The 144179-nt window shown below is 41.4% G+C and overlaps 2 protein-coding genes across 8 annotated transcripts; one reads left to right on the top strand and one right to left on the bottom strand.

Annotated features, from left to right (window-relative positions):
- The first annotated feature begins 44284 nt into the window (after positions 1-44284).
- Positions 44285-93733, top strand: LTK (leukocyte receptor tyrosine kinase). Its single transcript, XM_058848953.1, has 29 exons — positions 44285-44300; positions 44411-44524; positions 48378-48533; positions 49155-49377; positions 56336-56475; positions 58270-58407; positions 59304-59456; positions 60521-60621; positions 62188-62354; positions 66872-66966; positions 71712-71813; positions 73394-73571; positions 74090-74240; positions 76376-76507; positions 77038-77194; positions 78047-78229; positions 78759-78857; positions 79356-79508; positions 80250-80360; positions 80986-81172; positions 81883-81973; positions 83189-83253; positions 85210-85339; positions 86509-86606; positions 88392-88484; positions 89087-89188; positions 91148-91282; positions 91619-91709; positions 92323-93733. The coding sequence occupies exons 1-29, from the start codon at positions 44285-44287 to the stop codon at positions 93094-93096; spliced, it is 4335 nt and encodes a 1444-aa protein (XP_058704936.1). The 3' UTR covers positions 93097-93733.
- A 16-nt stretch (positions 93734-93749) lies between these two features.
- On the bottom strand, positions 93750-137975 carry ITPKA (inositol-trisphosphate 3-kinase A). 7 transcript variants are annotated; one of them, XR_009277193.1, is made up of 9 exons: positions 137077-137965; positions 136667-136717; positions 113483-113579; positions 111125-111338; positions 109365-109569; positions 104289-104390; positions 103146-103217; positions 101757-102249; positions 93750-93859 (listed from the first exon to the last, which is right to left on the bottom strand). XR_009277193.1 is itself a non-coding variant. In XM_058835060.1 (8 exons), exons 1-8 carry the CDS (start codon positions 137587-137589, stop codon positions 102046-102048), a joined length of 1458 nt encoding a protein of 485 aa, XP_058691043.1. In that variant the 5' UTR covers positions 137590-137965; the 3' UTR covers positions 94919-102045. The 7 variants fall into 7 exon arrangements, 5 of the variants coding, with proteins under 5 accessions (XP_058691043.1, XP_058691057.1, XP_058691072.1 ...); XR_009277190.1 differs by lacking the exon at positions 93750-93859 and adding an exon at positions 93893-94899; XM_058835060.1 differs by lacking the exon at positions 93750-93859 and having other exon boundaries at positions 94919-102249.
- Positions 137976-144179: the final 6204 nt, after the last annotated feature.

Below are 144179 nucleotides of genomic sequence, written 5' to 3'. Positions count from 1 at the left end.
TCCGTTCTGTTGTTTTGCCTGTTTTGCTTTCACAGGTGTGAATTTTCTGTCTTGGGCACATGGCGTGGGCTCCAGGTACTGTAAGTCATTTTAAGGATTGCTGTTTTTTCTTGTCTGTCTCCTTAGATAGCTACAAATCCCCAAGGGATCTTGACATCCATTCCTATTAGCACAGGCACACTTGTTTGCAGTTTTCCATTGAATGAAATGTCAGCAAATGACAAGCCATGTTTTGCCAGTGCCATGCTCTGATTTAACAGGGCTGAATATGGCCTCTATCAGCTTTCATTAGTCAGTGCTTTATTATTTTGACACTTCTTTCTGCTGACTTGTTGTGCTGGAAATGATGGGGACTTACCGGCGACACGCCTCGTATGTACTCTGCTGCAAACTGCTAACTCTCATGTTCATTAAAGGTGTCTTGTTGTCAGACATTACTAGCACAGCAGCAAGGATAGTACTGTCATGGACAAATGACTTCATAGATTTTCTTCTACACAGGAATTAATTTGGTAGTCTAGGACACAAGTAAGTTTGTTTTCTCCCTGCAGCAGTGAAAAATTTATGCTGCCTTTGCTCTAGGGCATCAAGATTTTTGTCCCTCCTTCCACCACTTACATCTTTACCTCTCTTTCTGTCCTGTGCAACAAGCATAACAACAATTTCCTCAAACTTGCTGTTTATCTGAGGTTGGTGTAAAATATCATTTGTCCTACTTTTAGATTTTAAATCTGCAAATGGTTCTGTGTGCATCCTTTTTAACACTTTTTTAAAACACTTTTTATTTTGCATTGAAACAAAGTCACACTTAACAATTGTATTTAACCCTTTTTAACCTACTATAATTTTAAGGGGTAAAGCCTGACTTTTAGCTATTATGCATCACTTGGAGCAATTGGTGTTATCTGTGGCACTGTCCCAAATCTCTTTTTGTGGGTGTGTGACCTCAGTGATGTCTGTAGTAATCAAAGTTCACATTTGTTTTCTTTAAGATCAGGTATTTTTTTTTTCTTTAAGAACTTGTGCATGCAACAGATATAAAATCCGGTTCTGGATATATTTTCTTCATATATCCTTTGTAAAATACTCCAGAGATCATGTGTCTAACCATCATCAGATCTTGCTTAGTTTTTATGGAACATTGAAATATTTGAAACCAAAAGACTTTTGTAGCTTTTTTGCTTGTGGGAAAGGTTAGTCTGAGAATTTCCAGGTCCCTTAGGCCGTAAAGAGTTTTATGATCAGTTTTAGCTCGCAACGTTCTTCCATGCATGAAGATGTGAAGCTTTAATGGCTATGGAGTAAAGCCAAATCTTCTTTCTTTACTTATGTACACTAACACCAAGTTTGTTTTATGGTTAAGTGACTGGTCTCAAACTCTGACTATAGAACTTTTAAAAAATGGTCAATATTCTCAGTAGAAGAATCCAAGGACTAGTTACTTTTGTGCTTAGATGCCATCTCTGTCCCTGAGACATCTTTCGTTGATGTCTTCAGGTTTCCAGATGTTTTTGTAGTAGTCAAAATCTATGTCTCTTAAAGAGTTTTGTAGACCAGTATTCAGGATGCTAAGACAGACTGACCAAGCACAAATTTCTTTACATTGTGTTTGTTTCAAACAATTCTGTACTCCTTCATCTTAGTGTGCCCAGTCTGTACCATCTCACCCCATTCACCTTGCTCTGCTGGATATTATTTCCGTCATAAGGAATGTTTTTTAGCTTTTTCCCCATAGCTTGTTTCTCATGCAAGGTTTATGAAATCTCTGACTGCATTTTTCTCATATTTTTCTTAAATCAAAATGTCATACATTGCAGACTTTTGTACTGGATATGCTATCAAAAATCTGCTGCATATTTCTATGGACCGTGCAGCCCAAGATGGAGCAGTGTCTCTCAAAGGTGGTGTTGGAGCTACATGAACACTTGCCTTGCTTGGTGTCCCATGTAGAAATGCATTAATTTTGAATCAGTCACCAGTCAATGTTTTCTTCCTTTATGTGGGAAATATTTCCCACTGTTTATAATTTTTATCCCCTAAGTGTACGTGTAAGTGAAAACTCCTTTTTTTATGGCACAGACTAGACCTTCATGCTGAAGCTCTGCTTGCTTAGCAGCTGGGTGCCTCATCCCCCTGCAGTTCTGAGGCATTTTCTTGGTGCAACCCTGTTCCAAATGTCTCTGAGTTGGGTTAGATTTCTGTGTTGTGTTTGCAATAGTGGATGCCCACAGATGAAGGTAAGAATAGCATAAGCACGCCTGCTTCCCTCTCCTGGGCTTCAGTCGGTTGTTCCTGTGTTGCTGAGCCAAAGATGGTATCATTATTTAAGAGCAGAGGGTTTTTTCAGTTGCTAGTGTCCAGATTCTGGCAGTGATCTAGTGCATAAGTGCCCAATTTAAAAGCTTGCAATTGTCCCAGCTGCTTCCAGACTGGCAGTTCAGCTCCCTGATGATGCAGCACTGTCCATTGCTCCTAATTGCTTCTACAGAGGTTTCCTCTGCATTAGTTGTGTTGCTGCCATTCTCTAGTTGTTGTTGTTCTTGGGCTTTTTCCCTTCTTATTCATGCTCTTGTATTGCTTGCATACTGTTGGTGTCACTTGCTTGTAATTCCTATCCCACTTCCAAATGCTGGGCATTGTTCTGACTTCTATTGTTTTCATACTCTGTATATCTTCTTGTGTTTTTCATTGTGAAGTAAGTATTTTTCTGTGTTCTGTCCTTCATCTTTCCCTAAAATAATCTTTTTTGTCTGGTCTGGGTGAATCCTTTGCTTGAGAGATGTAGGTTATTTTGTTGAGGATTAATTATGGAGCTTCCAGTAGACCAAGGTCTACTCTGCTTAGCCAGGACTCAACCTCTCAAAAGTGTCTAATGAGACAGTTGGTCAGAGATTTGTCACCTTATCTTCTGCTTTTGCCCTCTGCTCCAAAGCATCACATGCATCTGTCTCTTTTTTATAGAATGCCTCACATTTCTCTAATGAGCCTCGGAATTCATCTGTCTTCACCAAACTAAATGAAAGCCAGTTCTATAACCATGGAAAATACAAATTTCCTTAAATATGAGTATTAACAGAAACAGTGTCTGCTGCTGCTACCACCAGTTCCTTGAAGATACAGATTGTTTACATTTCTATTCATGGGAGGGTTTAGATAAGTATGGGAATTCCCTGAGGTGACTCTACTTTTTACCAGTTGGGAGTAAAAAATGACCTGCTTTGCAATCCCAGAGCCTCAGCCAAGATATTTATTTATGAAGAGATGGAAAGCTGGCAGCTCTTTTATTTTTATTTTTTTTTTTTAAATTTCTGGCCTTTGTCTATTACTTTACTTGGGAGACTGTTTATATAAATTTCACTAGTAATCAAATAATAATGTCTGTCTTTCTTGCTACCATACTTTTGTAATTGACATGGCCATAGAGGAAAGCCTCAGAATGATGTTTGCTTACAAGTTGTGGAACATTGTGTTAAAAAATATGCTTCTGTGAAGCTGCTGAAAGTAGCAATGTGCTGCTGAACAAAATGCAGGTTTTTAGATCTAAATAAATTATAAAAATACAAAAATAAAGTCTACCCTTGAATGCTGCATAGACAGCGGTGGAAAACTCAGAGAAGGTTAAGTAAATTAATTAAAGTTTTAGTCTATTCTATGAACCACAATTAAGCATGGAATGCAAGCTTCTGCCTTGAAAGTGCCAGGCCAACCAGACATATAAAGGCTTTAATTCATGTCAGCTCCAAATCTCTCCAGTTCCTACATTTTGAATGGTATTTTACTCAAGACTCAGGTACTACCTGTGAATTCACAACAGCCACAATAAATAATGCTAATTTGGACTAAAGCACCCCTAATTCAGAGTAAGAGTACCCACCTGGAGAATTAGTCATAAAGAATGCATTCTGATTATAAAAAGAACATCAATTTTAGAAGAAACTCCCCAAGAAATGATGCAAAGAAATTGAAGGTGAACTAGTGCAATCGAAATGCTGATAGTCCAGAAGAAAATGGAGTTTAGGCAGAGAACCTACACTTTGCTGTGCTGCAGATCCTCACTGTGCATCTCCAACAGAGGTTGTCTTGCTCTGGAGTTAAGTGGTCATAAGTAATGCTAAGGGAAGAATTCAATTTCTCTTTCAGGGCAGACAGTGAACACACTTCCAGGCCGTGGAGATCCTCTCTATCATCTTAAATATGAGTTGTGTTTAGTCCAGGGGGTGCATGAGTCTCGTGTGTGTCATTGGTCCCGCTGCAAGGGAGGACTGAGAGTGGGGATCAACCCAGTAAGATTATGAATTCATCTTGTCCTAGTGAATGCTAATGCTTGAAAATTTATAGATGGATGTGTTCATGTCTGAAGCAACTGCCTTGTGAATTTGCTGATCGTGCAGGAGCGGTATGCAAAACGGGAGGAGGAGGAAGCAAGGAAGGGAGGGTGGCTCTAGGACCCATACGAGCCTTCCCGAGCAGGAGGTGGGAATTTTCCTCCAAGGCAGCAGGAGCCCGAGCCCGGTCTCAGAGCTCCAGCGGAGCCCGCAGGAAGAGCCTGGCGCGTCCCCTCCACCGCCGCGCAGCCGGGTGGGACCAGCCCGCACCCCGCAGAGCCATGAACCGGCTACCACAGCTGCTGCTGTGGGTCACCACAGTGGGTAAGGAACTTGGTTTTCTTCCCTCTCATCTCCTTATTTTGCAAAGTCCCTCTTCTACCCAGAGACTCAGACTTATTTCATTGCCCCTTCTCTTTTACCTCTTAAACCAGAAAAGAATTATTTTCAGAAGAGGGGGGAAAAAGGGGTGGGGGGGATGGGGATTGAAAGTACTGGCATGAAACATATGTAAAGTGGGTGAGATGTGGTAAAGTAAATCTTGATTGTAAGTAAATTTTGTTCACTGAAATGAATAGGCGATCTGCAGTTTTAGAAAAACTGCTGCTGTCGAGGCTCTGAGGCTGGATGCAGGCAGGCGTTGTACAAGGGTTTGGCATGAAACTAACAGCTGTACCCCAAGACCATTTTGCTTCTCTGGCTGCTGGATTGCTTTCTTTGGGGCTGGTCTGGAGAGGGGGTAAAAGTCATGTTCCAGGAGTAGTGAAGGCTGCTTACAGGCAAAGCTAGTTTGGAGAGGATGCTTTGTCTAAGCAGAGAGATGAGGGACACAGATAAAGTGAGGAGTGTTGGGGCTATGAGACTTATGAGCTCCCACCTAGAAAGTGGTTCTCAGGCTAAGTTTTGAAAGAAATCTTTGTACTGCTTTGTCACTGTCAGAGAAATCTTTGTACTGCTTTGGGTGTGAAGTGCAGCAAAGACAAGAAGCGACACTAAGAGAGGTGTTAGGAGGGAAGCTGCAGAAATAGGAGAGAAGTTGGGAGGTGCCAGCAAGCTTGCAACCAATGATGGGAGAAAAAGGTAGGAGTGGGACACATTTACTGTATGTGCACAGCGGCAAGCAAATTTGTTATGAATATTAGGAAAGCAAAGCCTCTATCAGGACACGCTGAACTTCTCAGAGAGCTGCAGTTGCAATAGTACCGCCAGTGCAGATACAGTGACTACAGCTGCAGAATCAGGAGACACTTTGTACTTCTCAGTGTAACAGATCATGTAACTTCCAGGCAGGAAAGGAGCAAAGGCAAACAGGTTGTTGGATGCTGCAGCAAGCTCTTGCTAGTGCAGCGCACTTCCTCTCTCTGGTTAAACGATGAACTTGTTTATATTTATTTTTATATGAAGACATACTGGGGCATCAGTTTCTAAGCAGGTTTTATAATTTAGTTCTAGGCACAGCACAGAGTTTTTGATTTCTATTTCTATTGGGAGGAAGGAAGCTGTTTTACTGTGGAAGGGTCCCAGGACAAGTGTACCTTGTGCAAGCAGAGCTGTATGTCCCTAAAGCGTCAGCTTTCATGGCATGTGGTCTCATCAAGAATTGTCAAGTATCTTTCCAGTGCTTTTGGTGGAGTGGCTTTCAACATGCAAGTAAGGTTAATGTAAGGAATAATAATAATTATAATAATAATATTTGCTGTATATCCAAGTCTGTGATATGAGGTATGTTTGTATTAGGAAAGAGATTCAGAAAAGGGTGTGTTACAGAGAGAGTAAGTAAAGAGCTCAGTGAAAATAAATCTACATTTTACAATCTCTGTCCAATCTTCTGCCAAAAATAATCTCAATCACCCAGGGGAGACTTCAATGCATGAGGATTTAACTATGTAGCTGCTGTCACAATCTTCACATGGGGCTTGCTTACCTTACTATGAGAGCTGTTGTGGTCAGCTCTCAGACTCTATAGGCAATTAGTTTAAAAATCACTCGTATTTCCACTGTACAATTTTTACTGAAGCATATTCTTGGAGTGGCTTTACATTTCCTTCTTTATTTGGAAAGTCCAGGGTCTAAGTGATGAAGGAATTTGCAGGTCTCCTCTCTCTTTTATTTTCCTGGCTGGCATACATGTTTCTAATGAACTCTGTCATAAAAGGCTGATTTCAGAGTTCCCATCCACTAACAACTTTTGGCACATCAAAACACCAGAGGATGTTGCAACTCCTCTTGGTGCAAAAATAGAGACACAATGAGAAAATTCAGAAAGTTGTTGAGAGCGACAGCAGGAAAAAACCCTCAGAAAAAGAACCACCAAACCAAAGGTAACAAAACCAGAAAAGGACTCAGTCTACAGGTATGCATTTTTCAGTGTCAAAGCAACTTCACAGTGTTTTGGAGGTTGAGGTTGCACACTAGCCTCAGGTCTCAGGAGGTGGTTAGGAAGAAGGTGAAAAAATCCACCAGATGAATGTCTGTGAGAATTTTCTTTTTATTTTAAACACCAATATTACTTTGAGCCTTCATATTGGATTGTTTTCTTTTGGTTACTTGAGCTTGTTAAGGGGTGGGTAGGTTGGTCCTTTTCTGTGAGAAACCAGGCTGTGCTTGGCCAGATGTCATGCTCTTGCCTTTGGATGTGGAGAGCCAACTATCTGCAAAATTACAGCACAGTATACATCCTGAGCAAACCTCAAACACTTTTCCAAATGTGTGGTCATGTTTGTGTCATTGCTCAGAGCTTAGCTATTGAGTACAACCACAGTCCATGGGATAATATTAGTAGAGGCACTTTGTCAGGATTTCTTTGCAGGCCCTTCCAATGCTTGCAGTGCAGCCGTCACAGAAAAGGGTAACTTACATTTAATTTCAGCCTGGTGAAGTGTTATGGTTTTGGGTTTTGTTGAATCCTTTCTAAGGCAGAGAAGCAAAGGAAGGTTGATGGCAAGTTTAGGAGTAAGACAGCCAGCTTTTTACTTGTTTGTGGAATGGGATATCAGCATGACAATGATGAACTCCCCATTCCTGGATGCTTACATTTGTCTAACAAACAGTTTTCAGAAGCCCCAAACATTTTGTTTCTCTCCCTGGATTTATCTGCCTCTCAGGACTGAGTTGGTTTGTTTTGTAGAAGGAGTATAAACTGGCTTAAGTTTAGTCAACCTGCATGTGCGGGAAGATCTAGGAGTACTTTACTTTGTTGTAAGCCAGTTTAAAATAAACCAGTGCATCTGTTTCACTTAGACAAACCTTTAGTGCTTGATGTATCCCTTTGTTGGAGGAGAGCAAGTCAAGTGTGGAAGGGATGGGACCCTCTTTTGTCTCTTCATTGAAGAACTTTTCTCTTATTTTCTTCTTCTTCTGCCCATCTCTGCTCCCGTAAAGTAGCACACAGGCGCAGTAGCGATTTCACTTAAATGGTTCCAACCATCAATTCAAGAACATCGAGTGATCCTTAAGATTTGTCTTAGGAGTTGTATCCACAGTCCTTTATTGTGCAGATGGCAGCATGTCTCCATATACTGTGCCTAGTCCGAATGTCAAATTCAAGGCACTGTTGCTGTCACTGAAAGTCAAATATTGGGTGGATGCCTTGAAATGAAAACAGGACAGTTCTTTTTTAGTCATAGACAGTACAAAGTTGAGGACTCTTTGAAATACAATGGAAAAGGCTATGATAAATTTATGGGAATCCCACAGTAAGGGAGCACATGCAGGCAAACACCAGGGACTTCTAAACTGCATCAGGAGGGAGGACTAAGTTGGAGGAGGTAGAAATCAGGTAGTGAGCCATGTGTATGGTTCCTTTAGAGCTGAGGTCAATGTCTTATGAGCAGCTATAGAAGAAATCTTCCTATCCATGCTACATAGCTGCATGTTTTCTAATTAGACCCTAAGATCAAAGTTGGAGAAAAGGATGCCTCACTCCAGTGAAGCTTCAAAAGCATTCCTCTCCTACTCCCTGGAGTCCCAAACAGATCCACAGGAGGGTCCCTGTCTTCGGCCTGCCTGTATGTGTGACCGTACTGTGCTGGCTGTACTGGTGTGTAGCAGTGCATCTGTGATGTCTGTGGCAGGAGTGGAAAGAAATTTTCATCTTGAATTAATTTTAGTGAAAACTGCTGGTGTGTGACACTAAGGTGCTTCATACAGTGGTTTAGGCTTTGAGCTGTTACATGTGGTCATTTGTTTTGTGTGTGCACCAGTTAGTTCATACTGAGACATTCAAATAAATCTACATTTTATTTTTTTTTATTCAAACTTTTGTTCAGAGAAGTCTTGCATTCAGAAATCTGAAAAAATTATTTGTTAAGCATAAAATATGGTTTAATAGCAAATGTTTAGTTTTGACATGGACTGTTCTAGTCCACCACTCCCTGAAATGTGTTGGTCTTTGCAATTGTATAAAGCTTTTGATCTAGAAGATTTTTAGGTTGGCCTGTGACAGGTTTTTTGTTTGCTTTGATTTTTTAAAATTGCTTTGGGCTTGCCGTTAACATGGAAAATTCTGTATTAAATGGCCTGGTTATTTTATAATATCACATTCCAGTTTGCACTTAGGTTTGTGCATGCAGGTGATTGTCCTTAGGCTGATGCTCATTACTCTACATGCAGACAGTGACTGGTACTGTTTGTAGCTTGGTATTGGATCAAATTCCTCAGAAATAAAAGAAACAAAAAAGACTTTTTGCAAACCTTTAGTAAAAGCAGAGTCACAAAGCAGCTGCTGAGAGGAGAGGCAGGTGAGCTCCTTCCAGGAATAAATGGAAAAGAAGGAACCCACAGGGTTCATAGTTAACATAAAATGATAGATGTCTGTGAGAATACAGTTACAGCCATGCAACATCTTGCCTTTGTATCTGGAGACTTTTATCTGAGTCTCCTACGAGTAAGCATGATTCCTGTATTGAATCCTTAAATCAGAGGAGGAAAATAATGACATTAATTATGTTAATTAATTGGATCAGGCTTACAGTCTTTTCCTGCCTCTCAGCATCAGTCCTTCCTCTTACAATTCCTCTTCCTCCCATTCCATTATAATTGCTCCTCTGCTTCTCTCCTCTACTGGCATGTAACAAACCCAGTGCTTTGATGTAGGCTGCTAACAGCATGCACAAAGATGAAACCCATGGCAGGTAGGAGAGCAGGCCAGCTTGGAAAAGGGGTGAATTGTAGCATTTGTGAGAGGTGACTTGTAGCTGACAGATGTGCTCTGAGTGCGTAGGGATAGCAGCTCCCTTACGAGAGGAGAGTGGTGACAGGTCATGTTGGTGTGCTGTGTGCTGCAGGAGGAACATGTAGAGCCTTTGTTTCAGATTGTGACTCATTCTGCACCACTGGGTTATGGAGGGCCTGTGCCTGGGGAACATCAGGTTCCTGCCTTTTTGTGCTGCATGCTCCAGAGGGAAGTCAAGGTGCAGAACCTTTACAATTCAGGACCTCTCCAGACCTTTGCAGTGCTCAAAGGAATACAGCTTCCAGACAAGTGGCAGGGTATCACTGAAGCATTCTGCTTCCCTCAGGTGAGCTGTTCCTAAGAGCTTTCCCCAGGGTGGTGCACCTCCATGTTGTGGCTTCTCCCAGCTGTGTCATACCAACACAGCTGGACCCATGAGGAGAAATGGAAACGGAGGGAAATGACACAAAAAGGAAACAGAGGCAACATTCCAGTCTTCCTCACCTAGAAAAAGCAACTCTGCCATATGTACTGAGTAAATAAAGAGCTCAGAAATTGTGAGATGTTCAGTCACAGGCCAAATGTTATCCTTTTAGGAGGATTTCAGGTTGGTTTTTTATATGTTCTCCTTAACACAAAGCTGGCTGTAAAAACATGAAACTTCACACAATTCTTCACTTGTTGGTGAAAAACTTCTTTAGTTTTCCAGCTGCCTTTATCTATTTCAGGCATTGTGACTGTATGATTGTTGTATATCTCTTCCAAGTGAACTGTTCTATTCTCTGTAAAGGTATAAATGTCCCTGACATTGGCACTGATTGAGTTTAAAAACCTATTATACAGCAACCTCATAAGAGTTAGTCAAGAATGAGTGTAATACAGAATTATAATATAGAATCATAGAATTAAATACTGAAGTCTTTTCAAAAAGCACAGATTTATCCTTGCAATTCAGATGAACTTTTGCCCTGTCTAATGGGAGAACCGTGTCTCTTAATAAGACATCACAGATTTTCAGCTAATTGGTATCTGAAATCCCATAAGCTTTGGCTTATCAGCCAAGAATGATGCATTTATTCATGTATTTCAGTTGCTCAGTTAGGTTTTTTTTCCCAGTTTGTAGCACAGCATGTGTTTGAGGGCATGAACCGACAAACTTTCTGGAGTTAGAGCATCCACACCTCTCCTCTGTGTCTATGTTTGTGCTGATACATATTTATATATTAAAAATATAGGAGTGATAAAGTAGCTGAGAGTGACAGTTAGTGACATGGAAGGATGTGATGGTGTCTGTTGTACAGAATTAAGTACAGGAGGTGAGAAGTATCTATTCCTACATTGTTCTCATGAAGAGGTTTTGTGCTATTCAAGAGAAACCCAAACCACAAGTTTTTTCCTGCCTGGATGCAGAGCCAACCGTCATGTTGGAACCTCAATGAGAATGGAACCAGACAAGTTACTCTTTCAGAGTCACAGCTTGCTGGAGTCACAGTTTTCACATCAGAGGTGCTGTTGGAAGCACCTGCTTCCCTGCAGAGATGCAGGGCTGTTTTGGGTGCCTCTGCAGCTGTGACCAAGACCTTTGTCTTTATGCTGAAGGTGAACTCAGTGCTTGTGCACTTTCCCTTGTAGCTCTGCCTTACAATATCTGCTCTGCTTTCCTGGCCTTAGGGAGGCTGGAGGAAGCTGTGGGGGTGCACAGAGGATAGGAGGTGGCCGAGGCTGGGTGGTGAAGCAGGATGGAGGAATTCTGTTCCAATGGAGACAAGGAGCCCAGCCAGTGTGGTTTTGGATTACCAAAAGAAGGGTTAGCAGCTGTCAGCCTGAACTCAAGCAACCTCAGGCACAGATGAATTCACTCTGGAACAAAACTGAAAAACGGCTTTCCTTCACTGGATAATTAATTTGGTCATTTTGCAGACCCATGTGCCTTGACCGATATTTTAGACAATGTAAGGAGCATGGATGATTATGCTTACTTATAATACCTTGGATGTCTTGATTCTTCTTTTTTAATTTTCTGTTTCTGTTGTTATATTTAACTGCAGTTTAAATTTTCCAAGTATTTGCTGCATATATTTTTTTTCCTACTGGGCTCTGAGTGATTAAAGACCTATTTATTACTTTGACATCAGCAAATAGAATCACAGAAAAGCATGACTGCTTATAATTTCCATGGTTTTTAACATGTTTTTAGAGTTTTCTCTGTGGCATTTTGATGTGTACTGTGCTGGAGTTCAGATCTCTTTACATGAGTAACACTTTTAAAGTATGTAGTTCACAACAGGAGCATTTTCTGTGTTTATAGTCACTGCAGGAACCCAAATAGTATTTAAAACCTCTGAAGGAAGCTTTCTTTAACCCCATGAAGGCAAACAGTTCGGCCTAGAGCTTAGTGAGACACTGGACTTTATGAATCTTTTAAGCCCTGGTAGCATAGTCATCGCTATCACTAATTTTTTTCAACTTTCCTGAAGTCCCACATGCCTCCTGGCTCTTCAAGATCTATAAGGTTCTTAGAAGAGTTTAAATTTTCGCAGAGTTTGACATTGTGTTTGTCAGTCTGTTGCAGTCCTAGAGACAAAAGCCAGTAAAATTTGCAAAAAATAAACTTGTGAGTTAATTACAAGAAAAACAAGGTGAGTAAACCAAGCTGGGTTTTATTCAGCTGTGTTAAAAGGGTTTCTGTTCCAGCTATTCAGAGGGATAGAAAACTGGGAGATGTATGCAGATGTAGCTCTTTTCACCTCATTTAGGGCTGGGCTGAATTGGTCTGAGGAGACACAAGCACTTAGCTTCCCTTCCAAGGGAATTTTCATTTTTATTTGCTAAATTTTGGACAGGGCATAGGTTTTTTATTTCTTACCTTTTTATTTTGATTCCCACACAATTTCTTTCCTCTCTTGTGTGCCTTCCTGCATATATATATATACATATATATATATATATATATATATATCTCTGTGTGTGAAAGTTAAAGGAAAAATACGTGGAAAACTCCTTTACTTTAAACATGTTGTCTTCCCTCAGTGGATGCAGTTATCCAAAACTGTACACTGCTTGGGGGTTGCTTGTGATTCTGTGTGATAATATTTTAATTACCTTTTTTATATAGAGATTACCATTTTTCAGGGATTTGTGCTGCATGTGAGTGCACAGCTTATCAGCTTTGGTAAATCTAGCCAGTAGTTATTTTTTAATTAAGTTTCAGAAGAAATTACAATCACTTTTGTACTAAGGTATATGTAGAGTAAGCTGGAGAAGTTATTTTATTACTGGTAGGAATTGCTTTGTGGCTGCAAAAAGAAAGATTGATGAGAAGCAACATCCTAATTAATACTGTTATTGATATTCTTCCACTGAGAAAGGTGAGGGGTAATTTATATCAAGTTGTTGTCATTTAATCCTACCTAGCAAAAAAGCCCCATGCAGCCATTCACTCACTCCCCCACCAGCCGGAGTGGGGGGAGAATCAAAAGGGTGAAAATCAGAAAATTCATGGGTTGAGAAAAAGACAGCATGACAGGGAAAGCCAAAGCCATGCACACAAACAAAACAAAACAAGGAATTTGTGCACTGCTTCCCGTAGGGAGACAGGTGTGCACCCATCTCCGGGAGAGCAGGGCCCCATCACATGTAAGGCTTACTTGGAAAGACAAACATTGCTCCAAACACTGCCCACTTACTTTTTCTTCTTCCCCACATTTTATATGCTGAGCATGATGCCATATGATCTAGAATATCCCTTTGGTCAACTGGGGTCACCTGTCTTGGCTGTCTACTCTCAACCTCCCATGCACCCCCAGTCCCCTCACCACCATGGCAGCGTGGAAAACAGAAAAGACCTTGGTTTTTCTGTGTAAGCCCTGCTCAGCAAAAACCAAAATCATCTCTATATTATCAACCCTGTGTTTAGCACCAATCCAAAACACAGCTCCATACCAGCTGCTGTGAAGGAAATTAACTCTGCCCCAGCCAAAACCAGCACACAAGTAAACGCAGAATTTCAGAGACAGAAGTGCTGATTCTTCTGCTGGTTTCTTAGGGCTCTTGAGACTGAGTGAACATGGAGGTCAACATCTGGGTGATGTTCAGCTTGTGTCTCCAGCTTGCATACCCATCTCAAGCTTTCTAGACAACCCCCAAGTGGTAGCATGGTCTCATCTTGGCTGTGTCAGTCGTACTGCACGGATGCTTTGAAATGGTCTAGGATAAAAGTTAGCTTTCTTGGTTTGTAGATCGTTCTAATGTTTCAGTCATGATGTGCCCCTTTACAGCTTGTGTTACAGCTGTTAACTGAGGATATGGTGATTGCTGCACATGGACAAGAAGGGGATCAGTCTCATAGTGGGGTCAAAAGGAAGGCCAACTGGGGCAGAAGGAATTGTTCTGGGAAGCTCTTAGTCTGCTGGGTTTTTTTTCTAAATCTCTCCCAAAAGCCACTGAAACAAGTATCTTGTGAAACCAGCCTGCAGGATTAGACACTTGAGTTCAGACTATGTGAACACACCCTGATCTAGCTTAAAGGGATGCCTGCTTTCCAATCTGCAAGGGAGCAAGTGCTTGATGCCAGCCTTGTCTGTTTGGTGTCAGTGAGCTGGCAACTGCCTTATGAATTTGTACTGCTGTGAAAACACCTACAATCCCATTTTACTAACTAGAAAAATATTTGGTTTAGCTGTCATTTAGTTCTGGTTTTGACAGTTTCTTATTTTTGGAACATGTTAGTTTTTTTGCATACAGTTAACAGAACTTGTAACAGTTTTAGAGGACAAATTTGGGCTGATAGTCTGAATCCTATCACTGATGCTATGGTGCTGAAGAATAAGAGATACACCATGATGTTGTGTGGTGTTCAAGCCTCCCCTTTAGCCCTTCAGACAAAATAGTCTGTTTTCAATTTTGACCCATACAGAGTGCTGTTAAGAGGAGGTGCTCTTAAGTATTTACCAATAGGGCTGAATCTGTTCTGAAGGTGGAGAGTGGGGGTTTACATTTATCATCTTAAAGGAAGACAGTAAAATAAGTTTTGAACCCCAGCTTAAATTTGATGCACAAAATGTTTCATACTCTCTAGCACACACAGAAGTGCTCCCATGAGCTTTTAAAGAAACATCAGCTACATACAAGAATATTCCTCAGCATGTGTTTTCATTCTTTGTTACACAAATACATGAAGAAATAAAGCTAGCCAAAGTACCTTTGCATAGTATTTCTGAGATTTGAAAAGGGAAAAAGTATAGCAAGCACCGTTTTCCTGGTTTTTAAATTCTCCAAGCTCAGGTTTTACAGATAGGGTTAAAAATCATCAAATTAAACATATTTATGAGCCATCTGGTTTCTGAGTCTTTCCAGTTTGTGTTTGCTATCCTGGGTAACTATTAAGTCATTTTTGTTGCTGTAATTTTCATGTCATTACATGGCTCCAGAAACTGCATGTTTAAGAAAAACACTGTAGAGAACCAAATTCAGAGTAGAATTACAAGCACTGGCAGCACTGGAGGCATTTGTCATTCTTTCAATCAACCTAACATATTACTAAAAGTAAATGTACAAAATAAATCAATTTTCTCTTTTAACGTGTATTTAAGTTAGGCAATGCAGTCTTTCAGCTCTCTTTGCTTACCTTTCTTACAATATGGTAAGGAAAGTCAGATTTCCTAGGGCTAATTTTCAGCTACAAGTTTTCTCTGTGATTTGAGGAAGACTCCTTAGCCTTGGTGCCATAATCCTTGTCCTAATTTACCTATTTTATCTCTCTTATTCAGATGTGGTGAGATATAAAACAGTATATGTTCTAGTCCCTTCAAATAGATCCAGTGCACAGAATGACAGACCTTTTTTTTCCTTTTTATAGTAAAATATAATTAAGGAGAATCTATAACTCCATTTCAGCAGATATTTGCTTTAAAAAAAATACTCTTCCACATTGAATGTTGGGTTACTGATTAAGTTTTCTAACAGCATTGGCTTTTCCATTGGTAAAGGGCACAAAAGTGTTTTCCCTAAAGGTGTGCATTTGTATTACTCTTCCATAAAGTATTCTTACCTGCTCCTGAGAAGGCAGCGCACTGATGCATAGATGTAAAATTCCCTCTTTTTCCTCTGGTGACCTGATTGACATTCTTCATGCCAGCTCAACCATTTGTGACACTGAGTCAATTTGCAGAGTATAGTTTCATTTTAGGAAGAAAGAGAAGAGAGAAGATGCCTGCAGTTGCTGGTGTTTGTTTTCTAGGTGCAACCAAATGCTTGCGCTATTTGAAGTGCATTTTGCATTGATGCTGCTGAAATACACTGAAAATGCTATTGAAATAGACTGCTACTGAAATACATTAACCAGTGTCTCTTTCTCACTCTGCCTTATCATTTTGACAGAGCTGTGTTCTGTTCAGTTTTCTGAAGTCAAATTCAGTTTTATGGGGTTTGGAACCTTTCTGGCTGTTCCGTGTGCTGTGCAAAGCCATTCCCACTTCTCTGCACTTTATCATCCCTGCTGCCTGTCCTGCTCTTTTGCGTGTGTCTTGGTAACTCTTGCACACAGTGGATAGGAGTACCCGGCATGCTGAGCTCAGTGAAGGATGCACTGGCGTCTTTAGGTCTTGTAAGAAATACACAGCTTATTTATCTCCTTTTCCCACTTGCACCTGGCATGAGCTTTAAAAGAATGCAAAACAATCACCTCATGACTGTGCTTTTACTTTCAAAGCCCAGATTCCCAGATGCATAAAGAGGAAGGAGTAAGTGTATGCAAAAAATAAAGCACACATTACTCTGGCTCTGTGTGCTTTGGAGCCAGGAGTTACTTACAGATGATGCTAGCTATGATGCGGGGAAGACATTTGAAATCTTGGCAAACAAACTGTTTAATGCACTGCTTAAACTTGTGCCCAGTTTCACATTCCACCTTCTTAGCCTCCTCCCGGTGTTTGTTTGACTGCTTTCCTCTTCTGGAGTCCAGCTGGCACTGAGAGGCTCAGCTGTTTGGAAGCACATTTGGGAGTCTCAGCTGGCACTGGCAGACTCCACATGCTGCTGGAGTACTTGCTGGCAAAGCTGTAGTCCCTACCTTGGGAGCTGGTAACAATTTCTAGCTGAGGCTGTGAGGAAGCTGTCTGAAAGGTGTTTGACTCTAGAGCTGCAAGGCTGAGCTGGGGAGATAATAGGGGCAGGTGTTTGTCCCCCTTCACTGGCGCAGTAACTGCACTTTCTTCAGACACACAAGCCTGGGCACTGCACTCTGTGCCCTCAACATGCTGATGTGCAGATACAGAAGTGTCCATGACTGTTTTCAAAGCCAGGTGCAGGCCTCCCTGTGCCCTGCATGCTGCAGCCTGCTCCTTCACAAGGCTGTGCCCATGAGGCCTGCCTCAATGGTGTCCTGGGAAGGGAGCTGCCTTCCCATCATCCCCGAGAGTGACTTCCAAAGCTAGTCTTCTCTGAGAAGGCTCTGAGCCTAGAAGACAGTGAAATAGATATTCAGTGTCCCAACAAAAACTACTTCTATCCAGGCATCCAAAAATATTGAGATATAGGAGGATACAGTGACAGATTCCAGATTGGATTTTTCAGATATGGTTATGACCCTATGGCAGGATATGTGGCAGTTTTTTAACACAAGATGAAATTACTTCCTGTGTGGAGGAGCACATGTGGATATAGATGTATACATTTCTTTGCCTGTGTGCATGTGCATGACTTGATTATATATGAATGTTGTTAATGTAAATCCATAATTAAGTCACTATTATAATTGTTGCAAATCCTATTGAATTGATTACTTTATAACTGTTAAATCAGTCAATGATTAAGTGCTGCTAAACCCTTCTGCACCCTTAACTTTTGTGTTTATATCCTTTGATTCTGATTTGATATTCCTTCTTTTGTTTTGTTCATTTGGAAGTAATAGAGTGAAACCTACTGCTGAACTCTGTTAAAGTTACAAATTCATATGAAAACTTGTTTTTTGCCAAAACATTCAACTGTGATTCTTTAAAAAGCACAAACCACTTATTTGCAACAAAAGGCAATGCAAATAGAATCATAGAATTATTTAGGATGGAAAATACCTTTGAGTCCAGATGTTAATCCAGCACTGCTAAGTCCACCACTAAACTGTGTCCCCAATTGCCAAATCTACACATCTTTTGAACACTTTCAGGGATGATAATTCCAACGCTTCCCTGGGCAGCCTGTTCCAGTGCCTGACCACCCTTTCAATGAAGAAACTTTTCCTGATGTCCAATCCAAAGTTCCTTTGGCACAACTTGAGGACATTTTTTGTTGTCCTGTCACTTGTTATCTGTCAGAAGAGGCCAAACCCCACCTGACTAGGATCTCCTTTCAGGTAGCTGTAGACAGAGATAAGGTCTCCCCTCAGCCTTTTCCAGGTTAAAATCTCAGCTCCCTCAGCCCCTCCTTGTAAGATTTGTGCTCCAGAGCCTTCACCAGCTCTGTTGTCCTTCTCTGGACATGCTTCAGCACCTCAATGTCTTTATTGCAGTGACATGCTTGAACACGTGCTCCCAAGAGAACATACTATCTACTACTGACTGTGCAGATCCCTCAGAGTGCATGTGTTGTGCTCTCTCACACCTTCTTATTACTGTAAATAAAGTGAGGTTCATACTCTGCTTGCAAAGGTAGCTGTCTGTTGTGGCAACAGTGATTCTTGGCAGTTCTTGGGACACTTCTGGTGTTTACAGTGTCATTTGCAACTTCCTGACCCAGAGATGTTGAGGCTTATTCAGGGGAAGCTGGTACAGAAAGGATGTTTTGAAATGTGTGATTCTGTGAGAGATCTGGAAGAAGTTCTGTTGAACTCTCTCTCCTCTGTTGGGATGATATCTAGTCAAGTACCAAGTGGGCAGGGAGAACACTTGACAAACATACTACTCAAATATGTATTTTTCTGTGGATGATAATCTGCCAATTACAGCTACAATTTCAGGCTGCTTAGAACTGAAAAGGTAAAATGATCTGCTGCATGAGTAGTCCAATGATTTAAATGTACCGAAACTGACAGGTGTGCTGCATTTGGTGGGCATGGTAAGTCAACAAACCCCTCCTTGGTCTGGTAGTGCCCTTCTGGATATCAGAAGAGTGTACACTGGAAATGTAGGAATTGTGTGGAACTAAAGAGCCTTTTGGGCAGTGTCTGTGTTAACTGTTATGAGCTGCATGCCGCTGTGAGTAAAGGACTTAAGTCTTTTATTAAGGGCTTCATGTTGGTATACTGCACTGGGGGCAGATTAACTCTAGGACTTGTGCTTCAGGCTTTTAATAAGGATGAACAGAGAAGAAAACTGCAAACTCTTGACCTCATGTTGTTTGTTTTCTTCGTTGTGCTGGCTGGTGTCCTGGGAGCAAAGAAAGAAGGTTGTCTACTGTTTGTAAGTTATTAATTTGAGGACTGAAGGAAGAATAGACATCTCATTTTTCTCGCTTGTGTGGACAGGTCTGGACTGACCCTTTGCCAGTGAAGAAACTGTAATCCCAGACAAACAGTAGTCAGACATTGATCTTTAGGGACACTCTACTGGAATATGTAATATATTTCATAATTCTCTGACAAAGAATCTGATAAAGCTAAAGCTGAAAGGAGCTGATGCTCTCCTACCATTTCCTCTCCAATCACCTCCAGAGACTGAGTGCTCTTCTCATGATTCCAAAAGAACTTAGTTCATCACAAGGTAAGTGGTGGTGAAAGAGGTCTGGCCTCCAGCTGCTACAGTGTTCCATGGATTCACTTTAATAGAAGATATTTATTTTCTCTTGCACAAAGCTAGGAGCTTGATATGAGATATTCAGAGAATTCAATATTTATGTGTTCTGTTGTATCCAGTGGTTTTTATGTGCTTCTTTCTCATGCAAATAAGCACTTTCCAGATATATCCAGAAATGCATCCAATTACGTTTCCTTACTGCCCGTAAATTAAATAGCTCAGGACTGTCCCCAGTCATTTTCTTTCAGGCACTACTTTTTTCATTAGTGTTTAATCAAATTACCTGTGGTCTGAAAGGAAGTCAGAAATTTTTCCAAGAATGTTTCTTTGCAGACACCCATTCTGGTTTCTCTTGTTTTGATATTCTTGCACTGATTTATCACCAGGGTGGTGGGGTTTTTTTGTGACATTCTCATGTCCATCATGAAGCCTGAGATAGACAGAAACATCTTTGAAAGGAATGAATGACAGAGACCCCCTTGTCTTAGATCAGATTGGTGCTGGTGTGGTCTATGACATATCAGCCACTTGGATTTTCTACTACTCATTCCCTTCCATGAAGCCATCTGAATGTAAGAACTGGAGGATGTTTTCAAAGCAGTTCTTGGGTGTTAAAAGTATCAGAATAGCCACAATATTGTTGGCTGTGCCATTCTATTGAGTAATTCATAAAGTTGTCAAACCCTTAAGCTCACCCTTGCAGTAATGAGAGACAGTAATCTGAGGCTGCCTGCCTTGGCAGGATAGATATTCCCAACTTCACCGTTTCTGTTTTGGGACTGTTTCTGAAGGGATCCTTTAAAGGAAAGGAGGAGCTCATTACATTCAAGGACTTTGTGTTAGAAGTAAAATAAAAGCCTTTATAGGAAATAACCCCGCTTAGCTGCTTTCCGGTCGGAAGTGTGATATTGTAGCCCAAAGATTTCATCTCTAAACCACATTTCACTCTCTAAACTACATCTTACTCTCTTGGAAGCCAAAAATAAAAAAAAATGAAATGTAAAGATAAGCAGGAATCTTTTCAGTCCTAGTCATTCTTTACAGCACCACTGTCTGTCTTCTATTTTATGTGTTCTGAGAGCAGTGGAAGCATCTGACTAATCATCCCCACTACCTTCTACATTTCTTTACTAGGGGAAAACAAATGATAGAACTGAAATGCAGGTGGTTGCTTTTCTGTTTGCAAAGTCAGTTTCCTACCAAAACCAAAGTGGTACAATTCGCGCATCTTGGTTATGTTGTTTTAGGCCATCAGCAAAACTGTCTTATTTTTTCAACACAATGGTGATATTTTTGGATCAAAAAATAAAGTTCAGGTCTTGGCACAAATGACAGAAGTGTCTTTAAAAATAAGGAAACAGTTTGCCAAAAAACAATAAGGTAGTCTAAGTCATCCCTGACTTTTAGTCCTTTCTGGAAGTTCCGAATTCCAAGGCTGGCACACCCACTTGAATTCTGTTACGCAAAGTTCATTGCTCACAACAAAAATTACAATAGGAGTTTGAAAAAAATATTCTGCACCTCTTTCATTGTGTGGCTGTGAGTGATGATATTCATACTGGAGAGTCAGCTTTCAAATGGTAAATGTTTTGCATGGTGTGAATGAGTTTAGTCCTAATGTTTTCCATAAGGGAATTGTACAGATCTTAGGAGACTGCCCAGACTCGCCTTCCTCAGAAGGCTTGGCTCTCACACTACTCTGAAGCAGTGGACAATGAAACCATCATTCTTTTTAATGTTCAGCATACCACCAGGACTCCACGCTTATTAATCTCTCTCACTCTTATGAAGACTGTTTATATTGGTGCTGAGATTCACATTAGCATCCCAGCCCTGCCTACACAGATGGATTTCCTGATGACTACTCCAAGTCTTTCCTTTTTTCCTCCAGGTCCCTGCTAGTTCACAGTTTTTCTTTCCAACAGAGATTTCACCAACCTCACATACACTACACCCTAAAAAGTGGCTTTCTAGCCATGCCATTGTGGCCTGTCAGGCCTCTCATTGACAAAGGAGATCTAACATACTTTTATACTTCTTGTCCTGTTGCAGTTGAGGAGGGCCTTCTTGGTCTCCGAGGTCCTTCCTTGACATATTCTCCCTTCTGTCTAAGACCTTTTCTTTACCTTCTTAATTTTTGACCTCCTTGGACTGGAACTGCCCCAGCACTGTCATTGCCTTCAGCTTTGCCTGCACTGCTGAGTCTGAGGTTACCTGTAACTTGGTGTTCCTGCACCTGCCACCTTTTGCCACCGATTTCAGTAGCTGTGCACAGACCTGCTCCTCTGCACTGAGTGCACTCGTGTCCAAGGCCACAACAGTGTGACCTCAGGCAGTTTGTGTGCCCCAGCACTTCCCTTTTTTACACTCTGCTCAGCTCATCTTGTTTCCCTCTGGGCTGTAGCACACTGTGACTACGTGGAGCTCACTAAATACTTTGGGTGCATTGATTTCTGCTCTCTACTTCAGAAAGTGTATATTGTGATGATGCAAAACTGCCAACTAGTAGTTCATCCTTATCCTCATATCTCTTTTTGCCTTATGCTCGTTGCTTTCTGATGTTTTTTAGTAATTTGTGGCCTTTCAAGTATCTTTTTATTGCTCTCCCTTGCAGTTAAATCTGCGGCACTTAAGACTAATGTGACATAGTCTGTAATTTATCCATGGTGCTTTTTTCATTAGTTGTTCTAGACTGTGCAAAATATTCCTCCAATTTCTTAATTATAATTCATGTAAATATTGTCCACTTCTGGAGAGTGGCTGAAGTAGCAGACCATGGTGCTAAGATAATTTCTGTCATTAAAAATAAAAAATATCTATTCTTACTTTGCCAAGTGTTGGGTTGGGATTTTAAAAATTGTGAACTCTCCTCTTGTTTGACAGGTGTGTTATTTGCATGTCTTGCATCGATTCATTAGCACCTCTAACGAAATACATGCTTTAATGTACAAATAAAATTGGAAAATCAGTAATTCTTATTAAACTTCAAATAGCTCCTCTTGATCTTCTTTCATTATATCTTTACATCCTTCTTCTCAATTCACATATTTTGGTTTAGTCATAGCCTACCTTGCAGTGTTCCTTCAGAAATCAATAGATGTCTGATGCCTGGAATCTTTCTTCTGGCTCTATTCTGATTTTCAGCTTACGCACATGTGCTTAACATTTGCTTCTTTATGTCTCTTTGTTAATTGTCATGTCTGGGTTTCATGATACTGGTTGTTCTCCTCCTTGACATGATTTCTGTGCATTTATCTCCATTCAATAAGCAGGAATGTCCTGGGTATTGGGTGGTTAGGGGTCAGTGCAGATTAAGTGGAAACACTTTTCACTGCAGTTAGCCTAGTCACAGTTGAGTGGACTTTATGTGAGCTCTTTTTCTTCCACATTTGCTAATTCCTTTGCTTGGAATTGTGCCAGGGCTGATAAAACTCTGCATTTCCCTGGGCTGCGTGTAGAAATCTTTTTTTAACTTCAAATTACTCCCTAGAGATCCATTTCCTTGTAAACCATTCTTTTTATGCCATGTGACTGCTGGACAGGGTCTGGTCCTTCATCTGTATCTTTTATCCTCAGGATTATTCTTCAAAGTTACATGTTGGTGCCAAAGTTCTTCACAGCATAATATAAACATCCTCTCCCTTTTTGACGTCCTGACTCTTTTTTGTGGGAGAGGAGAATGCAAGGAGTAAAAGAATAGGATGTGGACCTGGAAAACTTACAGGAGCCATCAAAGGATGAACAGGATTGAAAGTTCTTCTGCCCTCTTCTTACAGATGGTAGTCTGGGCACTAACAGAAAAAAACCCCAGGTAACAATGAGTGCTGGGGAATTCAATCTGGGGGATGTAATCTGGGGTCTTGATCATGAAGAATGCAAGGGATATTGGCAGAAGATTCAGCTTTTAGTCTTGTACTTCCCTGCAGCCTAGTTTAGCCACCTAGTTTAGATGTTTCAGACATCAGTCTTCTACTGTCATGTCAGAGGTTCTGAACACACGTTAAGAGGTACGCAGTGAATGTGTGACAGATCGAGTCACTGCATGGCGCTGACAACAGAGGTCCTTTGGGCCAACCTCAGCCATTCAGAAGTGAGTAGTTTAAGCTAGTCTTCTCTGTGAACTAGCTTAGAGTTAACACCCAAGAACTAGGTGCCTGAAGTTATAAATCCCACTCATATATTTGCTGGACAATTTAAGGTAAGACATAGTTCAATCTCTTACCAGTATTCTTGTGCATCCTACCTTTTAACAACTTATGCCCATGAAAACTTAATTTTGGCATGGAGTAATTGGAACCTCTCCTTCTGGAAAGGAATTTGGCAGACACTGAGAGGAGGCTTGTGGCAGCGCTTCCACATTTTCCTGGCGGTATTGCAGAGAAATTATAGAGGATGGAATCTTCCGTGCTGCTCCACATAGCTGCTGCCAGGGTACTGATGGTAGGCATGCTGCTAGATGAAGTTCAGCAAAAAAAATCCTGTATTCACAGTCTCATATAAAAATATAATTTGAGAAATACAGTGCTTTCTGACAATGGAAAACCACAAGACTACAAGCTCTTACACAGCTGCATAAATCTGATATGTTAACTGGAAAGTTAAGCTTAAAGTTGAAATACTTGTGTTGTAAGGGAAAAGTAGGATGGAGCAAGTTACTGGGGAAAATATATTGGGCACTAGTAGGAAATTTGTTGTTTGTAAGGTTATTTGAGAAGCATTTCCCTGGTACTAGAATCAATTGTACATCTATCTGTAACCTGTGTCTGACACAGAGTGGAAACAAGTACATAAATGTCAGTGGTCAGATCCAATTGTTTCTAATATGATGACAAAGAAATCTCTTAAAAAAGTAGGAAACAGAAAATGCAGAGTTTGTATGCTTCTGAAAGCCACTGTCCATGAACAGAGCTGGAAGGTCCCTATTAAAGGACATCAGCTCATTATTTGTTTCTATTACATGAAAAGCTTCTGAGTATCTCTGTGGGAGGCAGGAGCTTGCTACCTTAACACTTCCTGGTCTATTCCCTGGAGGTCTATCATGTTCTTTAATATCCTAATATCTTTAATATCCAGACATGGATTAATATCCAGACAGTGGATCATAAAGAATGCAATACCAACAAGTGAATTAATAAATGCTGTTAAAAGGAAAAATCACGAAGTGATAAAGAATGTGTTTTCATATAGGTTTAGCCCAAAAGATCTCAGAAGCAATTTCTTTGCCATGTTTTGGAAAGCTGGTGGAGTATGTCCCTAAAATCACCAATTGCAGGTGTGGTTTTAAATTGATGTGTTTGTTGCAACTTTAGGGATGGGAAGATTGCAAAGAGCTTAGGATCTGTTCATGTGGACAGCAACATTATAGTCTTCAAAGATTAGGGTGGGTTTAAAACAATTTTTTATTCCATGAAACATTGCATTTCTAGCTGTATTTCTATTGTTAATTAGTCAAACATAATACAATATTCCCATTATTTTCTTCAAAATTGTGATCAGGATCTGGCATATCATTTGGCTCCCCTTTTACCCTTTTTAAATGTCAAGCAAATGTTCCCTTTCTTTGCATACTGAGATACTTACAGCATTTTGAGACTTTCTAAAATGAGTGTTATGGCAGAAGCACCACCAGGCAGTTTGTTAAGAACTTTAAGAGTTCAAGCTCTGGATATTTAAGCTGTTTATGCCCGAGGAGGTAGTGCTCTTACATTCTTATATGGCATTTATGTACTGTGGGTTTTTATCCCTTCATAAATACAAAGTCTTCTGTTAATGGAACAATTTGCCTTTTCAGCATGATTATTGAGAATTTTATGATTTCTGTTCAGTAAATATTCATGTCTTTACTTCCTCTTGTGCCCTGTGCTACCTAATGCTAAGCCAGGTGCATTCAGACCTCCCAGACCGGAGGCACCAGTGATGTTACATAGCGTGTCACTGATACATCTCTAACAGAACCTTTCCTTCCTGAGCAGGTTTACAACCTCACAGCAGCTTCCCTAATATCTCCAGGGTTCTGGAAAGGTGTGTGCCCAGGAGCTAATTACAGAGACAGATACACCAGTTGCTGGTTCACTGGATATCTGCTAATAATTTGATACTTCTAACCTTGTTGAATGACCTCAGATTCTCTTTCTCCTCTGTATTAGAGAACATGTATTCGCTTCTTTTATTTCTGTACTGTGGTTATTTTATTGCTGATCCATATCCTTGTGGTTATCTGATATGTATCACTGTCACATGAGAATAAAAGCATCAACCATGACTTCTTAAAATCAGTCAAGGAAGTTTTGTGCATGCATCAGCAAAGAAAAGGGTGAAAGGTTCAGAAAAAATGTTGGTAGATTTGTCAGATAGCACTAACAGCTGTTGTATATGTGATCACATAGATACTGGAGTTGTGTCAGTCACTGAGGTGCATCAAAACACCAGGTGCCTGATCGCTACAAACTGTGCAACACAGAAATGAATGTTAATTCTTGACTGGGAAGGATATTGGGAAGAGGATGAATGTTGAATTCTGTGCTGCAACATGCCACCAAAAAAGCTTGAAAGTGACCAGGAATGGTTAGACAGCATCTGCTATACTTTGTGGTAGAAATATTGCAAAAATACACAGTTTACATGGAAGTAGAAGAATCAGCAATAAGACTGTAAATGGAAAGACAATAATACAGAACATGTTAACACCTAAGCATATTAATTTTTAGGTTGCCATAATCAAAATTATGTAAAAAGAAGTTCTGGTAGCACAACAGGGCTTTGATGTGCCAGATGAAAGAATAAATTAAAAAAGGTTTTTTATTATTTTTCACAAAACCTGTGGAATTGGGGTAATTTTGAAATTAATAGAAAGCACTGAATGGAACATAGAGTATTAGCTGCTGCCTTCATGAGGATAGATTCACTAACATTGACAATAACAGAATTGTGACCAGACTGAGGAAAGAAAACTTCAGAGACTGAGTTTGTTTATAGGTAGAAGTCACTAAACACTCAAAGCCTGTGTTGGAGATACTGTAACAGCATTTACATTTCAGAAATCAAGCATAATGTTGCAAAAAGCTTTCTGAGAATAGGGATCTTAGAAGCATGCTTGAAAAGCTATTACAGAATGGAATGGAATATACATAATAAAACATGAATTTGAAATTTGGGTTTGATTAGGCTGATGTCTAGTTCCAGGAGCATCATGTAATGAGGAGTGCCCTATCCTGTCCTTCTGAACCCTTAGGCCTGCCTCTCCCTCCCAAAATATATCTGGCTCTGAATGATGGGAACAAGTTTAAATAGAAGACTTGGAAAGAAGGCTACTTCCAGCAGTACCCATTTCTTGCGAAAATGGCCGCATTAAGGAACAAAAATGATCTAATATATGTATTTAAGAGAGTATTTTTTTGTAACTGGCCATAATTCCAAGCATAAAAATGTACTGTGTATAACAGTATAAAGTTGCTGAATGTTTAATGAGAGTATACAAATGATTATGTGAAAATATAGCATGCAATCAGAAATCTCATATCTTAGTTTCAGCATGCAACTTACTTCTGAGAAAAGGACAGAAACTTCAAAATTTCATCAGTGTCAGTTCTGTTGTTATTGCAAGTAAATATCAAGAAATATGTAGCCAATTCAGGAAGCTACATTAAATCCCTACCAGTGTTATTCCATGGTTGGTGTTAGTCTACTTGAAAGAAACAGGAAAGGTTTCTTTTTATTAGCTGTTACTCCAGTTTATTTGCAACTGAGCTGGAATAATTCCTAGCCAAATACATCTGGATAAACTTTAATTTACATAAATTAAATGACACACTGAAAAAAATTGAGAGCAAAATTTATTCTCTCTTAATTCAGATGTGGCTTTCTCTACTTCTCTCATTTTCTCAGGTACGGTGATAGGGTGGTGGTGAAGAGGTGTGTGAACATGCATATGAGGCTTTGGGAAGGTTGTTTTATTTCTTTTCAGAGCTGCTAGTAGGCTGTATGAATTTGGGTGAGGAAAGGAAAGCAATGGTTCAGCTGTGAGTTATAGCTGTGAACATTCTGGGATCCTTTTAAATCAAGTTCATACTGTCTGTACTGTCCAACTGTTACTGCAGAGAAAGAAGAAAAGGAGGATCCTCACCGTTGTGTTCCGTTCACCCCAGCTGAATATTGCTTTTGTCACATTTATGGCACTGAGGGCTCTTTTGACAGCATCATTGGGGTTCTCTGTGGAGAGACAGGCTGAGCTTTGACAGGCAAGTGCCAAGGTATTGTGGGTTTTTTTGTTGAAGATGTGTTTAAAAACTTTGACTAAGGTAGCCATAAGCAGGCATCTTACAAGAGAATTAGACCACACCAGCTATTTCTAGGATGCAGAAGTCACTTAGCTGTCCCTGGATTTGATATAACAAGGTTCCTAAATCCCTTGGCAAGTGGAAGTCCATCTCAGTGCAGATAATTTTTATTAATTTTTAATTTTCAAAGAAAAATTATGTTTATTAGGGAGAGGGGCTCTTTCTTATGATCCACCACTTGCATCAGCAGAAAAATATCTCCAGTTCACATCTGTTGTCTGGGAAGACACTTGTCCTTGGCTATATCAGTGAAACCATTTGGTCCTGAAATGCTGAGATTCATCCCACCTAGCCTGTCCAGAAAGGATCCAATTCTGTCACTAATCCACAGCTGTCAGACATGCAATGAACTGCTTTTCAGAGGTACTGTTCTCTGCCCAATGTGTGTGCAGGGAGCCTCTAGATAGACCAGGTGCTTTGGACACTTCTCCATCTAGAGAAAAGTAATCTCATTTTACTTCTAGTTTTTGTTTTCATCACAAGCTGCTGCACTGTTTGGTAACTGCAACCATCTGCATCAAAGATTTCAAGATGGCAAAGAAAAACTCTCCAAACCTAAGTCTCATTCTCTCTTTCTTTAACCTTGAAGGATAGGCACTTCCTTGTTCATTACCCTACAGAAATATGTGGAGTGTCAGTATGGTTAAATGGTGGGAAACAATGCTGTTAATTGTTCCCTGCATGTAAATGAGAACTGGATAGGACTTTTGGAAACTAATGAGGAGGTGTAGAATTGTTATTCAGAGCTAGTAGTGTGAGCTAATGTCCTGTTTCAAGAATGACTTTGATTAAATGTTCAGGGTTTTGTACACAACATCAGAACTAATACTAGTGGCGTAAGAGTCTGTGTAACAACAGTGTGAAACAAGAATCTTGCTGCTCTCTCTTAGAACTTGTGTACAGGTTTAAATTCACCCTGGAATGTCGTGTTCCACTGCAGCTGCACCGTGATCGCTGTGCTAGAGCAGAACCACGGTGCAGCTTCAGATCAAAGGAAAACACCCATCGCTTTCAATCTCCTGGTAGAGGATTGATGAAAAGCAATTCTGTGTGTGTTAACTTTGTGATTTGATTTGATTAGCTGATGCATTCATTCGATGATTTCAGAATTCGGTTATCTAAGACACCACCATTAACCTATTTGATTTATTGATTCATATTCTTTGTGACCTGGCTATAGTTAGATTTTAATTTAGAGAATTTAAACTAGTTTTGGCCTAGTAATATCTTGGTTTGTTCTTAATATTTTCTTACAAATTTTTAGAGAGAAAATCTCTGCAGAGTGCATAGATCTATGTTTTGTCTAATATTTGTTCTTTAAAACCCAGAAGCCTTCAGGGAAAAAATGTAATTTAGTTCTGGTGTTTGAGAGATATGGCTCTCTTTAAATTAAATCCTTTGTTCCCAGATATTACACAATATTTCAAGCAGCAGGGAAGTAATATCCCATAAGTTGCAGTTTGCTCATTATAAAATCCAAAATTAACTAATAGCAGGTAATTATCCACAAACTGTCAGTCACTCTCTTAAATACATCAGTTATTTACTTAGTCAGTAAATGTCTTAAATACATCAATTCTTATGCAGAAACCCCAGTCCTTACTGTGCTGTGAACTGAGTTAGCAGAAATATAATTAGCTAAAGAAAATAGCATCTAAAATCCCAGCATTTAGTTCCACTGAAATATCATAATGATGCTCAAAATGAATCATCAAATTCACTTATTTGGAGTCCTGGTTGGAGGTCAAAAGCTTTTATATTTAACAGGCTTCTTCAGTGAGAGTCAATTAACACAGATTTTGTTGTGAGTGCAGTGTGCAAAGGAGCCAGAACAGAGAGAAAGCTACAAAAATGTCATCCCATGTGGGTGGGAATTGAGACAGGATTTCAGTAGAGAGCTTAAAGGCTCCTAGAGATGAGGGTTGATTCTGCAGGAAGTGGGAATATGTTACATGTCTAGGAGGGCACTTTGACTGTCTACTGCTTGAGAATATGTAAAACATTGCAAAGTGTAGCTGTGTCACCAATGCTGAAGCAACCTTACTGCTTGATTTCCTCATGGCTCTGTCTGGTTTGGGGCTCATGCCAAACTACATGGACTTATGCAATGGTGGTGTAGCCTGCCAAGGCAGGGAGTCCTCAAGTGTGTGACTTACTGACAGCAGAGGTACTTGAGCAGCCAAGCCTGCTGCAAAAAACCCCAGAGGACTACAAGACTTATTGAGTCCCTTGGGTTACTGAGTACAAAGTGCCAAAGACCCAGGCAGCCCTGTCATGAGAATTTAGATGAGAAAGGATCACAAAACATTCAACCTGTGTCAGGAGGGCTGGAAATGCGAAAAAAGGGCAAGAGCTGGCTGAGATGCTAAACTCTCAAATCTGAGGCAATGGAGCAGAGCTGCCTGGTGGGTTTTCTGACCCAGGCCAAGAGTCAGAGACAAAGATTCAATCTGATTTCATGTTCAGTGTGCCAACTGCAGCATTCCACATGAAAAAAAGATAGTTGCTTCATTAAATGGTGATTTGGTTTGAATTCTGTCACAAAGACTGCTCTAGCATTGCAGGAGCGTCAAAATGGGTAACAGAACATGTTCTCTGATTGTGGGGGTAACAAAAAGTAATAATATGAGTTCTCTTCACTAGCTTGATTTTTCTAGACATCTGAAATCCATTTTGGGCAGCTTAAATAAGAGTATCCCACAAGCTAATATTCTTCCTGTTTAATGGAATGTCTTAAAGGAGGTTATTTTGCTTAATTTCTAAAAAGCTGGTTTAAAACTTTCCAAGCAAATTGTTCTATATACCACTCCTACCAGAAAGGAAACAAAGTACTAACAAACAAAGCACTGTACAGCATGCCAGCTGCCCTGACTTTTTAGATAATAAAGAAATTAGGGTCATCCTTCTTTGCTCCTCTCTAACTCAGTTATTAGACTGATTTCTAAAGAAAGAGCAGGCTTAGGATCTAATACTAATAACAACATTTTCCATGAATGTCTCTGCTAATGGCCTAATACAGTGAAAAAAATGTGCTTTTTCTTGCTGATCCCCATCCTGTGATCTGCAAGATCGATTGGATGTTCACTGATCTGCCTCTTTCTCTCCCAGTGTCAAATAGCCATATTACAGGAAATGACAGAAGCAGCATGGGCAGAGGAACCTTTATTCAGTCTTGGTTTATGTGTTGAATGCAAAAACCATCAAGACAGGTTAGAGAAAATTGATCACATGAGTAAAAAGTCTGCCTGACTACATGTTTTCATTACTTTCTCTTTTGCAAAAAGCAAAAGTGGTAGGATCTCAGTCACTAGAATATGCAGATACACACATGTGTATTTATGTGTATGCTCAGTGATAGCTCTAGGCAAAGGCTATAGTAATGTGTGAACTGCAAGTAACAATACATACTCAGATACCGCCTTCTTGTGTGGAAGCCCACCATAATTACAGCATGGTGTATTTTTCCCTCATCAGTGGTTTTAATAAAGAGTGGTGGGTGGGGCTTCTGAGCAAAATGATTCTGAGGAAGTCGGTATTGTATAGCAAAATGTAAATGCTGCTGTTCTAAAAAGGCTTGTACTCTTTTGTGTGGTTCCCCAAGGTCTAGCAGCTACATCCTTGACTGCCTGAAAATGAGAACCTGATGAGTGGCTGCTTGTGAATGAGAACATAGCTTTGCTACCATGTAACAGTCAGTTTTATTAAGTACACTTTGCCATTAACACTCCTGTAATGTTCTGTAATTCCCAGCAGGTTCCATGCCTTCTGCTTGGTAAAACAGGAATTGATGGCACAGCTTGTGACAGCTGTAGACTATCCACTTTGGGACTCCTGTGACGTATTCTTAAAGCAATGGGCATTACCTGAGGCTCATTTCTCCAGGTTCTTAAAATTAAAATGAAACAATCCCAGACAAACACAAAAACAACCAAAAAAGCAACCAAACAACAACAAACCCCAAACCAACAAAGCAAACAAACAAAAAAATCAAAACAAACCCCCCAAAACCAAAAGACAAACAAAAGGTTTTTATATTTTAATGCAATTCAGTTGTGCATGCCTCTTTTCTCACATGAGTTTATTCTTCTACTCTCCATGCAGCTTTATTTGCAGTGCTATCTCTTCATTGTTACTTACCTGAGAATGTGAGGTGTGAGCTGGGAATTTGGCTTCCTCTGCATTGGATACACCATGATTCTAATCATCTGTGTTATCTCTGTGGAATGTATTATTGATCAGAGCTTCTGCCTATGCCTAGACTATTAATAATCCATGGAAGAGCTGAGAATGGGACACAGTTCTTCAGGTCTTAAGGGTTTCTCTTCCCATCCTGAGTTTCATAACAGATGTTTCATACAGCTCTAAGAAACCACAGTCTCATATAGCTTAAAAAGAGGTGGCCAGCAGCCAACCTTCAAATAAACAACCTCAGCTCTTTCATTAAAAGAAAACATTATCATAATATTAAATTACATGTCAAATGGTGAAGGTATCTTTCCTTGTGTACAAGATACTATCCTTTGAAGTCACAGAGCCCAGAGTGATTTTCACACGAGGGTGACCAAATAGGAAAGAGGGAAAAAGTAAATAAAACAGTAACACTGGTTGCTTTTCACATTCCTCCCCTGGTTATAGAAACACATGTGTTTGGATAACAAGTTTCTTGTTACCCACATCTTCTTCTTCCCTTGAACTTTAACGCCCTATATTCTTTATTTGTTATTTAGGCTATTTTACCTTTCTGGTATGCTTCTCCCTATTGGCAAAAAAGGTTAACATTGCAGCTGTACCTTGGTGAAATATTTTGAAGTCAGGTACTCTGTCCAAACTCTCACTGATGCTGTTGTGGTAAAGAATGGAAAGCTTGCTAATGACTCTAGCTGAGATAAAGGAGAAATTTCAAGAAAGAGTTGATGAAAGGTTGATTTTTATCCTGGTGCTAGGTAGCAAGCTTTTAGATGAAAGAGATGACTAACAACTAATCCTACTGACTATTGCTATTTTTCTTTCTTTTCAAATGATGAAAATAAAATGTCTCGCTCATAACACACCAGTATTTTGTAGAATACAGGAAAGTCAGGAAAGCGACCTGGCAAAGCAGTGTGTGAGTCTGCCTCATTCTTCATTTGCACCAATAACTTATTTGGACTTTGGTTTCACACAGTTCCTTGTCCCTTGACCCCTTCCAGCTCAGTTGGGGGTTATTTCTGGGGCTGACGAGTGTTTTTATTGGCAGCTACTGCTTGACAGTCTGGATCACCAAGTACCACAATGTATTTAGCATTCTAGATGCTACAAGAAAAATAAATCTGTTTGTCCTTGAGTTTATTTTGGCTTTTTTGGTGCTGAACGATCTCTTAAAAATTCTGGACATCTGCTTTTAATCCAAATTGTACAGTTGCTACCCTTTAAAGTTTGCTATTGACTGTGTCTTGAGAATTCTGATATTCATTTCTGCTAACTGGGGAACTGATTGCTATACACTGTCAAATTTTTAGTGAAGGCTTGCTGTTCTGGTTTCTCAGGATGTTAATATTTTAACTACCTCCCAGTTCATTTTTCTTCAGGGGTAAAGACATCAAGTATAGACAGTAACAATTGTATTCTCCTTTTTTTTTGTGAATCTGAATTGGTAAGTAATGAATGATACATTGCAATAACATCATGTAAAAATACTTGTTATTTGTTCAAATTACCTTGGGACATTTGAAATTGTTGTTCAAATTAATTAACCAAGAGTCCTTAGACATAACCATAGTAATCAAAATGCAGTTCACAGTGTTTTGCTCACTTAATAATGTGAAGCTTTGCTACAGAAAAAAAACAAACCAACTTATAGGACTAACTCAGTAATAATTGGTACAATTTCTAAATAGATCTCTATTAGAATCAGACCAATAATGTCATGGTTCTAGCACATCTCTCATTCTACACTCCATGGTCTGTAACTACTGCTGACTTCTCCTATGGATGATGTTTTTCATCAAAAGTATTTGTGTTATGTTACAATGAGAGTTTTGAACCTCTTTCTTACACTTTCCTACTCAGATCAGTACTTTAAATCACACACTGTGCTTCTGATACCAGACTATATTTCAGTGCTGTCAAGAGAATTATAGCTAGGCACATTTCCTGTTGCAAGAATTTCTTTCTTCTTTACAGACGTTCTTCATGTACCAGCACAACATTAGGTATCACCATGCAAGTGTCCTTATATAATTGATAATTTTACACCATTTTCCACAGTCTCCTAGGAAAAAAATCAAATATCTGGTAACTCTGCATCTCCTCCCCATTTATTAACCACTCTGCTCAAATTCTATGTGGGTAGGTTTTTAGCTTATTTTTTGTTTTAAATTTGCTTTTGGGGAGGGAGAGGGTTTCTTGGGTTTGATTAATTAATTTATTTAATGATGAATTTCAATACCTATGAGTTATACTTTTGCTAGGTTTATTTAGATCTTTCCTAATCCCTTGCTCCTCCTTGGATTGAGATGAACATTATCTCTGGGGCAGCCTCTGGAGTGATTAAATAAAGATGAGTAGAAGTAACTAATTAGCAGGCTCTTTCAATCTTTGGTCTTTCTATAGGAGTGGTATAACTCTTCTTCCCTCTTTGTTTCTCATTAAAAGAAGGTGAGAGGAGAGATACTTTAAAAATAATAAGTAAAGGCAATGATAACCTGGTCTTTTTAATAAAGCAGTCAATCATTAGTAAGGGTGCTGGAAGGAAAGGAGATAGAGTAAGTTAAGTGTTGTATGATTACTACTGATTCCATAAGGAAGATTTTGTAATTCAGAAGAGAAAATGCAGTATGCCAAATAGCAGGAAAGTACCAAACAGTATTCTTAAAGGTTGGTATGGTCAAAAGAAATATGTACTTAGTATTTACAAATGGCATCATGTGTATTAGTCTGACTCATTGTTTTGATTAAACATGACTTTTTTCAGCTTAAAACATCTCATTTGATATTTTCACAAAAGGACTACATTTGTCACACTTTGGAAAAGACTGTATATGTTGAGCTTGTTGGTTTATATAGCCCATATTTAATTTAATATCTCAGTCTATTCTCATTATTAAAAAGAGTTGTGGTGGGTTTTTTTGTTTTTTTGTTTTCACTGCTGGGCAGACTTGTCCAGGTGAATTTGTGCATATGAATATTACATTTGTGTGTGAAGAGAGAGTGCACAACTGTGCATGATTTCTTCAAGGTAAAACAGTAGAGAAGCACTTGGCATGAAGTTTCTGCATGGGGCTATGAGTATGAACTTGGGAACCAGACCCAGACAGGATCACGCAGGTTTTTAGGCGTTTCTCTTCTGTTACCAGTACCCTCTCAGTGTTGCAGGATTCACTGGTAGCCATGTGCTTTTCAGCAGTGACTGAATTTTAGTAAGTTTTAATGAAACTAGGAGCTGACTTTGGTTCTGATGCAAAGTGGATGGAATTATCTGCTATGTACAAATTAGTTTCTGATCCTTCAATAATCTCTAAACAGATTCATCAGAAGTTGAATGTTGGAGAAAAGCTTGTAGGTTTTACTGACCAAATGACCTGGAGAAGGAAATTAGTGTTGGCTGTGCTAGTTCTTCCTTGTCTAGGTGAACCAAGAGAGCTGATAAGACAGCAGTAACCAAGCCTTTGCATCACACTTTTCCTTTGTTTTGCTAAAAGCACCTTTCCCAAGAGGTTGATCCCATCATCTGTATTATTGCACACAGTGGCTCAGAGCATTGGCAGCAGGATGGGAATGGGAACCCTTCTCTTGAGTCGTGTCTGCTCAACATTGCTATACCTTGAGAGAGCCTCTGTTCCTGTTTGGGAAGTTACCAGACAAAGGAGTGTATAAAAAAAAATCTGCTTTTTATGATATAAGGGCATCCTTGTAGCTGTCCTGCACTGCTGTGCAAGGGTTAAGTACTCAAGGGGGAATCCTTGGATGATGAGGAGCTGTTGACAGTCATCCTTCTGTCAAAAGTAGATCAAGGAAAAAGGAGTGCAGGAAATGTGCCTTTGTGCTTGGATAGCCTCTGTGAGCAAAGCAGCCCCTGAGGGATTTCTAAAGCAGTGCATACATTTTGAGCATTCCTAAGGCTCTTACTAGTAAAACAAGGATGGAAGGGGACATTAAGTAACCTCGAAGATCAATGGAGCTCAAAGACAGATTAAAGTCACTTTTGTCCTCTCCACTTATGTTGTATGAAATCAAGTAATTGAAAATAATTTTATTTTTACTAAATTTAATTCTAGAGGATCAATTTCATATTCATTGTAATAATTTAATCAAGAGCTGGATCTGAAAATTGTATTTCTTTCACTTTCTTGCTGGCACACAAGTCCTCTTTTTCTGTGAAATGTTGTAGTGCTGTTACATGGAAGTTGAAGGGTGGGGAGACAAAGCTCCTGCCACAGGCTACGAAACTCAGAGGCCTCCTGAAACTGGCAGCTGAGCATCTCCTGAAGGACAGATGTCTAGCAATTAGGTGTCCCATTTTTCTCTCACCTAATTTTGCTGGTTGCTCTGGGCAACTTGCAGAAATTTTATTTTTATAACTTAGCATATGAGTTTGTTAAGAAACAGATATTCTCTTTAATGGGAAACTTGTTTTTAGAAATATTTTTTTCATTTCTAATCATGATATAGGCTCAAAATCTTAACATTTCTCACAAAACAAATTGTTCCAAAATCATGTTTTGACTTCTCAAAATTAGTCATTCAGTATGGCAAACAGTCTGTTTTGAGAACATGAACGTATTTTCATTTAGCGAGGTATTACATCATTTTACTGTATTAATGTTAAAAACTCCAAACTCAGAGCAGGTAACAGAGTGAAGATGACCTGTTTCAACCTTAACAAAATGATGTAATATTTTTCCACATGATTATTTGGAAGATACTACTATTTCCTATTAAGTAATGTATCTGGCATTTCCATACAAAAACATGCCATAAGAAAATGGTCACTCAGCATTTTACTGTCATCAGCAAAGGGTGAGGCTTCAGGTATCTTTTTGAGGGATCCCATCCCTTCTGCTTTTGTCTCTGCATCCACAGGCTTCCTGGATATCTTCCTTCACCTTCCCTTGAGGCTATGCCTGTCTCACATGAGAATTCACACATACCTCCTTTGAAGCTGCAATTGAAAAACCCTATGAGTGCTGTTCTGAAGGAACCAATTCTATTTCTTCCTCTACATTTATGTGCGAGAACAAACTAGTTTGGAAGTGCTGTTCCCTTGGAAGGCAAAATGTATTTCCATCATGTATTCTTGGTTCTTTGTAGCTGCTTGAAATCCTTCATTCAGAATTGAACATATTCCCCTGAATTTTATTAATTTTAGAATAATACATCTAATGTAAGTCAGTCATCCAAGCTACATTCCCTCTGGGAGGATGATTCTTTGGTAATTTGCTGTAAAACATGTGTCTTAAGGTGCAATTTAATATATCTTTTCTCAAATGACAAAGCCAGATTGAAAGGCTTGAGTCCTTCCTCTCTCCCCAGCTTGTTGTCCTTCTGATTTTGGTGACAGATGGCATGGCCTGATGTGAACAAGACTGAAAACCCTGAAAAGTTAACCTAAAACATTTAACCAATGAGAAAGACAAAATTTCCTTAAGAATGGATGGTATTTTTATTGCAGAAAAATGAAGAAGTATTTTGAGGTTTGAAAAGTAAAGTTCTTGAAGAATCAAAGAATTTAATTTTTTGATTCATTTAACACTTTTGATTTTTTTTATTTTTACTTTTCTTCTTTTTCCCACTTCTGTTTTTGGTCAGTTTTCAGGAACCCAAGAAGATCCATATTCTTCACAGGGAAAACCATAGTTATATGTTTCTTAATTTTAATTTTTTTCCCCTCATTAATGTGAGTGGAGGAGGAAGGGAGGAACAATATGTAGTCAGGCCAATGGAATCCTAGCAAAAACTGATTTCTGCACAAATCCCTCTTTTTCAGAACTGACATTGTATTGTACACAGGTAGCAGGAGTGCAATAGGTGCCTCTTCTCTCACTCATCCCAGCCTGAACAGAGGAGAGAAAATAAAAAGTGGGGTAGAATGGAGTTCTTCCAAACACTACATCTCAAATGTCCATGGAAAGCTTTTGTGCTGTTGTGCAGCATAGGACTGACTCTGGGCAGCCTAAAAAGAGGTGAGACACAGTGCAAAACCCAGCCCTCATTACCTGTAAATAAAGAACAGTTAGTATTATAAAAATAGACATATGAATATTGAGCAGCTTAGCTATAAAAAGAGAAATCTTTCCAAGTTAGTGTGGCAACATTTGCACACCTAAGTATGTGCATGTGTACAACACACAAGTATTATTGGATTCCAATAAGTGGTTTTGGCATCCTATTTCTCAGCAGTAACTAAAATAGTAATTCAGATCTATTTCAGTAGGTGTAGATGTACACTGAAAACTGAATAAGAAATCATAATTAGCAAGTTGCTATTCAAAGGAAATTTGCCATGTTAGGGAAGTAGTATCAAGAGGAGGACCCAGGATCACCTTGCATCCCATTCAATAGGTGAGGTTTATGAGAAAAGTATAGATGGCGTGGGCAAAACTTTGTCTGTGTGAGTTCTGTCTAGTAGCTGTAGCACAGGGTGGAAACCTGCAGTGTGCTGTGCTTACTGCCAGAGCTCCACAAGTCTTTGCTTTTGAAGGGAGACACGGTGATTTTCTTAGAAACAAGTATTTGATGCATGAAGGGATGAGGATGCACTCTACAAAGCATTGGGGAGAATAAAGAGTAGTCGCACAAAATGGTTCAGGAAACATCACTATCCAGGGAAGGAACTGGCCACTGAGTGACTGAATTAAGAAAGCGAGGAAATGTGAGACAAAGCAGCATTTTGTGTATCTAGGGGCAGCCAGGAAGCAGCTTGCTGTGAGCAGCAGGAGAGGGGACTGTAGGAATTTCGTACAACCATAAATGTCTGGTCATTCAGCATGTCATTGAAACTGCAGAAGATCTTTGGCAATCCAAGTGAATATTATTACAGGGACCTACTGGTTGTGAAAATCCCTTTGGATTGATCCATTTAACACCCTCCAAGGAAGATTCTTGTCAGGTGGGCAAGGAGTTTGGCATTCTGTCTCTTGTGGATAGGATACCAACTGGGATTGCAACATCTAAGAAGGTGCTCTGAAGTAAATACCTACCAAGACAGCTACCAAGTATAGTCCATAGCATAAGTGACTGGGTTTAATTTTGCAGAATGTAACTAACTTTAGAAATTTTGTAATGATCCCAAAGAAGGATGAACAAGGTATGTTCTTAGATACCATTCATGATCTTCATATAAAGCAGGAAGGAAGTTAAAACCCAACCAGATAAAAGTCTGTAAGTATTCTTCTAGTCAGGAAAGTTGTATAAGACATGGGTCAATGAAATGCATGTCTACATTCCCCAGTGAAGAGTCTGTGCAGTCTGACTGTCCTCCAGCTCACTGGAGAGGAAGCAATATTCCAGACTTGTTAAGACAGACTTTTTCACATGGTGTTAAATTAGCAGCCAAGGGAAATGATAGAAAAGCAAGAAATATAAACACTTGCTTAGCAGAGAGGAAAGGTATTGAGAATAAAATTAAAAAAGGCCCCGAGGACTGAAAGAGGAGTTCTCCAACTGCTGTGACCAACATGATGAGGCTGGCTAATAAGCAAGTGGCAGTGAAATGCAATTATTGCCTTCTAAACACACTGTGCTGATAAACTGGAATTTCTCAGACTAGGAGGAAGGATTCCTGTGGTTGAAATCAAAGGACAGAAGTAAGTTTGGATCAGCATTGTATAGCTAAAAAGACATTACCTCTTTCCCCAGGCATTGAACAAAATGATCTTGAAGGTCAATTAATACCTAGAATAAATGTCAGTGGAATTGCTGATGATTGCTATACGCTGTCAAACCCAGCTAAAGATTTGGATGAGATAATGGTTAGCCTGTTGTGTGTAAGGGGAGGGAAAAAACCCCTTTTTCTGTGTATATGAAACCTTCAACAAAAGTGACATATTGGTGGTTTCATTCTGCTAGCATGGGAGCATATTTGCAGATTCTGGATAGATGACAGTATCAGAATGAAAATTCCCCTGTCACTTGTTAGGATGATATCTTGGATCCATTCTCAGCAGATAAAGAATTGAGGTAAGAATTGAGATCAGAACTAAACTGGGATATGCCACAAGTGGAACTGGTTGTGGCTTGAGTACACCTTTCTTGGAAATAGAATAAAATTCTGAAGTTATCTGATATGTACTTCAGCTGGGATATCCAAATAAATGAACTTCTGTGCCTAAATAACATCTGAAAGTGCTGTATCTTGGTAGTTCCAGGAGAAGTAAATCTCTCAGAATTTAAAACAGTGACAAAGCTACTGTTTTAAAGAAAGATTGTGGACAGAAAGATTCAGATAATAATTGAGTTGCTTGTCTAAACAGCTAGAAAGCTACAAGCCTGTAGCTCACAGGGGAGACTGTGCTGTTAGGAAAAATAAGGAAAATACTACATTGCTTGCACTAAAAGAAAGTTGAAAAGTTGGAAGCTTATCTATAGATGAAAAAAAGCAAAAGAAATTAAGAAGAAATCAGCAGGAAGTCTAAGGAAATTTTCCAAGTGCATTAGTAGAAAAATATTTTAGCAATTATATGAATCTGTCATAAATGTATGTGGTAGGTTTGTGAATAATAGAGACAAAATAAAAAATTGCTCAGTAAATATTAGTATTCTAGGAAAAAATAGGTTGTTTTTTCACTGTCACATGGAAATAATGCAATGGCTTTCTTAACAACCAAAAAATATTGTGAAAAAGACCATTATTAAAATGCCTACTTTGTAAAACAGCTGGTTGAGACAGCTTGTGTTCAAGAGTTTTGAAAGAACTAGTTAAGGAACTTTGAAAGACATCCATGTGTTGATATTTTCAGTAAGTGTGTCAGGATACTGAGGAAGTTCTGCAGAACTGGAAGAAAGTGAATGCTGCATTAGTATTTAAAAAAGATAAATGGAGTGAGCTGGATGACAGTACTAAATTACATCTGCTCTACTCCTGCCAAGTAGGACTGCTCGGTAAAATGGAGATTGCTGCCTTGAAATCAGTCTGAGTAAAAATACCAGAATCATCTATATCATATGTAGGATCAAAGAGCTACAAAAGGGTTTATAATTACTTGTCAATCTAAAGGGCTTCTTTGAAAAGACATCTTGTAGCAGTGTCAGTTTGTCAGATGAGTTTGCCAGTGTGACAAAAGTCCTGTTGGACATTCTACCTTCGGTCACATTCTTAAACTGATAACTCTACATGTGTTCTTTAGTGAGTGCCTGGTGAAAAATTGCTGTGTCACGTTCTGGTTTAATGCACAACTATAAACAGGAATCATTGTCAATTAACTCTACCTATGAGTTTCCTGTAAATATAAGTTCTGGGTTATGTTCTATGCAGGAGTTTAGGAATAAGTCAGAGGTCAGCATTAAACCTGTACTAATGATCTGCTGATAATTTACAGATTAAGGTAGGGCAAAAAAAGGCAGAGTTCAACTCACCAGTAGGACTAGGTTTCTCAAAGGGAACTAATACAGTGGAAGGTGGGAATACATGTCCTAGAAGGCAACATGTCACAGAGACACCTGATGTCATGGTAGATGATCGACTAAAATAATTTATTTTGGCCAAAATGTCTGATGAGATTGTTGTGTGGAACAACAGGGAGACCTCAGGAGAGAGAGAATGGCCATTCTGCATAGCATGACATTGGTGTGCACTGATGTCTGCCTTTCTGCCTTTTCCCCTGAAAAACTGGAGAGGGCTCTAGAAGATCCTGAAGTAGCACCTTGCAAGCCTTGGGAAAACTGTATTTTGTTGTGCTGCTTCCTTTTGGACCATCACCTGCAATCTGTCCAACAGAATACAACAAGAGTGATGAAGTAAGCAAGGGACTTGGGGTTGAACCAAATAATGAGCAAAGAATAAGAGAGTTTGATACCAAGCAGCAGGAGATCCTGGTGGTATTTTCAAAGAGCAAGGTTAATAATTTAAGGCTGTAAATATGAATGAGAGAGATTATTTATTGAGCTGAAAGTAGAAGTCTTAACATCATTGAATAGGTAGCAGACAGAGTCCTCTTTAGGCTTAGTGTGACTTCCTGACAGAGCTATTAGTCTGTCTTCTCAGAGAACAGTGAGAAATACTGAGTTACTATTTTGATATTAGATAGAGAATACCACTAGAAAGTGCTCTAAAGGAAATTCCTGTTTTGTTGGGAAGATGTCTTGGCTGATCTGGAATTGATTTCCCATCAGGAGTTCTATAAATATTTTCTGTTATTTACTTCTCTCCTGCAAGGTAATGATAGGATTCAGGAGAAAATCACCCTGCAGGTATCTTAATGCTTTTTTTTCCTGTAAGATAATGAAAGGAGTGGAATTGCCTTCTCAGTGCTGGAGGTTTCTTATTTTACTGAATAAGAGATGAATTTGTGCTGTGCTGTTAAAAGATCCCATCTTTTTCCCATGGCAGTTGAACATATTACACTTCCTTCCTGATCATTTTATGTTCCTAAATCACAGACTTAATTTAAAATCATGACTCTCCTTCCTCTTCATCCTTTATTTCTTTTCACTTAAACAATTGACTTTTGCTGATCAAGACAGAGAAATCATGGTGGTGAAAAGATAAGAATAATTCTTATTTTTATCATGCTGAAATTTATGTCATATTGCATGCCAGTATGTGTGAGAGACATGATGTGGGATTATCAGAAGCATCTGTGGATTATCAGAAGCATCTTAGTGACTATGTACACTAGATTTTCAATTAAATCTAAGAAGTGGAATACATGAGAAAGAAAAATAATTGAGATAAGGGCATCGTAATAATTGAGGTAAGAGCGTAAGATGGACTAGAGACTGCTAAGCTGCTACTGTGAGTCTTCTTCTGGTCAGTCATAGCCAGAAATTTTTTGCTCTGATGAAATGAATGAATGGGGACCTATTTCTGTGGGTGCATATGAACAAATTCCTTGTCTGTCACTGAGTCTAGGGTCTTCTGTCCAATTATACCTTGTCAGTGAACTCGGCTGTAATGACTGCCCTTCCTTCCTCTCAGATGCCCAGTTAGGTAAGTGGCATCTTCCCAGGATAGGTGAATACTGTTATTACACACATTAGAGCGAACTCTTGCAGTTTTTACCAAAAATGAGTAGGGTATTACTGTTGTTTTGTATCTTATTTGGCTCAGCCATCAGCAATGGCAACGGAGGTATTTTCCACACTAGGGGAGTAAATTCATGTTTCAAGTACCTTAGGGCTCTGTTGCTGGTGATCTGCCACTGGATTGTGTGCTTGTTAATGAAAAACAAGAGGAACATCCCAAAGGTGTTTGTAGGGAAGGGAGGTGGGGTGTGACTGTGTCAAATATTTTGTTTAAGTTTTAGTTGTAACAGGAAAAATGTCTCTAGCAGAACTTCTGCTGTGGCTGTACTATGTTTGTGGGCCTCATGATACTCAGGCTGTTTCCAAAGTATACAAGCAGCCTGGAGTGTGTGAGGAGACAGTGGGTGGAACAGACTTTACAGAGTAAAGCCCTGAGGGAAGTAAATACTGAAGCTACAGCAGAGCTGAGCAAAGATTGGGAGATAAGAGAACTGAGCAGTAACTCAAAAGACACAGAACATAAGTTGGGAGGAGCAGACTTCAGTTGTCAAAAGCCCTATACACAGCAGGCTTTCTTTTAATATAATAAAATAGATTTGTTTGCAATATATGATTTTTAATTAGCATGGATTTTTCATAAGGCTGGCTAAACTTTGGCCACATAGTTCCCTTTTTTTTTGAGTATTTCATCCTGTTATTGAAGATACCAACATATCAGGGCAGTACCTGTGTCTTATATGCACTAAGATAAATGTGCATATAAAAATGTATAAATATATTTGGAAATATATCCCTAATATATTTGGAAAGAGAAGAAGGAAAAAATAGTGTTTGACAATTGATCTGTGGAGACCCCAAATCTGTCAGTACAGCATGTGTCTGCTGCAGCATAATGCTCTTCTGTTCTAAAATTGCACTTCCTTGGAACCCCTTGAATGACTGTCTTTAGTAACATAATAAAAGATGGAAGGTTGTAGCATTTTTATGCTATGAAACATTTCACAGCATCTTACTCACTGTGTGATGTGTTGTCATATATACTAAAATGAAAATTGTTACAGCAATTCAAAATCAGACCAGATATTGCTGAAAAACTATATGCAATAGTGAGTGAAACATATGAACACATGTTCAAGCTTAAAGGGTTTTTCTTTTTATAGGTACTGATGCAAGTTTTTGTAATATTATTGTTCAAATTAGTTCTGCTAAAAATACCTTAGATGTTATCAATGGCATGTCTGTACATCCTTGTCTCAACTGCAATTCATGTGAATAAGATTCCTGTCCCCTCTGACATAATTTGACATTTTTATATTGCTGAACTCAAATAGCCAAGGTTTGAAAGCAATTAATTTTGCATCTTGCTGCCTGTGAACACCTTCTAACAACAAATATGTTTGGTTTTGCCAACTTGTTTATGACTTCTAGAAAAGACCAGGCATAATCTTAGATATAAACTACCGCATGCTTAATTTGGGACTTGAGTATTTTCACATGCACAGGTTAAACAAATAAAATAGCTGTTGGTATGAATTGTTCTGGAGATGTCAGGGTGGTACTGCAATGATGCATTGCAATGAAGGTGAGAGTGATGCAGCAGGGCCTTGTTATATGCTCACACTTTATTAAATAGGAGCAGAGTTTCGTATAGCAACATCAAACACATCCCTTCTTCTTTTTATTTTGTTATAGCTGTTGTCTCCTGCTCTGGGTCACATGAAGAAAATTCTTCTTCACCAAATCCAACTCAGAAGCTCTCCCTGATTAAAAATAGGATGGTTTCATTGCATCAGCCTTTTAAACCAGGTACCACAAGTCCTCTTCCTTACATCCTCCTTATTTCTCCCTCAGAATCTAGGGGTAAGATAGATGCTGGCAGTCACAAGCACCTCTTACCAGAAAGCTGTGACACTGTTTCTTACTGGAACTTTAGCAATGACTCAGAAAGGCCAGTGTAAACTTAAGGGAATTCCTTATTTCTGTATTAAACAGAAACAAAAAAGCCCAAATACAAAAGATAGAGAGAAAACCAAACCAGAACCCCAAACAACACTCCACAAAAGAAACTTATTGCCTCCCTCCTCAATAAAAAAACAAAACAAACAAACAAAACAAATCAAAAAAACCCAACACATCAGAAAAAGGGAAGAGAAAGAAAAAGGAAGGAAAAATAAAATCCTTTCCATCAGTACACTGAAATCTACCAGATTTGGGTTTGAGAGTCCTTGAAATAAAAGCTAATTAATGGAACTGCTTTCCCACTACTATAGAACAAACTATCTTTTTTGATACTGAATTAAGCTTTTTTTCCAGGTGGAATTTTATTTTCAAGACATTGTGAAAACCAAGTGAGTGGTTAGGTTTTTTAACATGTGTTGCCTGCCTCTTGTCCTGTCAGTGGACATTACTGGGAATGCCTAGCTTCCTCTTCATTCCCTCTCACCTAAGTGCTCATACATAGTGATAAAATCCCTCTGACTGTACTCTTCTACAGACTGAGCAGTGCCAGCTGTGCCAGCCTCTCCTCTGATGGAAGATGCTCCAGTCCCTGTCATCTCTGTGGACCTGTGCTGGGCTGGTTCCTCTAGGTCTGTACATCTCTTGCATTAGGGAGCCCGGAGCTGAGCACAGTGCCCCAGCTGTGGTCTCACCAGTGCTGAGTAGAGAGGAAGGATCACCTCTCCTCATCCACTGGCAAAGCCCTTCCTAATGCTGCCCAGAAAGCTGCTGGCTGCCTTTGTAGTAAGGGTGCACTGCTTGCTGACAGAGAGCTGCTTGTTCACCTCGCTCCCAAAGTCCTTCTCCTGGGCTGCTTCCCAGCCAGCCAGCAGGTGCTGGTGCAGGGGGTTATACCCCCCGAGATGCAGGACCTGGCTTTTCCTTCAAGGGCTCTCTGTCAGCCCAGTCCCAGCCTGTCGAGGCTGCTCTGCATGGCAGCACAGCCCTGGGGTGTGTCAGCCTCTCCTCCCTTTTTGTGACCTGTGGGAACTTGCTGAGGGTGCACTCTGTCTCCTTGCTCAGCTTGTTAATGAAGAAGTTAAACAAGGAAAAAAGGCCTCTGGGTGTTAGAAAAGTCACACATTCCTTCCAGGTGTAACAATAGCCTTGCCAGAGGAATATTCCTTATAGTAGCATCTTCCAGATGATATCTAAGTTCTTTAAAGTCCTTTCTGATATACCCTGGACTGTCCATGAGCATTTTTAAATCCAATCTTCTTTGGAGCATTTTTGTAATATCTTAAAATGTGTCCTTTGCTAATTGTAGTAATACAGATATGTTTCTCTATTATACCTTTTTTTAAATTTTAATTTGTCATGTTTTTCCTTTCTTGCTGACTTATACTTGAGGTTCTCTAAGTTCTTAAGCAAAGCTGGATATGGAACACGTGTGAGATGTTACATAGTGGCACTAGAGGTTTCACCTTTCAGTGTTCTCTTTCACTGTGGCCATGAATGTACCCAGCTCTTTTACTCTGTGCTAAAACCTGCCTATTTTTGACCAGTCTTTCCATCACAATGTGATGCATGTGATCTCTTCCTAGAGAAATGAGTCTTTTTTTTTTACTGTCAAAAACTTTCCTGATCTGTTCCAGACTCTTCCAGGTATTCAAATTTCTTCTCCCTCAGGCTGTGTCACACAGGCCTTATAAAGCTCAGAGAGTTGGGAATTAGGAGCTTTTCAAGGGGAAAATTGTGTTCACCTATCTCAGCTGTGAACCGCCCTGCCATGTGAGACATACTCAAAGGGTTAAGTCTGCATTGATACAGCTGAGGTATTAGTAATGTTTAATGAAATGATTTTGTCATAAACAACAGTTTCATGCGACTGTCTAGTTGAAAAAGGAATTTTTTCTCTCCTGAGCTTTCACTTTGGTCTCTTTCACCGTTATGCTGTTTTGAGAGAAATTGCTTTCTGGGTTTTACGACCAACTAAAAAATTATCTGATAAAAATATTACTTCTATGACAATAAGTCTGTGGACACTGAGTTAACCTGTCAAACCTCAGTAAATTTGAAACAGCACAGCAGGTCTGGATCAGGACTCTGCTTTGTCACACAGCTATGGGACTCCTGAGCAATTGAGACCCTTGAAGTTGTTTTACTGGATCATCAAACCACAGCCTGGAGCTGTGCACATACATTTTTCCCTAGATCCAAGAGAGCCAGGAGACTGGCTGGTGTCCTCATCCCCGTGTGCTGCTGGAGTCTGGCATTGCGTACACACACATGTACACAATTTGCCAGTTCTTCTGCTTGTGGCTTTCATGTAAAAATGATGGACTGAACACTGCCCAGGCCTTTCCTAAGCCGTATGCATTTGGTGAATTGGGCTAAGAAGAAATTTGGATGGTTGGCCCAGGTGTCAGTTTGAGAGAGGCAGCAAGCTCCAGTATGAGCAGGCCAGAAAGAGCTGGGGAGCATCTGAAGGAATGGAGGAGAAGTGGTTGGGCGGGAGACCACAGCCTGTGCCAAGCCAAAGTTAGATGCAACTCTGTAACATCTGTGCTTCTCTTACCTCTGCTCACTGGATGCTGTTTTATAAAAATGAAGCTAGCATTAACTTCACTAAGAAGAAAATTTGTCTGCTTTTGCTGTTGCGCTCAAAAGATGCTTCCATTTCTTCTTTTTCTGAAAGCTTAGTTGAAAGTTTAGATAGTCTTCTGGAGGCTCTTATGTTTTTTATTTTTGCCCCACTTGTTCAGCCACACTTCCTTGTTATATCTCTGACCTTAGTTCTCTCCTTCCTACCTGTTCTCCACAGGAATAGGGCTACCAAAGGGAAAACTTCATGTCATTCATGTCTGCAAGGTTTGAATACCCTCTGGACATCAGGATCCTAAATACGAATGTTTAGTCTCTTAATATTTCTTACTTGGCCTTGGGACACTCCAGTTATTACTGTAATATTATTATTACTACTGAAAATAAATATCGTGCAAATTAATATCAGCTCTATTCAGCTCTACTCTGTGTGGGAGACTTTTGTGCAGCTAACATCCCTTCAGGGAGTTTATATTAGATTGATGAGAGAACAGTGAATTACTTCTTGTCTGGTTTATAATATGCTGATTATGAAAAATTCTGGCCAAGATGATCTAGTGTTTTTAATACTGCAAGCAGACTCTGGAGTTTGTTAAGAAGGCATTCTTATCCATCCTGCTAGAGGAAAGCAAAACTGTTTAAAAAAGATAAAAATAAAAGTGAAGTAAAGCTTGCATTGCTCACCTATTTTGCTTGAGACCCTGTCAAGACCCTTCTATTGCTAAGAGATGTTTGCCCTTAGAGTATCAGTTCTTTCTGTCAAAAATGCTAAATCCATACAGTTTCAATATCCTTATTGATATTATTGGTATTGTCATTTGGGACTTTGAGTACTTGTGGTCTAGACCTTCCAATGGCATAAATTCATTGTTGATACCAGTGGGAGGAATTTGACTTACATTCTGCCGAGATTTTGCAGGTTAGTTTTTCATTCTTACGTGTTTCTTGACCTGCTCTGGGAGAGATTCTGTTGTTATTGCCCAAGACAAAGTTTCTATTTTCTCTTTGAGTCTTCCATTTCCTGGGGGATACAGCCCCCATACACTGTGCATTTGGTCACTCATGTGCCACTGGAGCTGGGACAGGCCTTACCAAAACCTTTGGTTTCTCACAACAGAAGTCTCCTGTATCATCGGCTCAAGCTGTTCATGGGTGACATCCACAGACGCTTTTGGGAAACCAGACTGGGTGTTATCTTCCATTGGTGTCCTGGCAGCCCAGGAGAGGCAGCAGATGCTTCTGGATAACAGTTCCTCCTGCAAAGATGTTGAAGGTAGGCAGAGCTCTGGTTTGCCCTCGAATGGATGCCTGCTTTCGCCCAGCTCCGGCTGCAGCAGGAGTCAGCCTCAGGCCCTTGTCACTGAAAGTTCCACCATGTGCTGGCTCTGCTGCAGAGCTCCCAAAGGCACAGCCAGTGCCCAAGAGCCAGTAAGAACCATGTAATTCATGTGAGCTGCCTTGGTTGTCTATGGATGTACCCTCTAAACAGCTGGCCCCCTTATATACTCATTTTCTATCTCCCCAATTTGGGATAAGCTACTTTTACTTACAGAGACTGGATTTTTCTTAGGAATCTCAATCCTATACAAGCCAGAGCTGGCTCCACTTGTCTGCTGTCTGACTGGCAAAGTCTTTGGCTTTTGTTTTGTTGGACATGTCTTCATGCTTTTTTTGGTTTCTTCTCTTCTCATTTCTTCTATAACTTCTTTACTTAAACCCTTATATTTTACTTTATTCTCTCTCTCCTTTGCTTTTTTTTTTTTTTTTGTGCATAGTTCTTCCTTTATTCTCATGACTCCTTGCTTTGAACTCCTTATCCATTTTCCTCTTATTATCTCTCTTCCATCCGTGCCATGTGTCTCTTGTTTTGTTGTGGTTTTTTTTCTCTTCACAGGGGACATTTTCTTCCTGAGCACCAGTAGACTCCCAGATAGATGTGAGTTCAGCCTGCAAAGCCCCATCCTACCTGGGAGCTTGGATTCTTGCTTTCTGGAACTGGCCATATGTTCACAGGATGCTGTTCCTCTCCTCCAGAGATTCACAGTTGAAATCAAATACGTGGAGACAGACAAAAATACAATAACTTCTCTGAGAGCTGGCCATGAGGAGAATTCCAGGTAAGACAATCAATTTTCAACTGTTAAGCCTTTGAATTGCAAGGTAGAGTGCAGTTCCTCCAGGCTGCTGTTTATCAGTGTCTTTTTCCTTCTTGGGATCATTGCTGCTATTACAGCAGAAAATAAAGGTGTGACTCTCAGGACTGAAGCATAGAGCCCCTTGACAGGATGCCTGTAACAGACAGGTTTTGTGTGTCCTTCTTGCAAAGAACACACTGGCTTAGATCTCACTCTTCCTCCCTCACATTTAGAAGGGTGAAGAGTGATTAGTTTTTTCACTGATTCTAGGACTGCAGCTGCAAAATGCATTCAGTCCAAAAACTGCCTTGGTAACATGACTGAAATCTCTATGGATTCAGTGGGTCCTGTCGATGCTCATAGGGTCACAGTTCTCATTTTGAGAATGGGTTAATAATAACCCCATTTGAGGTGGGGTTAATTTTACCTCTTTAATAATTTCTTCCTTTCTAGTAGGTTGAGGAGCACCCACTTCTGCTCCATTTGTAGAGTTCAGGGAGGGAAAAAACTGAGGTAAGAAGAGGTGAAGAAAAACAAAAGAAGGTGCAACAACCTTCTTTTAACAACAGGACAATCTGTATTTCCTTTGATCCTGCCAACGTTTTACTTTTTCATTCCTGTGTGTAGCAGAATGCAGTAAGGAAGAGAAATGGGTAAAGGGAACAAATCACAACAGGAAAAGAAAGCGAAAAGTCCACGTGTCGTCTAATTTTGCCATTTTCCATGTGCTTGTTTTTCCTTTGCTGCAGTCCAACTTGTAAGAACCTGGGTCAGACACATAACAGTTTTTTATTTCCGTCACCTGACTGACTCCCAGGGAGAACTTAAGCAATAGATCCCAGTTCTTGTTTTCTTTGAATTCTTTGGCACTCCCTAGGCTGCCATGGAGATCTGTAGCGAAGAGTCCCCGTCAGCCAAAGATAGCAGAGTTTGACTAAAAAAACTTTTTTTCTTTTTTTTTTTTTTCCGTTTCAGATCTCTCTCTCTCTTTCTCTCTCATTTTCAGCTGTTGCTCAGTTCCTTCCTGGCTATTCCTTCCCCATCTTCTTGCCAATTTCACTGGGAATCTGTAGCATTTTCTGGGATTAATTTCTAATATCCTTTTTTGCCTGCTCAAAGCTGCCCTTGCTGCTTTTTGAATATTTGTCAGGCCTCTGCAGCTGCAGCTCCATTCTGCTATGTAAACTCATAAAATACCCTTTTGCTACACCTTACTGGTCAGACCAGGCTTTGCTGGTAATCACTGCAACGTCTCTGGAATGGATCATAGATGCTGTTTAGCAGTTTATTTGAGCACTGCAAAACAATTCTATGTGAAGTTGAAATTATAATCTTTCTAAAAGTGATGGCATTTAGATTTATTAGAATGAAGCTAGCTTTATTGGAAGTTGGCACAGGCACTAGTGTTACTTTTTCTTACAGAATGAAATGAAGCACTGGTAAGCTTAGAGAGTTTACTCTTTAGATTTTAAACAGTGGAGGAGACCAAGTCCTGTTTGAAATCAAGATAGAAAGGAGGATAGAAAAGAGATAGTTTGGAACCACCACATACCCTTCCTTTTCCCCCTCATTACAAGGAAACTTTAAAATCTCCGTACAATTAAAAAAATTCTGACCATGCAGGCACAACAGAATTTATTTCTAACAAAGGGATTGACCTGCTTCTTGCTAGGCAAGTAGCCTGAAATTAACTTTCTCTCCATGATTAAGATTTTCACAACATTGTTTGTTAAGGGGAGACCACCCTGAAGTGTTCCAGGGTTCCACAGGGAGTAGGAGTTCTGCAAGCTTTTCTTTCTTAATCAAACACTGCTGCAAAATTTAGGGCTGAGGAAGGAGGACAATGAGCAGATGGCCTTGAGATAGATGCCTATGTGTAGTACCTAGTGTAACCAGTGAAAATTACTACCAAGGGATTGTCTTCAGATCAGAGTAGAGACTTGGACATAGAAAAAAGGCTAGGTGGCACTTATTTCAGATAATCAGACACTCCAGGAAACCCTGCTTATGGTCCCTTTTGTCACATCTCAATTCCATGACCAAGCTATACTTCATCATAAACTCCAGTTGCACCAGACTACTTCAGTGAACTTTCCTCTTTCTGCACCTGGAAATATTCTTCTGCTGGTGTTTTGTCCTTCAGGATCCATCAGCTACACAGTTCCCAGAACCTTAGATATATTTTACATGTAAGAGAAAGTTTCTGTCTTGTTCACCTCACTAACCAGTAGTACTTACCGTTAAATTGGTAGTACTGAAGTTGCCACTACTTTTTCATACGTAAGCCTTTACAAAAGAAAAAAGAAACGGATGGACTTTTGGTACCATGTTCTCTGAACAAGCAGGGAAAAGTCACAAAGTCACGATGCTTATTTTTAAATACTGCTTATAGATCATGGGTATTCTGAGTTATCCATTAGAAGGAGAACTGCTGAGGGAGTGAGGTGTTTGAGATTCTATGTACTAACAAAAAATATATTAAATTTTATTTCTCATTATGTCAGTAAAGCTCAAACATCAGGAGCCTGTAGCCTTACTTGCAAGGCCAAGCCTTCTTTGTCTGGCACTTAACTCAGAAAACTGTTTTAACTTTCTCAGTGTTATGGTTATGGTGCTTTTTCAGGTCACATCTAATATATTTTTCACTTTTTTTTTTAAACTTTTTTTTTCGTAAATGTTTTTACTATTTTGCTTATCCCACCTTTTAATCTCTACCACACAGACCCAGAATCAGCCACAGTTGAAAATTATTGAGTCCTGTGCGGTTTTGAGTGTTTTCACATGCTTGTGTTTGTTGTGGACCACAGTTATTCCAGTGTTCTCAGCCAAAACTGTTTCAGTAAGATGTTAGTTTCTTTCAACTCTAAGTACTCACACTTCATTGAAAATAAAAAAGCATCATTTGAGGCAGGGGTAATATTTTCACTTTCTGTAGTCAATAAGCCTGGCTGATTTTTTTCTGTTTTCATTCTGGAATGGCCGCAGCAGTCTTGGTAGACCAGAAAAGAAAAGGTTCATGGCCATGTGCACACATGGGTTTGCAGTTAGCACACCACACAAAACTGTTAATTGCTTAGTTTTTTGTGTCTTCCCCAGTTTTTTGGGGTTTTTTTTGAGGGGTGGTGGTGATAAAATGCTCCACCATCTTCTGAGACACTTGAAAAAACTTGCCATCTTTGACGCTTCTATTCTACTAATGTGGTTGGTTTTATCCATGAAAGTTATTTAACTTCTCCTACTGTACAGATGACAAGGCAGTAGCCTGGTAAGTGTTCTCAGATAATGTCTAAATGTGTGCTGACAATAATGAGCAGAGCCATTTTGATTAAAAAATGTATCTAGAAAGGGTGAGGCTGTCTAGCTGCTAATAAGACTATGAATTTTGGGCACTAAGGTGGGAGTATGATTCAGTTAGTGCCTCTTGCACCCCTCTTGAACTTGCACCCCAAAATATACTGTATCAGAGAATAACCCTCTAAGAGTTGGGTGAAGGCAGGAGTGGTAGGTATTTATTTTGCTCTCTCTATTTCCATTTAAGCCCAGTGGCTAGCACTGGATGTTTGTGAGGACTTGCAGACAAAAATTCCTGTGTGTATAAAAGTAATGCAAAACTTCTAATATTTATGTTCACTGATTGAGTCTAGAAGCATCTAGTGTACACAGCTTTGTGCAAAAAAACAATATAGTGGGTCCCCCTAATTTAGAAAATGTTTCAGCTTTCATGTTCTGCTTTATTGCATTTTTCAGTTCTAATGAAGAAATGGCTATTCTTTACATAAAATCTTTCCTAAACCTAATCATCAATTACATTTGTTGGATATGAAAAATCACATCAAAAAAGGATTGGTAAGAAGACAGTGGAAAACATCTGCTCAGCAGAGAAGATTGAGAGGCTAATGAAAACTCAATGTGAACACTGCAAAAGAAAATTTGGAATCAAAAGTTTTCAGGGTGAATCTTGAATTCCCTTGCCTTAAGCATTAGGTAGCTTGCAACTCCAAACTTTCTATCCATGCAAATTTCTCAAAATTATGTCAGACCCTGACAGTTCTTCCATGCATACAGATGAATTTTAACATCTCTTTTTAGAAGAAGAGCAATATTGCCTCAATACTTGAGATCTGGTTTGACATAAAATCAATAGTAAAGTTATTGCCAAGCTTGGCTTATCTGGAAGTCTGCTGCAATGATCCATCTTCTGCTGGATCAACAATGGGCTTGGTTCCTGATTCCATTAAGGAAATTACATTGGCTCTGACTAGCTTCCGTTTCAGCGGTGACACCAAGCAAAGGAGGTGTGATTATTTACAGCATTAGAAATCCTGCTGCAGCTGGACCTAGGGGGTGAGGCTTTCTCTGACGGGGAATACCTTGATGATGAAGAGATTTCATACACAAAAGCACTTTATGTGATGCAAAGCCGCTTGTCATTTTTGCAGTCTTTGGATGCTAGACAGCTTTTTCTGAGGAGTTATAAATGGAGAAAATTTCAGTACCAGAGATGCTTCAGTGCAGAACTGCGATGTTTCACGGGACCTTAGTGCTCTGACTCAGATGATCTGCCAATTGACAGAAGTAGTGGCTTAAGATGGTGGCCTTGTTTTTCTACCAGATACCACAGCTCTCCCAGCAGAGGTGGCAGAATGGACAGTGTGTCTTCCTAAGTCATGGCATTTCAGAGCTTGGCTTATTGATGTAGATGGCTAGTAATTTTATTTTGATATACAGTCTATAAACAGCAAGTTCCAAAGTATCTGACTCATGAAGCATATAGGATTAAGGTGCAGCAGAGGAACTGTCATTGTTTTCAGCTGTGGGGCTCTTTAGTTGCTACTGCTAGATGTAGCGGTGGCTGTGAATCAGAGGCTGTGTGCCACAGGTTCCTGCTCTCAGTGTTGTGTTAGCACTGGCAGTACTGTGATGTCTCAGCTGCAGGGTGGGTTGTAACTTGGTAGAGGTACTAGAACTATGCCTCAGTGCTTGACAGGTCTAGTATGCCTAATAGCTAAATTTGAAAGATTTAAGGATTGCCCTTACCCTTATTGGCTCATTGAACCAATTTGATTATGGCCCCTTCATTCTTGTGGTCAACAGGATGCGATGGAGTGATGAACAAAGCTGTATCATGTAGCAGAAGTGACTCAGTTGTGGGTCAGTGCTGGATGGTCTTGGATGTTGTCCCACAGTGTGGTGGGGGGGGAATATATTTGTAAGAATATTTATGAGATACATTTATACGTGTTGGATGTTCCTGAAGCTGCACTGTAATACAAAATGAAAGCAAAGCAGTTGTTCTCCCATGTTGGGAAGCAGAGATGGTGCTGTTGTAATTCAGGGCTGTATCTTTCTGAAGACTGATTAAATTATAATAAACTATTGAATATATTATAATGGGACAGGAAAAAGAGGAAATAGGGTCACCTTTGTAAGAGGAGCTCAGTTTCATATGAGTTCAGGGTATCTGTGGGTGTTTATGCATGTGCACAATTGTGAAAGTAAAAGGTGGGTGGATGCCATAGAAGGGATAGTAAAAATATTATGCAGACAAAGTAATATAATTGGTTTGTGGAGGGAAGAATGCAAGAGAGGTGGATAAAGAAATTAAGAGGTTGATAAAGAAATTAAAGTTACTTTGGATTTTTTTGTAAGGTGCACATACAGTTCTGTGATTTTTATACTGAGTCCAGAAGAGATGTGTTTGTAATCTGGGTGTTGCCTTGTAAGGTGTTACTGGTGCAGGACAAGGGCTATGTGACCACTCCATGGCAGCTGAAGGCTTCTCCTAAATGAAAAAGTGATACTAGGAGCAGAGCTGATCAACATGTCTTAACACTGTGGCCTTGCCTTCTTATTACTCCATTGGCACTGACTCAGGTCACTTGTCCAGAGTGGCCCCAGTAACATCAGCAGTGTATAGAATGTGGGTAAAATTATCTCTGTCTGATACTATTTTCAGAAAAGAGTTTAGTGCAAGGATTCCTTTCTCACTAGCCTTGCTCCAATCCATTTACAAAATAATAGCACATATATTTAACTGTATTTTGCTGTCTTGTTAACATACGATATAAGAACAGGTTTTGGAAACAAAAATAAAGTAAAAATATTTTTAAGAATTCTGCCGTAGTTTTTTAATGACACCTGGATACCTTGACTTCCATCAGGCTTTATTTGATTGAGGTACTTCAAAAATTCCCTTTTGGTGTCCTCTCTAGATTTTGATGTCTGACAACCATCTTTAAAATTAGGGTTCATGGGGTCATTTGTCTTTCTCCAAACCACCACAAGTGCTGCACAACTGAGAAACTTTTGCAGTCTAGATTTGCAGGTTATGGCACTTACTCTGTAGAGAAATGTAAATGGCACAAGTAATCTGCTTTTCCTGGAACAGCACTTCTCTTCTTTCCCTCGCTTTGTGGGTGCACTCTACAGGTGCACTGTAAGGTGGAAAATCAGATAGACAACACACTGATAAAGGTTTTCATTCTTGTCACAGCCAAGAAACATTCAGGGTCAGACATTTACTTCCAGAACACACAATATCAATGTTGGCTTGAGGAGCTCCAGAGACTCCTGCAGCTGCTTGGTTGATCTTTCAAGAGCAAATACACATTTTCCATGTATGTGGAAAGCATGTATTGGGATAGCATGTCCAAAACTGGTGATAATTTAAGACCCATTTAGGAATCACTGGGAATTGTTGGATCTCTTCATCATTAGCAATAGGCTCTGCAGCAAAGATAACCTTACATGAGCTTGCTAGGCTGAATATCACTTGTTTCATATTAACACCCATTTGTACCTTGCTATTTTGCATTCATTGGCCCCTTTCCCACATTTATACTATTACTTCTCTTTGGTATGGTGCAGAATCTTTATGCTAGAGACTCCATGGGTTCCAATGTGCTGTGTGTATGTCTGATAACATTCTGTTGTCCTCTAGGATGAAATGGAAATACCTGGTGGCCCAGATTGGACGAATAGAAAGACCATTCAAAATCACCCTGGTGTATTCAGACTGTGGAGCACAGGAGGCTGGAGTACTGGCACTGGGCTCCTTGCACCTCAGGAACTGCTTTCATGGTATGCTGCAACACAGACAGGTTTGGAATAACCAAATGCGTCCTCAGCAAAATGGATGAGGATGATGAGGGAGAGGATTTAGAAGAAAGATGAGTAACTCAGAATTATAGAACTAATTTAAGTGATCCTCTCTGTTTTTTGGCTTTGCTTTGCTTGATCTTTGTGGGGGAAAAAAGCCCAAAACAACTGGACTTATGCTGAATCCAACAACAAGGATGAAAAAAGTCTTTACCTAGATTATTTTAGCATTTAGTATTTTTGTCTCTTAAATAATCAAGAACAACAGTCTACCCTGTGTAACCAATAGGTTACACATACTTGGGTATTATCTATAATATCCATATCTTGGGTATAAAATCCATACTTGGGTTTTATCTAACAAATCTATGAAGAAAAGAAACATTTATCTGCCCCCAATGGGGTCTGTTTGCTACTGCCAGGCTGAGAATTTCTATCTAAAATGAAAATAATCTGAAGGTATTTTTTTTTTCTCTAAAGTACCGAGTGCTCAGCTAAGACCTCAGTTTTACCTGGAACTTACAGTTCTGTTCTGAATGTCATGCAAATGATCCTCAGTGGCAGTGCAGAACCTTGCTAATGTCATTTAGGCTTCTTGGAAGTGCAAGAGTCTGTCAGCACAGGCAGTCTTCAGACTGGGGACATAATCATCTTCAGTTCCTGAATTTCATTAATTAATATAATGTTATTGTTTCCATTTTGCAGACTCTGTAGAAATAGCTTGGATTGTAATGTGAAAAGAAAACACTATTATGAGCATGGTTTTGATCATATTAGAGATTTAATTGTAGTCATTATTCTTTTAATTCAACATACTATATTTTTTATGTAATATTTTTTTTGACAGTCCTAGAGTTTTGAGGGGATGCAAACACCCTGAAGCACTGTGCTCTCAGTCTCTAAATAACCTGGTGCATGTATCTGGCACAAAACAGTGTCATGAAAAAATACTATTTCAGAGTGTGTACCTGGCCAGGTGGAGAAGTGTTCTTTTCTCTTTCTCCTGCAAGTGGTTCCCTAACTTATGCATTTTTTCCAGAGTGGTAACAATCCCAGCGGAACTTCTGCACAGAGCTCTGCTAAAAGACAGCAGGTCCACTACAGGCCTGGGCACATATGCATCCACAGGACAGGCTGGGTGCATTAAGAGTCATGCTTTTGGGAAATATCAGACCTAAAAATCATGTTCAGCCTGGCTGATGGGTACCCGTGCAGTCAGTCAAATGCTCCCAGACTAGAACTGACTGGACTAGTTAGGGTGCATGAATAAAATTCGTGTAGAGCAAGCCAGCTTGCTGGGCAAGCAGCTTCCCCATGGGCTGGATGCCACAGCTGGAAGCTGGCACAGAAATGAGTCAGCAGCCCAAGTGCTGGTTCATCTTGAGCCCCAACAGGGCATAGCAATGTGTCTATCAGAGCTGGAGATAGGTGGGTATCCCTGCCTCCAGCAGCATGTCACAGCTGCCTGGCAGGTGCACAGTCATGTGTGCAGAACTGAGGAGCGCATCACCATAGGAAACTTCAAGGCCCTTCATTTAAAAAAAACACAGAATCATCTAAAGATAGCACAAACACAGCAAAAGCAGCACATGAGAAAGAGAAGTGAATAAATTTGGTCCAGGCATCTCATGCTGGATAGAAACCTACATGAAAAAAGCAGAGATTTATTGTACAAAGGACAAGGTCCTACGTGTGAAAACTAATACTCATGAAGGGTCATACACATTCTGTAATCTTATCTCTGGATTTAGCTCTCTTTTTTCTTTTCCCCATTAGATAAAGAAAATCAAGATCTTTTTATATATGACAAAGGCTCAACCTTCCCCTGCATTCATGGAGGCTGTGTCAGCCACCTACAGATCTGTGAGTTCATCAGTGATTGCTCTACCAAAGAAGAGGAAGGAGTGAGGTGTGGTGAGTATGTGGTATGACACTTTGTGGGAACCTTCATTCCATTAGAAGAAATAATTTAGAATTAAAAAATGAGTTTAATTTATTCCATCTTTAGATTAATTCAGTATTTTACCTCCTGAATTAATTTGGCCCATTAACATTAATTGCATATCAAGATTCTCTTTGAAAAGTCACCCTATATAGAATAAAACGGATTTTTTTTAAAATTGGTTTGGTCTCTTAAGTATTGCAGTAAAGAGCTCAATGACCTTCCTTTCACAGTTACTGCTACTTCAGAGAAAGGCAAAACCTTATTTACATGTCTGCAGCTGGGTGAGAATTTCCTTCTGAACCCAAGATCTAAACCTTCCCTTGAGGGAAAGGTGTTCATCATCTTTCCACTCTTAGTTACCAACAGTGTCATAAATCTGCCCTTCCAAGATCCCAGTTCAGAGTTCTTGCACATCAGGACAGAGAAATCCCCTAACAGTATGTGTGGTGCTGAGAAACAATGTTTAGCTTTGTTCCAAGTACAGTGCTGGGGCTTTAAAATAATCTGTTGATTTACCTTCCTTAAAGTGGACACAAAACTTTGTGATGCCTGCAATTTCATATGTAGCAAGACCTTTACAAATAGGTGGCAGTGATTTGCCATTCCTGAGATTATGGGAGCTGCAGTTTTGCCCAGTATTTAGAATAGGACAGCACAAAAAACTCTCAAATATTTCCAGAAGCAAAATGTTGGCTTTCTGACTGAATGGTAACTCTGGAAATAAACAAATGAGACCTATTTTGACAGTGTAGCATAGGTTGGGTAACATGGACAACCACAATGGATTTTCACTTTTGTTATTGTTTGTGTTCTTCCATAATCAAGTTGCTCCAATTTTCCTACTTCATCTTATTCTCTATTGTAGACAGTCTCCCAGAGGGTTCACACTGCTCTTTTGAAGAAGGTCTGTGTGGCTGGACACTGAATGAAACTGCAGCATCTCCTTGGTCTATTCGGGGCTTTTCTGAAATGATTCAAGAGGACTCATTTATAGGGTCTACTTTGCAAGCCACTGGTGGTAGGTTTTTCATTGTTCTCTCTCCCACTCTCTGTGCATGCATGTACACAATAGCCTTGAACTTAAGTTTATTTAAATTGGTCAAGAATTTTTGACATCCTGGTGAAATGAACTTCAACATCAGTATTATCTATAACAACTTCAAATGTACCTAAGATTACCTTTTGAACATGCCTTAAAACTTTATATTAAACAAGTTCTGCAAAAAAGTTGACACAAAACTCTCAGAGACGAGGATTCTCCTTGACCTTTAAAATCTCATATGACATATACTTCTTCCCTGCTCCTTCCTCTTATGAGGATGCAGTTGCAGAGTACTTCAGCAGCAATGTAACTGCTGCATCACTAGGTAAAAATTGCCCAACAGAATTAGGCAGCTTGTAAAAATAAATCTTTTGAAGACCCTTGACAGACTCCACTGGTGGGTTAGGAAAAGCATCACATATGAGAATATCCCAAGTGACCATAGACATTCTGTGCCATCAAATACCACGATAAAAAAAAGAATAAAATAATTCCCAGATCTGCAGACTGTCATCTTACTAAATAAGAAAGGGGGGAGGCCAGACCCTCACCTGTTCAGGCTGAAATTCAGAAGTGTTACCACACATGAGTCTTGCCTCACAGTTCCCTGCCAAAATGAAGGGTTTCTGTCGGAGTGTCCTGTGTGTCTCCTGAGAGCTTGTGTAAGCTCTCCCTGGAAACAAAGACTGCAAATAAACCCTTCCAGCCCAGTGTTTTTCTCAGCAAGAGTCATTGATGCTAATGGTGTAGGAATTAGGAGTGTAGAGTGGCGTGTGCTTCTGTATGGGAAGATCTTAAGTGGTATCTGACATTTATCCACTCACATTCCAGGAAAGGGTTTGGGATGTTGGCTTTTGTGCTGCTGAACTCTACCAGAGTGTTTACTATAACCTCACCAATAGATTTGCACTCAAGCCCTGCTTACACCTACCCATACTTACTTACCTAAATTAACATAAATGATGTTAAATTATTGCAAGTGATCACACAGAAGAGCAGAAGACCACTCTGTCTTTTCTGATTCACTTTTGTGTTTCCAGGACACTTTCTCTACCTGCGAGCAGAGAGTGCTCAGACAAGTGCTATGGCTAAGGCTTACAGCACCAGCTTGCCAGCCAGTCTTGCCACCGAAGACTACCAGGTGTGTCACTCTGTCTTAGCACCTTTGTGGAGCAAATCATCAGGCTGTAGGCACTATTTCCACAATTAGCCTGTTCTCCTGTCCCCTGCACGCTCTACACAACACTGAAAAGAAGAGGAGCTGGCTGTACTGCCCAGCTGCCCACTGGTCCAGAACTGGAAAGGAAATGTGAGGAGCATCCCCAGAAAGTGAAAGCAGAAGCCCCAAATCAGATACTCACTGTGGAAACCTCCCCAGCCTACCAGTTAGGATGAGATACTCCTCTGGGAGGTGACCAACAGCTAAATTGTATGGGGCAGACGGATTGTAGAAAAGGGAGCTGTCTGGCTGGGCCATTGAGTCTTTTAGTATATCTGCTGTTGAGACTTTTCTTCATAAATTCTGCACTACTTGTGCAGGAGTTAATAAACTTGATAGTTTCACTGATAACAGGAGTGTGAAGTTAGAAGGCATTAGATTTTCCAGAAATAGATGAACATAATAAACTTCTGATCACATTCTTCAGGAATTTCAAAAGGTTAATGGCCTTGATAAAATCACACAACTTGCCTTGCAGCTCTGAGATGCTGGAATTAAATATATTAAGTAATATTAGAGTCATAACACTTATGAAAATTAAGCTGCAAGTTTGAGCTGGAGTCCAGTCTTGCTAGGGGAAAAAAGAAAGCTTTGATGCTTCCAAATTAGAGCTGGGAAAATAAATACAGTGCAGATGCCAGAAATGTAACATTGGCATCTTTATTTATTTATAAATACAGGAAAAATTTACTGGGTACAAAATATACAACAAAATAAAATATGATTTGAGGTAGGTTCACAAAAGCAGGAGAGGAGAAGCAATAGCTGTTGTTTATTGTGTAGAGGCCACAGGAGATCTGGATCCATTCTCTCCTCCACTGGCAAGGATTTGAGGCCACATTGCAGGATTAAGGAACTTCTGTGGTTGTTCTTTGCAGAGCACATGTGTGCTGCCTTTCCTGCTGGTACTGGAGTCCTCTGTAACAAAAAGAGCAGCTAATTACTCAAAGCAGTGGTAGAAATGGCAACTTTCTCTTGCTCTGTGGCAAACTGGAAGTGGCTACTCCAAAGAAAGAGAAACAAGTCCTGCTTCAAAACATTCTTTGGCCTGATGATTTTGTTGTTCACTTGTCATAGGGGTGCTACAATTCAGGTGGTGCGTATGAGTTGGAGCAGGTAGATGGACTGATGTTTCCTGCCTTTAGAGACAGTCCTTATTTCAAAGGTATTTGGGCCAGGACAGCCCTCCCCTCAGAGGAGGCAATAATAAGGAAACCTCCTGTCAGAGGCTGTGGATGTTGTCATCAGTGATTGAAGAACAGCTGCCCAACAGGAGGGTCAGTTTGGGTCTTCCTTGAGAAAATTCTGTGCTAGTAAAGGTGATGAGTCAAATACAATCAGTGAGTGGGGGTTTAGTGATTTCTGTCATCAAAGAGTTTGACCTAGACTCGGAGGTTTGGTGTCTCAAATTCCCAGGGAGGGGAGAAGTGACTACCTTTCCCTTTTGTCACAGATTATCATTCTTTTCCTCTTCTTCCTCTGTTACAGATTCAATTTTCAGTGCATGTTTTTGGTAGCTACAATGGTACAGTCTCCTTCTCTCTCAGGGAAGAGACAAAGGGAGCTCCAATCACCTTGCCAATGTGGGAAAGGGCAGGGAGCTGGAGTGACCACTGGTTTCTCATCACCTTACCAATGCCAGTGCTTCAGAACCGGTAAGAGCTCCACTGTCAGCAGCCAGGGTTGTTCCTATAGATTTAGTAAATTGTTACTATCTTTATTGTGAAGTGTCACTTTCATTCCTGCCTTCTTTCAGGGCTGTTTTAAAGCGAATCTGCTTGCTCAGGAAGTATTCTGTCATAAGTGCATACCTTTTGTGCACATGCACAGCTTAGCTCAACACAAGCCCACAGCACATGACTGCACTTCTATGCAGCCTCAATCAGTGCTTAGGTTTTGGGAACAGCAAGCTGTGCTAAAAACCTTTCAGCAATCTGAGCAAGCCAGTGTACTCACAGGGGCAAAGTGCTCCTAGCAGGGAAACAGGTGCATTAGCACAGCTGCACTTTGTGCTCCCACAGTAAAAAACACTCACGTGAGTCAAAGGGGTGGTAATCCCACAACAACTGTCAACACAGCTGTCCAGTTTGGGATCTGTATCTGTGCAGCCTGGGCAGCTGGAGAAAAGCTTTCTCAGAAAAGACTGTTGCCCAAATGAGCCTTGCACTTAAATTTTCATGGGTTTAGATGGGGAAATACAGCACAACGTTGGCTTTCAAATGAAGTGAAATATTGAAGATTTAAAGAATTTCAATGCAATCAAATTTTATTCAGGCATTTCTCCTCCCTCACCTACTGTCATTCAGTCTCAAGCCATGTAGCTGGTGTTGGTAGCTGGTTATTTTGCATGACCTAAACTTTTTTTTTCAATTTCTCCAATCTGTTTGCTTGTTTGTTTGTTTTTTTTTCATATTCCTGAGGAAGGCCCATTTCACATGAAATCAAATGTTCAAATACTGTAATGTTTGAAAATGTTGAGCACTTAGGCAAAATGAAAGATGTAGGTAGGTCATGCATGCATTTATTACAGTCTTTTTCAGGTAGTTCTATCTTGTTTTACTTCATGTAACCTTTTTGCACAACGTTTTCAAATTTAAAACTGAGTGGCACAACAGTGATGATCATTGTGGGTGAGGATGGAACTGCTCAGTCAAGAAGGCAAACATGTACCACGTGTGCTAGCCAGGTGACTGACAGAAGTGATGAGTTGCCATTGGCTGCACTGATCTATAACAGACACAGAACAAGCACACACTTTGCTAGAAGGTGCTGCAGCGGTTTCCCCAAGGGAGGAAGCCCTGGTCTTTGTGCTCCGAGGACATGGGCTCCATTCCAGTCCTCATGTCTTGTTGTTTCCATGCTCTTCTCCTTCTGTCCTGTCTTACCTGCTTCTGTGGGCACTTGGTGCTTTTCTTCCTTGTTTTCATACATTTGGTCCCTTTCTCTTTTGCTTTAGCCATCTGGGAACCTATTTTATCCATCTCGTGCCTCTGGTTGTAACTTCCCTTTCTGAACTCCTCCCTGCTTCTTGTTTCCATCTCTCTTCCAGGAGCTGCTGTCTCTGTGTGTTGTTTTGGTTGGTTTTTTTTTATTATTAAGTCTGAATCCCTTTCCTGCACTTCCCTTCTCCTCCTAGTTATCTCTTGTGTGCTTTCATTTCAGACCTACAGTGCAGGTTTATTCCCAGTATTCCTGTTTTACTGGCTATTTAATTCTCTCTGTGGATCTTGGGCTCAAACTCCCTGCACACCAAGTCCAAGCCCCTCTACTGTAAAATTCCCCATGAGCTCCCAGCCTCTCTCCAGGATGTCACATTTTTCACTCTGGATTCAGTTTAGGCAGCTTTTTTTTTTTTTTTTCCCCCTCCTGTTTGTCCAGAATCAGCAACAGAAAGAAAGATAGGGGAATAAAATGTTTATCCATTAATTTGGAAGGGCAGCTCTCACCACATGTAACTGAAGCAAGACCTGACACAGTTCATAATAGCACTGCCTGGAAAGTACCATTTTGCCTTAGACTTTCAGATATCCAGGGAAGAGGAAACTGCAGGATCAAAAAAAAACAACCAGGCATGGAAATGTCAGGGATTTAAAAATTTCAAAGATATTTTATTTAAATTTTAATTTATTTTCATTCACATGAAAAAAAACCACCTCATATCTGCCATGTGGCTCTTTTCCTCACAAATTTCAGATCCCACTTCCAATACCTGGTAGCACTGAGTGCTTATAAAGTTACCAGCATTTTTGAGCATGGTCAGAATCATGAGTCCCTGCATTGCCTCATCCTTGACTCTCACAAAATGTCTTGACCACTAGAAAAGTCATACCAAATCACTCAAAATAGGAAACTCCAGCCTAAATTGCTTTAATGTTAGTGAAATTGAAAACAATTGTAAACTGAGGTGTGTGATGAGCATTGATGGACAATTTTATTACAGTTTGGTATAAAACTTCATGAATGACTATTCTGTTTATTGAAGAGTGTTGTCAGCTTTCCTTGGTAATGCAAGCTCTAGCAATGCTGTGCTTAGGGTAATTTCTAGTGCAGATTTTGAGCTGGGATGCTGTTTTTCTGTATCCTAAATCTTCAGGAAACTCCTGTCCTTTTCTTGCTATAGGAAGGTGCTGTGCTTTCCCCTGGCTCCTTAAGGGGATGGTAGGCAGTAGTAAAGTGGGTAGGAAGGGGACAGGTCACAGAGGGAGAAGAGTAGGCATGAACTGAAGCACAAGAAGTTGCAGGCCATGACTGCTTGATGGGGCCACAAGCTCTATTTAGGCAGTTCTTAGCAAGACCTTCACCCAATGAATTTATTTCTTAGGAGAGAAGGAAGACACAGGTTGCTGATCACCCTCCTAGCTGGGCATCTAGTTACTCTGAAAAACTGCTCCTGGTGATTGGCTGGCAAATTCACTTATTTGGTTCCCACATACAAGGAAAAATAATGCAATCAGGAGAAAGCCAAATAGGCTGAAGACCAGACAACAGAGAGCTGGTGAACATAATTTGTTGGAGTCAGCAAAATGAGATCAATGAACAGGAACACTGGAAACCCCTCTGGCTAACACAGAACTGAGTTGAAAAGGCAAATTCCTCCCCTTTTCTGAAGTTAAGAGGAAGGGGAGGCAAACACAGCCTAGAGGTTGTCAATTCTCATGCACTGGGGCGGGGGGGGGGGGGGGGGGGGTCATTCCTCAGGTCACCCTTGTGCTCAGCTGGAGCAGAAACCTACCAGTGCCAGGGACCCTTGTCTGCTCTGTCTCCATGGACCAGACACAGCAGATTGACCTGACCAAGGGTATAATGCCATGTGAGTGCCTTAAGGAAGGGGTAGGATGTGGTGCTGTGGCTGTGGGTCCTGTAAGTGCCCTGGTTCTGGGCTCAGGGTGCTCTGACTCTCTTCTATCAGATAGATGGGGGGATTATTGTCATTTGTCAGTGGACTTATATGCAAGGTTTGAAAATGCTCTTGCTAAGCCTACTATTGAAGAGGAGGGTTTCTGTAGGAAGGGGATCTAATGAAAAATTCCCCCACTAACACCACAGCTAAGAGGTCATTCAAGAGACCCTTGACTTGCATTTGCTGGACTTACTCCCAGAGTGCTCAGATCCTGAAGGTGTGGATGCCTTCATTTAAGCACAAGGGGTCATTCTTGAGTTGGGGTAAAAGCAGTTTATCTCTAAAGATTTGTATGCAGCTATGCAACTAACTGTGGCTATCAACCAACATTTGGTTGGTGGGTGGAATGCACACATCTATTTTATTGCCACTAATTTGGGACAAGTGTGTTTCTAGGCTGAATGATTAATGTGTTAGGCAGGTCAGTGCTTGATCTCTCATAAATCATCATTGAGCTTTACCAGAGACAGCAATAGAGGTCCTGTCCATATGCTTTTAATAAGCACTAAACGGACTGGACATCAGACATCTGTTTATTTCTGAAATGTAATGAAAAACAATTCAGTCCTATCCATTAGAAGGAGATCCTTCAGCTCATTTTCTTACTTCTTTGTGACTTCAGAAGGTAGCAATACACATGGGATGTGACAGACCTTCCAGATAAGCAACACCTGGTCAAAGTGGAATGAGATGAGACAGCCCAGGGAAGTAACTCCTCAAGGAATTATGGCTGAAATTTATAATGTCCTACCCTTCTGAAATAAACTCATGTCACCTTCTGTGTTACACTGGCTGAGGATCAGGCCCAAGACATTAGGATATTCTGTTCAGTTTTTACTCTATCCCTTTGGGGGTGGAAAGAAGGAGATATTTTTTTCCTCCAGACTAATTCTCTGACTGTTTCTGGTAATTGAAAATGGATGTTTGCTTGTGTATGACAATTAGTGGGGGACAGTTGCATGGATGTATGTGCAGCTAGAGGGGGAGTAGGGCTCTCATTCTTGTTCCCCATGAAATGCGAAATTGTATGAACGTTGTGGTGCTTACGAGGGGTTGATATGTGTCTGAGACTTATAGCAAGCCCTTTTGGCTGCTCAGCTGGACTTGTCTGGAGGAAAAATTGTAAATAGTGATGATCTTTTTTCCATGATAAGAGAACATTGTATTTTTAGGGAGGTTGTTTGTTTGCTTGGTTTTGTTTTATTTTGTTTTGTTTTTTCCTCTCCTTAGTCCTTTGTTGGTGTTCTCTAAAATGTCTCCCTTATTGCAAAGGTTTCAACTGGAACTCCTGGCAACCTGGGGTTGGAATTCCCAAGCTGACATTGCCATTGACAACATCACATTTGGCCTGGACTGCTTCATGGACGGTGAGACACAAATGTTGCAGAATCCCGAAAAAAATTTGGGTAGTGTCATCAGCATCCCACAGATCCAGGACACGCTTTCTGTTCTCCCCACAGAGTGTGCATGGGTCATTTGTGTCAGCTTTTTCAGCACAATGCCATTTTATCTCAGACCTACTGAAGACTGAAGGTGGAGGCAATTTTACTCTGTGTCTGTCTCTCAGAGCTCTTTTATTTTTTTTATTTTTTTTCCCTCTAAGCTGAGATATTCTGTATCACCTAGTTGAGACCTGTCTGTGTGTCTTGGCAAGAAACATTAAACTTATTCCTTAGCCCTAAATGGAAGGATTACATCACACTGTTTTTTCACAGTCCCTGCTGATCTGTGCACCCTGGTAATTAATAGCTGAAATAAATTTGTTGAAATCAAAGGGGAAAGTCACTATAATTTTGTGGAGAAAAGGAAGAAAATGAAGGAGTAAAGTGAATCTCTGACAATAAAATTTAGATTACTCCAACAGGTTTGTTATAGTCTGTAAGGAGGTACATCAGCTTTCACTGTCAGATATATATAACGGCTTTCCTTTGCTACATTACTGTGAATGTGACTGACAGCTATTCCAGAGAAAAATGGAACCATGCTACCCTTTGAAACATGTTAGAAAGAGTTGTAGTGGTTTTTCTAAACATTCAAGGGGAAAGAAGTTAGGTACTTGAACTACTTGCAGATATTAGAAAGTGCCTTCTTTTGTCCCTGAGGAAAAGACATGTTCTGTTGCAAAGGAACTGGAAGACGTGCATCACTTGAGTGGTGACTTCTGTTGCAGTTAAAATGTGGATTGGTGATACTGTACCATTCTACGTGTCACCACACCCAGTATGTCAGCATTTAGGGTAATAGCATGTCCCTGCAGTGGCTAGCTGTAGCCTAACATAACATATGGGAAGGCTTATGTCTAAACAGATGTGTTAAAAGCTCATCAACAGAAGCCACTATTCCTTCCCAGCCTTTTCTGGTTCAGTGTCCTGTTCTCTGTCCCTTTGTTCTGTGGGCACTGAAACCACTCTCCTATAAAATGCTGAGGATGCAGACTTTCACTTGAAATTAAGAGGACAAGCTGATCCTCTATGGTAATTTCATTTTTTTTACTCCAGCTCCTCAACAGCCCTCTCGCCCAAACACTTTGGAACCTCCGTGCCAACAGCTTGTTTTGAAATCTTGGGAAAACTGTAGGGAGTGACTCCAGCCAGCTGATGTGCACCCCACTGCTGGAGTTTACTGCCCTCAGGTAGATCCTCCAGTTTCCCCACAGACATTTTGCTGGGAGTGATGTAGGCACACATCCTTTGGCAAACAGGTGGGGCATAAATGCCCCTGCAGCAATGTTATCAGAACTTGGCCATTAGACCACCCAAGTTACTCCTTATTTTCACTTGGGATAAATTGCACTGATGTCCAGGAGCAACTGGCATTTACCCCATCTGAAGGCACGACCCAGAGATGTGTGAGTCATGCAGAAGAAACATATCACGAAGGAAACATTTCTCGGAAGCCTTGCGCTCACTGTTGTTTCTTGAATCCTCTTTGCAAATTGACGTTTTCTCGCCTCTGAAAGCAACCCCCTTGTATTTGTCTTCTCATGACTTTAATTCAGTTAGGTTGCAGAGAAGCCCAGCAGCTCTGCTGTGTTTTCAGTAATGAAATTACTTCTCCCTGGCAAGGACAGGTTTCAGATGTCAGAGACAGAGCCAATTAAAATCCAAGCAGTGAATTCTTTTCATGAGGGCAGCAGGAAGGATGTATGGCAGGAAGGAAAGATTTGCTGCTTGCTTGGATGTAAATATTATTTTCTCCATCCACTTCAATCTTGTAGTTCAACTCTCTACAAAACCCAGAATGAAAGCACTGTTTTTGTATGCAAGATGGGAAAGAAGGTGAGGTTTTCCATATACTCAAAACTGAGAGAAATGGTTCAGTAAGATTTAAGAGAATGACTGAGTAGTGAGGGCAGCTCAAGAGACATCATCAATAAGGACAAAACCCAAACAGACCATTCTTTGGATGGCAGCTCCTGGGCATTGACAGATGTTTCTCCCTGTGAAAAAGGCGAGGAGAAAGCACATTTTGGCTTTTACAACCACCTTGTGTAAGACAGTGTCACAGACTGGATGACATGTCTGGTTCATTGTGAGAACTTCAGGCAACAGGCATAAAGATACTTCATTGTTTCAGTGAGTCAGTGCTTATATAGGAAGAGGTCTAAATTCTGAGTGCCTTAACATAAAAATGTGGACTGGCACAGCAAATAGAATGCTGATAGTTGAGTTGCCCTTCTCACCGCCTTTACTATTATCTTTTGGTGCTCAAAGCATTGTATTATTCAAATTAAGATCATGGGTCTTGTAGGTCTATCAAACTCTACTGCCCTGGCCTAGAAATTGTATTTCAGTCTGTGTGTCATTTGCAATTTCCCAGAAGATTGCTTTATAGATGGCAAGACTGTCCAAAGAGAGCTTTTTTATAGACTATCTGTGCTTGATTTTAGACTCCCTGACCCAGCAAAGTCTGATTTCCAGGAGTATTGCAACCAGCATTAGTAAGGTGGGATCTCTGAGGAGACCATTCATACCTTGAGGATCCTGTGAGGCATCTTACTCTGATTAATCTCAGCCACCAGATCTCTATCTCTATTTTCATTACAGTCACAGAGACATTGAAGCAGTGAAGGAATGAATTACTTTAGCTCTCTGCCTGCAGAGGCTGCCCTCTCTTTCTCCTTTATAATTCTCTCTCTTTTCAGTGGGGAAATCAGTGTTAGCGAAAACCTGGAGAAAGGAAGTCTGTGCTCTTTGCATTTTTTTTTTTTAATATAGATACACCTTAATATTAATTAATTCTTATTCCCTTCCATTCACTCTACTGCCAACATGTTGGCTGTTAGAAGAGGAAGTGGAAATTAAAATAGACTGGAACACCAGACCCTGGCTCCCAGGGCTACACTAGGTTTGTAGAAAATGCCACCTTACAAGTTTGTGTCTGACAGTACATAAAACACCAGCCTTCAAAGAGTTAACAGCTCATGTGGACAGGCAGATGTTCAGCCTGCTTTGCAGCTGCTTAGTACAGAGGAGACAGAAGGTTTTTTCTGGAGAGCAAGGGTTTGAGACTGTTTGGAGAAGGAGGAAAGACTTTGGAAATGAGGCTTTGCCTTAGGATATTCAGTTGGGATGCCACAAAAAAATCCATGCAGACACACAGATCAACTCTGTTTCAGAGTGACTCACATTCCTTTGCTCTGGTAAACATTACCAAACTTCTTGTACATCTCTAAGTATCTGAAACTGTTGTGACCTTTGGAATTTGTAATTCAGCGCAGGCCTTGGGGAACATCTTTTCTGGCCATGCACTGTATTTTTCATTCAGTTTTCCTCCTTGCATTTGATTAATTTCATTTGTTTTGGGTTAATTTCATTTTTCACTGGCTTGACAACTCCATCCATTGAAGTTCTCCATCTCAGTATGAACAGAGTGTGTCAGTACAAAGCTTTCTTTTATTTGCATGCATTAATGTGCTTTCAGTCAGACCTGGGGGGAATATTCTCAGGAGTAAAAGCTCAGCAAGGTCTCCATGCTTCAATTAGTTATTTGGCCTTTCTGACACAGCTAACAAGGGTGTTAATTATTGCTATTTAGAGCAGTGGCTTTGTGGCAGAGATAATTGTCCATCTGGAACTGAGTGAGTCTCTTTTCAGTAGAGCATCAGGCAGCTGTTAGTTTCTCACAACTGGAACAAATTGAAATATTTGTAATGTTTTTCAACCGATGAAAAATGTTCAGTATTAAATTAATTGAGGGCTCACAAACTGGAAAGAATCCTGTCCTTTTTCTTAGAGATTTTCCAATCAAAAATCTGCATAAAAATAGGTAATTTAGTGACACAGGATGTTTGCAGATTATGAGGCAAAGGTTCATTAATATATTTTCCTGTTGTAAGGCAGCATTGGTGTTGTGGTGTTCTCAATGCATCAGACATTTTGGATCAGCAATTTATTTGAAATTCCTCCTCTCTGAGAAAGGGCTGGTTTTCAAAAGCCTGTCTCAGTGGTCAGAAATGTATGGTATTGCTCTGTGATTTACAAAAAGGTTTGTCCAAGGATTTACAGTTTGTGTCAAGGCTATGTTTCTGTTTCCTAACTGTGTATGTTAGTGAGACATGTAATTTTATTTAGCTATTTGCTTTCTAAGTGAGCTCTCAGGTGCTCAAAGTTGGTTGCTGAGGTGGGAGTGGTCTGTTAAGCTGGGTTACTTGCCATGACACTATTCAGAACCAAAGAAAATTATTTTTGTCACCACTCTCCTTTACACCTCTGGTCATTTGACTGTCCAGAATTGTCACCTGCCTCTTTGACTTGCAGAACATCTACACCTGGTATCTGTTCTCCCACACTACGTTTTTCCTAAAATCTCTTGTAATCACAGCTAGAGGAAATTGCAGACCAAGGAGCTTATCCTCTATGGGGGGGATAACATGGAAGGTCTGTGTTCATGTGAACACCCACTGCCTTCAGCACAGATACAAGTAATTAACCTAAGACATGGGCTCAAAAGAGTAGTACAAAATTATGATAGCTCAAAACACCTTTCCTACCCAAGGTAATATTTACTTATCTTAACCAAATGGTTGTACTTAATTAATTCATGTAATCTTTTCCATCCCTCTTTTCTACCATACTCCCACCTCTTTCCTCTGTTCTACAAACTATCACAGGAAGACAACGAAATCATTTTGGTGAGAAACGCCAGTACCCACGTGAGATTAGTATCCTGGATGAGCACCTTCTGAACCCCCTGGAAGAGCCCTCCCTCCCAGGTACGTGATTCAGTACTGAAAACCTGTCTCTTGGCTATAAAAGGTGGCTCCCTTCCTGTCTCCTGTGTGTGATCCGCCTGCCTGCAGCAATGAGACAACTGTATGAGCAATATAATCCATGCCAAAGATGTGGAGATTGTGTCAGGTTGTCACTGTTTGGCTAGAGGGAAACAGTTTGCTGGAGACCAGCTCACCAACCCTGAAATGCCAGGTCCTCTTTAAAGAAAAGCAGAATCTCTTCAAGTGAGAACAGAAAATGCATGACTCAGATTTGGAGTGCAGGGAAAGGCATCTTAGGAACAAAAGGTATAGACCTGTACAGAAAGTTGGGAATAGAAAGAGTGCTGAGCACTGAAGTGGAATAAAATGAGTGTAGAATAGTGGTGTAAAGGTGGTACAAAGATGAAAATCCAGGGAGAAGTAAGTGAGGATGAGGAAATCCACTGAAGAGAAAAATTGGATGAAAAAGTAGGAGAACAGGGAACACTGGGGACTAATTTACTGATACTGGTAGAGATTGCCACTCTGCAGGACAGATAACTGTGTGGGTGAGAAGAGCTGTCTAAAGGAGAAGGTGAGGAGGAGAGGTTCTCTTGAGACTGTTTTGCAGCCAAAAAATACCAGTGTGTGACTGTCCCAGCTCCTGAAGGCCGTGTCCACCTGGAATATGACAATCTGCACTGCTGTCTGTCCCCATTAGCTCAGGGGAATGCTGTCACACAGCTGAAACTCATACTGCATTGATCCATCTGCAGGTTCACAGGATGAGCATTTCTGTTGGGGATAGTTTTGCTTGCCTTTTCCTTTAAACAAGATCGGAATTTTTCTTTTAAAAGTTTGTGATTTTTACCTCTATTTCAATCATTCAGCTCTTAAACAGTTCTACTTTTGACCCTGGCTTTTGTGCACAAACTGCATCACACAGTTTTTAGATACGTTACTGAAAAGTTTTATTCTTAGGCTTCATATAATTCAGTGGAGAAGATGGACTCTTAGAAAATGGAGGACATCCTTATCTGCTGCACTGTTGTAGAAAGAAAAGAATAATGCTTAATGAGAACCAGGAAAGAAATTGCTTGGGGAAGAGGGGTCCCTACTGATGGTAGCAAGAGGCTGTCCCCTGGCTGTTTCTGCCACCACAGGTTTCTTGAGCAAGCCTGAGACAAGTCCTTTAAAACGTCCATTGTGTTTCATAAATGGTCACTAGCTGTAATGACAAATGTTTTCAACCCTTGTCTCTGTGCACATGGCTTAGTTCTCATTTGGAAAGCTGAACATCTTGCTCCAGACTGGCGCTGAGAAGAGGAATTTGACCATGTCTGTGAGACACTTTGATAAACCCCTTCTTAGATGTTCAGTCCCTCTTCCCTTTTCCTTTCCCCTCTCACACCCGATTGATAAAGTTTATCTTCAGCCCATGATTTATCAAACAGTGAGCAGGAAATAAGGTGAGAGAGGAGAAAAACAAAGCAGTAGTTGTGCTATGACTAGAAGAAGGTGGGTATAATGTAATACTGAGAAATACAGGGAAGCTCTCATCTCAACATCTTATGACTCAACTCTTGCTGTTCTGGTCACAGGAGACACGACGGTTGTTCTGTGGTGGTTCTCAACATGTGGTGCCAGTGGTCCCCATGGGCCAACTCAAGCTCAGTGTGACAGTGCCTACAAGAACAGCAATGTGTCAGTGACTGTGGAGAAGGAGGGCAGGCTCCGGGGAGTGCAGGTCTGGAGAGTGCCAGCCACAAACAGATACAGGTGAGGATCAGTGTCTTCTGGGAGTGGGGCAGCCACCTCTAACTGCTTTTTGTTTGTGGAGTTTCAACAAGCATACGTGTGGGACCACCCGTACTGAGTAGGTGGAGGGGACACTGAAGAAATGGGAGGGGTAGCTATAAGGATAAATATCTGAGCTACTGTGAAGAAGGGTGAGCAGTGATGTAGAAGAGGTCAGGAGTGGGTGTAGGCATGCAGTCAAGTAGAAGTGCTGCCATCATCTCAGTCCTGTAGCCTTAGACTTCTGGAGTGGGCTATACCAGCTTATGCTATTTGCTCCTGCAGTCTCTGTTTCCAGCACTCGGGTGTGGGCTGGTCTGTCCTCTTGTGTGACCTATGTGGGTCTCAGACAAAGCATAGCCACGAGTGCTACAGCAGGGGAGCCTGCTCTGGAGAAATGTCTGTTTGGAAGTAAAGGCTGGGGAGACCTTGCAGATGGATTTACTTTGGGGATGAGAACTGTGAGAGTTGTTTATTCAATTATTTACTTTGTCTTGCAGGATTTCTGCCTATGGAGCAGCTGGGGGGAAGGGAGCCAAAAACCACAATAAGAGGTCCCACGGGGTCTTCATCTCAGCCACCTTCCACCTGGAGAAAGATGAGCTGCTGTATATCTTAGTGGGGCAGCAGGGGGAGGATGCCTGCCCTGGGGTGAGGGCCTCAATGCACATGTGGGCAGAGATCTTGCAGATAGTATCCAGTGGGTGGCTTGGGGCTTGGTGATAAAAGATAGAAATCCCAAAATCCAGCAATGAAATCCAGTCAGGAGACAGGAAAGAACCAAAAGAAGTTAGAAAGAATCTCAAAACAGATACAAAGAACACAGAAAAGAAAAACAATCCCAAAGTGCACAAACAAATATGAAGCCCACAGAAACTTTGCTTTAAGCTCCTGGTGTTTGAAATAAGTTCTCCATCAGCTCTCTTGTGCTTATTTTAAGCAGGAAGCTCACAGGCAAGTGATGTACTCCCTCACTTGTTTTTCCAGAATCTAGGGTTTTTTCTGTCTGCCAGGATTTTCAGAAAATTTACTATTATTTATGGAAGCATCCAGCAGCGTTGTGGCTGCACCGTGTTACATACTCTCTAAACTTAGAGACTAAAGTCTGAATCCAAAGCCTACTAGAACCAGTGAGAGCCTTCCCACTAACTCCAGCGGCCACTGGATTAGGTTTTTGTGATTATAAAAAAACACTTATGAGAAATGGAAATTTGTGACATGGATGCTTATATATGTGTCCTCTAAATGCTAGACCAAGTGATCTGAAAGTCCTTTCATCACTTAGGCTCAAAAACTACCTCTTTTCAGTGTCAGTTTTTGATACTGCCTTGTTCCAGAGTTGCTGTTAACCCCTGCCCAGGAACAAAGCTGTTTTTTCCCCACAGACTGGTGTGTTTGGGGATGCATAAACTATTCCCGTAGGAATTTGAAGCTGCTGTTTACTTTCCTGCAGGATATGGTCTCATCCAGATGCTACAATAGACTCTAAACCCACATTTTCTTCACTTTGTATAGTTCAAGAATCATACCTATTTAAATAAAAATACATTTGTGTACCTGCAATTCCCTTCTCAGTGCACTCTCTAGTTTTAGGTCATAATCTGAAAAGTTGTCTGTTAATCCCTTGCATTTCATCATTTGTTCTCCAAATTGCAAATTATAACCCAGCACTATCTCCCTTTGGCAGATGCTACTGGAAAAAGTTGCAGTTAATTTTTCCCACTTCCAAAGCCCAACTTTCTTTGGCTTTGGAAATTGTGATGAATCTGTATAATGTGTGACTAATGTTTGTTTTTCTTTCTCTGGAGAAGTCTTGCAGCTCCAAACCTTGATGCTCTCTCCTCAGATTTACCCCAGTTGCTTTTTCCTGGTCTTCATCTTCCTTGCCATCTTTTGTTCTCCTGTTTGAATTAACCAGACAAATTGTTTCACTAACTAAGAAAGGCCATGCATCATCACTAACAACTGAGAAAGAGCTCTTCCTCTGTCAACTTTCAATCAGTCTCAGTCTCAGTCTTGGGATGAGACGCAATGGGCAGAAAATGGGACATGTTCCACCTGAATGTGATGAAGACCTTCTTTGCTGTGGGGGTGACTGAGAACTGGAACAGGCTACCCAGAGGGATTGTAGAGCCTTCTTCTCTGGAGATAGCCAAAAGCCATCTGGACACTATCCTGAGTTACACTCTCCAGGGAGGTCTGCTTGAGCAGGGAGGTTGGACTGACTAGATGACCTCCAGTGGTCACTTCCAGCCTTCCCCATTCTGTCATTCTGCATGAATGAGAGGACACAGGCAGTAAGACTGGTGCAGGAAACTTTTGAGCCTCCAAATTACTCTTCTAAGATGGATCAATAGATTATTCTTAACAATATGTGGGTCACTTTTGCTTTATGCATTTATCTCCTTGAGAAATAAATAGCAAATGTGTCAGTAAGAAAGTTCTCAAATTAATCCATAATGAAAAATATTTAAATGTTTTTGGTTATAAGAAGATCTAAATATGCAAAACATTAGTTATGTGAAATTAACAATGAGTTATTACATTTTTCCTATGCACCTTTATTCATTTGCCTGTGTAAAGTGAGTTTGCAAATCAGAAATTACAGACAGATCTATCCCTCAGTCATAGCAGAAAAGGTCACTTTCTACAAAGATAAGCTACATGCTGGTTTATGTATGTCTAATATGCATGACAGGCATTAGTACATAATTATACTGAAATACACAGACAAGTCTCAAGAGTTGGACTTTGCTGATATGAGTCCATTTCTTGTCTCCTTTCAGGGCAACCCTGAAACCCAGAAGATCTGCTTAGGGGAGTCATCTCTCATTGAAGAAGATTACAAAAAAAAAAGGGACCTGAAGGAATGGGCTGGAGGAGGTGGGGGTGGAGGAGGAGCAACCTACATCTTTAGAGTAAGTATTTCCTCTTTGTATCCTGCCTGACAGTGTCCAGCAAAGCAACTAGCTCTCACTGTCAGTCATGGCATATGATAGAGAGTTCTTTTAAAAAAGACTATGAAAAATGAATCTTCCTCTTCTGCCTCCCTCTCATGTTTCTGTCTCTCTTTGGTTTTTGTCTTTTTAGTTGTTTCTCTCTTTTCATATCCTTGTTCATATTTATCACTGTCACTAGGCTAGCTGAACTGGTCCCTCAGTCCTTAACAGCTCATATGTGGGAATTACACCAGGATCCCACTTTAATGCTGGCAGCAGTCCTAAAAAAATTAATCACAAAACCTTGATGTTCAGTTAAACAGTTACTTTTGTACTCAGGAACATTATGTGAAATATTTTTGTAATGATTGTCTGAGACAAGCAGTAGCATTGCCCTGGCCATAGGCCACTCTTCTTTGGGATGCTTTCATGATCTTTGATAAGTTTGTGTGAGTTCACATATCCAAGGGATGTGAAGTTTTTCTGATGTTTGATGGGGGGTTTTCCAGCAGAAGGATGGGATTTTCGAACCTTTGCTCATCGCAGCAGGAGGAGGAGGAAAAGCCTACCTGAAGGCTCAGGACAACTCCCTGGATGATGCGCCCCTGGAGCAATTTGAGAACAGCACTGCAGTACCCGGAGTCAATGGGAGGACTGGGGCAGCAGGTGAGACACTAAAACCACATGAGGTCTGAAGCATGGCTGAATACAGTCATTGTCCTGTAGGCATGAAGTGAAGGGCTTCTTTTTTCAGTCTTTTGGAATTCTTATGTGGCAGTTGTTTTTAGAAATATGCTGGTTGTCTGTAAGGGATGTCTTCTGATATGTTGTGTCACCAAATAAAAAAAGAGTGCACAGGACAGGTAATGAGTGCTCCTGTAGAGGCAATTACATAGAAGGACTCCTCTATCAGCTGAACCAGGGAGAATTATATCTGGGGGATGGAGCCTGCTCCTTCACGCTCTAACAGTAGCCTTTGAAGAGAATACTTTTTCCTCTTACTTCCCTTAAACCCTAACAACAATTCTGCTATGGGAATTATACCAGAAATGGAAGTTTACTTATAATCTTGTGATGGATGTGCCTAGAATCGGTTCCTAAGAGATAAAAGAAATACAGTGGTTGTCCATCTCCTGCTGTAGTAGGCTTACAGAGAGGCCACTAAAGTAAGATTTAGAAATCCAATTTATTTTTATTTCCCTATGGAACTCAGCATCCTACATGGCTGACTGCCCTAACCAGTTATCCTGAAGAGGGGTGATGGGCTCCTTATTTTCTTAACACCACAAGAAATTGGTGCTGAGGTGTTGGTTTAGGCAGCACAACCACAGGCTTTGCATTAGACTTCCTGTTTGTTATTTCCCATGGCAGCAAGGAGCTTGTCTGTACACTATTTTAAAGGAAGGTTTACCTTGAACTAGGCACTTAAGAAATGAATAATTTTGTCTCTCTACAAAGCATCTCTGCCTGTGCTTCTCTCACCTGTTCTTGTTTCCTTTTCTCGTTGTCTGACTGAAGGTGGAGGTGGCGGCTGGCAAGATGAGAGTCTGCTTCCTCAGGCTGGGAAGTCTCTTCTGGAAGGTGGAGAAGGAGGTCAAGCTTGTCCCCAGGCACTAGCCAAGCTCCAGTGGACCACCTCCGGTGGTTTCGGTGGAGGAGGAGGAGCTTGTTCTTCTGGGGGAGGAGGCGGAGGGTACAGAGGTAAGCCTGCTGGGGCAATAGTCATGGTGACTAATTTTGTGCCCTTCAGAGCACCTGCAGGTCAGGGATAGTGCAGAGGAGCAGGGCTGCAGGTGGTGAGGCACAGATACTTCAAGCTGAACAGTAAGAAACCCACCCTGCTCTCCACCATCTCTCTATAACTGGGGAATCAAGGTTCTAAAAGGGTTCCTATGTGATTTAATATTTGGAAGGTGTGATGAATCACCCCTTCACCCATTCCCAAGTTACCCATGGAAAATGTTCCATCTCTTTGTTCTGTTCGAAACAAATACATTTTTACCTTGCTGAACAGAGAAACCTGTGTTAGATAAAGTCACTTCACTAACCTTGGTAGTGGCTGGGTCAAGTGAGGGTTTGTCATTATACATCATGAGGTTTTGGCTCAAACATCACTGGAAGGTTGCAGAGTGACCCCAGGGGATAATGGGAATGAATGCTACTCTTCAGAGCCATCCCATTTTTTGCAGCATGCAGCACTGATCAGCTAGCCATACTCTTCTCTCCCCAGGGGGACATGCCTCTGTTAGTGATGATATCACAGCTGGTGGGCAGGATGGCATCTCTTTTGTGAACCCCATAGGAGAGATCTTCTTGCATCCCTTGGCAGGTATGATGTGGTTCTTATTCTCATTTCTTTTCTTTCTCCTTTTTCCTTCTTCCTCTCTATTTCCTCTTTCCTCCTCCCTTTTCTCCTGTCTTTGTTTTTTTATTCATTTCATTAAAGCTTATGTCACGCTGCAGGTCAGATCTTTAGCTGTGGTCATTTCTTTAAATATTTCCATAGTGCTCTGGGACCTTTTTTCCTCTCAACCTCTAAACCAGGAGAGACACCAGTCATCATGTTCAACTGCACATCCTCAGTCCCCGACTTTTCCAGGTCAATTCAAGGCCTCTCTGTTTGCTTAAGGAACCAAATATCTTCTTCCCTTCTGATCCCCATCAGGCTTCTGACATGTCCACACTGTGTTGGACTATCTGCTCTCCTGCAGAGGAGAGAAGTTGTAGGTACCTGCTGGGTTTTGTTTTGTTGATTTTTTTGACCTTACTGGAACAAGAGTGGAAAAACTGAACTAAGCCCACCTGTTGTATCTGATTCCTTGTTCAGCCATGGAGAGTCATGGTGAGGTGGAGGTTCAGATCTACCTTAACTGCAGCCACTGCCACTCAGACAACTGCAAGCGGGACCCTGACACCAACCTGCCAGTCTGCCAGTGTGAGATGGGGGCTGTGCTGGCCAATGACAACGTCACCTGCACTGGTAAGTTAAGAAGTTTCAGCCTCATTGGATAACATCTCTTTATATCATATCTCCTTCTGGCTTTTTTGATGCTCAATTCCCAAGTTACAGCTAGTGGCTCCAGTGGACAGGGTGTTGTGAGAAATATCAGTCAAACATAGGACTGAAAATTCCTGCTGACCTTTGTTTACATGCTGAGCTGCATCTCTGCCATCATCTCAAGCATTCACCTTTGGATTAGGCAGGAGGTAAAATATCTGTAAAGAGTGGTGGTGCAAATTTCCTGAATGGGCTCAGTGTATCAGATATTTAAGCATAAATACCTCTCCAGGAAAACGTACCACCTACTGCTGAGTTATTTAAGCCACAAATTGCTTCCTTCCACAGCAGTTTCCCACTGTGCCTGTCAGCTGATGCCTTGTACTCACAGTCATTTCCTCTCACAGTCTCTTGGAGCTTCAAAACATCAAGTCTGTAGAAATTTTCAACTTATGAATAGTGATATTACCCATTTATAGAAAAGTGAAGAATGGATAAGAAATCCGTGTTTTACCAGTTTGTGTTCTATCTTCACAATGATTTTTAAATTATTTATTACTTTTTCAATATTCAGGGATATAGAGGGATTTGGTGTAATTTTTATAAGATACTCTGACCATGATCTGGGTACTGTTTTCTGAAACATAAGCAACGTTCAGAGGGATGCTTTACAGTAGCTCTTCTTGTTTTCTGATTAATGCACCTCTATTTTCATTCTTCCAGTGCCCCAGGGTCCTATACCAGAGGGACAGCTGCCTCTCCCCCTCCTCTTAGCTGTGGTGTCTGTGATTGTGGTGCTTGGAATGATCCTCACTTGTGGCAGCCTGTCTATCAGTAAGATAAACTTACTTCTTATCACCCTTTGACCTGGCTTTTTCCAGTTAAATTAGACAAAAGGAGACCACCTGGCCATGTTCCACTGCTTTCAATACTTGGAGCCAAAGTGTTGTGGTCTCCCAAGTGGAATGGAAGATCAGGGAAAAAGAAGTGATAGAAAACATCACCACCCACAGCTGGGCACAAGCATAGTCCCAAAGGGCAAGAACTGCTCTTTCCTGGTATTTGCCACAGAGCAAAAGAGCTAGGAAAGCCTTCTTAGCAGGTGTTTCTGTAGCCAGATGAAATCACAACCTGTAATTAAATATATAATTCATTCAGGGAGATGGTTTGATTTTTGGGACTTGATGTCAGCAAGATGTCTTGTGGAGCTCTCTTCCACAGCCAATGCCCAAAGCAGAATGGGAAACCTAACTTGTTCCCAGATGATTAAGACTGTTTGCATATCCAATACTAAATTACTGAAGACTGTGAAGAAGAGCACGATACTGGCAAGCCAGAGATGTTCCTGGACCATTTATAATTATGAGATTGGTGTCATTCTGTTCTGTGTGGCCAGCATTATCTGTTCTGTCCAGTTGTAGATCTTGTTGTGCATTTTTATTCATCTCTCCATCTGCAGTTTACCATCTGAAGAAGCAGCAGTTGGAAGGATCCAGAGCACGACTGCAGAGCCCAGAATATAAACTGAGCAAAATCCGTACATCTGTCATCATGACTGACTACAACCCCAACTACTGCTTTGCAGGGAAGGCCGCCACTCTGAGCGAGCTGAAGGAGATCCCACGGAAGAACATCTCTCTGCTTCGGTGAGAGAACAAGGGCCACTGCTCTGACTGACTGCAAAGCACCCAGCCCAAGCCAGCCAAAACACACCAGATGTGATACTTGCTATGTTCTCTAAGATAATTTGATTCCATTAAAGTACTGAAGGAGAAGTGTAAGATCATGAGTCTCCTGCTCCATGTTCCCACACATAGGTATTTCACTTCTACTGTGATTGTGTTTTTATTGCACTTGCCTCCTGGCAGTAGCTCCCTTCCAAATCTGTGGCAGGATGTCTGTTTCAGCATTTCCTATCACAAGGAAATTTTCTGTCACAAGGAGATGCTTGCTGGGCTTCTCTTCAACTCCGTACCACCCAGATGATACTGATCAAAGCTACGTAAACTTTAGAAAGAACAATTTGATCATTCTTATGTCTTACACAATCTCCTGAAGACATCAGTCTGCAGCCACCTTATTCTATTAGTCTCCATTTTTCTCATCTTGCTTTTGCCACACTTGATGATAGACCCTAGGACTGAGCAGGCCTGTTTCTTGCTCACAACCATCAAGGATCCAACCTCCCTTTTTTAGTGACAGTGACAGAAAATACTGATAAGCTATTTTCAGAAGCTTTGAGATGAAAACAAAACTCTGTTTTTGATTTGTCTTGGACTGGATGAAGAGAAGAGCTTGGCCAACACTGGATCCAAGGACATATAACATCTGTTCCCTGTCTTTTGTTTTCTTGCAGGGCACTAGGACATGGTGCATTTGGTGAGGTTTATGAGGGAACTGTGGTAGGCATTGCAGGGGATCCCAGCCCTCTACAAGTGGCTATCAAGGTCAGTACCCACAAATTTCTTACACAATAATTACACATAAGAGCTATATTATTTTATCACTATTCCAGCTGGAAATTCATGTTGATCACATGCATGATGGCATATCCATATGTGTGATGCAAGCTTGAACACATTGCTGCATCCAGGTATTATCAGCTTTGATTTGAGTGCTTTCCCCTAAGTTTTTCACATGATGTATTTAAAAGTCTATGTTGTCTCTCAGTTGATGCTGAGAGTAGTGTTTTTCTACTGTATGTGAAATTTTCAGGTAGTCTCTTGAGATTGCACAGTGTTGAACATATATTGCAATATCACACTAATCTCCCATGTTATTGATGACAAGAGATGACAGGCTGGCTTTCTCCGAAATTACTGCATTGCCTCAGGATTTGTCAATTACTCAGCCCTGAAGTTAAGGATGCACAAAGTCTGCATCTGTTATTTTATAAGCTTGTGACTCAGAGAACCAAATCTACTTGTGTGAGCTCAGTTCAAGAACACAGCCTTCACTAATAAAAAGAAGTTCTACTGTTATTCATCCTGTCTTTCATGTCATGAACTTCCTTGTGCCACTGTACAAATGTGGGTGAAAACCCAGGACACTAATAAGCAGTTGGAACTGCCCAACTCAGTTTCAGTATCCAGACTGGGAGAATAACCAGAGCACAGGGGCAAACAGAAGGAGATCAGCATGTTGTTAATTTGTGGTAATCCAGTTCATTGTATCAGCAGAAGATGTTATCCAAATCTGCTGGCAGGAAAGAGGGCTATAGGGGTGTGTGACACAAGTATTTAAATCAAGTGGCTGTATGTGTAATACAACATGCAAGCATGTGCTGCAGTGTGGGGGAGAAGGGAGGGGGAGAATAAATAACAATTTTCATTTTAAAGACCTTTCTAGATTTGTAAGTCCCCACTTAATATTTTTTCTTGATGTGTACCTGAAGCTATTTTTGATCCAGAATTGTGCAGAGAGTTCAATTCACACAAAAAAAATCTTCAAGTGGGTCGCTGGTTTCCTCTTGTGACTTTAACTAGCAAATGGGTCACATACAGTGAAATAAACTGGGCAGTGAAAGGACGAGCCCCTGCCCTTAGGTTCCTGAGGTGATTTACATTCTTTTATTTTCTTTTTTTCATTTTTTTCTCTGGTGGTCACACAAATATTCTCAATTATTTGGTGGGATGGCCCTCACTGCCTTTACCTCTCAACAGACCCTGCCAGAAGTCTGCTCTGAACAAGATGAGATGGATTTCCTGATGGAAGCATTGATTATCAGGTATAGTTTAAGGGGTTTTTTACTGATGGTGGGCAGGGGAAAAAAGAGTAAGGCAGGTAATCATAGAATAATTTGTTCCCTTGCCTGTGCTCAGAAAAGAAGTTCAGTCTTATTTTTCACCAGATGGCATTTTAGTAGCATATAAGATATTACTTGTTTATCTCGAACAAGATAACAGAGGTTCTTTTGTTGCCTGTCTCTGGTGCTTCAATGCTGGTAGGCAACTTGGCTGCACACAGCAGAGGGATGGAGAAGAGATTCAGAAGGACAAGAAGGTTCATGGCTGAGATAAAAACAGTTTAATAGGTAAAGAAAAATCTGTGTGAGCAAACCAAGCAGCGTTGAAGAATTAATTCCCTACTTCTGATGAGCAGGCACGTGTTCAGCCATCCCTGGAAAGCAGGACTCTGTCATGCACAGCAGCTACCTGGGAAGACAAATGCCAAACTCTGATTGACTCTTTCCCCTTCTTCTTCTTCTTTCCCCAGCTTTTATAGCTGAGCATGACACCACACAGTATGGGATGTCCTTTTGGTCATTTGGAGCCAGCTGTCCTGGCTGTGTCCCCTCACAACCTCTTGTCCTCACAGCCTTCTCACTGCGGGGGAGGTGTGTGTGTGAAAACCTTAATGCTGTGTAAGCACTGCTCTGCAGTAGCTAAAATATCAATGTGTTGTCAACACTGTTTGGATCACAAATACAAAATATAGCACCATATGAGCTACTGTGAGGAAAATTAACTCTATCCCACCCAAAAATCTTTATAAATTTAACAAAAACTTCTGTTGATTGGTTCTGCTGGTCCTGTTCAAAGGAGTAAGAAGGTACATTTTTGTACAAACGTGTTCTGCATTTGATTTGATGTCTTTGCAAGCTTGACAGAACCTTTATAAAGTCCTATGTGCATGACCCTCTGGCAGTGAATTACAACATCTATAAAACCGCCTTGGGAGAGATAACAGCCACTCCTATACCACCTGTACTTAAGGTATTCCAGCCTTAGAAGTTACTTCATTAACAGAAATCCATAATCTTAAAACAATAGTAGGATCAAGGGTAACTTTCAAATAGTAGCATAGTGGAGGTTGATTGTAATTTGGAATTTATAGATTTTGAATTTGTGCAATGTGAAATTTCTCTTCTCATCGTCTGACCCAACTCATACTTAGAGGCTGGTTTTCTGCTATTAAAGCATGAATCTCATGACATAGTGCCACTCCCTATAGTCTGCAAGAACTTTGGTAGCTGAACAGGAGGTAATACTGATGTATTTTTTTTAAAGAGCAATTTTAATCCATTAAGGAGTGCCTTGATTCACTTAGTAGCACGACTCTTTCTCTTCCCTAACTTCCTTTCTATTTTTAGTTCCTTTATTATCCAGGTAATCATTATCTAAGGGAAGACGCTGCTGTCTAATGACTGAGTCTCACTGTGCTTCGTGACAACCTCAGCTTCCTTTTGTTAAAAGCAGAATCACAGAAGCAGCTGCTGCACTAGTTATTAGCTGAGTCGCTCTGGCAGACTAAACACTAAAAACTAGACAACACTGTGTCTAAAATAACCAATGCTGAATTAAAATCCTTACCAGCCAGGACTTTGTATCACAAATACCAATGAAATTTGCATGCTTAAATTTCTTATCCCTCTCATGTCACTCTCATCGTTCAGTCAGTGTGTCCATTAAATTCTGTCTTCACAGACAGAGGGCTCTGCCTTGCTTTTAGCTTTTCATACCTTCTGTTGAAGGCTTTTCATGGACAAAGCCTGGCATAACCCTGTTCTTGGGGCTGTCATAAGCAGAGAGGCATTTTGATATGGTTGAAGACTTTTTGGTAACCGCATCAGGATTTGCTTCAGTCCAGATGGTCAAATCTCAAGGCACAATGAGAATGGATGGATGTTGGCCAGGTACTAATGCTGTGTTTCTCTTCCATGTGCTGTGACCTTGGCTTTCAGTAAGTTCAATCACCAAAATATCGTGCAGTGCATCGGTGTCAGCCTGCAGACGCTGCCTCGCTTCATTCTGCTGGAGCTCATGGCTGGAGGAGACATGAAGAGCTTTCTCCGGCAGAACCGACCCAGGATGGTGAGAGAACTTCTCTGAGAGGATTGTCACTGGTTTTAGTATGAGTGCTTTTATGTTTTTATCAACTGGATAAAGGCACTGAAGCCAAGCTAGGCTGTGTGTGTGTCCCAGCTCCCACAGGCTTGCGGATACCTGTGGCTGTTTGCAGGATGCAAGCAGGTGTCAGTGAGACAAAATCAAACCAGGGCCAGAAATGCCAGTCAATTGGTAACTGAGAAGGTAAAATCCTGTCCTGCCATTCTAGACTTCTCTGTCAATTAGAATTTTTAGGTATTGAATCTTTTAAATACCTGCTCTGTTTTCATTGTACTGTGATGGCACGTGAGGAGCTAAAGTTATAATCAGAATTTGTAGCACTGAAGTTATAATCAGGATTCATAGCACTAAGTCCTCAGCAGGTGTGCATTGGCACCACATGGAGAGGCACAAATTTATACTGAGCCTAATTTATTTGATACATCTCAGGCTTTGATTAGCAGTATAGTAATTTCTCCTCACCCTTCCTGCGAGCAATAAAGAAGTTCCTAGAGGAAAAACGGTCAAAAATTTCCCTATGGAGGACTATGTAAAGAGAGTGAAAATAAGCAGGGGTCCTGGAAGAAGTTTTCTTTATTATTCTTATGGTCCTGAGAGTAATCACTGTTCTCCTACCAGGACAGATAAGCTGATGAATGCTCATGTTGGTGTAAAGATGTGCACTTGTACATCTTTTCTCTCTCTCTCATTCGTGCACTAATTTCTGTTGGCAATTTATTGACTCACTCTTTAAAAGTGGGTGCTTTTTTTTTTTCCTCTTCTATCTCACCTCTTAAATCTGCTTGTCTTTTGATTTCACACAACACAGTAGGGAATAATTCTTTCCCACCCCCTTTAACAGGCTATTCACACCAGGCCATAAATCTCTTGCCAGCTTGCACTCATGTATGGTGCTCAAGAGAGGTGAAATCTCCTGAAAGTTTTTGGGATTAAATAAGAGTTTACTCATTTTCTAACACTTTGTTTTGATCTGCTTTATGTTCCTCTTTACTCCTGACTCATTTAACCCTTCCCCCATCCTTGTACGTATGTCTATCCCTTATCCTTCTTCTGTCCTTCTCTGATTATCCTCTGCCTGAATTATATTCTTCTACTGTGCTATCCTTCTCTTACCATTCAATGTCCTTTTCCAGAATCAACCATCCACACTAACAATGCAGGACCTGCTGAATATAGCTAGGGATATTGCCTGCGGCTGTAAATATCTGGAAGAGAATCATTTCATCCACAGGTGAGGAGAAACAGTGTCTTCTGATGTGTCTCAAGGTGCATGAGGCTCATGTGCTTTCTATTTGCAGTGGATTAGACAGAACTAATCTCCACAGGGGAGACAGATTATTTCCTCTACCAATACAGGCTTGTGCTTAGATGACCAGGTGGATCTCCCTGGGGTTTTTGAGGAATTAGGCTCCACGTTGTTCTTTGCAGTCCTGGAGGGAGAGCAATGTTCTCTTCCAAGTAAGAGGGTTTAAGTACTAATTCTCGGGTGCCTGCGGTGTAAAGACAGTTGAGATTAGCCCTGTAGTCCACTAGATGGTAGTGTCACTCTCTTTGTTGGCTGATGAGACACTAAGGTATTTATTTCCTTTCTCATCTTTCTATCTTGACCTACCCCACCAGCACAAGACAGCCCATAATATTTGAGCCAAAGACCAGAGAAGGGTAGAGCAAAGATGACAGGAGATAAAAGCACGCCTAAGGCTTCCTTCCCAACTCAGTGGCTGACCTGCTTGCATGCTCTTGGGATTTTTCTCTTCAAATTCCTTTTCACTCATTTTCAGTGGAAAAGGGTTAGAGATTTCTGTCATTAAAATGAGCAGTCAGAACGTGCAACAAGTTTTGCCTCTTGGATCTCTTAATAACTACATGAGAGGATCAGTATTCTAATGGAAACTTCAGAGTTAATCACTACAACATTAATTTTTAGAATTCTTACTGTACTAGTAACAGCAGCATATGACTTTAAATAAAAAATCTCTGGGTCAGTCTTTGCACTGCTGGATCTTTAATATAAGCAACCTGGGACTGGATTCATTTTGTCTTAGCCAACAGTTTAATAAATCTGAGCACTAGGAATTTCCCTCAGGTTTTGTATTAGAGTATTTGTTAGTGATATCAGCATAACTTAGAGTGGGTTGGGAAATGAAAAAGGCCTTCATTACAGAAATCAGGAATTCTAGGGGTAAAAGGTAGTGTAGTGGGGTTGCAGAGAGGCCTCTACAGGGCAGGAATTGCCATCTAGGAGTCACAGCTGATAACAGAAGAGAAAGTTGAACCTGACTTCCAAATTCTCAGAGATCTTTTCAAGGTTGGCAATGGGAAGAAACATATGAGTTGTTCAAGGAGCTTATTTTTCTTGGCAGTCAACAAGACCCCCACAGTGCTAAGATTTTAATGAGTTTCTTTTCAGAATGCATATTTAAAATGAACAGAAATATTTTAGCTTTGGCCACAAAGGCATCACTTCCATTTCTCACAAGCTAAACTGGCACCCAGCTAACAGCTGCTTCCATATGGAGCTTTGATTGATTCCATGGGAGATATCCAGAAGTAACAAAGCAACAGATTACCAAATCTGGTTCCACATAACTTTTCAAGCAGCTTACTAAGGCTGTCCAACAGCATCACATCTGAAACTGATGGGGACACTGCTGAGATGTCCCTCTTTAAAAAAATAGAGCAAGGAAGAAATCTGTCATAATGTGGTTGAAGCAAAAAAGGTTGGGTCTGCTCCTCTTCTGAAACTGATGCTGTTTTCTGCCTTAGAGAAAGACAGTGTGAATGGGGAAAGCTTGGCAAGCTTTCTCTTTGGGTAGAAGATATTATTCAAATTCAGTTTAGGAATTGTGGTTAACAAAAATAATAATGTAATTGGAATTCTTTCTTATATTAACAGGGCTTTTCTCATTTATGTAAAGATTACTCAAGACTTGCAGGACTGGGTCTAATATTTTTCTTTACTCCTTTAACTACTTAAGAGTTTAGAATTAGAATTAATTTTTAATTTTTTTTTAAGAGATATAGCTGCAAGGAATTGTCTTTTGACCTGTACTGGAGCAGGACGAATAGCCAAAATTGGTGACTTTGGAATGGCCAGGGATATTTACAGGTAAGTGAAGGGCAATTTCAGTTCTGTGAGTAACCCAGAAATCTGTATCATTTTGAACAGGTTTGAACTGTTTCATGGTATGTGAAGCAGTGGAACCATCCATTAGGTGTCTGAATTTAATGAACAGTTAACTAACTTGTGTTAAGAGACTGTAAATTAACACATCTACGCTTATGAACCAATCCACTTCAACTGTGGTCCCAGGAAACTACAAACACTTGCAGATACTAAACCAAGCATAGGCAAATTTATTAGCTACTTGTTCGTAAATAATCTTAAATTGAAATTAGAATTAAAAACCCCCAGCAACCATAATTGTCACTTCATGATGTGAAGAAGACTTGGTGCATCAACACCCTGTGCAAGGCATTGGCAAGATTGATGTCTTTAGCTGTGCACAAGAATGGTTTCCATCTCAGTTGCAAAGAGGATATAAAATCCTACTCCAAAGCACTATTTGTGTTGATGACTTTTCCTTTTTCTCACTTGGCCCCCACTGTTACATGCAATCCCCAGCTGCTGTTACTGTGGTGATAAGATCTTTTCTGTACCAAAGCCCTTTCAGGCTGTGTGACGTTCTTTATGTATTTTATCTTTCCCAGAGCAAGTTACTACCGAAAGGGAGGAAGAGCCATGCTTCCTGTCAAGTGGATGCCACCAGAAGCTTTTCTAGAGGGAATTTTCACCTCCAAGACTGATACCTGGTAATAAATGTCTTTTAATCACTGCTGCTACTCACTGAAAAGCATCAAGAAATGCACTGCTCAAAAAAAAAAAAAGTGTGCTCAGCAAGAACCTTAAAAAGGTCAGAACTTCCCAGAAAAACATGAGAAGTCTTCCTATTGTATTCAGTAGAATTATGGCTAAATAATACAGAATAAGAATTTAAAAGTCAAATGTAAATAGAGGTAATAAAAATTTGCTATTCATAAATGTAGAGTATCTCATAAAGCCAATCAAGAAATAAAAAACAAAAGCAGATTAGATTCTCAGTCAGGAAGTCTCTGTTAAAAATTTAGACAAATATCATCAAATACTTCCCTCAGCCTTCAGAATCTTCCAGTTTCTTCCAGTGGCAGGGTCTGCTTATATACCTTGTAAATTACTCTCTCTGTACCACCCAGGATTACTCTTTTGTATATTTTTTCTTGCTGTGTATAGAATGACAGCAGATTTAATCAGAAGTCCTTGCTGGTTGCTGAGGAAACAATATTTATATATTGATTTCTCATGCAACTTGAGCTTCCTTTAAAATAAGCACCCCCTCAACAGTAGCACATTCATGCACAGGTGCTGGGGAATGGAAGCTTTCCAGTTGCTTAAGAACAGTTCTTTCTCCGAACAGTAGATCCTTCAATATGCTGTACTGAGGCATTCCCTCAAATGCCACACTGACCCAGTTTCCTGAAGTTGTTAGCGATGCCGGAAGACAAGGGATTGCTTATCAGCGCCTAACTGTGAGCAGCCAGCACTAAATATTTCGAAGGAAAGTGCTACAGTTCCTGTAATAGGCTATTATAAGTAACATGCATATACTGGAAATGACTTTGACCTTTGTAGCAAAAAGTGACTCTGAAAATTCTGACCCTGCTGATGTCCTGGCAGAACTCTCTTGTCTTCCTTGTGCCTAAGCCATACATAATTTCTAGTGGCACTATCCGACCTGTGGATGTAAAAAAGCACAACATTCCATATGAGAAAGGCTGCTGCCTTTCAGTTTCACTGTCTATCTCTTCCTTGATTTTATGCTTGAGCGTCTGATTGACACTTGAGCATTTGAACACTGATTCAAATAAGGAAACATTTGAAGGTCCCTTTCTGACCATCCAGGAGCCACTTCAAAAGTCACACACTACCTGAGGTGGGTAGAGGCCCCTTCACAGCTACAACCCCCACACTCAGTCAGACCACATTTCCTTACCAGCTTGGCCCCAGGTTCCCTATAGCAGATTGTCAGATGTCAGGATCCCTAAAATATTTTAATCAAGATGCAACAACAAAATGACTTGAGCTCCTTCCAATGAGGAGGGCCCCAAACAAAGGAAGCCCTGGGCTTTTATACTCTCAGTCTGAGTCTGCCAAAGTCTGGAGTCATTGGCTCCTGCTGTGTCTCTGAGAGTCCTGTCACCTGGCAGTGCCACAGGTGCTCGTCCCTTGTTTTGCAGAGGGTCTGAGCCAGGTCACAGACTCTTGCCTTGGTCTTCTGCCACCCAGAGCAGGCAGCCAGGTTACCAGCAGCCAGGTTACCAGCATCAAATGTATTCCTCAACACAAACATCTCGAGTTTTCCTAAGTAAAGCCAGAAATGTCCATGCCAGATCTAACAGTTCTTTTTAGTTAGACCATACACAGAGCCAAGCACAGCCAAGAGAGCTCTGGCATTTCCTGCTCTACTAATAATGAATGCAACAGAAAGAGCACCTCCAGAGTTATTAAATATTTTGAAACCTCTGCAAAACTTGTTTTGGAGCTTGAGCAAAGGTTTTGATTGATTGGTGTGTCTTTTTATGTAAACATTGATTCAAAATCACACTAATTGCACATTACTGTCTTTAGACTGCAGCTTTGAAAGGTCATTGCTGTGGTGCTGCCTACACAGCTACAAGCTAGGTTTGGAGCACAAATGAAACCTGATTGGTATTGTTGGCTGGTTTCTGTTACAGGTCCTTTGGAGTGCTGCTTTGGGAGATTTTCTCTCTAGGCTACATGCCCTACCCTTGCAAAACCAATCAAGAAGTGCTGGAATTTGTCACCAGTGGAGGAAGAATGGATCCACCAAAAAACTGCCCGGGGCCAGTGTAAGTATCTCCTTACTCTCACAAGCCAAGGTATAGTAGGTGTCAAAAATGCTGACAAAGACACCTCTGCTCAGGGAATGGTGACTGCCCTCTGTGTTAGGTGGGTATTGCTAAATGTCTCTTCAGCTACTGCCTCTTGTAGCTTAGAGCACTACAGAATTTGCTTTACATTGTGGCTCCTCAATCAGACAGGATCCAGGGATATAGAAATGATATACCCACTTTTGCACTCCTCCTTTGAGCCATGTACCAAGTATGGTCCCTTGGACCTCTGATCACTTCATACTGAAACACTTTTTGCAAAATAATCTTGATGAATTTTTTTTTAACTTTAAGGTACCGGATCATGACACAATGCTGGCAGCACAGTCCAGAGTATCGGCCAAACTTCTCTACCATTCTGGAAAGGATCAAGTATTGCACACAGGTACTTTGGTATCCAGGTGGATGATAATCCTTTGAATGCCAACTATCCAAAGACATTAGCTTTAGTCCCTAAAGCAAGTGACAGACTGGTATTTACTAGTGTGGTGGTGCTGTTGGCTCTTTTCCAGTGTCCATCCTCACTCTCCTATATTCTTCCCAGCCACAATGAGCATACACTGTTCCTGTGCAAATGGATGCTTTTAGCTCTCAGCTTGCTCAATTGCAAAGTGTCCTTCATTTTGTGATGGAAAAGTACTTAGATCTCTCTCAAGGCCCATATTCTGACCTTGCCTAATGCTGCTCAAAAGCCACAGCTGAATAGTTATGGGGTGAAGAGGCAGAATGAAATGGCACAGTTGAGTTCACCATCCAGTGGCATTTAACAGCTACAGGTCTGGATCCAACCTGTCAAAAGAGAAATTTTATACTACAGACCCCCAGCTTAGTTACTGATTTCAATGAAGTATAGTCACTTCTCAAAGGACTGGGACATGTAAGTCTCAGTAGCATTGGGTATCCAGATGGAACATAGCACTTTGTTTGATGTGCAGGAGTATTGCCCAAACCTGTGACAGTCACCCTGAAGGTATAACAGACTCTTGTCTCTTTTTCAGGACCCTGATGTGATCAACACAGAGCTGCCCATGGAGTGTAGCCCTGCACCGGAGGATGAAGGGAGTACGGTCATGCGCCCAAACATTTCCAGTGGGATAGTGCCACTGCTGGTAAGCCCTTCTCTTACACCTCAGACAACACCTAAGACACTGGAATCCCACCATGCTGGGCACAAACTTGTACAATGTCCACAAGAACTACTGGTGGAGAACCTGAGCAACCGGACTGCCCGAGGGCCTAGCCTGCCATGCCTCAGTGATTTCAACAGTGGGTCATGGTTCCAGCAGACCTCAAACCAGAAGCTGGAGCTTAGCAACCCACCAGCCCACAGACTTAAAAACAAAACAAAAAATCTTTGGAACCCAACTTATGGGTCATGGGTGCTAGAGAATATCTGTCACTTCAGCCCCAGCTCCAAGTTCAAAGCAAATCCAGAGCGGGAAGATTCAGGCTTTGATGGGAATTGCAGTTCTCCAAGCTCTCGGGCATCTCCAGCATCTCCAAGTCGAAGTAACTGCCCTCACCTGGATATCAGTGGGATTGAACTGGTGAAACTCCAGACTTTCCCCTGTGGCAATGTAAATTATGCTTATGATGACCTGTGCTATAGTGCTGGGCACCAGCCATCAGCCTTGGCAGAGGTCAGAGCAGCTGTGCTAAGGAGCTCCAGTCTGCACAGAGATGAAAAGCCTTTTTGTAAAACAGAGAAAACAACAAGAGAGAGAGACTCTGGTCTGTCTTTGTCAGATGACCTGAGTGTTACTCCTGTATAGTAGAAATGGTTCTTCCAAAGATCAGGGAATGTGTGTCTGGAAGGACTGCTTCCTATTTAATTTGCTTCCTCCACTTTAGCTCCATCAGAAGGGTGAAGTTTCAACATCAGCAATGTTCTGCTTCCTCTACCTACTTGCTGGATCCCAGATTGTTAAAGACTCTTGCATTTTTATCTCTGTCCTTCAAATGTGTTCCACTGAACCAGCTTAGAAGTGGAGAACAATGGCACTGTTTGTCTGATTCAGAATACAGCTCCTAAGGAAAGAACTTTTCAATCTGCTCAGGTGAAAAGAAATGGACCTACCATCCAGCTGCAGTATTTGGATGGAAACAATGACAAACACAGGTTGTGCTTCTTTCTGAACCAAGAATCCAAAAATGTGTGCTGTGCCAGCAGCAACCAACTTGCAAAGGCTTCTACATTCCTGAGAGCTTTTTACAGTCCTGGTGAATTACTAATACTTATGCACTATAAGGGAAGTAAAAAAAATAGCAGCCATTTGCATCTGTTTTATTAGTAGACCTTGTGGTTGCTATTACTCAAATTGGAAGCAGTAGGAAAAATGAAAAAAAAAATCAGGCTCCTCTGAGCATGTGCTTTGTAAACAAGCAATGAAGAGGAAAACATTTACCATTAAAAAGCAGAAGTTGGTGGAGCTGATAGTATTCCTTTGAGTAGTGAAGCAAATGTGCTGCTCACCTCATGGTGTTGCTTTCCTCACAGCTCCTGGCATCGAAGGTGGTTTTTCAAGGAAGGGTGAGCTGCATGGCATGATGAGAAATGGACTATCTTTATCTTTTAATGGACTTTACTTAAAATTAAGTTCATTGTTGTAAGTACTTTGATATTCAGCATTAATTCCCTGTGCTGTGTTGGTAAGCACTTAGCTGAGGTTCTTGTAACTACCTAGCATTTGGTATGCTGAGCTCTTGGTTTTAATACTCTGAGGTAGAAAGTACTGCAAACGAGAGGAATAGTGATAGGAAATCTAATGCAAACCCCACTTAGGGTGTTCTTTTTACAGGAAAGTAGAATAGCTCAACCATTTGAGAAAGCTAAAACCATGACTTGGCTTCACACAGCTGAGCAGGTAGTAATTGTTCCTTGCTTTGCAAGTGCAGACTTGCTGATAAAGGTAGTCATTTGTTTCCAAGACAGCTCATTTCTAAGGCTTCCTTCAGTTGTTTAGGATCTAAATGGATGTTTATGGACTAAAGCTGCAAAATAAGGAGACTGAAAAGGCAAATAATTTGGATTAAGTCTGAACAGTCTTGGAAGCATTCTGCCATTGTATCACTCCTGAATGTCACACTGCCAACCTACTGTGTCAAATTACATGTAATCAAGTTGTGAGGCAAAATGCCAGTTGCAGACTTCTCTGGTTCCTTTCTGAGGCAAGAGGTTCTCTGGTATATGCTTTATGCTTAGTGATCAGCTGCATGTACAGTCCGAAGGTGTGGGCTGGCAGGCAAGGGTTTGCTTTGACCACACAGATTTCCTGTCCTTTACAGCAGTCAGGACGGACACTACTGAGCTGTGGTAAAGAAAAGCACAGAGTGAAGAGTCTGAATCCATCCTCAGAGAAAGGCATCTTCAGCACAGGTTTATGCTTTATTGGTCTGACTTTATATCTGTTCCATGCTTTGTATAGTTTAAGGTCTTTGAATTTAGAATGGATATTTTTATACAATGTCATTTCAGAGCATACAAATGTCTTAAGGGCAGGTGTCAAGAGGATGGGAGCAGACTCATTTCAGTGGTAACCAGCAACAGGCACAAACTGAAACAAAGGACATTCCACCTGAGTATGAGAAAAAAAAACTTGTTTACTTTGAGGGTGACAGAGCACTGAAACAGGTAGCCCAGAGAGACTGTGTAGTCTCCTGCTCCAGAGACACTCAAAATCCACCTATACATTATCCTGTACAACCCGCTGCAGGTCAACCCACTTGAGCAGGGAGGTTGGACTAGATGATCTTTGGAGGTCCCTTCTCACACCAATCCTTCTATGACATCCAGACACAAAGGGTGATGATGGACACCTTTCAGCAAAGATCCATATGGTGTGGAAATAATTCCAAATGCATCGTGTCGTAAAATGACAGATGGTCAGAAGAGAGCGGTCCCTCTGTGTGGGGCAGATTTCAGTAGAAATGTGGAGACTGATGAGTTTAATGACCAAGGGAGATGGATGACCTTGCCTCATGCCCTTCTTCCCATTTCACCGTTACTTTGGCTCTCTAGCTTCTCTCACATTAAATACATTGCCTGTCCTGTCTTACATTCAGGAGTTCCTACAGCCCAGTTAGATGAGCAGAAAAGCCCATTTAGCAGGAAACTTTCTCATTCTTTTCTCTTGCACAGGCTGACATTTTTGGCCATATTTCAGACTGGCCACCTCTGGACCATGCTAGTCAAAAATAAATGCATTTACTTTTAGCCAACTGGAATTTCATCAGTTTGTCCTTACCTTTCAGATTGTATTACTTTTATGGTTCATGCATTAGTAGCTTTTTCTCCCCTAAAGGTGACCTATCAAACTTCCCAGCAGTTGTGACTTGGTTTCCCCCTGTGTAGCATTTGCCTTAACAAAATTCACAAATTTAGAAAGGCCAGTAGTGGTAACACCAGGAAAGCAACTGAAAAATAAAGTGGGAGGAGAGCACAGATCTGTTACCAGCGCCACAGGCAGTCTTGGCTGCAGCTATGCCTTCACTTTATAAACAAGGTGCAAGTCCTGCACATTGGACAAATACCTGCTTTTACTGAATAGCTGCATCAAGGTACTCATTTACAGGAAGCACACAGACAAAGCTGCACTGAGACTGAACAGAATTCTATCCTGACCAGGATCTTATCCCTAGGAGTGATCAAGAGTGGGGTGCTGAAGAGCAACTGAAAGCATGTACTGATTATTTATTTCTAACAGACTCTGATGGTTTACAACAGCATTTAGCTCAGGGCTGTACTGAGCCAGATGCAGCCTCTTCTAACAAGACAAGACATGGAGATGCAGGTACCAAATGGGCATTAAAAGAAAGCTGAGAATTTTAAAAGAATCTGTATTAGCAACCTAGATTTTGTACAGGCTCTTAACTCTCAACTGGAATGATCTTCTGTCAGTGCATTGCCATGAATCTTTGACCTGTAATAATCTTTTTTTAGATGCTATTTAAAAACCTCACAGATAATGAATTTTTAATTAATATCCTGGAGAAAATAATATTGCTCCTATTGTGATGTTGAACGCTACATGCTGTACAAACCTTTTTATCTCAAAAGAAAAAATAACAATTGCAGTGATATGCACTAAAACCTTTGGTCCTTCAGTTCTGAGGCTGAAACTTATTGTTTGTACAATCAAATTTCATAGTGCTCAACTGCTCGCATTGCAAAATATAACTTGTGTGAAATTGCTTTTTAAGGAGACATTTTTAGTGCATCATGAATGAGTTAAATTCATAGCATCAAAATTAGATTACTTTGGCAACTGGAAGCCAAAACCCAATTTTGTTTCCTAGAGGAATGACAAGAGCTGGAGATCTGGGATTAATTTGATCCTATAATCCATGTGAAAAATCTTCCACCACTTCCCTACTACAGAATCAGCCATTTATAGGGTTGTTGTAAATTGCTCTTCCTGATAGGTGTCTGTCTTTTAACATGGCCAAACTGGGTTTGTAATTGTATGTATATAGTTGTTTTTTGACTGTTCAGCACTAATACTTTATGTTGCTTCATATAACCTCATACTTACATTTTAAAGAAGGGACTGATTAACAAGAGACGAAACAATAATGGAAATTTCAATTTGTCTTTGCTTTTTCACATTTGTTGATATTCCTCCTTCTCATTTCTCTGTAATCCCTGCTCTCCTCAATATAAATGCTCTGCATCTTTATATTTTCCTTTGAACAAACGGAATTTTTAATTTCACAGATTTAAGGTGCTCTCCCTCATATCAACCCTTTTCCTGAGCTAAGTAGTTCTCAGTTAATTTGCTGGTGTGCACTAAGAAAGCTTTCCAAGGCTGATAAAGTAGGTGTGGGCTTTTGCAAGTGTAACTTCACCTTCAAAACACTCTCCCTACTTTCCTGAAAGAGAAGAAAATGCTGCTGGGAATACTTTTCCCCCACTGTATTTACATCTCCACAGCTGTGTCAGAAAGGGACCACACTTCCTTAGACCCTTGTCTAAGGACACAGAGCACCTGTGAGACAGTTTCACCTGTAGCTCTCTGGCTGTGCTCTCTCCTGGCTGTCCACTCTTCTCAATCCCATGCAGAGACCTTAGTGACACCATGCCTAAAATCTTCCCATCACACCACACAAATGGAAAAGTCATGTGAGTAAGTTTTGTTTTGTCATTACCTCTGACCACGGCAGCACTTCTGCCAACTCACCTTTCTGGGTGACTACGGTATGTAAGTAGATGACACGCCTGCTCCTATGCAATTTAAAGCTAGACAAGTGTATACTTCTATATTTGCAACACAAAATAAAGAGACACTAATGGTGGCTATTTGTTTCCCTCTCTTAAAAGTACTCTTTGCACAATCTCTGTGGTAAGAATACACTCTCTCTCTCTTGCTGAGAAGTGCTGCCAGTCCTAGAGTGTTGAGTGCTTCTTCCCCATGTGCACACAAAACTGCCCAGGGGAACAGTTAAGTGCTCTGAGTCTGACAAGTGCCTCTTGATGCTCATTTTTTTTATGTGCTATAGGCTAGCCACTAAGATTTCTGAGACAGAGTTTACCCTGAAGGAATCTGACAAGCTTTGTGTGAATTAGGTTCTAAAGGTAATGTATACTAAAGGTTTTGGAACCAAGCTCCACTATTTGGCTTCTAGATGTCTTAGAACTGGTTTTGCTTTATGAACTACCAGATGCTAAAGACTAAAAGCAAAAACACTGAAATAGTTTTTTTCCCTTCCCTAAGGAAATTCTTGAAGAAAAGATATTATTCTCACATGACCAAATCACAGCAGATGTCTTTTTTTCCTTCAGTCTCATTTATTTAGTAGCATACACACTTCAGAGTAACAAACACTCATCCAATACAGTCAATGTCAGCATTGCATTGTAGTGTTCAGAACGGATGCATGTGGATGATACAGGCCATTTGAACTCAGTACCTTAAGAATAACAAATAATAACAACAGCAATAAAAAAAATTAGCAAAAGCCCTCTGAGATACTTAAGGGTTTGGTCCAACTCCCATTGAAATCTTTCCTTTTAACTGGGAACTGGATCAGACATTAAGTGAATACCTCACTGTACAAAATTTAGAGAGATTAAAGTTTTACCACTTTGCTTAAAATTCAGCCAAATTTGCATCTCTGTGGGGCCTAAACACCCATAATTTTTAAACTTATCCAATCTACTTCTGCGCACTTCTTTCTACATTGCACCTTCCTCCAAAGAATCTCACAGCTGCTTGCAGGCACTAATGAAGGACAGCCTCACACCATTCCCACGAGATAAGCAGGTCTATTCCCTGTAAATTGGAACAAAACAATGCCTAGGAGAGTCGTCCAAGGCAAAAAACACCAAGTCAATGATGAAGCTGAGGGAGAGAAGTCCTAGTCCTAATTCTTGTTTCTCACAGGAATGCAGCGGCTACAGCACTAAGCTAGTGAGTTTAAAGACCTCAGAGCCTAAGTCAGAGGTCATCCATTCAGCACCCAAGTGCCTGTAGGCCAGCATCTCTGACCCTGCTGTGGAATCACACGTGCTCAGTGTCTCCAGAGTGAGGCACTATCTCAGCAGATGCACTAATGAATTACATTCTGGATTTTCACGTGAACAAATTCCTTGGTTACCATGCATCAGCTCCCACTGTGTTACATGCCAGTGCACATGCACCATGTTGACCCTGCGGTAAATGTAAACTGATTCAACACAACTTACCCCATGGGGAAAGAAGGCCACACTGCTTCCTCACACTAGCAAGTGGGTGTCCGTAGACACGTGCTCTGGGCCACCTGATATGAAACAAGGAATCTAAAATTTACCCTGGGGCAGTTTGCTCCTGAGCTCACAGCCTCAGCTCCTTAGAGCTCCAGTGCTCGGCTGAAGTCCTACACTTGCAGTTTGCAATGAAAAGCTGCCTCCTTCTCTCCTTTTCCATAACAGCAACAGATGATTGTGATTTCTTTCTTTCTAATCCCCTAGCAAGACAAAGAGACATTTCAAAACTATCTTCCTACAACTATGCATCATATAGAAGGAGTTTCCAGATCAGTGTCTGCTACAGCAGATTTTCCTTTTTTCCCTGACCTTTACAGCTACTGCAGTGGAACAAACCTTCTCCATGTTTTCTCCCAGGACAATGTACTGCAAAACCAGCCAGGTGCTACCAGGAGTTGTTTTCTTTGAAGCTACTGATACCACATTGTTCCAGTTCTCCTGGACAGTCATTCTAAAAGTTTGTCTTAAACACTCAGCTGACATTTGAGCACCAACCTCTACTGTTTAGATCTCCACTCCTCCAGAAAATAGGTTATATCGGTGCCAAAGATACACATACATGGTAAGAGAAGAAAGAAATTTAACTCTGAAGATTAATTAGGCAAACCACTAATTGAATTCTGTCTTAATCTTATTTCTAACTTTTATAATTCTTTTTAACTATGGTAGGACAGCTGAAATTGCAGTCTCATAAAAAAGGCTATGTCCTTGAAGTATTGCCTGTGAGACCTTTTTACTTGCTACTGTCCTTAAGCATTGCTATTCTCCTTAGGCACTGCTATCCAGTGGCTTACCTGTTGGCTGCAGAAAAGGAGAAATACTTTTTTTTTTTAATGGTATGGAATTAACTACGGATTCATTTGTCATCTCAAAGCAGTTCAATAGTTAAGAGGCAACTGGAATAATATAATCTGTTCTCACTGTCACTTAAAAAAACCCTAATGTAAACACTCTGAAACTTGTAAGTGAAAAATTCATTAACATATTATCATAAATACAAAACAGAGAAACTCTGGGAGGCTGCAGAAGTAGTCTGAATTTGCAGTGAACTGCAAAAATAATTACCAGTTTCAGACAACTTCTGGTTTAAGATGAAATATTTCCACATGTCATTACTTGCTACAGAATACCTACTCTATGTCATCTAACCTTTCCATCACAACTGAACTTCAATTTTCAATACTCCTGTTTTGCTTAGAGTTGATGAAAAAGTAATTAAATCTGACTGATCTTTTAGTACAGTAGTGTGTTACCCAAAGTAACTCCTTTTAGAAATTATTTTAGGCTGTCCAACTCTAATTACAAATATTACAGATTTCATTCCAGATCTGGACTCTATAGTTTTTTTTGCTTATGACATCAACTAATATTGAAACAGCAGTTTCCCAAAAGTGGAGTCACCTTCACATACCCAAAGTTCTCACTCTTTCCTGAGCACAGGACACCAGCATAAGACTGGAATTTCTGATCAACGAGCATTACTACACCTCTAGATGTTGAAAGGGCTTTAACCATCCACTGGTAATGTAACTCTTACCTGCATTGTGAGAACGTCATCACCACGTTATTGATGTTAAAACCTGGAATGTGAGTCCACATGTGACTAATGATAGTATTTATACTGCCACTATGTAAAAGACTGTTCCAGTGACTAGAGGCAACCAACGGAGAAGGTATGTGAAGCCACTGCATGAAAAAAATTCAATTTTTCTTGATTTTAACCTAGAAGCCGAATTTTCTGTGGCTGTGCCTGGGCCACAGCAAAAGAATGAGGCACAGATCATACCATGATTCTAGATGGGGACTATAAGATGTAATGTATGAACATTCCTTCACCCAAACTGCCTGTTAACAGCTGATACCTTAGAGGAAGGATGCCTGGGAATTATCATTGTGTAATGCTGCGAATGCAGAAGCATGACCTCCCTGATTGCTGTGCCACTTTATATGTGTAAGTGACAGCATCATATCTGAGAACAGGAACACGGCCAAGAAGTCACATGCATTAGGAGACAGTCAAACCATGATCTTAAGAGATCACACTGGTTGCTGACTACTAGTGTATGCCTGTGTATAGGGGTTTTATCTTCAAAAATAAATAAGCCTTGGAAAGAAAACTTAGTTCCCTGACCAGTCTGTGAAAGATCATTAGTGATTTTCAGAGCTGCAGTTTAGCTGCAAGAGGCTTAACTCTCCAACTTAGTAATATACCCAACAGCCCACCCAGTTGGAAAGTCAAATGTTTTTAGAGACAATAGGCTGCTATTCTCTCCCTAGAGTATTTGTAATCTCCTGAGTGGCTACAGAAAAAGCCAAGGCCGTTCTCGGATAGAAGCAAGGCTAGGGTAGGGAAGGGGAGAAATGGGCAACAGCAGTTAGCCACATCAAGCCACTACAGACTGCTGTGTCTCTTTGCTCCCAGTTTCTCATGATTATCACCCATTTGCACCTTGCTCACACTGTAACATAATGCAACAGAAGTTGTTGGTCCAACCTATAGTGTACACAGGAGCAAAAGGACTTGGAATCAGAGAGGAAAAAAAACAAGAATCTGGTTTCAAAACTATGCAGTTCCCTGAAAAATCGTTTTTCCTGCCCTGAGGGGTCCCAAGCATTTGCCCTGGTCTCTAAGAAGCAATTTGGAGTCCCATTTTGCCAGAAATTATAATCATTCTGGTTTACCACACAGACCTCTTGACTCATGCTGGTGTGATTCCCAAGTATGGAGATCTTCATTCTCTGAGGACCAGTCTCAAGTTCATCTGGTGCAATACACACCAATCTGGAGTGACTCATTTAGGTTCATAGAGGGCTGATGCAAAGTAACTTTGATCACTGACTGCTGGGTTCTGGATGCAGCTCCCTCTGCACCGATGACCTCAAGAGTTTGGAGTTAAGTTTCCTTCTAACTGAGTCTCCTTCTACTTCAGTAAAGCAGAAAGTTACAGAGAAGCCCTGAAAGTTTTGTGCCTTTCTCAATTCATCTTTCAGTGATGCTTTCCAAGATGCCAATCAAATTGTCCAATCCCAACAAGTACCCATCCTCCCTGTTGCCTTCTTGCCAGGGGATCCTGTGATCCAGTGTCTGCCCATCAGGAAGAAGAGTGGTCTTTCCAAAATCGATCAGCCACACATTGGCATTCCCACTGCCATCATGTACAAAAAGTAGTGAACTTCCTACGACCTGGAAGACAGATTGAGACAATGTAGTTAAAAATACATCTTCAGCCCTCCCCCACCAATTAACACTTCTGCTAAGAAGATCATCTCCTCAGCTCACCTGTGACCCAACAGACTTTTGGGCTGCACTTAAACATTGCTGATTTAGATGCCCCATTTGCATAATCATACCAACAAGTAAGGTACAAATGGGAGGGCAGATAAGAAATGGGACTCAGCAGAAAACAAGAAAAGCAATTCTTCATCTTAGCATCAGGTCTCAATTTGAGCAATTCAGCAAAGGCCAGTAACTTCTTTCAAAAACAGATCATGACCCATGATTAACAAAAATATCTCTACTGATAAGAGAGCATCAACAAGGTAAACTAAAATGTCTAATCTCAAAATCTTGAGCTGTTAACAAGCAGAAGTTACAATGCTAATGATGCCTTCTGCACAGCAAAGAACAGAGAGAACACAGAGACAGCAGAATTAAATGGTATTTCAACATAAATCCATTATAAGTAATATAGCCTTCAGTGTCAAACTACAACTGAATGTTACTGTACTGCTACTGTACCAAATGCAAACTTCCATATTGCTGTTACCCTGCAAATATTCCCACTAGGGTACATCCAGGTTAGAGAAACCATAGGAAACTGGTACTAAATAAACTATTCCATGCAGTGACCCAGAGCTATAAGTGATGGGATGTCATAAGGACAGGAGGATTTATTATTTCTCAACTAGTTTAATCTTCTGCATCACTGTGGTGGAGGCTTTGCGGTATCTGTATTGTCAACATGTATTAGCTTTCTTCTACAAAACCCCTTGTACTGCTACAGCAAGCTGTTCTGAAGTACACCTGAATGACCAAATGAAGAGGCAATGCACCTCCACAGCTTTACACTCACTGCTCACCTCATGCCGCTTGAAGAAGTCTGAGGATTCAAGAATGACATTAATTTCCTGCAGACGTTTGAGGTATTTTTTCTGGAGGAAGAAGAGAAAAAAACCCCAAAACAACATTTCATTGAAAACTGAATGAAGATAATCTGTTTACAAGGGTCAATATAATTAAAAGACTATATTCATTTTAGTCTAGAGGTCCTTCAAAACAGCAGGTTCATCATTTGAAAGTCAATCTGAAAATACATTTCAAGCTTTCATAGTGAATTAACAGACTGGAGTTCATCTGCTGCATGTGTTACACAAAGCATATTTATCTGTCTTGATTTGGATCTCATGAGGCTTTCTGCAGTTATTTTTTTTTCCTTTTTAATGAAGAGAAAAAAGTTTTCAAGGAATTAAAAATCTTCCAGTTCACCAAAGTGAAAAGAAAGAAATTGTGTTAGAGAAACAAGGAGCTCCAACCATGGTGGGGGCTGAGGGAAGATGAAAAGAATCAAGGCCTAATGTATAAAGCTCTAGTGCAGATTTTAAATGCTGCCCTGAGCTACCAAGCATACTCCTCCTGAAGGGCTAATCTGCCTTCATAATGTCTTCCATACTGCAGCAAAACATTACAGCTTCCTTTGAAGTTCCAAAGATAAGAGATGTGGTATGCCATCTACCACATGCCTGCTGTGCTACCCATGAATTAGAACACAGGAATTCCTCTTTGAGATGAGTTTCACACATGGGAGCACAGCTAGTCACCAATCTCACTTCCTGCCTCCACACTCTGGTTTTATCCTCTCCAGACTGAATTACCAAATCACAGGTTTTCCTGCCAACACAATCCTTTCTTAGATATCACCCATCTAATGCATCTAACACCCATGGTTGAAGCTGATGGCAAGCCATAAATTAGTCTGAATGACATGTTGATAGCATAAGGCATTTGGGGTCAACTCATGGCAAGAGCTGACAAAACTGCTCTCAGTCAACTTCTCACAACCCACCAAGTCCCCATGCCCACCCCATTTCCTGAGAGCAACTGGAAGTCAAAACCACTTGGTATTCTAATTCCTATTTCCTGTACCAAAGAAAGTATGGCCCTGAAACAAGAGCTTCCAAGATCAATTGGTCCAAGATCAGTGCACCTGAAGAGCTCAGACTCACCAGAATGGTTGTGTTGCCCTCGATGAATTCCACAAAAACCTGTAGAACTTGCTCCTGTGTCTTCGTAGTTTTGAAGTTTGTGTTACATGTTCCATCTGCCTTCTGCACAAAACCACACACAGAGAGAGATTATTTATACTGTACACATATCATTCCCCTCATCACTCAATCCTCTGGAACCAGCAACAGCTCAGCCCTTGCTGACCAGATGAAAGTAGCTGAACAGGAAGAGAACAGATAAACCAAGCAAGAAGAAGAGAAGATATACAAAAGCTGATTGGATAGCTTTAAATGGCACTGGCAGTTCATTTCCTGTTGAGTACAAGTAAAAAATAAAAGAAACAACTCATGATATTACCAGCTTACCAGGAGGGTTTTCTCACATCAGTGTTAGCAGTGCAAAGTTCAGTGGTGCAAACCACAGAGACCTCTTTGGTTGTACTCCTCTCTGGTTAGTGAAACCCTGGCTGAGGGTGTGAGGGAACATTTCCAAACCAAATTTTACCAGTCCTTTTAGTCTGGGGGTTTCTTTTGCGTTTTGGTGAGGATTTTTTTTGTTGTTATTTGGGTTTTCTGTTGTTGTTGCTGGTTTTTGTTGCAGTTTCTGTTTTTCAATGGGAAATCAAAGAATCAGTTAAGATTCAGTTCCAAATTACTTTTAAACATATAATGTGACCCATAAGTAGTCACAGAACAGAAATCTGTTGCAGACAGGAACAACCTGGGATTAGCAATGCTAGCAGTGACAAAGCAGTGAATTTTGGCAAAGAACAGCGCAGGCATGCTTGTTCCAAGTGTGCCCTGGAGAAATTCAGAGTATTTTTATGTTAGCAGTAAGATTCAGTGCAGAAGCATCCTGCTACTGAAAAAAATGGGTATTTTTATGTGCTTCTGGAACTACAAGTAACTAAGAGCATTGCATGAATTGGAGGTATCTGTAAACATAGAATATATGAATATGCATGTCTCCAAGAGCATCCCTATTGCTTCAAGAGACACGAATAGGAGATTTTATGATATGCATGTAAAATACAGCAATTATTACAGCTGGTAATAAAAATCCACTAAAAGCCTGCAGGATTATTGAACTGTTTTCCTCTCCATTGTATCAGTCCAATCCCTCATTTTCATTGTGAGTACATCAGCAGGTCAATAAAATATGCTGTCTCCCACATGTTAAGTCACTGCACCAAAATGACAAATTCAAGTCTAGTCTCAGCAGGTGAAACACTATTTATTCTACACCTGAGCTTAGTTTCTAATGTATACATGAAAAAAAACCAATAATGCTAAAACTCCAGATTTCTCATGCACAAGAATTTTATTCCAAAGCTGTTGGACAGATACAAGTGCAACGTGTCAGCCTGAGAGGGGCAAGTTATGCCAGAGCAGTTCAGCAGGTAGGCACTGAAAGTTAGAAGCCATCTGATCTGATGTGTGATAATACTCAGCAGCACATAGAAATTTGGAACTTCATCTCATACCTCTTCACTGGAGTAAGGTTGTTTTAAAAATAATTTCTCCCTATGCTGCAGATTGTAGAGCAATGTCTGCAATAGTTGCTCGGTGTTCCCTTTCTAACCTTTAGTGTTGGGACAAACTTGTTGCTTGCTTGCCTGTGTCTGAGAAACACTTCTATGATTTTGCTCCTTTCCAGTGGTTGGCAGGAAACATAAATACTGCCTGTCTTTACTTGCTGTAAACAACATCCAGAGTTTGAATTGCGCCACCACCTAAAACAGGGCTCTGCAATGGCTCTGGATGTACTTGATCCTCAGGAGGCACTTGCCTGACTCACTCCTTGAAGTAATACCTTTGCTAAGGACTCCACATACACTCCTGCACAGCAGAGCAGTCTGTCACACAGTGCAGCTCGTGGGCCAGGTGCAAAACTTCTTGTTAGATGTGACAGTGACATGGCTCACCCGAGGGCAGGTGTCACAGCTCCATAAAATAGTGCTATCCATCTTAAACCATGGGGTCTTGCTCAGAGCCCTCTGCACACTTCCCTTAAAGGGCTCTGGGTTAACCTAATGGATTCACAAAGATATATGAATCAAATCTCATGTCCTCCTGGGATGTACACTAAAAGAATGGTACCAAAGGAAGAAGTAACTTTTCAAACTGCAGACATTCACTGGCAGAATGGGAGGACAGAAATCTCAACTCCCAGCCCCAGGCATTAGCTTAGTATTGTAGAGAAAACTTTTGTAATGCCTGGCCTTCAGACAGCCTCTGCCAGAGAGGAAACGTGCATTTGGAATCAGGCAGGTGCAAGATACTGTGCAACAGGTTCCAACTGTAGGGAAACCAAATGGTTCAAAACATTTTTGATTGGAGGAAAAGTGACAAATCCCATAAACGAACTTGACTTGATTTCAAAGATCCAGAAGCAAGGCAAGGAAAAGAAATGGATCAACCACTGCAGGAGTGCATATGGTGAATCAGATCTCATTTATCAGGAGCCAGTTCACAGAAGGGCCTATATAATTTCATTTTCTTTGCTTTTGCTTCTTATTCAAGCAGCCACAGGGCAGGGCTGACCAAACCCAACACACCCTATCAGGAGCCCAGTCAGGAAGAACGTCCCCTTACTCCCACCAACCACTAGCTGGCACCACTGACTCTTACAGGCCTTTCTACCAAAATGGGGTTCCCTGCAGAATGGTTTTGCTTTTCTGCAAAAATACAGAACTGGATGTACAGCTCCTTTCAGTGGAACAGTGTAGGGAGTACTGATTACCTGTATTGCCTGAAAAATTCAGTTTCTGCTACCTTTTCTCCATCTAAAAAAATTTTTAAATGATCCCTACATTCCTCATAACAGCACAGGGAGATAAAGGGAATGTGGTCCAAAGTACTTCCTGTACTTAGTCAAGGATTAAGTATTCATGTTGTGCACAGTTACAGCAGTGTCTCCACAGAGGGAAACACTACACAGTCTGTGTCATACAGCTTCTACCTCTGGCAACCAACAAATCCAAAAAGAACAAGCCAGGAGGTTTTTCTGAAGCAACCCTGTTCTCCCTTAGCTCAGTCACTCTCCGGGACTCAAATACGCACATCTTCACTCACCAACTATCTTTCCAAGAACGTACATGAAAGGCCTCAAGATCATCTGGGTTTCTGATTCCATTACACAGAGGAACATACAAAGATCTAGGTTGTATAGGAATAATACAGGCATCTTGATAACATCATTAGTTGGCTAAAGGGCAAGACAGGATCCCCTGTTTTAGCTGGACTGAAGCCAGATCATCTACTCATCTACCACTCAGTTCCTGCATGAGGATGCCTGTGTTTAACAGCCAGGAGTGGGTGGCACAGCACACTGGGGGCCAGCACTGCATGAGCTGGAAGTCCCAGTTCCTGTATCACAGCAGGAGAATCTGTAAATAAGGAAGGGAGAAGACACAAAGAGAAGGAGAGAAGAAAGAGGTATTTCAAGAGCCTGTGTTCATCAGCATCACTATTTTTATACCTTATTTCTAAGTGCTTGAATTGTGAAGTGGAAACAAAACTAATCCAGGTTTTGGCGTGGTGCAGTTGACACACCTCAAGGATGGGATGCCATCCAGAGGGATATAGGCAGGCTTGAGGTAAGCCCATGGGAACCCCATGCAGCTTAAGTGCAAGGTGCAGCACCTGGGTCAGGGCAGCCCCCAGTACCAATCCAAGCTGGGGGATGAACAAGATCCAGAGATCTGTTCATCCCTGCTGAGAAGTACCTGAGAGTGCCAGTGGATGAGAAGCTGGACATGACCCACCAATGTGCACTCACAGCCCAGAAAGCCAGCTGTGTCCTGGGCTGTATCCAAAGCAGTGTGGCTAGCAGGGCAAGGGGGGGGGATTCTGCCCATCTCTTCCTCTCTCATGGGACCCCACCTGCAGTGCTGCATCCAGCTCTGGGGTACCCAGCACAGGATGGACATGAACCTGTTGGAACAAGTCCAGAGGAGGCCACCAAGCTGATAAAAGGGATGGAAAACCCCTATGAGGAAAGACTGAGCAAACTGGGTTTTTTTCAGCCTGGAAAAGAAAAGCCTTTGGAGTGACATAATTGTGGTTTTCCAGTACCTGAAGGGAGCTTACAAGAAAGATGGAGAGGGTTTTTTTTAATAAGAACAGGCAGTGACAGGACAAAGGATCCTTTAAAAGTGGGAGTAGGCTTAAAATAGGCATTAGAAAAAGATTCTTCACTGCAAGTGGGGTGAGACACTGGAACAGGTTGCCCAGAGAAATTATGCATCCCCCGTCCCTGGAATTGTTCAAGACCAGGTTGGGTGGAGCTCTGAGCAACCTGGGCTAGTGGAAGGTGTCTCTGCCCACAGCACAGGGGCTGGAACTACATGACCTTTAAGGTCCATTCCAACCCAGATCATTCTATGAGTCTAGAAATGATAAGTAAGTAACAGGTAGGAAAGAAAATTGCCGCGGTTCTACTGTGGCTATAATGTAATATCCTAGGAATGGTACAGGAGCACAGACTTATCCATCAAGAATAGCAGATGGACTTGGCTGATGGAAAAATTTCATTCTGGATTGTTCTGGCTTTATTCCAACTCCATCTATACTGGATCTCATCATGTATTTAAAAGGAAAAGTGGTTTCCTTGATCCCAAGGGTATCTAAGCAAATGCTTTTAACATGCTTTGCCAATAACCGTAACTGCAACAAAACCAATTTACTGTAATTCACTTGGAACGAATATGTATAGCTCCTGGATTTAAAAAGTAATTGTATGTAGAGAGGGAGTTAATACTTCTGTTTTGAATTCCACCTTACAACAGTCTCATTTTCATTCTATCTGCACTGCATACCTCCTTGAGTCTTCTGTAAGGTCTCTGTAGTTAACTGAAGTATGGCTGATGTGTATTTGGAACTTAAATTCATTGACACTCTCTGTTACAATTACAATGAATGCTTTAAAACTGCAATAGAATGAACTCTGTGGTTTCAGTTAGTGCACTTTCACATAATCCTTTGGAAAAGCTGGCTGCTGATGTGCACAAGCTTTTTGATTAATCAACACATCAAAGTTCTATCTCCAGGAACAGGCAGAGGTGAAACAATTACCTTAATTCCTTCAATCCTGAAGCCCAGGTTAGCACTAGAGCTGATGGTTTCTCTCCATTGCATGTACCGGGGTTTGGTGACAGCATGCTGGGCATTCTCTTCAGCAGTGGGAGCAAGAGGATCCACTTCAATCATTTTCTTGTACATGTCCTTACGCAGCTTTGGCTTCTCTCGGGCCTTAGTCAACTCTTCCTCCAGGTATGTTCTGCAAACATCACATCCCAACACATCCTCTTAGGGACTTCCTCAATATTTCTTTTTCCAGCTTACGAACTGGCTTCAAGAAACATCAACCAGGAAAGTAAGCCTTATCATTGCCCCCGTTTGCATATCGGGAAACCAAAGTACACAGAGCAATGACTGTGCAGGCGTATTTAGTGAAATGGCTCCAGGAATTCACTTCTTGTTCTAACAATACTTTTACTTACTGTTACAAGTTATGACTTTTTCCTGGTTACAGAATAGGAGGAATCTGAAATCCCACTGTGCCATAAAATAAAACTGCATTTTCAGAGGACAGTTAGAAGAGATCACTTATAATGAAATCAAAAAAACAAATACGGCTATTGAAGACTTACTGCATTCTCTCTTCTCAAAAAATTTAACATCAGTCATGGGTAATTTTTTTAGGCCTCAGAAAGTTTTACTTAATGCATCTCAGTGACAGAATCACTCTTCATACAGAAAAAACTAAAGAGTAAAGCAGATTATCAGAGTAGCTCCAAACCAGAAGAGGCAACTAAAAGTAGGAAGGTGAAGGGACACAAAACTTCCACATTTTGCTCTTATCACTCTGTTAATCTGGTAGCCATTAGAAAGGCACTATCCATGTTCTCTACATTCCACTGGATTCCTAAAGCTTCCACTTTGTCAAGTGCCTGGAGATTACTTTCTTCATCACAGCACAATAAACCAGGATGGCATTTAGGAGATGATGTCACTCACTGCCACCTGCTCTCAACAAAAAGTGTACTGTTGCAAATCCTTCTCCTTTTTCTTCTGAACATAGCAGTGTTATATCTTTCTAATTAATTTTACATTTTGCATCTATTTGTAAAGGTGTATCTGTACTCCAAAAGTAAGTAGAGTAACTAATTTATGACAATAACTCTTGAGCATCTCAGCTGACACCCAAAAGATTACTATGACAGCTCATACTTCTCTGTACTGCTACCTTACTCCAGGATCTCAACAAATCCCTATCTCTTTGTTATGCTTAGATAATATTTCTGATGTTTTTGTCTTAATCACAGACAATGAATGGAAAAGAAAGTGAGAAACTGAAGAAAGAGAAGGCAACACCTCAAGATGTCAGAGTAGGGAAAAACATAGGTCAGTCCTGAGCAAATGGTCAACTCTTTAAAGAAAAGATCAATACCAGCAAAGACTCACTCAAGCACTGGAAATGGGCTTTCACACTGCTATTCAGTCATCTGCATTGGGAGATGGAAATTTTACTTTGTGAGGCTTTCTGAATCACTGCGTACACAAAGATTCAATGAACTGGCAGTGGATAAATCATGTCATTTTTTCCCATGTATTATCACGCCACTGCAGAGAAACTTGATCTTAAATCACCCCTGAAAACTTCTGGATGTAGATAGTTTTTGAGGCTATAGATCGGTTAGTTTCCAGAATCCATGTACAAACCGGTAGTAATAGGACATATTGTCCTCAGGCTGTCGAAGGTGACTGAGCATGACCACATCTCCCCCTTCCTTCAAATGCAGAGAAAGCACATTCTCTTTCATTCACCCCACCTGATCCCCATCTTGCAGTCCATCACACTTGGTCCTTCAAAATCAGTTAGCAAGTCATCCAGCTGGATGTAGCTCTCGCCATCTCTTTCCACCACACCATGGAAGCAAGGGACGCAGGAGCGTAGTGGGTCTTTCATCAATCGCTCAAAACACTCCTTTTCATTCTCTGACAAGCGTTTGAGAATCTTCCCACTATCAGCTGCCTTGAAACTCCCTACAAAAAGAAAATCAAACACTTGCTGACAAGATTGACAAGCAAAAAAGAAAAACCCCTTCCCCCACCATTCCAGTTTCATCTATCTCAGTTTCATGGCAGCACTTAGAGATTTCCCCTGAAGAGATAAGGCGTTTTTCATAAAAAATAAAACACACAGGACAAGTAGTTGTTAGCAGTGAAATCTGTTGGGATACATTCCCATGTCAGAATTTATAGCTTTAAGGAGTGCAGTTCTTCAGGCCATTGGGCTGTTTGGGATTTTTTCCATGCTAGTCTTTGCAAGGTTATTAAACAATACTATACTTACTAAAATGCACAGGAAGAAGACACAAGCCAGAATTCATTAATCCTCTGACAGGCTATTTTAAAGCTGCATAACACTGGCAGTGCTGGCTTTGTCCCTAATCCGCACACAGGGTGATACACCTGCTGAGCGTGTCCGGACGGAGGCAGCGCAGTCAGTCAGTGATAGATAAACAGCCAGAAGCCAAGCACTGCCCTTTCCACACAGACACACATGCTGTGACTGTGCCTGCGTCTGCCTGCAGGTACTGCCTCTCCTCTGGAAACCTGCTAATCTGCTAAAGCCCTGCAGGTACAGTCTGGAGGGCAAGTGTGCTTTTTACAGCCCTGTGTCTGAATGGCATCCAGGACAAATGACATCTGCAGAGGCCACAATTAGCAGTAATCAGCCTCCACCTGTCCGGGGTTTCCAAGTGCTCTCTTGTCCTGCAACCCGCTGACAGCATCTGACATGTTTCATTCAGAGGCACTCTTTAATCTACACAAAATAAACTGGGCACCAAAATAGGAGCCTCATTAATCCTGGGGATAACACTCAACCTTTACCACAGTGGGTTCCTTCGGCCATTGCAAACTGGTTCTTCTCTGACAAATCCTAGAACAGGCATTGCCTCGTCAAAAGGGCAAGGCTGGTAACAGCCCAGGTTCTAGTTCAGAAAAAAACCCTCATATCAGAGAAGAACAGCTGCAGAAAGGATGGAGTAAACCCAACCACAGAACACTGCTGAAAGGAAACTGGAACAGTATCTCTCCTAATCAGCTTCTAGTAAACTCTTAAGCCTCCTCTTCCACCCTACCATATGAGTCTCCAGAAGGGTTATGATGACACGACCAATGCATCACTCCACACAGATGAAGCCAACTCACATCTGTGACAAAAACTGCATTAAGACTGGGTTGTTTTGGCACTTCATGTGATATAAACCAGATCCAACAACAACACTGTGCAAAATGCAGCTACTCAGTTTCAAGGGCTCAGTGAATTTCTCAGCACAGCTTTGAAGTGCACCATAACAGGGCATACACAGAGGTGGTTCACATACTGCATTACAGCACGATGCAGCGTAGGTGCCTGCCCACATGTGTACTAATAAAGCCCCGCTAGCACTACACAGGAATTATATGAAGCATGAGAGACACAAACCTGATGACTTCTCTTCATTGTTTTTTTTTTTTTGCCTTACAAATGAAACTAAGCCTACATCAGGAGCACACCTACCAATTTTTACAGACACAAAACTAGAACCAAGCTACTCCTTGTACTCATACAATGAACAATGACAGACTCACAATGCAAACACCTGGTCAGAAAGGCAATTTTCCTATTTGCTCTCCATCCAAGGACCTACATTCAGATGAGGGGTTTGGAGTGGTATTAGAAACACTGTCCTTTCCAGGGCTGAAGCATATACAGAACAGTATATTTATACAGTATATGTAATATATAATGGACAGTAATCCTTCCCCCTAGAGAACTAACTACTGGCTACTCAGTCAGGAGAAATGACCCCATGCTGCAACCAACAGCATCAGACAGATTAGGGCTTTAGCTTCCCAATCTCTTGTTTCCCTCTAACAAGTATTTTACATATATCACCTTACAAGCCTGGCCCTTCTCCAGAGTCTGACCATTACTTCCCTGCTCATCTCATTATTCAGGTATATCACTCCCACTTCCCTATCCACACCACAACCAAAACACATTTTAGGTCACAGATTTGTGTGATATTGCCTGCTTCCGTTTTACCTGAAGGAAGGAAGGAAACAGAGAAAGAGTGTGCTCCTTGCTGCAGTCATCCTCACTCCAGAGACAAACGCATTTAAGATACCCCTCTCACCTGTGTGCCCAGCCAGCTGCACCCATGAGTAGCGTTTCTTGAAGGGGCTGATGACTGGTAAGTTAACCATGGTTTTAATTGTATGCCATGCTTTTTTCTGGAAAAGAAAAAAAATCTTAAGTTGGGCAAAAGCTGAAATCCTGACATGGCACAAATGTATTACATAGCTTCATGCACACTGAATTGTTCCTCACTAATGTGTAAGTGCTCAAAGGTGGAACCACAAAGCAAACACTATCATCATTGTTGGAAAAATATGCACACAAACCCAAGAACGGACAAACAAAGATAACGCCCTGCCATGCACAAGAAAGCTGCCTATAAGGAGGGGAAAAAAAAAAAAAGTCAGACTGCACGTCACAGGCCTGTTCTTAGCCACACCTCACCCTCTGTGTGTGAGTCACACAGTATGTGGACAGCAGATGCTGAACGAGCACACACATGCACACAAACGCACATTTAAGTTTCCATGAGACATGCACATAAGCTGCTTGTCACTGTCAGCAACACTTCCTTTCCCAGGGAACTTCAGCATCACCTCACGCTTAACAGCTTTTAACGAGTCAGCAGGTAAATCTTACGTGACACATGCACAGAATGTGCATCTCTAGTTGGACACGGAGTTCTCCCAGGTCCCTCAGCACCCATTGACAGTGTGCTGCAGAATCTACTCCACGTCTTGAATTTTCCTACTCCCCCCCTCTTTCCCAATCCTGTTACTTTTTAACAAAGCTGGGCATTGCTCTGGAAACCTTTGGCTGCAGCTGGGTACCGCTGCAGGCAGACAGGGAAACAGAACAGCTGCTCACAAAGAGCAGCTGAGTGTTCTGTCACAAAGGCAGGAAAAAGAAAAAAAAATAAAAATAAGGAGAAAGTGAGAAAGTCTCATGCTCTGGAACTGAAACCTAGGTGGGAGAGAACCACAGTCCACCAGTTTTCATGTTACACTTGGAGGGATCCCAAAGTGCTTTACAAACAATGAGAGAAGGCTCAGTTCTCCTATCACTAGAACACAACACCCTGCTGGAGAAGAAAAATGGAGCTGCACAATATTTACAGCATGACAGTTTAGTGCTGAGCAGGTTTTGTTGGGGTCAAGTGCAGCTAGGGGTTTGGCTGCATTTACAGAACTGCTTATCAACAGCCCAATTGGAAATCACTAAAATCAATGGGTGGCATTAACATCACTGAAAACAAGTTTAGGTGCTTGCTCATCAGCTGAAAAAATACTCATTCAAAACAACTGTGTCTTCTCTAGCATGGATATTTATTTGAAGATTTAGGTGCTTAGGATACCTAATTTGTATTGTCTTCTACACTCTGAGTGAGAAACAGAAAATGTGAATTTGCAGGCAATGATACACAGGCAAAATGTTGCTATTCAGATCATTCTCTGACCTGCCCATGCTTCTCCCAAACTTATTAACTTACACCACATTTCTTGTAAAGTACCCTCCAGCAACACTGGTCACTGTGTGAAGGCAAAAGCCTGCAGTTATCTTAGAATGTATCAAGAGGATATATGAACCCACAGACAAAAGCGATTTTTTTTTTTAAGGATTTGCCTTCACAAGAAAGTTTTAAGTTATATTGTTACGTCACTTAAATTCAAAGCATTATTGCCATATGAGCATACTTACTCTGAAATGAGATTGCTTCTACCTATTTAAATTTGGTTTTTAATGGAGTTCAAGATGAAATTAATTCACTCTTAGCCAGATATGTGCCCCATGCAGCAGTGATACTTTTGCAAACATACTATGACAGTGAGAGGAAGCATCCAGAGAAAATCCTGGATGTTTGAGAATTATGAAGACTCAGTTGCACCTATTAAAACTCCACAGATGTTTCTTGCTCTAGCTAAACTCCAATTTCATAACTAACTTCTGCAGGTTCATATGCTATATTATTTGGATTTCATATTTCTTATAATTTGCTTTAAACTGTTCCAAACTGCAGCCTCGCAGTGTTGAACAATGACTTGTGTCTATTGCAGACCCAGCTACTTTTCTGTGAGGATGAGAGAGACTCTTGTACACCACTTAAACATGTCCATAGCCTCCTGCTGGAGGAAAGTGCAATGTAAATACTGTTTTTCAAATAGCAAAGAATTTTTTTTTATAGTTTGTCAGATTTCACTGATAGCAGAAGCTCTTCAGTCTACTCTGCTGTTTCTGCTTCAGAAGAACAGAGCCCCAAGTTATTTAAACAGTAGTTGAAAAAAAACATCCTTATGAAGAAAAATGACCTCTTTGAATCTAGCTCCTGCCAAAGATTTAGATTTTTAAGATTCCAGACCAGTTTTCAGAACAACACTGCTTTTTCCCCATCCCTTAATCAGAAGTCAGCATTGCTCCATAACTCTGCCATAAAGACCCCATACACATCATAACATTCCACTCCTAACAAACTGCATCCTTTTTCCCAATGACTTGTCATACTGCTATACGCATCAGTAACGAGAAGCACAGATTCTCAACGAATGCACATCAACTGTCAATGCAACATCACACTCCAGTGGCTCTCCTGCCTCCTCCCTCCCACCTAACACTAAGAAGCTGAAGCTTTTATTTGTACTGTGGGCGTGAAGGAGAGACAATGGGCCAAATTCAGCCCTTGCTCAAGCGGACTTTGGCTGCTTAGGTTACGGCTGCCTTGGATAAGTATGTTTAAGTTACTCATCCAATAACTAGACACTGACAATTTTTATTTACCTTATTTAATTTTAAATAATCTCTTAACAAATCTCTCCTCCCTCTCAAAGTAGGGAAAGCAGAAGGCTCAAGCTGGGAGGGAAAGGATTGCCTTCAGACCCATCCTGCAGGGAGTGATGCCATCAGCAGGGGTTCAGTTTCGCTTTCGTCTACCTCAATTTCTAGTCTCCCAGCTCAGTTAACCCAGGGTACAAATTGCCAGGATGTAAGCAGGGCTGCATGCTGGTAGAGCAGTGGTTTGAGTGGGAAGATGAAAACTTTGTGTGCTTGCTGTAGGAGGAATCATTCTCACTTCTATTTCTAAAGCAAGATCTCTTCTTCTTCTTTGTTAGCAATGGCATTATGTGCTTTTCAAATCACTGCTTTATGGTGCAATGGCAAAGGGGGTTTCTACCACTGTCCATCTGTACTTGCAGCCTGATCTCCCTCCTTCCTCTACCTCTCTGTTTCTTCTAGATTCCTGCTCAGTCTTCCCTGACTTTTTGCTCTGACTGCGTTTCTCCACGACCTCGCTTCTTCTAGATTCCCATGGGAAACTCAGGTATCTCTGTATTGTATCTGCATTCAGGATTGTCTGAATCAGATGCTCTTGACATCACTGATGCTATTTTATATGCCTCAATATGTTCAAGAGTTTTCCAAAAGAAGAAAGGCATTCCAAGAGAGCCAAGAAGCAAATTATTAACATTCTTAGACTCAGCATGTAAGTTACTCAACGTGAACTTTAACTGACACATGATATAAACCCACCTGAGCAATAAAAGGTGTGGGGCAATAAAGAGGGAAAAACAAGTTTTCTGCCAGTGGGGCAGGCCATGTGACAGTCTCTGTCATGGCAAGTGTGCCCCTGGCAGCAAATGGACAAAATTTCAGGGAAGAGAATGGGAGAAGGAATTGACACAATGCTGCCACAGCGCATGCAAAGGAACTGTGGTAATCTGATCTGCTACCTAGATTACTCTCTTGACTCACTTTCCTAACTTTGAAGCACACATCCATGCAGCAGATGTGGAGACCTGCTCTGTGCATATGCAGACAAGATGCTGGCCAGATGAGGTATTCCCAGTCTGTTCAACCCTGGATAAAGGTGGCTGCTGGCATCGTGTCTATCCATTGAGGAAGAGCAAAGAGCAGCAGTAACCAAGCACCGCTGGTTTGTGTGAGCACGGCTTTCTCCAGGCCTTTTCTCATTATAAGCATGCAACTTCACACAAGACCAGCATGCAGAGGCACAGTCATGATGAGCCTGCACAAATATACTGGAAGACTTGCTTCATGAAAATCCACTGAACTCTGAGAGGTTTCATCCATTTCAAGGAGTTTGGGCTCAGACCCCACTGTCCCCAAGAATAAATCTCCCAGAACTACCAGGCTTTCTTGAAACCCTCCCATCACTTCAGGACATGAGCTGTAACATCCTAACAGGCAAGCTCACTGAGGAGATTAGTGCAAACTCCCTTAATTGGATAGGATTTTTTAGTTGCTGTTGTTGTTTTACAGGCAGTACAGAACAGCATCTCTCTGAGCATATGCTGAATCCCTCAGGAACAGGAGAGCCACTCTAATTCCTAAAGGCAACAGCAGAGAGGGACCTGAACCTTCCTCTGTTGTTCTGTGGAAAAATAAATAAATCTCTCACTTATTTAAGGGTAAAAAGAAAACAATAATATCTCAGTTCTGTGAATGTCTGAAACAAATGTAACTACCCTCAGGCAAGAAATGGCAAACAGGTAACATACACAAGAATTTGTTTCACTTAGGACTTTTTAGCAATTACAATAATTAAAAACATCAGTGACATCTAAATTAGGAAGTGTTGGGGGTAGAGGGAATAAGAAAAACCTTTCTTTAAGAAAAGTGAACTAATTCAGCTTTCATAATTCTAGCACATTACTTGAAATTATAATGAGTTAAAGAACAAAAGAACACTAAAATTTGATATAAATCATAAGGGGTCTTTAAAAACATCTATGATTCCATCAGCAGCAGAGTGGAGGTGTAGTTTCTTGCCTGAGCTGGTAAATCATCATGGAAATTCGGCTAGGCTACTGCAAACAATGACCTTTGAATCCTTTTATAGGGTAAATTTCAGTGGTTTCTTTATCCAAGATCCTGTTGTCTTTTTCTTTTTTTTTTGGTGCACTAGTACAAAGCCTACATAAAAAAGCTATTATGACAGCGAGAAACAAAAGGATAATGAGAAATTTTTTTAGGAATCCTTTTTTTTTTTTCCTAAAAGGCTTTAAGAAAGAGTACTTAATTGTCAGTCATCATTATCTACTGTTCTCTTAAAGTCTTTACATCATTTAGGCTAAATTCTGCCACTCTGGGACATGGGGGCTGAAATCTAATCTGTAATGCTGGTTGCCACTGCCTACTCAGTGTCTCACCAACTCCTAGAAGGAGCAAAGTTCCTCCACAGGGACTTGTAAGGAGTACAGAAAACTATAATTATCAAAATGTTATTATGTGCATTTTAGAACAATCCTGTAAGAGCCATGTGCCCAAACTGCAGGAGCACTGAGCAACCCCTTGCCCAGGGATGTTGGCCAGCACATGAGAAGGTGATGAGTGTTCGCCTCTTTTGGGGCACAGTAACCACAGGAAGAGTGTCTGAAAAAGTAAAGTGTTTGGGAACTTATCAGACCAATTAATAGCTGGAACTGCCTTCTATGAGCAGGCCCAAAAATAACACTAAGAATTACTAAACTGTGTATCAGATATGATTTATCCAGACACAGTATTAGCCATTCTCCAGTGGCTCACCTTTTTGCTGGGCTGGCTTTTTTGCCCCTCTTCTCTTCGTTCCTGGTCACACGCTAGCATCCATGTTACTCTGAGTGACAAATCCTCATGAGGTCCACTGTATTACTCACACAGGTGTCTGAACTATCAGTGCGAGCAGATACCCAGCTCGTTACCTTCTGTTCATAATTGTTTCTTTTAAACTCTGCATCTTTTACAGTATTATTACTGTTTCATAGAACTTGTCAGGTTGGAAGGGACCATGGTGGGTCATTTGGTCCAACCTCCCTGCTCAAGCAGGGTCATTCTAGAGTACGTAGCACAGGATCCCATCCAGATGGCTGCAGACTATCTCCAGTGAGGGAGACTCCACAACCTCCCTGGGCAACCTGTTCCGGTGCTTGGCTACCTGTGGAAGTTTTACCTCCTATTCACGTGGAATTTCCTGTGCATCTGTTTCTGCCCATTGCCTCTTGTCCTGTTGCTTGCACCACTGAGCAGAACCTGGCTCCATCCTCTGACAGCTCCCTCAGATCCTGACAGACATTGATGAGGTCCCATGTCAAGTATCTCTTTTTAAGGCTGAACAAGCCCAGCTTCCTCAGCCCTTCCTCGTAAGAGAGATGCTCCAGTCTCCTAATCCTCATCAAAGCCCTTCTCTGGACCTGCTCCAGGAGCTCCATGTCTCCTTGTACTGAGGAAACCAGATGCAGCCTCACAAGGGCTAAGCAGAAGGACAGAATCACTTTCCTAAACCTGCTGGCAATGCTTTTCTTAATGCATTCCAAGAAACCATTGGCCTTCTTGACCTCCAGTTTTACTTTTTATAGTATACACACTTACTTAAAATGGTTTTTAAAACCTCTGACTTAATTTTATCTACAAAATCCTTGACTGCTTTATTTACCATAGTTTATTAAAACTGAAAGCAGTTTGAAAGCTAATTTGTTTTCCTAATAATTTATGCCATTTTATTAAAGTAAATAATTTATAAAATTAAAATAATATATTTTTTCTTTGTTTTCATTACTGTTTGCCATTTTATTTGAATTGGCTTTGACCTGACATATTGGACCTACACGGGTAAAGAACCTAAATATAGGTCTAGAGCTATTAACCGTATTATTTTAATGGACTAAACCTAGTCCAAGCAAAACTTTGTTTTCATCTGTTTCAACACAGTCAATACCTGCCATTACTATAAAAAGCTTCCATGAGAAGTAATTTTGAGCAAATCACAAACAAGAAAATTACTGGCCTAATTTAATTACTGTGTAATTAGATCAGCTTCTTTCTCTGTGTGAATGTAGTCAATAACAACAGTACTATAATTACAATCTACTGAAAAAATAATCACACAACACTTAAGCAAAGTATCTACTGCTTTGTCAAAATCACAATACTCTACTGAGACAAGTTGTTATCAGCACAATTTCCCACAAACCAATGACTTTCCGTAGGCACAGCTTCCCAGCAGCCAGCTTCAATGGTTATTATGGATTTCATTTTTTCAAGGAGTACAGCTCTGGGACGGTTCACTATATGGCTTCACCTCATGAAGAGAACTGAGGATCTGAGTGATGTTATATAAGAAAAAAAAATAAATTAAAAGATAGTGAGAGTTGCTGAGCAACACAGTATCTTTCCGGTTACAGTCAAGAAATTTGCCTATCAAGGGATTCTGGTTTTGAGCTGTTTCAGTTTGAGGCTTAGTGTAGTTGTCTCTGCAGATCTGAAACAGGCAGGCAGTCATCTTGGTCAGATCCAGATCCTGAACCAGCTGACATTTTGAAGCCAAATGTAAGCAAAACATAATTATCCTAGGTGTTTCTTCTAGTAATATCTACAGATATATACATACACATCCATGCATGCTTTTAAAGTACCTAAAACAGATAGTAAAAGCCTTTGATTGCAGATGATCAAAATTCCATTGCTTTTTTTTTATAATTATCCATCCTATAACAACTCCAAGGCTTGGGATTATCTAGTACTTGAAGAAACTTAGAACACCTAACAAGACATGGAGCAAGTGAGGCATACATGACGTTTTCACCACATTTGTTGGCAGCAATATAACTGAAATATCCAGAACTGTTCTGTGTAGGGAAGCAAGGTGCAAGATTTTCCCACAGCTAAAACAAAAATGCCCCAAACAACAGCAAATCCCTGAATTTATCACAGAAGGCACTTTATACTTGCAGCAGCCAGTTTCTGTGCTCTTGCCCCTTATTAAAGGCTCCTGGAATCCTCAAGCTCAGGAGATTCCTGCTGCCAAGTCTACTACCCACTTGGCTGAATCAGACATGAATCACAAATCAAGACAAAGATCTCAATGGGTGGGAGGTGAAAGAGCAAGTTAAGAAGGAGAATGCTCCCCAAACGTACGTGAGTGAACCGTCACACAAACCTTTATCACCGAGCTTCTGAGTGCAACACTTAATTCAGCTCCCAAGGTAGGGTAAGGCTCCTACAGCAACTCGCTTAGCCCCATTATTACCACATTTCACCTTCTCTTGGTCCTGGGAAGGAAACAGGTTTCTGAAGCACCAAACACTAATACACACAGGAGTCAGTGTTCAGGACTAGAGGAAAAGCTATTTGGGACCAGAATTTTGCATTGTGATAACTGACATCTGGCCAGCCTGGTCCAGAGTCTAGAGCTCAAGCATCAGCTTTGGAAAGTCTGTGCCCTGACCTGCAACAGCATCATTCTTCACACTGAGGTCTGGGCCAATAAATGCCAACTGGTAATTTGGCTGAATCACAGCAAATGGCCCTCTGCCAGGGCAGCTGTGTTACTTCAAATGCTGTCAGCTGTTGCTCAAGGAATACAGTGTAACCACATCCCTGGTCAAGTATATCCCTGAGCCTTCTCCAGACTCTGGATGCCTTGACAGCCCTGACCATCCTTGTATCTTAGTCCCCAGGGGAACTTAACACTCCCTGCTCTGTCACACAGTTGATCTTCCCGCGATGTAGGAGTGCCAGCTGGAGCTGTAAGACTGGTAATCAACAGCAAGGGAGAACATGCACTCCTGAAGAGCAGCAGTTCACACGCTACACAAGCAGCCTCCTTGAGCAGCACCTCTCATCAGACTGCCAGGCAAACTGTGAACACACCTTCATCTCTCCCTCCCCCTCTTTCACCCTCCAGCCTCCAAACCTTAGAGGAGAAACAGAGCTCAGCCTGTTCTTAGCCCCTGATGCCTCTGGCTTTGCACTCAGCCATGGGTGAGGGCCACAGCTGCTCAACCAGCACTTGGCAGGTGTATCCTCTGACTGCAGGCTTCCATTTCCTGTTTGTGCTGCACTCACCACGGGCTGGGCTAAAGCTTCAGAGTCATGAGAAACTTAATGCAATAAGTTCCTGTGTTTTCTCCCCTGTGGTGCCTCACCATGCAGTGAGATGTACACTTAATTTGGTTTTGTGACTCTATAGGATAGTTGGTAAGCTTGCAGGGTGCTCACTATGTCTGGACTAAAGGAAGAGGTGAAGGTAAGAGAAATGGATGGTCAGTACCAGACTCAGTTACTAGGAGCACAAAATCCCACGACCATCCCACAGCTGGATTTTACTTGTACACTCCAGGAGCAGTTCCCCTCCAAATCAGAGGAAAATTAACTACAAAGAAGCAAAAGTCTTGCTTGCCTTCCTGCAAACAGCATCAAGAGCCACAGTCTGCTGACTACTCTGCAGGGATCTATGTCGACATTTTGTTTCTGGTTATTACCAACTGAAATATCTACAACCTCTATATTAATCCTGGGCCAAAAGACAAAACAATAAAGTAATTAGATGGCTTCAAAGGTGCACTGTCACAAGGGCTTCTTTCATTTATCTCACAGATATGTTGTAAAAGCTGATACTGTTGACTGAAAGACGGATTTTACTTCAACAAGAATAAACGTTTTCTGTTCTAAAGGATACTAAAACCATCTGTCTTCCATAGCAGACGCTAAACACGGCCACTATCCCTACTTTCACAGCTTGTGGTCTGCTCTGAAAGACACTGGCTCTCTAACGGGATGGAGCTCTGCCACCTGTCCTTAGTGAACACAGGAAAGCTGAACCAACGACATTCTGCCCCTAGCAGGGTTCTGCCAGAACATCATTCTTGCTGGAAACTGAAATGTTATTATCCAAGAAGTAGATGGAAAGTTCCCACTGCAGGAAAGTTGACTCAGAGCCCAAACATTCAAGATTTATTCAGGCTGTCCATCACCCAAAACAGATATGTGGTAAATCAAACATCACTTCAGCAGATGGTGTGGCAGAAGGAAAGAAATCTTTCTTAACCTCCAAAACAACTGCAGTTTAAATCTTCAGAAACAGTCTAGCAATTTGACAATTCTCTGCCTGTCTTCCACATCTCATGGGTCACTGACTGACATCTCCAGTCATGAGAAGGGGACATCTAGAAAGACAACACTCTTTACGTGATAAAATAAGCTCAACATCCTATCAGGTAGGACACAGAATTATCAGTTCCAAACAGGATGAATATTTGGAGCTACTTAAAACCCAAAGAGATCCACATTTCTCTGTTCATAGACCAATAAATAGGTTTAGCCTAAAACATAATCACAACTTGTTAAGGCACGAATGTGTCATTTGTGAACTGTGCATGACCTCAAATCCAAATGTACAAGTGCCAATCCATTTAAATCAGGTGTGGTTTCTGCGTAACATCAAGAGAGACTGTGTTCTGGCAAGAAACCAGGAAATAACTTCAATAAGCTAATCTCCCCTGAGTGAATTTGGGAAGGAAGCTGAGCATGTGCTTCATCTTATTTGCAATGGTGGTGCAGCCTGTTACCTGGAGACACAGCTCTATCCTGCCTGCCCAGCAGTTCAGGGCTAAGCTCACCACCACTTCAACATCCCACTGAATCAGAGGCCAGAGAAGAATCTTCAGTCTGAAGAGACAAAGAGAAATAAAGAAAATTTTAATGCTTATATTTTCTTACACTTCCCAATTTGCCAGCAACTACTACCATCCAACAAGAATTGCAAAATTGTTTTCTACTAATTGGTCAAAGACCCCTCTCTTCCTATCCCCAGCAATCTGGGTTAGTGGACAGATGTTGAAAGTTAACCTTGCTTTCAACACATCCTCATGTAAGGGACCCAGAAGGTGCATCCCACACAGCTTTGAGATTCTGCCTGAAAGAAATTTAACAGTGGAAGACTATTGTACTGTAACTAATTTTTTCTATAGGAAAAGATAGGAAGTACAAGGACAGAATTAAGGCAGCTGCATGTAGATATCTACATGCATATAGAGAGGTTACTGACAGGTATTGATTTTTAAATTTTTTTATGTAACTTTTCTTTCCTACCAAAATAATTCTGCTTCTAAACTGTCAGACAGTCATTTGCAAAAGATCTGAGCAAATTTCACTGCTTCAGTATGGAATCTAGGTCCAGATATGTGCCCTTTCTCTGCTCCAGCTCCCACAACTGCAGGTTATAACAACTCTACTTCAGAACACTGCTGAATAATTAAAGTAATTAGTGCTTGTAAACTAAATTAAAGGCACTCAAATGAGAGAGTCAAGTACTCAAATAAGCAGTAATATAGTGTTAAGTAAAAAGACTTATTAGGGTCTAAAAATATGTCATGTAAAAAACAGACCACACATATACTGGTAACAGTTTACCAACTCTCTTCCATCTATCACAAGACAAAGTCCAGCACTCCACCACTCCTTCCGTGTCTCCTCTCAACTGCCTCTATCCACTATCCTCTAAAGAAGCATAAGGAGTTACTGCTTCACCTGTGGTGCACTGTACTGTTCAAACAGGGCCCACCCCTTGCCATGGAATGCAAGTGTCAACATGTGATAGGCACTGCTGCTGAGCAGGGTGTGGTGTTTACCTAGGGAAAGCCACATCCTTCAACCACTTTAATAACTCCAAGCTTCAACACAGTATAACTCTGAGATTATTCCAAACCACTCTGTTGAAAAGATTTTGAAACAAACAAAAAAAAAACAAAAAACCAACCCCAACCAAACAAAAACCAACACTCCTATTAATGGAATGTGGCAACGATTAAAAAACCTGTAATTCTACAGAAATGAGGACTCTTCACCTTATCCCACTGGAGCAAGAGGCTTCCAAGGCAGTTGTTTGTTTTTGAAGCAAACCTGAGAAACTCTTCCTTCCCCAAGACAGCCCTAAGAACTATGTAAGGAATACAGAGAAAAGATGATTTCTCCCTTGAGCAAAACTACAGGATCAAAAGATACTTTCTGTTAACAGAACAACATAAGAGAGGTGAGTTGAATTCCACCTCTGTATCAGTAGCAGCTAGCCCCAGAGACAAGGGGTTATTTAAGAGTTTAATTTCCATAATGTAGCCTTAAGAAAGAGAATCAAATTCAAACCTTACATAAGCACGAGTGACTCAACTGAAGACTGAAACTGAAACAAGGCATCTGTCTTCCTGAAGAGTTGTGGGTGTTTGAACAATAGCAAGTGTGTTTTACGGAGCATGTTTCCTCTGCCCGGAAGGTAAACGTGTGTTCACCATCAGGATACTGGAGAATCCCACTTTTGTAGAAGCATAAGCATCAATTGCCAATTATTAAGATGCAAACCTATCTAAACATGAAGTAAAATAAACAGAGTGTAGTTTATAAAGACAATTTATCTATCAAAATTTTTATCTCACGGTAAAAAAGATTTTAAAACCCCCATAAAACTTCAAAGAACTTCATACTGTTGGCTCCTAGCAACAGAACTGCAAGCCACACTCCCGTATCCTGCACAACCACCTACACCAGCCTCCTGAAATATGGAGCAAGCAGCAGTTTCTGTGCCACATTGGACACGGGTAGCAAAACCCAAGAGCGACCAATAACAATTTCCCAGGGCTCAACAAAGAGAAGACAGACATTTGAAACGTCATTTGCAGAAGGGTGATGACCTACACTGAACACACGGTAACAGGCCACGCAGAGAAGTTACTTCACAAGCCAAGACTGATAGTGCTGCCCATCTACTCTTTTTCTTGAAGTATGCAACATAAAAAGAATGCTGGTGACTTGGCTACATTCATCCTATAGTCCCAGACAGGATTGTTGCCTGTAAAATCAGAGGACTGAAAAGGCAGACTAAGATCAAGACACAGAATTATAGCAATGGAAGAGCAATATTTCTAGAGATGATGCAGAAAATCCCAATGGATAAACAGGGACAGAAGACACATGATTAGTTATCAGTCACTCCAGTTTTAATATTGGAATGGGAAATCATAAAATCAGGATATCAGCCAGTCCTACTGCTGGAAAAAGACTTGGAGACTGTTGGCATAGTGATTAACAATCACTGGACTGTTAGAGAGGTCAGGATTTGCTCCCTGTCTCGGTGTCTTTGCTGAAAGCAAGTAATTTTCTTTGGTCTCGCTATGAATTTTGGAAAAACAACTCAAAAACTATTATAGGGGCCTGATTAATGCCCAAATCCAGGCAGGCCATTAGTCCAGAGAGAATTCTATAGGCTTACTTCTTCCTAACACATAAAATATGGCTTCATTATTTTTTCCACTGACTGCCTTTGGTAGCCCTGGTGGCACCATGAACAAGAGATAGGCAAAAGCACCTGAAAATCAGGAGTGTCCACTTTAAAATCATTTCATAGGTTTTTCAACAGAATGGCAGGACCTGTCCTGAAATGAGTACCTCAGGATTTAATTACTTACTCCTTCTGGGTTGGTACAAAGAAGGCAAAAAAAGTTCCTTATTTACAAGCAAGACAATACAAAGTGTACCAAATTATCAAAAAATTCTGATGCTCAGCATTTTGCTTTATGAAAAGTGAGAGCTGAAGCGTAGGAAGGTTTCTTAGTTTCTTCAGTTTACATTTTCATCTGAACAAAGCTGACCCTTTGTAGGGTCAGCAATCCTGTTCCTACAGACCATACATGGGTGGCAAAGGAGGAAGCCCACACCAAGCAGAGCTTATCATGATTAGAATATTCAGGTCAAGTGCACTTAGCCAACAACCCACTCAAACCCCACACAAGATAACAGCTGATCTGCATGCAAAAACACTGTTCACATAGATTTATATCCTTTCTGCTGCATCACATAAGCATACAACAAAGGAGAAGCATACAAAGGCCATACAGACTTCTCTAGCTCTGCCTCTTTCAGATCACGGTCTCAAAACCCAGATTTCCTGCACAAAGCACCAATGCACAAGGATTCTTTATATGTGTTTCATTTTCTGGTGATTTGCTCTTAGTTACCCACCTCAAAAAAGAGCTAAAACTGGTTTGCTTCAGATTGAACAATTCTATCAAAACCCTGAGTTGTTTCCAAGGCTAGAAAAAGATTCATATTGACCCCACTACAAAATTTCTAGTGAATCCTCTGAAAAGCTTTTTAACCTTGAATTTTGAGAAAGGAGCCTGAAATCTAGGAAGAGGAGTGTTTTCAAAAATGGGAGGAGCAGAAGTCAACCTAACAAGGCCTGGCAAGTTGTAAGAACCTCAAAATTAATTTGCGGTAGACTCTCATTAGTATTTCATTACCTTCTGTGGAGACTGCTGGGCACAGCACACACAAGGGATCAGCATAGCTCAGCTGTGAGGGATGTGTTCAGCCATGCACAGGAGGTGAGCTTGAGGAGGCTCAGCTGTGCACCAGGCAGCTGTGAACTAGGTTTTCCCCACACCAGAGGGCACCTGTCACGGTGCCTGAAGAGCCTCTCCAAGTGCAGTCCTCCTGTGAGTGCCCTCTCTAGCAAGGGCACATTGCCCAGGCCAGGCAGTGCCGCCTTGCTCCACAGCGTGCATTTTGGAAAGGGAGGGAAGATGAAACATCACTGCCTGATGTTAGCACTTTACGCCCCTGGAACATGTTCAGACCCAGAACTACATTTGTGCTGGAACTTTAATAATGCCTTAAATGCAAAACTGGGTGCTCAGAAGTTAGAAATTTTCAGAATTGAAGTTTTCGGTACAAACTTTAAGACAACTGTTACTGCAGCAGTAGACTGTTTTCCAAATGTAAATGAATTTGTTTTCACAACCTGTTCAGTGAAGTGTTTTATTCATAACTTGTAGGGAAAAATTCTGAAGGAAAGATGGGTTAATTATTTAGTTGGGAAAGTTATTATTTGTTTGTTTATAGTTACATAATAGTTATATTTATTTATTATAAAAACTAATTTTGAAAGCTTAAACTGAGGTGTCAGCCTTTGCTTTTTCTAATACCCAGTGTTATACAATAATGCAGAATAGTGCTGTAGAACAGCTCCCATTAACTTTGGCTGCATGTACAAATGTTCAGTGCTTCTGCTAGTAAGGCTCACTCTCAAGTTAGTAAAAGAGGAGAATGAAAAAAAATACTGTTATTTGCCATGGTGAAAGCCTCCATAAATAACTTCCCTAGTCTCTTACCAGGCAAAGAGGGACTGTGAAACTGTGAAAGGCAGCAGTTCTCCACATCAGCATTCAGCAGCGTTAAATTGGGAAGTCAGCCTTTCCCTTCCTGTGATCTGCTGCAGAGCTATCTGTGAATAAACAGAGGTTCTGCAATACATGTCATCAGACACTGTGGAACTGTAACTTATCCTTTGAGTTGACTGAAAATACAGAACAGTTGAAACTCATGAATTCTGTGCATCAAGTGCTAACCCTGCTTGTGATGAAAGACAGTAGAACATTAACATACCCACACTGCAGGCACGTGAATTCTTTCATTACATACACTTTCAATGTTTGACTAATGACTTCTTAATATAGTTGTCACATGTTCTCCTGCTTTTTTTGAGAATGTATTTTCCTTGAACTTTAAAGCAATAATCTCCTTGCCTATTAAGTTTTGCTTTTCCCTCTAGTCCTTCCTCTCACATTTCCAGTAGCCTTCCCAACCCCTGTCAGTCATTCCCCTTCCGTCTGGTTGTACATAACCTGAGCCTGTCACAACCCTCTTATCTCCTTCATCTCCAAAGTTCTGCTCTTGAGTAGCCTGCATTAGAACCTTGCAGCTGCCCTTTGCAATGTGTGTACCCATAAGACTGGTGATTTGAAAGCACAAGACAGAACCACTACCTGTGCCATGTGCTCAGAGGTTCCCTGAAGGTTTTCAGCAGAGGTGGTGATTTCAAAGCACCTGAAGAGTAGTACCTCCAGTAGTGGAAGGTGCTGACACATGGCAACAATGCTCCCTCCATTTCCAAAGTACGTGCTATAGAGTGAGCCAGCGCTGGCTGGTGCTGGTGAGAAATGCCTTCTCGTATGGGAAAACTCAATTCACAGCTGTCTGGTGCACAGCTGAGCCTTCTCAAGCTCACCTCCTGCGCCTGGAGTGGGATGGCCCTCACAGCTGAGCTCCATTGATCTCTTGTGTGCCCACAACACACAGACTTAGACTAGCACCAGCATCTCAAAGGTGAGAAGTAGAAGTCTGCATTTGATTCAACACTCCACCACAGGAAGCAAACGAAGTAGAGCACAGAAAAGTAGTTCTGTCTTGAGTGAACATCACTAGAAAGAACCGCTGCAGCATTCTAAACTATATGGAGCTGCTTGAAAAGAGCTGAGACACAAAGAAAGCTGTGTTCTCTGTAGCAGCTCAGAGTAGTGAATGCAGCTATAACTAAGACTGGATCACTTTATGTTGGGATTTGGTAGAGACCAGGAGACAAAATCAGTTATATTGATAATAAATGATGATTTCTTACCATCACTGAAAACAAAGACCTTCTCTCTCTATGCAATGTTGAATGTAATTTACCAAGAGACATCATTCTTATCATGTGGAAGTTGTACAAAGTATGTATGAAGTTGTAGGAAGCAGTTTCTGCTGATACATCCCAAGTGAACTGTGCCATTCCCACTAACTCACACAGTTCTGCCACATCGTTAATCCTCTGGATGAATCAGACACATTTCAGCACCAATGACAACCAGACATAACCTGTTTCTACACATATTCTTTATCACCTGTAATCACACCTCTGTTAGAATGTGGCTCATGTATAGATGAGTTCAGAAGGCTGAATAAGAACGGCAGAATGAAGTTGAATGTGAGTATAATAAATATGGTATTTGTGGGCTAATAGAGGTAAACATTTGAAAGTGTTTGCATCACTGTGTCACCTTACCTGGATATTTCAGCCTGTAAATATGGAGTGCTCCTGGATATTGGGTTAATGACAAACTCCCACAAAGCAGTGTCTGTGTCATGCTTGCTACAGTCACCAACTGGCCTGGAAAGTCTGCCCCAAGCTCTAAATCTGGATTGTGGCAATTTTATGATTGCTGCTTCAAATGTGCTCTCAATTTGTCTTTGGCTAACTTCTTCGCAAGCTTGCCAAGGAATAGAAGATTTGCGAAGGAGCAACAATAGCCAGGCCTGATGGGTTCAGGGTAGGTTTCTATACCGTCAGTCTCACACCTCCATGTTTTGGAATGTAAAAGATTTCATTCCTTGTGAGAAGCTCAGCATTCATCAAATCCACTCAATGTACAAAAAATCCACTCAAATGCTGCTGGTTATGTGTTATCCCAGAAAGCATTCTCCATTACTGACTGGAATGAATCAGTTAAGCATTGGAAACAACACAGCAAAGTATTTGCTAGCCTGACATTGGATGAACAGGTAGCCTCTCACCCTTCCCTATGCTTTTGTTCAAAAGGACTTGATGGAGACTAACACCTGCTTCCACTCCCCTCCTTTTTTATTATATTTTTCCCCAGGTATGCTATGCTCTGGACAGACAATGCCACCTTACCCAATTTGTGAGCTTTTGAGATGAAGCTCTGCTGGTAGAGAAGAGCACTTAAAACTCAATTTAAACCTACGCTGTGCAAGATCCAAATTAACATGGACTGACAAGCCAGTTTTCTCTGCCTCAGCCCCCTTTTGCTGCAAGAACTACCCCGACTGTGAAAGAAGAGAAACAGACCCAACTGCTGCTGTACATCAGATCACCTTTTGTTTCCAAGATATGTAAGGTTAACATTACTTTTTCTACCACCACATTTTACAGATAATCACTACAAAATGCCATATGATGATCCTTAGTTTTTCTCAGCCCCTGCTAAACAAAACAGCTATTTACCACATAAATACAATGTGCATTCTCAGCTTCCAACATTAAATTGCATCACATTGTGAGCATTTAATCAAAATGATCCACTTTAACACATTCCATTTATAATAAACTTTAGATGTGAGTTGAGGTAATTTTTGAATATGTCAACTACCACACTAATTACACATGGTAATCAAATTAACCAGTTAAAAAATATTCACTCTAATCAAACCAATCTAACAGGGTAATAGTGTCAGAACCCAAAAATATACAGACATGCAAAATTTCCAACCTACTGCTCCAGCTACTACCCTTATACCTTTTACGACTGGCATGGGTTTTCACAAATAAAATATAAAAAATGATATAAAAGAATAAAAATATACTTAGGTATGACCTGTTTAAATATGCATCACCCAGTGATGAGGAGTTGCTGTAACTTTTTCCCACCTTTCCAGTTGTAACAAGCATTATAAGGAGGTTTGAACTATAAAAGTGGACATACAGAGAAACTTCTACAACACACCCAACACAGCAGGTCCATAAGGAAAAGGTTATCACAGAGTTCTCTCAGCTTTAGACTGTATGCCCAAACAATATGTCCATTAACATATGAGAAATGAAAATTATCAGAGTGAAATTGATTCAGAAGAGAAGAATCTTGTAATCTCTAAGTCACCATTTCAGCTATATCCAGGATTAGAAACTCTTATCTGATAAGGCATTTAATTGCCTCTCTCTCAACTGATTTGAGAAGTGCTAAGTCATTTCCTTATAGACAAGAATCCACATTTACTAATAAAAATTCACCATTAGACCTGATACTGCTGATGTTTTGACATACTCTACCACTGCGAGGTACAGTGGTGAAGAATTCATCCTCAAACTGAGAGATGGCTCTCAGTTCAGAGTTTTGTTCCAAGTGCTGTGCAAATACAGAACATGACTGCTGTTCACCTCAAATTTGTTCAGTATACAATGGGAAGATTCCAGTATTTGGGACTATCATTATAAATCTGTATGCTTTTAGCAGCACGAAATGTATTCCATTAAAAGCAGCTGCTTCATGAGCAGAACACTAGAGAAGGTAGTTTCTACTTCACTGGTATCTACTGTCCTGCACCCTTATCAGAGTATCTACAGCTTGTCACTCACTGTCTTCTACAAACTTGTTCCAAAAATCCATCAACCTCCCTAACATTTCCACACCTCCTCATAACTTTCTCCCTTTCACCCCTGTGCCTCAACTAGTGCCTTCCACATTCCCTAACCTCAACAGCCCACAGAAATGTATGATCCCTCCCATACTTTCTCCTAATTAGCCGCAGGAGAGGAGACACTACCTGCTGCAGCTGGATCCAGCACAGGAGCACCTATGGACTAGCCAATACGCACACGCCAATTTGCCAGTCAACAAGCCAAACAGAAGACAGCTGTTAATATCCCCTAGGACCTTCTCCTCCCAAGAAGAAAAAGTATGACTTATTTTGGTTTCCTCTTCCACCCAGTCTGACCTTTGTGAAACTTTAAAGAGCTCTTGAAGAAACTTTGAGATGTCTGTGCCACTGCCAAATTTGGCTGAAACCTACTAAAGCAGTTGAAATTGAATTGATAGAGTGATTACACAAGCTTTCTTTCCTTTGGAGAGTAGGCTAAAATCCCATTAACAGTCTTACTTATGTCATCCCGTCATTCCTATTCTTCATTTAAAAATAACAATTTTATTCTACTGCATTAGCTTATGTAATCCACCCCTGAGCCAAAGTAGTTGAAACTTTCATTCTGTATTTATTAATTTATTTAGTTAGTTAGCTATTAAGTGTGTGTGCTTTTCTATACACTTGCCCACTTTTAAGATACTTGATGCTATGAAAAATAACATCAAGAAGATCATTGAAACCAAACCAAATGCACTTCCCTAAAGAATATCCCCCAAAGTTTCTCGACTGGTATCACTGCAGGCAAGAACTGAACTGCTTTTTCTGTAGCAAACTGTCAGCTGTTCTCATGGTTACGGTTCCAGAAATTTGGAATGACAGGTCACAGTTATGAAAATGAGTAGATTTATTTGGCATGCTTCTATCTAGTAAATAACATTCTCCTATAAAGAGGACAAGAGGCTGCTGTACATTATCATGGTGTTTATTCTCTGTGAAAACCACTCTTTAAAGTCTCTGTCCCAACAAAGAAGGTGCTAACCAGACTTCGTACTTCTCAAAACTGCTCACTCACAGAATGAAGACAAAAATATGTAACTCATATATCCTCTCCATTACTATAAAGGCACCACTGATGTTTTCACTGCAAGATTCAGCTGTGTATATACACCTCTCAGACAGCATGAAGCAAGGCTACAAAAGTATGCTTCCCATTTAAATGTAGGAATGTTAGCTTTTGCCATAGGGTAAAATCTATTCTGTCAATTGGCTATTTAAAAAATAAACAATATTTCTTAAGTTAACTGCCAAGAGTTACAAAGCTTCAAATATGGCATTATGCAGTTTCCATTAGCACAGCTTTGCACAGTCGGTTTTCACTGAACCCCAAGTTGAACAAACGGGACAGCAGCAGAATAGGCTTCTCTCATACTTACAGCCCTCCACTGCTGGAAGGGTCTTCCTTCAGGAAAGCCAGGGCAGCCCATTTTCAAAGCCTCTGCTAATTACTGCAAAATGGCATGAATAACTTATGCAGAGAAACTGGAACACCACCCACTGAGCTTCTCTCAAAGGTGGGCCTGCCCAGATGCGAAGAACAGCACTTTGTCCCAGCGAACAGCACTTCGTCCCAGCGGAGCCAGGCTGGCACTGCACTGTCATCGTCAGCCATCGGCCCCAAGGTATTCACTGCCCCCACACGGGCCCTAACACTCCAGGGACATGCCCACGTACAGTTCTCAAGAAGAAACAAAAATCATCGTCATGATGTGTCAATCCATCCAACCCCAAATGCTCTGCGAAATACTTAACTGAATCACTCATCCCCTTGGAAAGTTGTTTGCCAAGTGAACTGCCAAGGAGAGCTGTCCTCCAAGGTATACAGAGACAGCACTCCCAAGCATACCAGCCTGAGATTTAAGGCTTGAGAACTCCAGGGCAGAAAGTCCTGCACACAGAGCCTCCTGAGCTTCCCATCTCACACACAGTCCTGCACAGGCAGCTTGAGAGCCCAGAATATTTTAGACTCAACTGGGTCTTGATCTCCAGGTCAACAGTAGAGAGGCCTAGGAGGGCCTTCTTCAGCTTAGGTCTCAAGTTCCTGGGTCTCCAGATGGAAGCCTTGAAGCTCTGATAACAGGAACATTATCAGAACTTCTACTCCCACAGTTGAGGACCTGGGCAAGTTTCCAAGGTCCCTGGTAGGCACTGGGGAGCCTGGTAGGCTTGACAACCCAGCAGTTCTCTGAGCACTGGTCTGAGCTTAATCATAAGGTGCCAAATTAACTTCTAATATTTCCAAAGAAAAGACTCAGGGAGTTCCCCAATACAAGAGAGGTTTTAAAATGTCAAAATTTCCCACAAATTGGGAAGCAGTAATTTTGGCGCAACTCTGATTTGAATTTCCTTCAGAAAAGTCTCTATGCTTTATGTTATGCTCTTAGAACAAGCCTGCACCTATTAAAATACACTGAGAACAATAAATATGAACAAAATGTTCCAGACTGCCTCTAAATAAAATCTTTAAAATATAAAACCATTCCACAGGTTATCCTAAAATTTGCAGTTCTTTTTACCTGCATGTGCTTGCCTTGAACTCAAAGCCTTCCATTCTAAAACAAACATTCATCCTGCCTCAAGATTTACGATCTGAAGGGACACATCCTGTAAAAAAACCCCCAGAGGTTCAAAGCATAAACTCCAACTTTGGCATGGTATGAAGTCACTGCTTTGCTGAAGAAACAAGACTGGACAGCATTGTCCAATACCAAAAGACATCAATCACGAGAACTGTCCTGGATGCCTCTCGGTATTGGCGAGAAAACAGTACGGCCACCTGAGATGAAGGACAGTGAACCTGACCGCAGGAGAAACAGCAGATTCCTGGGATTTCAGCTCTTGGTGGGTAATGCAGCAAGTTAGGGAAGGATGAACCATGTAAGCAGTCACTGAGCAGGTGAGCCCATTTATTAGATAGTGCCATGAAGCTCTGCTGGTTTAGAGTCCTAGGTACCAGTCCCTGCTCTGGTTTCACAACTTGCCACAGAAGGGATAATGAGAGAAAGTAAATCAGTTCCTGGTGCACAGTTTTCCCCATCTTCCCCTACACAGCAGGTATGGAAATGTAACTCAGCCTTTTAAAACATCGAGTATTTTACCTGTGTTGAGGGAATACTTTACCAAGGAGGCATTAAACAGTCCTGCAGCTGCACTAAACTTTGGAAAACTGCAAAAACTTTTTCAAAAACTGAATTTACTATAATACTATCTAAGTTCTCATTTTCCCCACACACCTAAATGAACAGGATGGTCTCTCAGAGTTTAAAATATTTATAATATGGGTATTTTTAGTTTGTCTATAAATCAATGTTAGAGATCTCCTTCTTTTAACATTTTATTTTCTTGTAATTAAAAGGTGACTATAAAGACTTCCTAAAAGATAGTACCACTCACATGATAATGCATGTCAGACTACAGGGAAGGATACACTCCCAATCACTTGGGTCTCAATATTGCATTTAGTACCAATGATTTAGGAGATGCAGAAGCATAACCTTTGAGACAGCACAGCTTCTCATCTGAAGAATCAGTTTTGCTTCAGTCTGTATTCACACAGTTTAACCAGCTGCCACAATGCCATCCCAGAGTTCTCCTACTGCTGAAGCGTCATCACTTAATTCTTGCTCCCCATTAACCACACATACTGCCAGAACAAGGATATTGAGTCAAATGATCCTATAGCCCTTTATTATCTTTAACTTTTGTTCTCCTGCTACTTTCACAAAATCGTATAGCATGTATTTTAGAAAAGAAAGCAAAACAACAGTAATTTTTTCCTCTGCAAGCCAGATTCTATCTCAGAATCAAAAGTACAAACTGAGTATTATTATTATTATTACAGGTTTCTTGATTCTCAAAATGACAAAGTACAAAACCCTTTTGTTTTTTTCTCTTCCAAAATCAGGCCACAAGTTGATGCAAACAAAACCAATATCGTGCATAGCATAGTTCCTGTACTATGTGTCCTTTAAAGTAGTAAACCCACAATTACCATGAGAAAAGTCCAGCTGGAGGTATCACCTACAAGTTGAATTACTTCTTCATTATACCTTTTTTATCAAAGCATATGTTCTGCTTGAAAACAATTCAGCACCAATGAGTTGGCAGTAGAACAACTTAAGCAGTGGTGTCAATGCAGGTGGGAGGGGGAATTCACTAAAGCTACATTTTTCAGGTACAAAAGCCTGAGAAGCACGCTGTATGGAGTCAGGCAAATATACATCAAAGACCATGAAAAAGCAACTAACTATATGCCTTCAAAAGTGCACTTCATGGATGAAAGCTGCCAAATTGCAGAGGGGATTTACTGAGAAGAATGTGTTGCTGCCAGAATGGACAAAAGCATGCATTCTATCCTTTCCAAGCTCCTCCCCATCTCCTGTCATGCTCACAGCAAGAAGCGGCTCAAAAATTGACAACCACAGACTCCAGGACTGAAAGAGACAAAAAATACCTGCTGGGAAATGCCTGGAAAAATTTTATTTTGAGCATCTGACACAGGAGACTGGAAAAAAGAAAAAAAACATCCCACTTATGATCAAAAAACATCTCCTCATATTCTTGGGACATAAAGTACAATTCCACAGCAGAAAGAAACGGCGCACACCTGGCCGGGTTTTTTAACAGCCCACGTGCAGAAGCGCTTTTCCAACAGGCGCAGCAGCCTGAGCACCGCAGCGCACTGCTGCCGGCCCAGGACAGGAGTTTCCCGGAGTTTGCGTGGAGTTGGGTCACGGAAACCTCACTCCAAGCGGGAGCATCTGGTGGCCCCTGAGGAGCCAGGGAGGCACCCAGCTGCCCGGCCAGGCTGGCCCGGGGAGGGGGCAGCGCGTCCCGGGAGAATCTCTCACCCCGCGCCCCTACCTGGCTCGTGTCCTCGCCGTGCTCCAAGTGCACGATGCCCTGGCTCCTACACTCCGTGTCGCTCAGCACGTCGTCCTCCGAGTCCTCCAGGAGGGACGAGGAGCCGGTGGAGGAGACCGAGGAGTTGGACAGCCTGCGGGACTGCAGGTGCAGCGAGCTGCCCGTCCTCAGCCCGCCGCCCTCCGGCCGCGCCGGCCGCGCCGGCCGCGGCTGGGGGCTGCCCTGCGCCTCCTCGCTCTCCTCGGCGGTGACGGTGAGCCGGGGGATGACGGGCGGCAGAACCCCGTTCGGGGGTCGGCAGCCCCTCTTCGGCCGGTCGGGCAGCTGACGGGCGGCGGCAGCGGCGACGGCGGCGCAGCGAGCCTCGAAGAGGGAGCAGAGCTCCCCCACGGTCAGCCGCTTGGCCCGGCTGAGCTCCGGGCTGCTGTGCAGCCCCGCGCGGGGCTCCATGGCGGGGTCGGCGCCGGGCGCCTGCCGAGCAGCGCTCCAGGACCGGCGGCCGGTGGCGCGCATGGGGGAGCGCCGCGCCGCCGCCGGGGAAACTTCTTTGTGGCTCAGTCAGCCTCCCGCGGCTGCCCGGAGCCCGGCGGAGAGGCGCATCTCCAGCCCGCCCTGCCCGGGCAGCTCTGAGTCACCCGCGGCGACAGCCGGAGGCTGCTACCGTGCCCGCTGACCCGGCGCCAGGGCCATGGGGGCGCGCTGAGCCCGCCCGATCGCCCGCCCGCCGCCACCGCCCCGCTCCGCCTCGGCGCTGAGGGGAGGAGCGAATCGAATCGAATCGCATGGAGTCGAGTCGAGTCGCGCCGCGGGAGCCCCTGCCCGCCCCTCCCCGCCGCCGTCACCACCACCCTTTTGGTTTCGCTTTGCCTGCGGCGGCCCCCGGGGAGCGGCCTGGGGGCGTCCCGGTGCCTGTCCGGGTGTGGCGCCCCGCGCCCGCCTTACCTCCGCTCCCGCCCGCCGCCCCTCGCCGGGCCGCGGCTCCCCGGGCACGGCGGCTGCGCAGCGCGGCGCGCCCCGGCCGCCCGCGGGCCGGAGGGGCGGCGCGGCCCCACAGCCCACCCCCGGCTGGGGACGCGGCGGAGGTGGCCTTTGACCCGCCCCGGAGGCCCCTCAGGGCTGCGTGTGGCGGCCCGCGTGTGACCGTCCCCTCGGTGCGCGCTGATAACCGGCGGCACCTCCAGGCCTCCGCGGCATCCTGGGGTGGCTCAGCGCACCCCGCGGGGCCGGGGGTGTGACTGGGCTGTCACCAGCCCGCGGGGACCCGGTGGCCGTGCGTGAGTGACCCGTGCGCCGTGCCAGCAGCTGCGGGCACTCCCCCGGCGGGCTGCGAGCGGCGTGGGACAGGGGCTTGGGGCAGCGCCGGCCTCGCGGGAACTGGCTGTCAGTCAGCGCCTTGCCTACGGAGCGGTGCTCAATCAGGTTCCCTTAAGCCGCCGGTTGCTGCGATACCCCCGCCCCCTTTACGAACGAATTTCAGCGTTTGACACCCCCTGCCTTGGTACTTCTTGCCTGCTTCACTCCCACTCTTTACCTAAAATGTAACCCGTGCTGGGCTGCGCCATGTGTTGTAATTGTAGCTATTAGGACCTTTGGAACAGGAAAGGCGTTCTACCATAGGGTTACATCAGCTGAAACGACTGCTAAAATTAATAATTTTGGAACCAAATGCTAAAGTCTTCAGCTGAGTTTTTGCTCATTTATCTCATTGTTTCCTTGTACTCTCCCATCTGTCTCTCACCATCTGCTCTCTCTTGCCTGGTGCTTGGGCTGGGAGCTCCACACCCAACGCCGACCCAGCCCGGGCCACGGCTGGGACTCCTCCCTCCGGTGATGCTATAAATGACTTGTTAACCTGTCTTGTGGTTCGGTCAGATTATTGGCTGCAGTTGATTATTTTACAGCCTGATCTAGCAGGTTACCTTTGAAAAAGCCTGTTCCAAAAAGCACCACACAACGTGCCTTCTCCTGAGGTGGCTCGCTGGGCTTCTCGCAGGGCCCACAGCTTGTGAATGCTCAGGAGCAGACAGAAAGGTAGCTTGGAAACTTCATAAATAATCTGTCATTTTTGCACACTTTTCTGAAACTAGGTGGTGCCTAGACAAGTATTTGGACAGTCTGGATTTTTAGCTTATGAAAAGCAATGGCCAATCCTTGTGGTGGACTTAGTTTTGTGTAGAAGCTGTTGTGGAAGTTCTCCCAAGGTGTATGTGATGGGGGAGGCAGGGCTGACAGCTGCCACCAAATTATGTGAAAACACAACCAGTAAAGTGCACACTAAAACGGTTGGCAGTGCAACTTTTCTCCAACAGGCAGTGAGATCACCAAAGCACCTGTAGGAGGGTGTTCCTTCATGGCAGGAACATGTAATGGATTCATATTTTTTCTGAAAGAGGGTAGTCACTGCTTTTATTATTAATTTTGCAATTAGTTTCAAATTTCATGTAGCAGAAAGGCAGTCTCAAAATATGAAAATTGTTTAGACCTAATATATACCTAAAGTCATAACAGTTCAATCAAAAGCATGATTTTACAATTGAAGGTTTTATAACAATACTCAGAGTAATAGAATTGTAGATAGAGCAGAAAATGCAGAGGGTAGTTTTAAATGGGTATTCAAGATTATACATGCACACAAGCTGGACCCATGTAACTCATAAAAGAGTTACTGTGGCAGCTTCTGTCTGTAGATAAGCAAGCTGGAAAAACATATTTATTCACAGGAGAGGGGTTATGTGTAAGCTTTCATAGGGCAAACAGGAGCCTTTCAGGAGAGCCCTGCTGCATGTGGAAGGACATTTCAGTTTCCAGTCTCTTTTAGCCGTTGCGCTGTGTGCTGATTCTGCAATTGCAAGATTAAGTGTGGTCTATGATTAGGAAACCTTATTTAGGAAACCTTAACCTTGGCAACAGTTCTGGGACTACCAACTCAGATCAGTTATAAAATACAATTTAAAAGATTTTTACTTTCAACTAATGAAGATGAGAACAAAACCACACATTGTAATTTTAATAAATACATGTATAAAGATTGTGTTTTTATAATATTGATTAGTGATGATTGCTTGGATAAGGTTAGATAGGTTTAATTGACTTCATTTATAGCACATCTTCTCTAGCGAGCTGCTGGGCTCTGAAGTTTCCATAAGATTTAACTCAAAATCTTTCAAAGCTACCTGGAAAATAAAGAGATTCTTCAGTCAGTATCACCACATTTCCTTGTAGGTGTACAGCTGTTTTAACAAATGGAATGGTAGTGTCTGAATCTCTGTGTCCTGACAAAGTGCTGGTGACTTGTACTTTTCTCTTGTGAAATCCTGCATTCCTGACAGGACAGGGCTGCCCGCATCCACTGGTGATGCTTGCCAAGAGTTGGCTCTGATAAGATACAGATAAATATGTCCCTGTTGTACAGATGGCTGAACTGATAGACTGCACATGAGTTGACTACAGACATATAGTTAGGGGCAGGAACAGGGAGCTTCAAATTTGCTCTGTGCTACTGCAACCACCAGATCACGTTCCCACCTCCAGGGGTGAAGCATTTTGCTTATTGCAGTCATTCTGGCTCATATCGGTACTGCTGCGCACTGCTGGGGTTTCATGTTTCACACATGCCTGCTACAAAAACAGCTTTCTACTTTTATTTATATTGGCAAAAATAAAAGCCTATTTCATTCCCATGAAATCATTTTCTAAACATTGTTATCATTAACATATTGCTTATTTCTACTTCCTTTCAGTTTGCGTTCCCATAGGCTGTCTAAGCCTTGACGATACAGAGGTAAAGATGTGACGGACATTTCTAAATAGATTAGAAAGGTTTTGTGAAGACAACTGTTTAAATATGATCCAGAGAGGAGCCTTGAATTTACCTTGGCCTGTGTAGTACACACATAATTTTTCACTGCCCACCTGAGATTTCTCAGAGACCTTAGAGCATGACAGCTGAGAAACGCCACCTTCTTCAATTCCATGCTGAGCATGACCTCAGAATGCCTGAGAAGTACTTGAGAGCTGCAATTCACAAGTCTCTCTTGGATGCAGCAAACACAAGCATTTATTAGTAGTTACCGTAACTCTTTCAGGGTATAGTTGGGGAGAAAAAGAGTTGGGCGTGGTTTTATACAGAAAGGCCCTTTTTCCAGAATTGGAAGAAAGGCACATGGCCCAAGTGCTGGCTGTGCCGAAGAGGAGATCCCAACTCGCCCACAGCCATTCATGCCTGAGGCACAGTTTCCCCTCCGTGGCTGAGATGAAAAGCACATCTCTTCCTGGGAAGCCAAGGGGGGAAGCGGTGGGTGGGCTGCCTGCCTCTCAGGAGTGGTGTCAGGAGCAGCTGTGCCAGGGGACGATGCTTCTCTGCGCAGAGAGGGTGGGAGCAGGGCAAGTGGTGGCATGGCCAGCCTGGTGGAGCTGGCAGAGGAGCTGCAGCAGGGACAGCAGGCAGCCTCAGTGGCTCATCACCAGCTCCAAAGGGGATGGGGACCCTGGCCGTGTGTTTTAGTTGTCCCGTCTTTGCTGCTCATTAGACAAAGTGAGCAAGTTAGTGCATATTAGTTACAGTCACGTCCTCTTTTTGTCATACAAACACAACCAGATCAAATTATGCAAGTACACAGCTGCTGCATGCAAGAGGAGAATGAGACTCCAAACACGGGTCATATGATGTGAAAACAATTGTTGCAATAAATGGGAGCACTTTGGGATTAATTTTTGTAAGCTATTTGCCAAATTTCTCTATGCAAAACATTTATATATTTTTGATATAGAGTCTGGACACCTAATAATTGAAAGCCATATTAAAAAGGAAAAAATGGGGGGAATGTCTTTTTACCTAAGAAGAAGCAAAACTGTAACTGATCTAAGTGTACGGATCAGACGAACCTGAGAGACAACAACCTATGAAGGTCCCCTCGTGGCTGGGATTAAAATTACATTTCCAAGTCACGCCTGCACAAAGTACCTCCAAGTATTCAGCTACCTCAAGCACTTAAAACTGGGGAGAGGGAGACAACACACCTCAAGCATAGTCAGATGCCACTGCCCCCTTGGAAAAATGGGTGCAAGTGTTTGAGATCACGAGGTGATAGGTATGACAGTGAGAAAGGACACAAAGGATCAGGCAACAGGGGAGGAAGGAGTGTGCACAGCACCCCTGCTAACAAAATATTTGCTGGCATATAGAGCATAGGCTTACTCTGTAAAGGAGGGTAGGGACGTACTCTGGAAATGAAAGAGCTACACAGGAGATGAAGATCAACACAGTGAGGGAAAAACCTGGGAGAAAAAACATTTTTCTCCCACATCTTCACCATCTCATGCTGCAGGCAGTTGCTGTTCCTCATCATGAAGGAGGAAGAGAAATGTCTTTTCTTCCCACTTCCCTCTCACTACTTTTATCCCTCACATTCTTCCTGCTGGACTAGGGGCCAGGGAAAAAATAAAATGGGGGAGGAGAAAAGGTCCCAGGTATGGTATTCTATGACAGGAAATGTGTGCTGAAAGGAGCAACCAGGTAGCAGCATCACTGGCTGCAGGTTGTTGGTTTGGCATGTGAATTGTGTTCTCCCTCCTCAAACTTTCCATAGCTCCACAGAAGAGCATCTGAGATACTCTCATGGTTTCTGCTTATGCTTTCCCTGTTCTTGCCTTAAATAAAAAAGATTTGTCTTCCACAGCTGGCATTTTAGCAAAAATCCACACAAAAATTTTGTAACATAATAAAAGGAATTCTTGCTGTCATTTGTTTGAGATGATTACAGGTAACACTCCCTAACAAACATGTTCCTCTTGCTGAGCTGATTGTGAGAACTTCACAGTGAAGGTTTGATTTAAGGGTAATTACTCCAGTGAAGCCATTTCTTAGCTTTACACTTCAAGTAAGCATAGTTGCTATTTTTGACTAGTCATTTGTAACCCTTCAGAACACTGGGATGTATTTCCTTGTATTTATGGTGATGCTTACATCAAATTTTGCGGGCTTACTCCTGGTTTATAATAGTGCAAAAATTTGGAATACAGACAGACTGCTTCAAGAAGTTTAATTTCACCTGTTCATCCTGCAACCTGTGGGTGTGCTTAAGGAACAAATCACGATTCTTCCCTATCATTAAAAGACATCTTCAGCAAAAGACTATTCCACTTCTGAGACATTTAAAGGAATAAACTATTGTGGTGGTTTGGCCCTGGCTGGATGTCAGGTGCCCACCAAAGCCACTCTATTACTCACGTCCTCAGCTATACAGGGAGGAGAAAATATAGTGAAAAGTCATGTGCTGAAATAAGGCCAGGGAGAGATCACTCGCTGGTTACCATCACAAGCAAAACAGACTCAGCTTGGAGAAATTAATTGATTATTAATTGATATTGGACTAAGACAATGAGAAATGAAACAAAACATTAAAATCACCTTTCCCCACCCCTTCCTTCTTCCTGGGCTTTATTTTATTCTCAGTTCTCTATCTTGCCCCCATCAGAGACACCAGGAGACAGGAATGGGAGTTATGGTCACTTCATTACATGGTTTCTGCTGCTGTCCTCCTCAGGAGAAAGACACCTTCCCCTGCTCCGTTGTGAGGTCTCACAGGAGACAGTCCTCCACAAACTTCTTCAACATGAGTCCTTCCCACGGACCACAGTTCTTCACAAACTGCTCCAGTTTGGGTCCCTTTCCATGAGTTTCAGTCTTTCAAGAACAGTGCCCAACCTGGATCTGCCACAGGGTCACAGGTCCAACCAGCAAAGCTGCTCCACATGGGCTCCACAAGTTCTGCCAGGAACCTGCTTCAACCTGGGCTTCCCAGCAGATCACAGCCTCCTTTGGGCACCCACCTGCTCCAGCACTGGGGTCTCCAGGGCTGCAGGAGGATCTCTGCACCCCCATTGACCTGCCTGGGCTGCAGGGACACAGCTGTCCCACCATGGTCTGCACCACGGGCTGCAGGGAAATCTCAGCTTCAGTTCCTGGAGCACCTCCTGCCCCTCCTTCTTCACTGACCTTGGTGTCTGTGCAGTTGTTTCTCGCACATATTCTCACTTCTCTCTTCTGTGTCTGCAAGTACTTTTGCACAATAACATTTTATTCCTTCTCAGTTGTGTTATCC

The sequence above is a fragment of the Poecile atricapillus genome, chromosome 1, assembly GCF_030490865.1.
Source record: "Poecile atricapillus isolate bPoeAtr1 chromosome 1, bPoeAtr1.hap1, whole genome shotgun sequence".
NCBI lineage: Eukaryota > Metazoa > Chordata > Aves > Passeriformes > Paridae > Poecile > Poecile atricapillus.
This window is presented reverse-complemented; position numbering and strand designations above follow the sequence as displayed.

Coding starts and splice junctions, on each gene's coding strand:
- ITPKA (XM_058835060.1), bottom strand. CDS start 137,589: ATGCGCGCCACCGGCCGCCGGTCCTGGAGCGCTGCTCGGCAGGCGCCC. Junction 111,339..113,482: donor GCAGCTGGCTGGGCACACAG/GTGAGAGGGGTA, acceptor TTCTTTTTGTAG/GGAGTTTCAAGGCAGCTGAT. Junction 102,250..103,145: donor ACTTCTTCAAGCGGCATGAG/GTGAGCAGTGAG, acceptor TCTGTCTTCCAG/GTCGTAGGAAGTTCACTACT.
- LTK (XM_058848953.1), top strand. Junction 80,361..80,985: donor TTGTGGCAGCCTGTCTATCA/GTAAGATAAACT, acceptor CTCCATCTGCAG/TTTACCATCTGAAGAAGCAG. Junction 91,710..92,322: donor GGATCAAGTATTGCACACAG/GTACTTTGGTAT, acceptor TCTCTTTTTCAG/GACCCTGATGTGATCAACAC.